Consider the following 144,179-nt stretch of genomic DNA (forward strand, 5'->3'; position numbering starts at 1 on the left):
GAGATCGTTTCTCCCGGCAAAGCCGATGGCATCCTCTCGGTTTCAAACACGGGAAAACTTTGCGTCTGCCTCCGCCGCACAGCGGGGGCCGCTCCACTCCGCTGCCGTCGGGGCCGGGGGCAGCTGCCATGCGGGGACGTTCCCGCACAGTCCCGGCTCCGCTCCGCTCCGTGACAGCGTTCGTCCCCAACGGGACGCGGCGGCTTCGCGCTGGAAAAAAAAAAAAAAAAATCACAAAAAAAACCCCAAACAAAACACAACACCCAAACCCCAAACACACACAAACCGCCCACAAACAGCACGGGGGCACCGGCACCCTCCCGCAGCAGCGGCCCCGCGGCGGGAGGCGGGCGGGCAGCGCGGCTCTGCCATTGGCGCGGCTCGGGCCGGCCCTCCCCGCCGGGAGGAGGAGGAGGAGGAGGAGGAGGAAGGCTGGAGGCGGGGCGGGCTTTGCAGTCGGTGCGCGCCGGGCGGCCGGGTCGCTGCTGCCGCCGCCGCCGAGGGCGAGGAGCCGGGCAGGCAGGGCGGCGGGGCCGGAGCCGCGAAGGCGAGAGCCGCGAGGGGAGTCGGCGGCCGCGCCGTCGGGGCCGCGCAGATCCGCACTCGGAGCTTACATGGGGCGGCGGTGCTGAGCCGCTCCGCTGCCCCCCGTCGTCCCGTTGCCCCCCGCCGCCGCCGCCATGGCCGAGGCTCCGCAGCTGGTGGACATCGACCCCGACTTCGAGCCGCTGCCGCGGCCCCGCTCGTGTACCTGGCCCCTGCCGCGGCCGGAGTTCAACCCGCCCAGCTCGGCCACCTCCAGCCCCGCGCCGTCCTGCGGAGGGCAGCCCGACGGGGCGGCCGCGGCCGGAGCTGCCGTCGCCGTCGCCGCCTCCGGGGCTCTGAGCGCCGACTTCATCAGCAACCTCTGCCTGGTGGAGGAGAGCGAAGACTTCGCGCTGCCCCCCGCCGCCGCCCCCCCGGAGCCGGCCGCCTGCCGCTGCGGGGACTTCCCGGCGCCCGAGGCCGGCTGCCGCCTGCACCCGCCGGGACCGCCGCCGGTGCCGCCGGTACCTCCGGCCGTGGCCGCGCTGTCGCCGGGCCCCGTGGCCGGGCAGCCCCGCAAGAGCAGCTCGTCCCGCCGCAACGCCTGGGGTAACCTGTCCTACGCGGACCTCATCACCAAGGCCATCGAGAGCTCCCCCGAGAAGAGGCTCACCCTCTCCCAGATCTACGAGTGGATGGTGAAGAGCGTGCCCTACTTCAAGGATAAGGGAGACAGCAACAGTTCAGCCGGTTGGAAGGTGAGGGCCGGACGGGTTACTTTTTGCATTTCTAAAACGTGCTGCTTTTTCTTTTTTCTTATTTCTTCTTTTTTTTTTTTTTTTTTTTTTTTCTTTTTTTTTTCCCTCCGTAAAAGCAAAGGGAGGAAAAAAAAAAAAAAGACAAAAAAAAAAAAAAAGAAAAAAGACGCGTTTCTGCCCTCCCACCGCAAGGCTCGGCTCGCTGGGAGGAGGGCCCCCCCCCTGCGCCCTGCCCCGCCGAAAGCAAAAGTTCACGCCGTGTCACGGCGCCGGCCCCGGGCGAGGAGGAGGGAGCGCGGCTCCTCCCGGCCCCCCCCGGCCGCGCGGTGCGGAGGTTCCGCCGCCGCTGCGGGCACTGTGGGACTCAGGGGGACCCGAGGGGTGCCGTCGGGGGACGGGGATGGGACAGAGGCAAACAGCGGTGGGGAAAGAACAGGGGCAGGACAAGGGTTGCAGAAGTGCCGTGTGTTTAATGAGTAAGCGCTGTGTTTGTACCTCTGGCTGCGCTCAGCTCGCTTTGCCGGAGCGTTTGTCCTTTTAAACACTGAGACGGAGCTTCCTGCGATCTCAGTGCGGGCCAGCAGCGGGCTGCCGGCGGGGAACCTGTTGATTTTGGTGCTTTCTGCTCAGCTCCTCCGCTTCCCGACCTCACCCACGAATGCGGTGCGCACCGCGGTGCCGACGCGCGGGATTTGCGGCAGCGCTGCATGTGAGCGGCCGGAGTCCCAAACCTCCCCTTCCTCCTCCTCCTCTTCCTCCTCCTCCTCCTCCTTACAGGGATGGCACAGAGCTGCCCTACTCCTGGCTCCGCACTGGTTCAGGCGAGCCCTGCTCACCCGTTCTCGAGTTTTGCTCCCTTCACCTTCCAGTATCTCTAATATTCGCTTTTTTTTTTTTTCAAAGTTCAAATCCTATATTTATATATTGTAATATATTGATTGCATACCTAGGAATGATTATTCCATCTGATTTTTGTAGATGTTGTTATTTTGTGCAGGTAAGCAGCACCCTACTAAAGAAACGTAGGTGAGGATCTCAAACTCCTTTTTGGTAGAAGGCTCTTAAAGCTCTTAAAAGTAATTTGTTAATTCCTATCAATGTATTTGACTATGAAATGTAAAGAATAATTGTCTTAAGATGTCTTTCATGAGAAAGCCTCCCTAGGAGAGAAATTGATGGGTGACAGCTTTGAGACAAGGGAACTCAGCACTCAAAAACACTGTGTTCTTTTTCACTGGTATTTTGGTCTACTGGAAATAAGGCAAACTGCATTTGCATGATGAGCAAAAGAGACTTAAAACAGACAAAATTAAAGCAAAGAGTTCCCCAGTTCAAGCAAGAGAGTGCGAGCTCTCCTAGCTGCCCGACTTATGAGGTGTTTCTTTTTTATTACTCTGCTTCCTGTGTTGCTTCAGCAACTAATAGGGCTCACACACCTCCTCCTATGCCCACACACCTATGCTGTGCAGTACCGGTACAGAACTGGGGTGCTGGGGGATGTGGTACCCTGTGGCAGGGTGCAGTAGGTACCCTGAAAATAGATGTGTCCTGCGCATGCCTTGCTGTGTATGCCTTCCTTTTGGCAGGCTGCTTGGCATGACGCAGGATTGCACTGGTGCTGTGTTTTGCAGAGCACCTTTATGGGGAGGGTTTAGGGACAGCCTGCAGAGTCAGCCCCTGAGGAGTGCAGCCCCTACGGCACTGGGAGCGTGGCTCAGCCCGGAGCAGGGCTTGGTAGATCAGGAGCTGCAGATGCCAGCAGGGCAGACCATCACCCGCAGCACAGAGCCAGCAGGAGGGGTGTGGGTCTGACCTAAGAAGTGGTGTGCTGCAGTTTGGCAGCCTGAGAAAGAAAGCGTTATCTTCTTTCCTTCTCATAAATAAGGCTTCGTCTTGTTGCAGCCTGCTGATTTGTGAGGGTAAACAAGGCACCTTTGAAATCATACATGAACTCTATGAAATACACAGCAGAACGAGCACCTCGTGCCCAGTGGCACGGTTGTGTTTGTCACCCGGAAGAGGAGAGCTGTACTGCTCGTGAAGATGTGTGGCCCCTGCTTAATGTCTACGATTCAACTGCTTTTATTTTTCTACCATATGAAGAAGTTCAGAGGTGTTGACATAATCTACTGGGAGCTTGAAACAGTGTTGAATTTCTGCCGAGCGAAAACTTCTGAGTGAAAATGTCATTTTTAATAAGGGTAGGAGCCAAACACGGTAACATGAATTTATCACTGTTAGCTCAAAAAGTAGGTAAAATTATTCTCAGCTGTAAGGAGGAAGCACTTCATTTCAGACTGTCTTAGCACAAACTACTCTAAAAACCAAAATCTCCATTGAGCACTGGGGGAACAAAGTGGGGAACTCATGGCTGGAGTGGATGGAGTGTTCACAGCCTGCCCTGCCCAACCTGCTGCAGTACAGGACGTGGGCTCAGGCTGAGTGCATGCAGCCCTGCTCAGAGAAGGCTGAGGCAACAACAAGATCTGCTTCTGAAATAGCTGAGAGATCATTGTGAAAGTTGCGTGGAAGAGTGAAACTTTGATCACAGCAGCCAAGTGAAAGCGTTGTTTTCTTCTACGTGTGCTAGGGGGAGACTGTGTGTGGGGCTTAGGGCAGTTTTTAGGCCTTGAGGAGCTTCATCACAGCCGTGGATTGGTTTCTTTTTACTCAAATCTGATAACTTCCTGGCTAATCACCACGTGCAAAGAGTGAAACTCCTTTGTGATGGGCATATGTCATAATGTTTTTGCTCTATGTCAGGATCATTGTGATCTACCGTAAGGGAGCTATCAGTTAGGCTTTGTTGAATGGTCTTTGTCTTTTAGCCAGCTATTGAAAATAGGTCTAGATCACAATATCACAACCTGTGATGGTATTACATTGGCTTTATTCAGTAATTGTTTGGATAGAGATTATTAGTAAGCAGAAAACGCAGATTTTTGGCACACCCATCTCAAGGTGGCCATGGTGGTTGTTTTTCCCTATGGGAGGTGTTAAGGTGGCACATGTATTTACACCTTCTTGACTTCTAGGCCCAAGGAAACTTGATCACCCAAATTTATTTCTAGCCACTGCTGAAGGAGTGAGGCTAGGTGGTATCCAGCTGCAGAAGAATGAATGGACGTCAGCCTAAAGGCCTGAGGACTGATCTGGTGTGTGGGGAGGTTTTGGGTGGCCTTCTCACAGGCATTCTTGGTGATCATGATTCTTCTGCAGTGAATTGGTCCCCGTACAAAATCATTGCTGGGGTGTGGTATGTTTGAGTTGAAAGCTACACGTGTGTTATCAAGTGCTGGAAAGCTCTAGGAAATCAAGAGCCATCTTCATGGTTGTCAAAAGCTTTTGATTCTAGATCAGGGAATAATTGTACACAGCTCAAGTGTTTAAAGTGGAACAAGGAGATCTTGGTGAGTTTTTTATTGTGCATTTCTGTTTCAGTGTGGAAATGTCACTTTAACTGAAGACTGCCTTGAGAAATTGCTCTGTGTTCCCTCAGTGCTGGTTATGTACCTGCAGGTGTTTAACTCTGTCCCTTTGTGCTACGACTACATAGGTAAAAGCTTTCCTGGGAGACTTGCAGACCCCCTGGCATCACGTACTGTGTTATGCATACGTACAACACACATGTGCATGTGCATCTGCATATGTCTATTTATTTATCTCCTGTGATAAATCTTATCACAGCCGTGCTTTTGTGCACATGATGCTAGCAATAGCCTCGGCATTGGGATGTTGCCCTCTCTGCCTGCCTGAGTCACCAGCTCCAACTCTGCTTACTAAGGGGGAAGCTCCATTTTTTGCAGGTGTAGGGTACCTGTTCCTTTGTAACTAATGGTGAAGCTCCTCTAATGCCTGTTCTTTTCAAGCTTTGTTCTCTTTACTATTTACATTTGTCTTTCAGACTTAGGCCTTAGAAACAAATGATAAGCCCTGTTCAGGGCTTTGGCCCACCTGCTCCTGCCCTGTGTTCCAGGCTGGTACAGCTTGCTGCTCCTGGGCCTTGCTGGGCTCCCAGCCTCAATTCTATGCTGAAAATATTTTAGCTTTATATTTTAGGGTGTTTTTTTTTTTTTTTTAAATAAGACACCAGAAATGACGTGCTTCTGAGATAGATGTTTGTTCAGATTCTCTCCAATTTCTAAAACGTACCGCTACCTAAATATATGCAGCTCTGTTGACACAACTGGTGAATATTTTGCAAAATGACTGCTTTCCTTTTGGAACAAAAATGCTGATACAGTTTGCAGCCACAGATTTGTGAAATATGTAGTGCCGTTGCCACGGCCTACAGAGGTTCAATCTTCAGCTTCTTCTGATTTGGGAGAAAGTTAGTATTTGAAGCAGGGATTTCTCCTGGAAATGATTTTGTAACCTTGGGTGGTGAACAGTGAAATAAGATATACCGAAGATACCTCATAAGGAGCTTCTTTCTTCTTTCAGAATTATGCAAAATGTAGATAAATCTACTTTATGGTTAGGTCCTATGAAGAAGGAACTTAAAATTCACTGATCCTGACAGCAGCTAACTATAGTTAAGCATATGGCAGCGCATACTAATATTGCAGTGAATTTTGTAGCATTCTGTGTGTAAGTTTGGTGTGCCAATGTGAGTTTTAAATGGGGGGAAACACTGCTTTTTGTGATGACAGTCTGCACGTCAGAAATGGATGAAGTTTGCTGGGAAGAGTTGTGTTTAGAACAGCGTCTGCTGCACAGAGAGCTTCGGCATGAACTGCATTCATCTCTGAGGGCAAGTGCTGTTCACATTCAAGCATTACTTCTAAATATATTTGGTGAATGTTATTCACGTGTGTTCATCAAACAAAGCTGCTTCATTCCTGTTCTTCAGTTTGTAATATGCAAACATCTTCAGTTACTGTAGCAGCCGCAGGTCTCCATTCCTAGTGTAGGAGGTGGAGGAGTAACGAGAATGAAGTCAACTGCTTTACTGTATTGATGATTATCTCAAACGAAGCACTTCATTAGACCTTGTGCTAGATTTTTGTAGTGGCTAATGATCTCTGCAAAATAATATCTAAGGAGGCAAATGTATTTACTTCAGAAACATTTCTGTAGTAACTAGTAAAGGTTTAGGAGTGCTTTCCCATATGAAATGTGGGGTGGGAGGTGGCTGGGTTTGAAAACACAGTCACTGCTATTCTGCTGTGATTCTAGCAGCTGCTGCATCAAGCAAAAAGTTTCCGGAGAAACGAAGGGCAGCACTCAGTTTGCTCAACTTGCTTTTGCTCACGGCATCGTGCATCACTGCGTGATATCAATGATTTTACAGTTCTGCTTGCAAGCACTTCTTATTCTAGAGTTAATTCAACCTCAAGCTACAAGTCTTCTCTTGTTCTAGTCTTAGAAACTTAATTTTTGGGAATGCTAGGAATCTGCACAGCTGGAAATGTGCTTGGTCCTGTTGCTGCTCCAAGCCAGTGGGCTGGGGTTGGCTATGGCAGCATTAGAGCAGCCTGCCTGTTCCTGTCACGTTAACTGCATTCTGGTGTGAAGTTGTCAAGGCTGTCTCTGTGGTTCCTACCTGTGCTTTGCAAGATGTAAGAGTTCTTATTAATTAACATCTTTAGTTTTTTTTTCTTAGAATCTGTTGTTCAGAGCTCATTTCATGCTGGGCTTCGTGTATCTCCTACATCAGGGTGTGAAAAGATAAAGGGGACTGCACTTCTTGCGTGCTAGCGTCTTCCTCTAAAAATGTTAGAGGTTCAACCCTAGCCCTTGCCCTATAGTTAATTTAATTAGTGCCAGAAAAAGAATTTTCTTTTTAGTCATACGTGGAAGTCAGGAGATTAAGGACTTTTTGAAATGAAATGAGCGGTCGGACCCTGCTATATTGGGGCACTGCTGGTGTTGCAGAGGAACAGGGCAGTGGATGAGCACAGCTGCTTTTCACCCAGATCTGTTCTAAAATCTCAAAAATCTACCTTTTTTTTTTTGTTAATTTTCCTTGTGGGCAGTTATGGTGAATGGGCAGTGGAAGGGCTTTGCTTTCCCTTTAGGAAGGGGAACTCTGGAGCTTTGGAGCATGGACATTCATTTTATGGGGAAAAAAGTCAAAATGCAGATTGCAGGCTTTTATTTTTTTCATCTCCTTCCCAAATAAGGACTATCTACATAGTTCAGAGTATGGACTTTAATTATCCAAATACTATTTGCTGTCTTGCTTGCAATGAAAAAGTGGTGACTTCTTCAGTTTTCTTGTGCTTAGCTCCAGAAACTGTGACGTGGGTGGAGTTTCAATTACCCATCACTGACTTTCAAACTACACAGTTAGATAAGGCTGAAGCAACTCGCTATAAATGTGGTGACTTGTTAGACCGCATTTATTGTGCAAAGGAGCTTACATCTTGCAAGGTCAGCAGAAATGCTAAATGTTTGCCTGGCTGGAAATTAATTAAATTTGGCGACTGAAATTAAAGGAATGGATTTGTTGCCCGTTGTGTTATATTGAGCTGCCTTTCAGTTCCCAGACTGTGAATTAGCACGGTTGCAAATGGTTTTTGGCACACGTGAATTTTAGGTCCACGTTGGTGCTGTCTTTTGGCATCTGTACTGTTTTTAGATGCAGACAACTCGTTTCACTTTGGCTGCTGTCCTTTAATGTGTATTTGAATGTATTTGAAGCAGCTAATGGGGTTAAGGATATCAACAATCCAAAAATATGCTCTTGTGGTGGTGGGGGGTGCTGATTTGCCTGTAGCTTGCATTTGCTTAAAACTGATTCAACTTAATCTGCTAATTGGAATGTAATTGTTTGAATAAAAAATAAACTACCTGAGCTGTACATATATCCAGATTTAAATTTTGATTGCCAAAAGCCTACTTACAGAGTGAGAGATCTTTAGTGTTTGCCAACTAAATTATATCTTATAGCGGGGCTTTGCAATATGTAGAAACTCTTAATTAGGTATTCAAAAAATGAAGACGTTGTTATTCAGAGATGCTTCATAGCAGGCCTCCGCACTTCTCTGCTGTCAGGATGTGAAAGGATCTGCTGTGTGCTCCCGTTTGTCGTTAATGTGTTGATTTCTCTTTCCAAAAATACTCTGATTAAATGCGAACTTTCAAATTCAACAAAATTGTTTGCAGCCCCCACAACCCTTCCTCCCCAAAAGCCCAGCTCTGCAGGCATCCTGGTGGTGGGCTGAGGGAAGAGGGATAACTCTTGTAAGATGGTGTGAGGAGGTGGTGGTTGGGGGGGGGGGGTTCAGATAGGAGCTCCTGGGGGAGGCCTGGGGTCTGGCTGCAGCCCTGGTGCTGGCTGGGTGCCTGGTTAAAAGGTTAAAACCATTCAAATCAAATTAAATGGGGAGGTTGGTGGCCCTGCATGTGGCAGGAGGGTTGGAGATTCATGATACTTGAGGTCCCTTCCAATCCTGACCATTTTGTGATTCAGTGATTCTGTGAAATCAGGTAAGGTTTTTGTCCCTTGGCCTCTTGGGAGGATGCTTTGCTGCTGCGTCTGTTTTTCAGTGAGATGCTTCAGGATGAGGAGAATAGTAGCTGTGCTGAAGGGAAGAATCCATGCTGCTAGTGTCATAACTGCTTTAAACTACAAAAGAGTAGGTTTAGACCAGACATTAGAAGGAAGAAATTCTTCACTACAAAGGTGGTGATGCCCTGGCACAGACTGCCCAGAGAAGCTGTGGGTGCTCCATCCCTGGAGGCATTCAAGAGCAGGTTGGATGAGGCCCTGAGCAGCCAGGTCTAGGGGGGTTTGTCCCAGAGGGACTGGAACTGAATGATCTTTAAGGACCCTTCCATCTCAAACCATTCTGTGCTATTTTTATTATTTTATTATTATTTATAAATGAGCTTTGTGGTGATGTTAATGAAGGTTAAGATGCTGGAGCCAGATCCAGCTCAGCCATTTGCAGGTAATGTTTGCCTGCTGGACACTGCTGCAGCACTTGTCCTGCTTCTGCCCTGCCTCTTGCAACTGAGCTCTGGTCAACTGAAGGATCTGCATGTCTAGCCAGAAGATGTTTGGCAGTCAGGGTGAGGATACTGCCTTATGTCTTATCCGAACAAAATATGTTATATAATTCAAACATAAATAAAAATGTACTACATAATTTTAGCAAGATAAATTTAAGTCTTCATTAATATCTAGGAGTTTATAGAGCAGGAGGCAACACCAAAACCCACACATAACACACACACCAATATACACACACACACATATATGCATTCAGATGTGAAAACCTGGAGTGTGACGCCATGCTCAAATCAGAGCAACTTCCTTTTTTCCATAGTTCTGTTATGCCCTGCTATCCTTGGGGCAGCACTGAGGTGAAAGGCACTTCTGCATTTAAATGCAGGTGGCATAACACTTGAAAAAAACTTGGAGAGTGCCAGAGAAGGCTGAACTCTCTTTCAGTTCAAGCTGGATGAGTAAGTTTCTTCCCATCTTATTTTCTCTTCTTCCTTTGTGAATATGCTGGCAGTTTAACTAGGTGTTTCCTAAGGTGAAACAAGTGCATATTCTAGCAAGCAGAATAGTAATGCAGGTCTAAGCTCTGGTGTTGCTGATGTGTTGTACCTCGATTCACAAATGCAGTAAATCCAGTACATACGCTCTTGAAATAAAAGTGAGGACAGGAGGTTAAAGCGGTATTTTAAAATGCAGCCTGTTGCAATTGATTTTTCGGGAAATAAGTAGATGCTATCTTAATGCAGACTGTTCCATGCTTGTTAGGAAACTTGAGTCGCTCTTGAATAATCCAGTTCGTTTAGTCTATGAAAACCTGATACTGCACTCTTGCCTACTTCTTCTTTACAGTTCTGTGGCAATTACGTAGCAATAAGTATTAAAAGGAGAAAGCATAATCTCCTCTGCTTGCAGTCTGAGCCGGCACCAGTCATCTCCTGATGCTATGAAGTCATCTTTTGCTTTGAGGTTGTTAACTAAAGCCTTGCTCCAGACATCTGCTCCAGGTGAGCAGTTGTGTTTCACCGTGTCCAGGCTCTCTGCAGAACATCCTCAAGGGGCTGACCCACAGTCTAGGAGAGGAATAATGCAGAGTTCATCTTCTCATTCGATGGTCTTTGTTGCTTCCCTATTCTGGAGCACTGGCACAAAAATGAAGATGTAAATGAATTTGCAATTATTGCACAACCTGGTTATGCAACCAGGCTGACGACGTAGGGTATACGCATGTAGAAAACACCTCTTTGAAGAGGTGGCATTAGGAACAGTTTCACCACTTTATCCCCAAAGATGAGGGCAACTGTGTTATTGATTTCACCCCCTCCTTGATTAACCTGGGCATCAAAGCACACAAAATATTCTGCTTCTGCTGACCGAGGCTTCTTGCTGATGGAGCAAAAAATAAATTAGTTCTTGTGGACTGTTTATTTTGGAAGGAGATTTTTAGCTTGGGGCCCAGATTCTGGGCAATTAATGTTGCAGTTGATCTGGGGACATGTCTTGCACTGCAGTGAATTTTTGTACTGTCAGCATAGTCTAGAGCATCTTTTAAGTGTGTTTAGAATATTTTTTTAAGCGAGGAATGGAGTTTCAATTGAAGTCATTGAGTCCAACAGGTCTGTGGTTGAGCACTTCAGCCTTCCTTGCAGCTGGGATCTAAGTTTGTTATTTCGTATGTTTTAGTATTTTTCTGGAAGAAGTTGCCCTGCACGGCTGTTTCCTGCCCTTTGTGTGAAGGAGGAGGATTGATGACAGGGTGCTGTAACTGCATTTTTTTTCTTTGCCATGTTGGTTGGTAAGGCATCTTTGACACCAAATGTGACGTGTGTGTCCCATCCCTGGTGAAGGCAGCATGGTAACACAAAAGCTTTATTGCATGTCTTCAACTGAGTAGATCCGTGTTCAGCCGCTGGGCTGGCAGGAAATTCTTCTCCCAGCTAAGCTGTACAGTATCTAAAAATGAATGTATCCTGTCCTGCCATACACACTGTTATTAGTGTGATGTGTGGCCTGAGTTTTGTTGGACTGCTTTACTGATCTTATTTACTGTCAGAAAACACTTCCACATCCAGCCCAGTTGCTTCCCTTCTTGCCTCCATCTGTATTAACTCCTGGTAGGCATAACAAATAAATGGCATCTCTGTGCATAATGTGAATTGCTGATTGAAAGAAAAATTCTGCAAAATAAGCAAGTAGACTGACCTGAGAGCTCATCATGACAACTGCCTTGTTGAAGTTAACATGCAGAGTGTTTTTGTCCTAGTTTACTCCTTAGAGGCTAATAGAGGGAATACTGCTAGAGTAATTTTAGGATGAATCATGCCATCTGCCATGCACAGTTTGCTGTTTCAGCAGTAGAGAAGCAGAGGGAATACATGCATACAGTGGTCTGAAACAGTGTATTTGTATTCACTATAACATTAAGTTTCAGAGCTTTTTTTTTTCCTTGCAGGCATTTTATATCCCTTGCTTTATCAGTTCAGTGTGGGGTTCCAGCACTGATACTGCTCTGTTGGATAGTCAGTGCCAAGTTCTGCAGCCTCTTTGTTCTGCTGAGATTTTTAAGGTGCAGGGCATACCTGATCTGGCTTTTTTGAAAATACAGTTTAAATGTTGACCTATAGCACTAAGAAACTGAGCCAGATGTAATTTACATGGCATCAAAAATATTAATAGTGGTAGTAATAAAATTGTAGGCTTATGGTAGCCTGGAAGCGTAGTGTTGAAGATCACTCATGGATTGAGTTATGTACATCTGATGCTAAAGTTTTGTTTTTCCAGGAGCTCTCCTGATCCAGAGGAGGAGCATCCCCATCACGCGGCTGTTTTCCCTGTGGGAAAGAGCAAGCTGGCATTTGAAACTGAAAAGTCGTAACCACAGCGTAGCATCAAACGTGTCGTGTCTCATCTCGTGTTTTGTCCAGGAGCAATTATTTTGGAGACTGGCCAGTCCATTAGTAAGGTTCATGGGTTTGGACTTAGGAATTGAAAGGGGTGGAATCGTAGTCTCACAGGGTTTCAGCTCTATTCCATCTTTGAGGACTGGCTACGATATTAGATAATGCTTTAATTATTACCAGCCTGAGTAAATTCTTCTGTTCCAATATATTAAAAACCCTTCCTTTCTGTCTGTCTTAAAGATCTAATTTTCTCATAAACTGATTTGGCTGGTGAACTGTTGCACTGAGCAATACTAATAGATTTTGTGCTTTGTTCATGTCTTAAGCTTTTTATGAGAACTTTATCTCATGCCCTTGTTTTGAGTGCCTTGACAAGCTGTATTTAAAGAAACCGAGAGTGGAATATTGAAGCGTGTAGCAATTAAACTATTTTTCTCTCTTTCATGCATTTCACCCCTGCCCCTCAAGGGAATTATATATCTGGTAAACTCCAGAATTAATTATGAGGTCAGTTGAAGGCCTGAACAATAGCATGCTCTCTTTTTCAGACAAGACAGACAGTTTTTAAATACCAGGAATTAAGAGCAAAGATTGCTCGCCTATGGAGAGGAGTTGTTGCACCAGATACAGAGCTGACATGCAGGCAGATCTCTGCTACCCTTAGATGAGGATTAATTTATGCCCCGAGGCAAATGGGTTATTAACTCTTGTAATTTTATTTTAGCATGTTTAACAACAGATACTGTTGTTTATAAAATCCATTTAATCCCTTTTTAATCACTGCAAATTATTTTCCAGTAGTTATCCTGCAGCCATGGGTTCCAATAGTTATTTACTGAGCAAAATATAGCATTTTTTTCTGTGTTTTTAAGTTGTTCTGTAATGCCTTGAATTAGAGTTCATTTATGTGTTTGTCATTCTAAATAAGTTGGGCCTCTGATTCTGTTGCCTTTTCCTCTCTCATTACCCACTGAAAATCTGTAACAGCACCTTTCTTTTGTTTTGTGATCTCTCTCTGCAGCATCCTTGTTTCACTTTTCCCTGGCTGTTGCTGCTGGTACTGTGAAACACCAGCAGATAATCCTAATCTTAGGCTTTGCTCTGCACCTTCAGGCATTTATTGATAAATAATGGCCTTGTATTATGGGATGTGTGAATGGGAGCATGTGACTGTGCTCTTGTGTTGAGTATGAGAATGTGTGAAATGGCCACGGTGGAGGTGTTGTCATTGTGTTCTTCAGTGCTTTAGAGAATTCATAGTATTCTGTGCAGGAGATTGCGTGTGTATGAAGTTAAAGCAGTCATCTTCAAAACTACATGTAGCTGAGAAGAAATATTCTCATTTTGGTTGGACTAGATGGTCTTAGAGGTCCTTTCCAATGTCAATGATTCTATGGTTTTCAAATGAAAGTCGACAAGAGAATGGCAGAGAGAAGGGACACGAGGTGAGAAGGAGAGCTGTGCAGTAATTCCAGGGGAGCTGCTGAGACATGGAGGGAAGTAAGAGAACAACCATTGTAGTTACTGGCATAACTGCTTGGTGTTTTTCTCATTTTTCCCATGCAATCCTGTGGTGAGAGCTGGTTTTTGCTCAGGTACGTGGCAGCCCAGCAGATGCTGTAGCCTGTCCTTGGAATCCGGGCTGAGGTACATGCACATCAAATGTCTTGATGGTCAAGGTAGAGCTGGTGCCGTGTGCTCATGCAGTGACTGAAGATAAAGAGCTGCAGTTTGTGGAGTAAGTGATGCGATTCCTGTCTCCCTTCTTCATTGGAGGTCAAGGAAATGGACAGGGAGAATTTTGCTATTCTGTGTTTGGGTCCATGTGCATGGCCACCTACTCTGAAAGAAGGATATCAGACATTACTGGGGAATCTCAAGCCTTCTCGATTTTTTCACAAAGTCCTGGTTACCATGGGATAGTGTAGGACTGTTAGCACGTATAGCAAAAATTTGCCCTTTCTGTGCCGGTCACCAGGATGCAACACAGCAATGCTACCTTGCACCTAAAGTAAGTTTTCTGGTCTCTGTCAAATGTATGAGCTGAAATGCATGCTTTCACCCTCCGAGCTACTTTCCAATGCAGTGTGAAAGATTATGAAAGAGGAGACAGGGATAACATTTATGTCTTTCTGGCTGTGGGAGCTTTGCCTCTTGGCTGCGATTAAGCTTGCGTTTAGTCCATGAATATTTTTTCTGAATGTTAGGAGATCTGCTATTATGAGAGATTTTGCCACTGGGGCCGGCTGGCATAAAGCAAATGCCTGACTGACTTGAAGTGATTTGATTAGTCTGTCTTGTGCTGAGAGAATCCCTTGCTCGGGTCTATCCCAAGGATAAATGAATCATGCCAGAGGAGAAGTTCAAAACTGCCAACGAAGACTTTATGTTCGTTGCTATTAAGTGGCAGCAAAAAGAGCTTTGCTGTGGGAAACGTGCCTTTTTTTCCAGAAGTGTATTTATCTTGGTCTGAGCTATGCTGAAATCTGAAAATTCCTTCCAAATTTAAGGAAAAAAGTCAGGAGACTTTTATTATCAGAAACTTCTAACCAGGTTTATTGCTATTGAAGTACCTCTTACGCTGGATTTTATTACATGAGGAATAGAGACAGAGCAGTAAAATGTGTCCATACTGAGCTGAATATTCCCTCTCCCAATTTTTTCTGCTTGGATATAAACCTTCCTTTAACGTTCACGCATCATTAAGAAAAGTGATTCTCATTTACCACCTAAGATTTAGCTTTTCATCTTCTACTGGCAACCCAAAGAGGACGTGTGTTGCCGCTGATAGAAACAGGCTGTGCAAGAGCTTGATGATGCTCTCAGCAATTCCTTAGCAGCATCGAAGTTTCCTTGTAGAAAATAGAGATTTCTTGTGTGCCCTGACCGGTGCGGAGATCAGAGTCCGATCCCGACCTCTTTGTGAGGTTGCTTGCAGTTAGAAGGTCCTGATAGTTGCCTTTGATTAAGCTCAATGGGTTCTTTCCATGTGTTAACCTAATGCTGTCACAAGGAAAGCCTTTGGGTAGCAGAAAAAAGGGAGAGAAGACAACTGGATATGAAGAGGGTTATGTAGTCTCCTTTTAGCTTGGGAATCTGGTCTGTTTGGGGCTCTTCCATAGTCCATAAAGGACTAGGTTCCTGTTCTGTTAACAAGGAGAAAATTCATCAGGGGCAGTGAATGACACCTCTAGAAAGGAGGCACCCCTCTGAATTTCCCCAGAAATCCTCTCAGGCTCAAACTGATACACCATCACTTTAGGGAAAAGACCAAGGGACAGCTTCAAGTGTTGACAAAACAACTTTGTCACATTCATTCTTGTGATTTTGAATGTGTTGGAAAAAGATGATACCTTGTGCCATGTTTCCAGCTTTGTGCAAAGGCTTCTGTATTGCGGCTCCTTGAGGAACTGGCTCAGTTTGACATGTTATGCAGAGTTTAGAAACCTCTGGATTTCTCTCTGCACTTTGGCAAACCAATTTGGAAACCAATCTTTGTGCATCAGCTTGTCCATACCACAGTGGCCTTGGGCAGGGAATTGAAAGACTGGGAAGAAGGTTCTCTAGGAAGTTTTAAAACAGCAAATGTCTCCTAGTCTGTACAGAAGTCACAATGTCACATGCTAAAGTAACAGCCTGCTTGTCCGAGGAGGTAGAAAAGTGACAGGTTTTATATGGGTTCAACCAGTTCCTGGCTCTAGCCTGCCAGCCTTAGCTCAAGTCTCTTCTGAGACAAAGCTCAGCCACACCATGTACACATATTCTAGGCATGTTTTTGAGATAAACAGCATAACTTCTGTGTCTATACACTCTTCAAGGGTTCTCCCCCATCTCCATCTGCTGAGAATAAATGGAATACTTAGCAGCACGCTGTGCATCCTGATTGCATGTGATGAAGCATGTTCTGTGAGCCAGAGATGGTTGTGACGTCTGTCTGTCAGAGGGTTGCAGGCATCTAGAGCAGACATGAGAAATATCTGAGCTGCATGTTGTTCTGTGCTTTCTAGAAAGCCTGCAGATTGGATGGTTTCAGTATGGGACAAATGCTATAGTGTACCCGTAACCTCAGCGGGTTGCAGGGAAATTTCCTCATGTTTGGAAGCAGTAGGGTTTTGAAAATCAAAGCAAACAAATATGTTTTGGTTGTGGTATTTATAAGAAAAGGCGACAGAGGAAATGAGAAAACTTTGAAAAGTGAGTGAAGTAGTGATTGGCATGAGATGTGTTTTTTCTCATTTTTTGCTTTGTAAATTCCTGCTTTCTCTTGCTGAGGCTTAGCAAGGAAAGTTTTACTTTCTAAAGAGAAGACAACATGTGTCATAAGGAAAAAGAACATCTTAAAGATATGCAGTCTGTTATGTAATGGAAGGTTTTGTTATGGAGAATATTTGCAACAGTAAGACTTTATAGGATTTCCTATTCAGAAAAAAATACCAAATACCTGTAAGCTTGAACTCTTTGGGAGCTTTGTAGATGCTATTTACAATGAGGAGGTTGGTGGCCCTGCATGTGGCAGGGGGGTTGGAGATTCATGATTCCTGAGGTCCCTTCCAACCCTGGCCGTTCTGTGATTCTGTAATGCAGAAAGGAATAAAAGAGAAAGATCTAGAACTAAATGAAGATTGCAAACAAGCTGAAAGGAAAGGGGAATGTAACTTACAATGAAGTATAATTAAGAAAACGTCTATTCCAATGCAGATAAGTTACATAAAGAGTCAAAGAGGAGCTTGTGAATGTGGCAAGATGGGAGTCAGCCTCATCCTATCACTAGTTAAGTGGAAGAAGAGAGAGAATGGCCCTGAGTTGTGCCAGCAGAGGTTCAGGTTTGATGTTAGGAAAAATTTCTTCTTCAAGACAGTGGTCAGATGCTGGAATGAGCTGCCCAGGGAGGAGGTGGAGTCGCTGACCCTGGAAGTGTTCAAGGAACATTTAGATGTTGTCCTGAGGGACATGGTTTGGTGGGGGAATATTGGTGGTAGGTGAACGGTGGGACTGGATGATCTTGGAAGTCTTTTCCAACCTTGGTGGTTCTATGATTCTGTGATTTTATGTATTTCAAAGCTGTTGTGCTTTTTCACCATAGCTAGTTATCCAATACAAGGTACAACAAGGTCTGTCTGCAGATCTTGTCTTTAGACTTATGTATTCTTTTCCATTACGTTTGGGTGAGAAGGAAGAGACTTTTTGCTCTTGTTGGTGTATAGTGAAGAAGAGCAGAACTGTGCCTTCAAAAGTAGTGCTGTGTAATGTCATTGAATAATCTGTTCATATCACTAGACGAAATTGAAAAAAGGTGAATAAATTCTGGAGCTTAAAATGAATCAGTCTTCTGTATTTCTAAGGACTAAAATCCAAAGTGCAGAAGGGATTAGAAAATTATGAGTGGACGTTAATTGTTATGTATCTGTGGACTACTTGTAAATCCTCATTTCCTACCCTTCCAAATGCCAAGTGCTTGTGTATCCTTGTACTATTACTGAAATTGTTTTGATTTGTAGTGCTTTGTGAAATGCAGCTCTGGTGTGAAAGGTGGCCCTCAAATTGTGGAAACTTCACCCAGGTTAGAAATAATCTTTAATGAGTCACACGGCAGTAACAAATTCAGCTTTTGTGCTCATCACTTCAAAATCATTATGATGGTTGTCATAAACCACAGACACACACAAACAAAAAGGTTCAAGAGTGAAGTGGTCTTGCCTGGACTGTCCTTTGGCTGGTGTGAGCTCTGCTGGGGCTTTTTGCCCCCATTGAGAGCTGCTGGGGAGGAGAGCTGAAGGATGCTGGGTGCTTGCAGTGTTTGTGAGCTGCAAAAGGTGAGAGAGAGGAAGTAGGTGTTGTGGTGAAAGAGTGCAGAGCCTGGGCTTGAGGTCACGTACCTGGGAAGCCATGAGAGGCACAGGGGTAAATCTGTAGGAAACCATGGCTTGTGTAGGTCAACCTTCCTCATGCTAATGTTTTCGCTCATTATGATCTGTGTTTTGACTGAGGACAGCTGAGAGGAGCCATTTGCAAGCAAAGGCAACCTTGAACACATGACAAGCCACCAAAGACCTTACAAAAAGCCAGCCTGAAGCCTAGGGAGGCCCAAGAGGAGTGAGTTATTGGTGTTCTCCATGCAGTGATGGAGCAGCTGAGAGGGACAGAGAGGAGGAGAGCTGAGCCCACGCTAGGCCTTGCAGTAGAACGCGGTGCTGGGGCCATGAGTCAAAGCCCCATGACTCAATCGCAAGACCATTAGACCTTTTAAGTAGCTGCCTTAAGGGCTGCCAAGAATTAGGGCTGATGGGTAGCACCAGAACACGACGTGAATTATGAGGTGTTCCTTTCCAGCTGGAAAGCAGCAGGGGGTAGAAAGGACCGCTGCAGTGTGTCTCAAAGGCAGACTGGCACAGTGATCGGTGCGTGGGGAGAACTTGCCTGCTGCAGCTGCAGCTCTGAGCCCTGACAGTGGCTACCCAAAGGATCCTGTGGTTTTAAAGGTCATGATAGATTTGAGTTGCTGAAGCATGAGTAAGAAGCTGCAGAAAAGATGGGCAAGGCGCTGAAATTGTTCACTTGTACGTTTGAACTGGATGTTTAAAAATCTTGCAGCTGGGAGACAACACTTTAAAAGCAACTTTGTACTTTTATCTGCCCTTTTCTAGCCCAGCATTAGATGCTTGGTCTTAGTAGCTACTGATGAGCAGTTTATTAGCAGTACTGCTCTGGGGATTAGCATTTGCTTTTCCTACTGTGCTTTAAAGCATCAGTTTACAGTTACTCTGTATGTAATACAGAACAGTAAGTTCTTTTTTTCTGCTTTAATGAAATATTGGAGAAATTTTATATTCTTAATACGCGTTATTTTCATTAAAATAATTTTGCATTTTTTAATGTCTAATGCCACTTACTATATATTTCAAATATGCAGTCGTAGAGCTTGCAATTCTTTGAAACTATTTCCAGGGGAAATATGCATTAGGGCTGTTTTCATGATATTCAGATTTTTTTTCCTTGAATAGTTTGAACAACTTCTACTTTTTCTTCCCTCCCTTCCTGTTCTCTCTCTTATTCATGCTACTTCAGGCATTTATAAAGACACTTCTGATTTATTTTTCTATATTTTCATTTTTTCTATATTACTCTCTTGTTTTAAAGTTTCTGTGTGTGTGTGTGTGTGTGTGTGTAAAGTACACGTTCTCTGAATTTGAACTTGAAATAGCCATCATAATTTGTGCCTTCGGCCTGTGTATAAAGATGCTTTATTATTTCCTGCTGGTTACAATTCTTTTAGTTTGTGAGTGGTGTGAGGAATGATGGCACCTTGCTTGCAGTACTCCTGCTATTACACGTTAGGTAGGGAATGAGTATTCTGAGGGATGCTGGTGTTTCATGTCTTCGTATTCTTCAGTGGGGTTTGTATGCAGTGTTTGAGCAGACCTGCTAAATGTAAGGCACTGTTTGCTTGCTAGCAATGCACAAAGCAAGAAGTGACATTTTCCCTTAGAGTTTACAATCAGAGGACCTGGCTCTGTGAAAGTGCAGTGGTGTAGCTTTGAGTGTGTTGCATGGGAGTGTGGTGAAAGACAACTTCTTGGGAGCAAAAGTGCAGGCAGGGTTAGAGCCTTGCTCCTCACCTCCACTGTTTTCAGGAGCAAAGTGCTGGAATCACTTTGGCAGAGTGGCTGTTTGTCCCAAATTTCATATTATTTGGCTGTTTGTGCTGTATTTTTTTCTTCTGTATTTTTTCCTAAGGTATTGTTTTTGCAGACCATACTGAAAACATGCTTCTTTTTCTTTCCTAATTTGATTGTAATGAGGGCTTTGTTAATCAAAAATAAGTGCAATAAGGGAGAATGACTTGGTTATTTTTACATTTTCCTGTTTAAAAGAGAGAAAAAAAAAAAAAGCTCAGTAAGTGAGCCACAATGAGCCGTGATGTATTTCCTCCATCAGGATGGAAAATAAGCCATTTATTATTTCAGCTCTGACTCACAGTGAACCTGCTGACACTGAGACATTTTATAATCACAAGGAACAGGTTAGGGCAGTAACTTGGACGCCAGGATGGGGATTACCTACTTATTACAGTGTTTTACAACCTGGATGCTTTAGGTTTTCTGGCAGAAAGTCCTAAACCTCACACTAAACACCACGCTGTTATTGTACAATTACTGCTTGCAGGTCTTGCTGTAGGTGGTGCCAGCTAGACAGATGCTTTCATTATAATTATCCTTTTTACTATATATAAAGATTTCATCCCTTTAATCCATGTAAATTTTACTGCTCTTGAAAGTGACACTAATAGTTATACTTCGAGCCCTTCCTCCTTGTCCTGTGTTCCCAAACTGACTTGGGGATGGGCTTGGTCATTGCAGAAATGGGAGATGTCTAAGGAGAGCTCCTGCAGGAAGCGGTGCTGATGACTCAGTAGACAGCTCTGGTGGCCATTACATGGTCCCTTGACACTGGCTGCAAGAATAGCAGTGCTAACTGCAGCGTCGTGGCCAAACTCCAGCTGAATAATTGCTTTCTGCCTGCCTGAAATTCCTCCACAGCTTCAGCTGGAGACGTTGAGCTTCGTTTCCCTTCTTATAAACAATCTCAGTGCTTGTGCAGAGAAGCTGCTCCTTTGCACCTTGGAGGTAACAGTATTACAATGCTGGCCGAGTGACTTCATTCTTGCGCTTGTGTATAGCTTGGGAAATACTGGCTCCTAACATGCTCCTTTTACTGAGATATGTGTGACAGATCATGTTGTACTCCGCTTTTTTTTTTCTTTTTCCTTCAGGAATAGCCTCTGAATACCATTGCATTTGCTGATAAATGAGGGCAACTGTGAAATTCATGATCACTTGACAGCTAGATGTTGAAAAATGACTGGGAAAGGGATAGAGAGATCCTCATTACTGTGCAGTGAACCAAGAAAACTCTTCCCACATAGCTATTTAAGACCACCTACTGGGTGGTCTCTTGCTCTTTGACTGGACACCTGTAACTGAATGTCTCTGATCTACTGCAACCTACAGCTCCAGATGGGCAGATATATGATGAACCAGAGAAATAGAGAGGTATGTCAGGAAATGATGCTTCCTTTGAGAGCATCTTCACAAATATAGGCACAGCCAGTGCTCTGCTCTGATCACTGATGTTCAGAGAAGCCCATCCCACCACACTAGGAGGAAAGCTGTTATTCATTGGGAAGGGCCAGCCCTGCCTGCAGGTGGGTGTTGTGGCCTTATTGTGCCAATATTTCATTGTTCTTCCTATAACAGCAGTGACCTGAGGCAATCCAGTAGATTGGTTTTTACTGTTTGGTTGTGTAGCCTGGTACCTGTCTAATGTGCTCCCCCAAGCTGCAAGGCTGACAGACCCTTGTGTATCTTGGTTTTGTCAGCAAGTAGCAAATGGAGGGCACCTCAGATGTGCCTTTATACATTTAATATGAGCAAAAGGTATTTGTGAGAAAACAAACTGCAGGTAGAACAGCTGGTTGACTGAAGGCCTTAAGCTCCTGACTTTGTAGTAGAACTCAGACATGAGAGCCTGAATTGTTTTCCTGTGAGGGAGATGGAGCAGCTGACCTCAGAGTTAACCCTTATACTGAGACTTCATGCAGAGCTCATTTGCTGAAGATTGGATGACTCTATTTGTCAGGTATTGAGTATGTTTGAGTACAAGTACTAGGTCAAGACTTTATGGAACTTCCTCTTTATATAAGAGCTACCTTTCTGCCATTTATTCTTCTGAAGAAGTTAGGCTTTGCATGATCCACTCTTTAACTGTCCTTTGCTTCATCCTGTCTCCTCTTGACCAGGAGACTACTCATGACTTCTTGAAGCCTGCTGCTTAATAGCGTTCTGCAGTTAACCACCAAATCCTCTACTCATCATGTAACATAGTATTTTTTGTCTCTGTCCCTCAGAGCTCAGAAAGTACATCAGAGTTGCAGCATTGGTATCTTGCAATATTGGAGATATGCAGTATCAGATGTTTGATCAGAGTCAATATAACTGGTTGCTTCACCAATGAAAGTTACCTACTTAGCTCTTAGGATAATTTGAGCAAGCTATCAAGAAGTCTACTTAGTAGGTTCCCCTAAAAAATTCTGTTTGCTGATTTGGTTTGAAATCCTCTTTTGGGAGTGAGTGGTACTTGATGTTGTCAAAATGAGGACAAAATAAAGCATGCACATTGAAGCTTAGCAGAGGGAATCGGATAGCTTCAAGCTCCTTGGAAATGGCAAAACAGGAGGTACAAGCCTTTCATTAGGGTAGCCTAGGATTTTTCAATTGCTGTGTTTGAGCTCCAGTGTGTGACAGGGTCAGTACCCAGGAAAATGGGTACTTTCTGACCATGACAGCTGATGGCATAGGTTACTTGAGAAAAGAATCTGGTAGTGAACATGCGGTTTTCTTAAGTTAATACTCATACCAGACATTATAATCAATTGCATTGTAGAAGAGGCCCATAAAGTTATTGGTTCCTGTTCTTTTAATTTGGAAGCAGGAAAGGTTAGTGTATGAAATTTGTCTTTTAAAAATGCTTCTTCATAAATGCATGATCTCTCTCCAGAGAGGAAACTGAAGTATGCAGTCAATGTAGCTATCAGATTAACATCTGAGTGCCACTGGTGTTCCCATGGGATGGAAAGGTGGCAGTCTGGGAACCAGGCTGTAGTCAGTAGATGCTTCCTGTGGAGTCACGTGCATGTGTGAGCAGGAGATTTAAAAGGAGATATTTAGAGTAAGAAATTAGGTTTGTATGTGTATCAACAGAGAATATATTAGTAGGTATTCTTTGGGAGTTACAGGGTGAGTAGTATTTTCTTTTTTCCCTGAAACTGAGACTGTTGTGTTTGTTGTCAAAATACTTTGTATTTTCTCTCCTGTTGTTACTTAGTCGGACTGTAGCACCAACTTGCGTATTTGTTACTGCACCTCTTTTTCTTTGCCATGCCCAGCAGGGGAGGAGAGGAAAGGCAGTGACTTAAGTGTTCTCCAAGGACTGTGGGCTGTAGACTGTAATATGTACAGGTCTTTAGCTCTGACACTGTTAGAAATTTCTATTAATGTAGTTAAAAGTCTTTTCTGCTTGATAATTTCCTTTAAACTTCAAAAGAGATGCAAATAATTTTGTACTATGAAATGATAAAGGTGGCATTGCATGTGGTTTTGGTCAAAAAGTATTGAGATTAAAACAGACAACTCTGAGTTGCAAAGACTAAACTCAGGTACTTTAATGCAGTTGAGTAAAAGAAAAGTTAAGGGTAACATCTTCCTTTAGCATCACAGTGCTGGGGAATGAGTAGCTTTTAGCATCATAAAGCAAGAATGTAGTAATGATTAATGCCACTTCATGTGTGCCAAATATCTTTCTAATACAGTTATTTGACATGATTAGCTTCATGCTTACTATGAAAGACTGATTTAAGGCTAAGAATGAATGAAATTCCACAATCTCATCTTCCCATCAGCTTCAAATCTGGATTCGTATTAAGCTCAAGCATGTGGACCTCTCTGAAGACATTTGCTTTACAGTAAGGATTTCTGTTGAGAACCTAGCTGAATATATATACACATCTTGAGCTACATTTCTGGAAAAACTTGAGAGCGTGAAAATTTGATTTTTACTTGTAAGAGCAAATGTTTATAACTTGACCTACTCTGAATTTGCCCTATGCAAAGAGACTGGAAAAAAGCCCTCTCTGAGCTGTATTTTGCCAGATCCTATTTGTGGCAGTAATCCCAAATATTTAATAGGAAGTATATTTCTAGGAAAAATATTATTTCTTGAGAAAGACTACAATGAGAGCACTGAGCTCCCAGTGCAGAGAAAACCCAAACTCTGACTTTGTCTGAAGTCAAGGTGTGATCCTTGTCTCCAGTCACCTCCCTTCTTCGAGCCATTGCTTGCCCATGGTTCATGGTTTGGGCATGAAGTCCCTGCCCCCATGAGGTGATATCCAAGGAAAATCAGAGAGGACAGCACGAAGTACTGAGCAGTTGCAGTGTAGAGAATACTTTGTTTTGGACTTAAGTCTTGTTTCTTTGTAGGAAATGGAAACAATCCTTTTCTGACTGCAGTGCCTGCTCACTGGAATGGAAAACTCCATTGCTTTGTGCAGTGCTGCTCTCCTTTTTTTTTCTTTTAAATGTAACAGTAGCTTCTTCCTTGTTCCTGCATTCCTGATACCTTCCCTCTGTTACAGAAAACATGCCCTGAAAATGTCGCCCTCAAAAAGAGGTTCTGTGTTGAGTTCAGTACCATTTGCTTTATTGCTATGGAGAAATGGGCCTTCTAATGATGGTGTCTAGGAAACTAGGGAAAACACATCCTGGTGTCCCCCTGGTGCCAACCCTTGTCTGTGAGTCACACAAGGGTGTCAGGGCCAGCTGTGGCAGAGGTGAGGCCAGCTGGGTGATGACCTCCAGTGTTGTGTGGACCAGAGGCCTTGCAGAGTGACCTGGTGCCCAGATGGCTTATTTTACTTCTTATTTGCACAGCCTTCAGTTGCACTGGAAGAAGCTCGCATTTCAAGGGGGGGGAGGAAAGCCCACTTCAGCAGCATCAGTCATCACTCCAGCTTCTTCAGACTACAGCAAGAGGCAAAGCATTTTCCCCCATCGCACTGTCTCATTTCTCCAAGGCAAAACACCTCTCAACCCCATGCTTCCATCCCCACTGCTGTGGCCCCAAAAGCTCCTGGCAGTGATTAGGGACTGCATCAGGGCAAGGGGGAGGATAAGCTGCTGAAGGCATGAGGCTCTGGCAGATGTGTTTAGTTGAGTCTGGGTTTGAGAAGATGGAATGGGCACACCATGGTGGGAGTATGATAAAGATGGATGGAATGGAAAGCACCTTTGGGGCTGTCCTCAGCCTCTTGTTTGCCAGCCTGCTGTTGCCACCAGATTCAGTTTTGCCTACACTGTTGAGAAACATTGAGCTGGTCCTAGGCAAGTATCAGTCATCTGTATTTTGTCTGGGTCAGGATCTGGTGCCAGAATTGCTAATCGGATCAGGAAGTCTGGGTATGCTTTTTTCTGTAGAATGTGTGGGCAGAATGCCGTGCCTTCTGTTCCCTCGGGTGATTGAACTTGCCGGGTTTTACAGCTTTGAGACTTTGGCCTCTATCACATGTATCAGCATGAAAGTGGTGCCAGGCTAGAGCTTCTGAAAGAGGCGTTTATGTGGGGAGGCAGAGATCAAAACCACCCTTGCAGTCACTGGCTGGGATTGCACGCTAGAGGGGCTGTAAAGTGCTAGAGAAGCTGTTACTGAAGCATTAGAATATGCCTAGCTAAATTGCAGTGTTTCTGCTGTCTAGTCTGGGCAAACGGGAGTTTTGACTGAAATGAGATGGAGAAACACAGGTTCTGGTTGTATTTTTTTAATTCTAGTGTATATGGACAAACAGATCAGAGACTCTTGGATTGTCAGGATGGACACTCATAGTGAATTTTAAACTCATGTTTATATTGGAATTTCAAAAAACTATAAATAAATGCATGGAGTTAGAAGTGTGGAAAACAGGATAGACACATGACTGAGTGTTTATGACCGTCTCTCCCATCCCAGACCTGCAGTGCAGCATGTGATGTTGTTATTTCTCCTCCAGCAGAAGGTAAAGGGACAACACAGTCACTGGAGCAGTGCTTTGGTCTGGCCTCAAATCCTTTCACGAAGATTGTGTTAACTTAGACCACGCAGCATCACAAATCATCTAAAATAAGTTTATATTTCTCAGATATCCTTTGTTGTCCATCCCTTGTTGCATGCTCTGTTGTGCCCAATGTTTAACAGTGTTGGGGATTGGAGCCACACACAGCTGCATCCTTAGAAGCCACAAGCCTGTGTTTTGGCTTGGCAGATATTTTTCTGCAGAGAACTGACTTGTGGCCACTGCTGGAAGTCTTTGGAGAAACCAGAGAAGTCCTTCCTCTGTGGAAAGCTGAGTTGAAATATTTCCCAGCTAGAGTGGGAGGGATGCTCAAATTCTTTGTGTGGTGCTAAGACACTGAAAAGCAGAGCCTGGGCTGAGCTCTGCAGCAGCACAGAACTGGGCAAAGTTGACTTCACAACCACAAAGTGCAAAATACATTTCCTCCTCCTCTCTCCCCTCTACCCCCCTGAAACCTGTAGCTGTGGAGAGGCCCCGTGTTGGCCAGGGCAGCGTCCTGGTCCTGCTATCGTTTCCTGTATGAACCTCTGCCCTCCTGTCCCCGGGCATAGTAAATCCAGGGCCAGGCTGTCACAAGCCTTCTTCCTGTGATTGTTATCCTGACATCGGCCCTGGCGTTTGTTTAAGAGCACAATGATAGCTAGCAAAGGAGGAAGGAGTGGGGAGGAGCTCTGGCCCCAAGTGGGTGTCCTTCCCCTGCTCCTGCTGTCTGTCCAGGCAGTGCTGTGCCTGGTTACCCCCAGGCTGGAGGAAGGACTGATGGACAGGCGGGAGTGGGTAGTACCCCAGGGCAGTGGGGCTCATGGCATCAGGAAATGCTTAACCACTGTGCTGTGTATCCAGATCAAAACCAGTCCATCTCAGTGTGCTGAGCACTGTCTTGGTTTTGCAGGTTCATAGAATGGCTTGGGTTGGAAAGGATCTCAAAGCCCATCCACCCTGCCAGGGGCAGTGCCACCCAGCAGCTCAGGCTGCACAGGGCCCCATCCAGCCAGGGATGGAGCACCACAACTCTGGGCAGCTATGCCAGGGCCTTACCACTTCAGAATAAAGAACTTCCTCCTAATATCTGACTGAAATTTCCCTTCTTTTAGTTCAAAACCTTTTCCCCCTTGTCCTGTCGCTACCAGATTTGGTTCCTGACTGAAGCCAAATGCTGTGTTAAAGTGCATTTCGGGACAGACATGGGCTTTTACTGAGTTAGGCCTGAAGTCCCTCTACCCCAGCATTTCCTCTGGGATTGTTACGCTTAGAGTTTAGTGTCAAGGCATGTCTCTGTCTAGTGAGCAGCTTTCACATTCAAGCAACAATTCGAATTATTTTGTGGAAAGCACGTAATTATAACTAACTGTAGATGGTTAGCTGGAACGCTTTGCATTTTCAAGTTACCTGTGCATACTCCTAAACAGTGTAGTTGGGTTTTCATTTGTCACATTAGAATATGTGAGCACCAAATGATGTTAATCGTGCCACCTTGGGTTTCTTAATTGTGATATAGTCTTACTATCACTTGCGTGCGTAACACGCTTGTTACATTTTACAAACTGAGAATCTTCATCAAGAGGGTACTGCTGTTGATGAAGCTTTCAGTCATATTTCTTGTTAAGAGGAAGAATCATGACAGTATTAAATATAATTGAAAAAAATTAAATTCTCATGTCTATTTTGAAAAAAAAAAATGCTGCAGGAATCTGTGGTGCTCTAAAATAATTTTCAATAAAACTATTGCAGCTTTCTTTGGGAAGATTTGTGCTATTAGCTCCAGTCCTAGAAGCAAAAAAGCAGTACAAGGAGGACCTGCGTGTGCAGACATGCTGCAAATAGCAGCGAGGACAGAGCGTGCTTGTCAGCTGCAAATGCAACTTGTGAAGGCAAACTAAAATACTACAGGTTAATTAATTTAAAACTTTGGTTAAATATGAAGTCAGAGCAAATGTGGAACACAAAAAGCAATTGAAAACACATGGCAGGCAAAAACGTTCTAGAATTTGTGTTGGTATGAGCTCTAAATGAAAGTCAGTGATCTGAGCTTATCCCTGCTGATCCCTCTTGGGGTCCAAGGGGGAAAAGGAGGTGTTCCCAGCTGTTGTGCACTGCGAGGCTGCAGGCTGCCTCATCTGAATGTCTAAAGAGAGATACAGATTTAAAAATATGCCATATGTATATGTATTTTATGTCTTAAAAAAGAAATAAAATATTTGTGTTCTGTTGTTAATTTCTATATGATGTGTGCATGTGTGTGCATAGTTTTTTAAAAAGCCTAAAATATAAAATGATTGATACTCAAATAATGGTTCTGCTGCAAAGGAAGATCCTTTATTTGTATGCAGTCTGTAAGAGACATCTAGCATCTGCGTGCTAAAATCTTATTATTTCTGCAGCAGTTATTTTCACCTCGTGGATGTAGAAGTGGAGCAAGTGCATTGTGGTGTTATCTAAAGATTAAGGTGAATCAGACTTGAGACATTTTTTCTGGTGGTGAAGTCTTTTGTTTTTGTAGCCTTGCTGCTAAGTTTCCATGCAGACTTTCTTTTTGAATTGAAATTTTGCTTGCTCTCAACTTTTATCTGTATTGTGGGCTATAGTTATTTTCAACTAGCTTGCACATCGTTTAATAAAGTGCATTTTCATAGGAAGTGAGTGAGTAGAAAGCATTGTTTGAAGGATGGTGCTTAAGCAGCCCATGTATAGAGGGTTGTTTTCTGTTCTTACAGGTTTGCCACTAGACTTAATGCACAGCCAAGGAGAGCTATTTTCAGTAATGTCTACATAAATAACTTGGCTTTAGCGGTATGAATGGAATGAAGGTATCCCAGGACCTAATTTCGTGCTTAATCCGTTTCCTCTATTCACTTTTCACTTGGTCATTATGGATAGGAGATATTCTGGAAACAGAAAGTCGTAATCATGGAACTGGTGGGAGGAAGAGGGATTTTCACTGGATCATATGCCATAAATAAGAGTAACCTATAAGTTTTGCTGGCAGAATGAAATGCTGTGCCAGAGCAGTGTTCTAATGTAGCGTTTTAAAGGAATCTTTGCAGGCAACAAAGCTTCACTGCATGGTGCAGTTAATGAAGCTGCAAGCTGATACATCCAGAAGACGAACACACACTTGGATTTTGCTCTTGAAGTATAGTTTTCTGATGCATAAAGAACAAATGTCTTGAAGATAAACAGTTTTTTCAGTCATACGGTCTTGGTCTTGCAGGTTGGTGCAGAAGGGATGCTTTCTATTTCTGTCTATGGATCAATTTTGATTGTGGGTTGATATGGATGTATCTGGAAGGAAGGCTTCTTTCCAGCGTAGTACGTGTCATACATACCATCCTCAGGCTCTTTTTGTAGCCTGACTGTCTTGGGCTGTCAGCTTTTTGGGTGACTGACTCCATAAGCCTCTGTGCCTGGCACAACGAGGCCCCTTTCTGAGTGAGGTCTCTGGGTGCTACTGCAGTACAAATATTTAATGATAAAACATGCTTATCTCCCGCCAAAAATCTGGCAACATCCTTATCGAGATATTATTAAATTGTCAGTTCAACCATATGCCGAGCTTTTTAGGCGAACAAATGTTCATGCTGGCTTTTGCATGATACGTGAAGCTCTAAGGGAGACAGGTGGCTGTGTTTGCACCATCGAGTACTGCCCAGTTCCTTACAAACAAAAAGTTGCATTAAGCGACTCTTGGTTTATAGAAGCTTAAAGATTTATGGACTTGGTATGCTTGAGACGATGGTAATTTGATTACACTTAAAACATTAAGCATGGGTTGGTGGAACCTTCACGGTTTGCACGTTAAAGGTGTCTCGGCATTGCCTGTGGAAAAATAAATGGGAAAAGGAAATTCATCAGACACTCCTCATAACAAAATGTTGGCAAGGAAAGCATGTTTTAAAGTTTATTAGTGTCATAGTAATTAATAGAAATATGCTGTCATCCATAAACTTAATTCCTTCTAGTGTTTGCCATTGATAAATGCTAAGGAAGATGTTGGTGCTTTTTTAGGCCTTGCATTCCACCTTTCCATCTGCTTTCTCTTGATAACATCACTATTTCACACAGGTTCTTGGAATACATGGGCTTGAAGAGACACAAAATAACTGTCAGCTCTTTCGTTTTATCTTCTATTAGTCTCTTTTTTGGAGTGAGAAGTGGAAATGTTGTTCTGCCACTGCACCAGCATTTTTTCCCACACTTTTATTCTTGGAAGGTAGCCTGTCTGGCAAAAAATCAAAATAGTCTGATTTTCTGAACATGCCTGGAATTTTCTTTCAGACATCTGTAGTAATACCGCACAATCTTAGCTGTGGTTAATCAAAATGATATTTTGATTAATTTCAGTGCTGAATAATTTTTTCTCTCCTATGGCCTTGTTTTAGAAATAAATTAATAAATTAGCCCATTGTGAGAATTATGTACTGAGAGCTGTTTGCATTTATTTCATTCAGAAGTGTATTCTGTTCTGGGGGCTCACTACAGACTGTGGGATTTGATTCCTATTCATCTTCCTTTCTTCCTTTACAATCTTTTTTTTTTTTTTTAAGGGTAGACTTTGTCCCTAACTTCACTAATGACAAATTGAAAAAGAGAGATGTATTAATTCTTTTCTTGTCTTCATCTGATGATGGCATTTTAATGCAAGATGAGGTAATGAGCTGAAAAATGAATTGGAATTTATTCAGAACGTTTTCTTCAGGAAAATGAATGTTTTTAGAATGTGTAATTCAAAGGAATTTGAATGAAGTTGCTGGTCTGTCTTTATTGATGGACATCATTTTGTAATAATTCTGCTTTTTCTGCCTGTGTAGTTTGTTCGGGAGAAAAGAGGTCCTATGATAAAAAGGGATTATAATAGTGAACATCAAGAACGTGAATTCTTGGTCTACCCTGGTCTAGTATTTGGCAACTCTGCACGTAGCAGGAGGTTGAAACTAGATGGTCATTGTGGTCCTTTTCAACCCAGGCCATTCTATGGTTCTATGATACTTGCAATCTTCAACACAGTTTTGGGAGAGCCTCCCTTACTCAAAGCACCAGTTACTCCATTATTTTTCTGACCCGTGTATTACTTTCTGTGCAGACCATCTTGCTGGGATGACAGCAAAAGCTGTCATGACTATAAATCTGTCTCACAGCTTGAATGTAACAGGAATAATGTCATGAATAATGTCACCTAGCAAGCAGTGGCCTACTTTCCAGCTGGAAGCAGGATCCTCCCACTGGAGTTATACCATGAATACTCTCAGAAGTGCCTTGCTGCTGCTGTACATCCTTAGGGCACAGAGGGAGCAAGGAGAGGCTCTCTGCTGTTTTGATCATACCTGCTCTAATGCATGCTCATAACTCTCTGGGCTTGTAGGGTGATTGCATCTTTATCCACACAGTACCTGAAACACAGCTTGCAGCATCTGAACCCTGGTTTCCTAAGTGGAGCAATGGTAACACAGCCCATCTGTTCTTCAGTCCATCCTGTGCTCTATGGAGTAGTTGCTCTGTGACTACTATATTGTGCGGAGAAAATCCCTTGTCTCACTGAAGCATGCTCAGAACGGTGTAAACCAAAGCTGTGCTAGGCCAGCTCTGTTTCAAGGGGTAGATAAAATATAGTGGAGCAGTAGTGGCACTGTTTTGGAGAGCTTGGACAGTGCTGAGTTGGTGTCCAAAATGATTTGGGAACATCAGGCGCCTTGTAATTTTCCATTTAAGTATTTGAAAAGCTTTTCTGCTTTTTCATAAAAAGCAGAGCACAATTTCTTGCTGTGGGGCAAAATGTCAAAAGAGCATGGAGGCAGTGTGGATCAAAGTGTTGTATAAGGCATGGTTACATGACTGTGCCTCCTGTAGCAGTGCTAGAGATTCCAGGATGTTAACAAAGAGCATCAGTGGAGATGGACTAAGGGAGAGATCACAGATTGCAGGGTAGTTGGTGCAGGAAGGTGTCTCTGGGAGACTGTCCAGTCCAACCCCTTCTGCCCAGAACCACATCCAGGCAGCTTTGAAGATCTCCAAGGATGGAGACTCCACAGCCTCTTGAGGCAACCCGTGCCAGTGTTTGACCACTCTCACTCTAAAGGTTTGTTTTAAATCAGGGAAAAGGTAATTTCATTGGAAAAAATGAAATTACCAGGGGTCTGGTGAGATGGTGGTGTGAAAGCAAATGGCCACTTTCAGTATTGCTGACAGAGCTGAAGTACATTTCAAACACACTGGAGACCAGTGTTGAGAAGCTAGCATGTGCTTTCATTTGCAGTTCATCTCTAGCCTTGAAAAAATCACCTTGTGTCCATTGGCACTCCTACCCCTTACCGGGCCATGCTACATCCTGTCTAATCACTGCCTTCCCCCTCTTCTGTGTATTGCATCAGATCTGATGTCTCATCTCCACATTCAGGGTCTTGTTTAACCTGCTGTTATTTTCCCTTCCACTTTTACTCACTTTTGTGATGTTTACGCCCACCTCTGGTTCACCTGTGGTATCTGTCTCCTTTGCCTATGTCTGTACAAAACCTCTTTTCATGATCTCTTTCCAATGGCTGATGTTCAGCAAAATTGTTTCAGTATCCTCATTCAGAAAACCATTACACACCTTTGTAATGTTTCAAAGATCTTGATTGCAGGTTGCTGGGGAGCTCCTACTATTCCCTTGCGGTTGTGTCCTCTTGTTGGTTCCTCCTGCTGCTGCTCCCATGTCCCTGAGAGACTGCCAATTTTCTCCTTCTGCAAAAAGTCTATAGGAGTGGGATGCAATACCTATGTTCACAGGATAATCAATACAAGAGGAAATAATGGTAGATCTATGACCTAGAGGCCTCATTTTTTTTGCCTAGGTGAACTTGGATAAATGGCTCCCTTATGTAGAAGGCCTTGTGGTCCAAAGGGTACACTCAGGCTTAAGGATTTAATGAAAACTTGTAAAATGGAACAAAAGAAAAATCCTGATTGATTTTGTATGGCGAGCTCTCTCAGATGAAAAAGCCAGAACTCTTAAAAATGCAGCCGCAACCCTGGATTTGGTTTGGCTTGGATTGGAGGGGGAACAGTTGCAATGTGATTTGATCTCCACAAAGCTGCTGTGAGTCAGTTTGGGCAGAGTTACTGGGGAAGATAAGTCAGATGGAACCCACAGAAAATAAAATAGAACAAGGTTGTTTGCTGGGGATTTTGGCATAACTCCATGTGTTCCCCCCCCCCCATCCATGGCTTTTGGGCAACACTCTGCCCGCATCACCCTTGTGCTTGTGGCAGCATGAAGCTGCTTGTGGTTGGGTTGGAGGCAGAGGAAAGCAATGGTGTTGTTGATTGGTGGATCTGTTGCCCTTGGTGTCATGACCAGCTGGATTTGGGGATTGTTGGTGTAACCCTGTCTTGTCTGTGGTCATGTTAGTAAAGCAAAGTGCTTGCCAGTTGGCTGAGTTAGTTGGCTGTGAGCCCAGTGATGACTTTGCAAAAGGTTCTAGGAAGTGTTTTATCCCCCCCCTTTTAAGAGAAATAATATAGGTAACATCACTATATGTAGAACTTGAGTGGTCTTGTGGCAGCAATATAGAAAATGAATGTTTCTTTTTTCCTTCTTAATGTGTATCATCTCTGTATCTGTGGCCTAAAGCAGAAGTATGTTCTTGCCACAACTGAGATACGACAGAAGTAAACACAACAGAAGTAAATGACACCAAAGTGAGTGAATGAGTCCATTGCAGAGTGAAGTCACCTCTCTGTTTGGAAGCAGAAAGATGTCTCATCACAGCTGTGCTCTGGGGTTTTTCTAGCAGTAAATCAAACTTTGGGATACATTTGCAGTCACACAAGCACATCAACAGTTAAATGTTGGCTTTGCATATTTGAGTTATTTTTAAGAGTTCTCCATTATGAAATGACTTCTGACTGAACTGACTGCAGTGGTTTATCATTATGATTGCTGTTACGCTGATGGCTAAAAAATGCTATTTTTAATATGCTCGGTATTTTTAAAGGCTGAAATTTCCAAGAAATATGTTTGTGATTTTTGATCTTACTGTAATGCGTGGAGCCAAAATTAAAGGTTTCAAAAGGTGATTCTTCTGCTGTTAAGCACAGGGCAGGTCACTTGCTTGCCTTCAGCTGCTCTCTGGGTGGTTTTCAGGATGAGTGTAGAGCTGCCGTGTGTTCTGACAGCTGTCTGCATGCACGTGTGTGCTTCAGGAGCCTGTCTTCTGCTTTTCCTGGAACCAAAGGAAGTCGTCTTCAGTTCAGCAGTTTTTAAGCCCATCCAGTTTTGCTGAACTTTGTCCCCAGGTCAGATAGGAAGGGAGAAGTATGTCATGAGGTCTTACTTCATCACATTCCCATCTCTCCTTTTTATCAGAGAACCTTCTTCTCACTTCCCTTGAAATCCAGAGCTTCTGAAGCAGAATTTGCCTTTCTGTGGGGTCTAGAAGGACTGCAAACGTGGCATTTTATTCTGCTTTGTCACCGAATCACTCTTCCCTTACTTCTTTTTATAAAGGCATGTACTGACTGGATGAGGGGAAATGGTTTTAAACTGGAAGAGGGTAGATTTGGACTAGATATTAGGTAGAAATTCTTTCTGTGAGAATAGTGAGACACTGTAACAGGTTGCCTAGAGAGGCTGTGGATGCCCCATCCCTGGGAGCATTCAAGGCCAGGCTGGATGGGGACCTGGTCTTGAGGGAGGTGTCCCCTTGAGCAACCTGGTCTAGAGGGAGGTGTCCCTGCCTATAGAAGGGGGTTGGAACTAGATGATACTAAAGGTCCCTTCCAACCCAAACCATTCTATGATTCTGTTACAAAAGAAAAACATATCAAGTGGAGTTTGGGCTGCTTGCTTATCAGTGGGCTTTGAGTCCCTGCTGGTTTTGTTGTGCTCTTGTAGTCCTCTTTCTTATTTGAACTCAGGGCTAAGCTGCATATTTTGTAGAACGATTTTTGGATTTCTGTTGCATGGCTGTGTAGCAGTCTGAGATGGAAGTGCTTATATACTTTGGCTGAACTGCTGCTCTGCAGCTGGCTGTATTCCTCTTCCCTTTTTGTGGATTACCAAAGGGGTGAGCATGAAGGGAAATAAAGAAATATTCTTTGTGCTTTGGGAACTCAGACTTGTATTTAGTAGATTATAAGAGTGGCATAAAGTATCTATTTTCAGTTTTCAGTTGTCTTGTACATTTATTCATTGGTTTTTTTTTCATTTAGCCTATTTTTCTCACACACACAAAAAAGGAAAATCTTTAAAGAAAATATATTTTTAATTGTGTCTGAAAGTTATGACTATTTTTGTTTGACAAAACTCTGCAATGGTGTATAATACTTCTTGTCCCGAGTAAGCAAGTTGCTTAACAGAACCACTGAATGCATATTTAGAACACTGCTATAGTGAGTATTTGTGGCAGAGAGGCTTGCCTGTGAATTCAGGCATGTATCTTGGCAGCAGAAGGCAGTACGGATATCTGTGGATTCTGTGCAGTGATCTGACCTACTCACAGTTATATTCGATGGACCTTTTTGTGTGTGCATGTCTTTTTTCAAGAGGAGTTTGCAGAGCAGCTTGAATAAGCCTTAAATGTGTTGGAACAACACATACCCAAGGTGAACAAATGTATTTGGTCAACGTACACAGAATACGGTAGAGAAGCAGTAAAATGGTGGAAAGTTTTTTTTTTTTGGTAGTCATCAGCTTGATGTGCTGTTGTTGACTTTTAGGGATCAGAAGTTTTGGTCCAGTTGTCATTTGAACTAATTGAATGTTGAGAATAGCATACTCCAGGGGACTGCTGTGGTGATACTGATAGTGGTTATTTTTCTTGAGAATGCAAGACTGTAAGTTGAAGGCTTACAATGAGTAAAATAGTGAGTAAACCTCTATGCATTACTTTGTAATTATAACCAGAACTATATTTGTGTACTATTTCTGCTGCAGCTATTAAGTATTGAGTTGGTTTTCTGTTCTTATCACGTCTCTTTGGGCTCCATTGAGTATGACCAAGTTTTTAGTGTAAGACTGGATTTTTATGTCATCTCCTAAGCTTAAAGAAGACATCTTATTAACTTCCTAAATAGAAGAAAATGTGAAAGGGAAGAAGGGAAAGGGCACTGTCTGCTTTTGTGCACCAGGCTGTAATCCCCTCTTTTATCATGAAATCTCATTAGCCCATTCTTGTTTCACTTCTCCTTCACCCGGATCCCTACCACATTTTTAAGCCTTTTATGCAAAATATGACAAGCCAGTTATTTAATCATCTAACGGAAAAGTTTGGTCTTGGTTGAGTGCCAGATTTTAAAAATGTTATGTTAGTGTTTTCTTCTTAGGTTAGAACTCTGCTAATATACAGCTGTCTCCTCGTGAACATCACTAGCTTTTGATAGCCTTTGTGAACAGTATATGATGTTGGCCATGGCTGAGGAAGGTGAGCCAATGGTGAAAAGCCTGATGAAGGCTACAGAGACTGATGATGTGAGTTTTACTGACGATGTCCTTTTAAAACAATCACCCATTTTTTAATATCTGTTTCAAAATATCTTAGAATTCCCTGTCAGGTCAGTAGCTGTTGACAGTGAAACTTAGTTGCCTGGTTGGGTAAGATTTTCAAAACCAATGAGAGGCATGAAAACAATGCATCTCAAAGCCAGGAGTAGTGTAAAGAAGAGTCGGTACCACCCAATGGACTTCGCTTCTTATGCTTTCATTAAAAAAAAAAAAAAAAGAGAGAAAGCATACAAATTTTTGAAATCTCCCCATCTTTGTTTATAATAGCAGTCTCAGACATCTATTTCTGCCACAGTGTAGTCATGCTCTGGTGCCCTCACCCCAGAGCGTAACATCTCTCAGTGCCTCGGTTCACGAGGTGCCTGCCGCAGTGTTTTGGGGAGGGTGAGCATTTGGGGATTGTGGCCCCACCTGCACCCTGACAAGCTGCAGGGCAACCTGGGTCCCCACGTTCCCTGAGGGCAGGCTCAGTGGGCTGCTCTCTCTTCAGCTGCAGCTCAGAGCTGCTGTAGACCTTTCCCAAGCAGTTTTGGAGCTGCCCCAGTGCTCAGGCTCAAAACTGTTGACAGCAAAATAGCTGGCCCACATAGCGTGCCGTTTTCTGGGTTATGCAGCCAGGATGTTGGACTTGGTTGTGTTCCCCCCAGTCCCATGTATTTAGCTATAACTCAGACTTCAGAGGCTTGTGGTTAGCAAGTACCTCCTGTGTGTGTCGAGGGTGGGACCCTGGGGAGGGACTGCAGTGCTCTGCTAAATGAACATCCAGTTTTTGTTTGAATTGAACTCGTATTTTTGGAACCATGGGTGACTTATTCTTGGAACCCCATTTTTCAGAAACCCATCTGCACGCAACGTTGCCAGGATTTCTGGTACAAATATTTTGTCATTTGCTCTTGAGACAATCTGTTGTTTCAGTCCTGGATGAAGTTTTGTAATATGCTGCTTGAGATATCATGGAAAAATATCTAAGTGGTGGTGTAATATTCTAGGTGAAAACACAGTTATATGGTTTTAGTAGAAAATTGATTATTTGCTTTTATCAATAAATAAAATCTGTTAAATTTCAGTACCCACATTCTTTCTGTATCTGATCACAGCAGTGAGGTTAGAGAGATGTGAGCCACCTTTTCTTTTCCAAGTAATGTTTGAAGTTCTCACTTTTGGTGCTCATTTTGTTCCATCTTTTCTCACTAATTTCACTTGTCTGGAAACTCAATTTTTTTCGTTGGATTTTTTTTTCCCTCTATTGACAGAGCTTGCTTCTGTCACTATTAGCTCAATTAATATTTATATAAATGCAATCAGCATACACATACAGTCCTACTTTAGCTCAACAGTGACATAGTAGAAGACTTGATGAGAAATTTTAGAAGGTGGAGATTAAATACAATGCAAAATCTTTACTTTTGAATGGCAATTTTTATTCTTTATCATGCTTGTGTGACTGATTTCTCGATTTCCCTCTTAAATACGTGTTCAGAGATGATAGACTGTGCTATTTTAATGAACTGACACTATACTACAAATAATTGTCATAGGGAACGTGGTCTGAGTACTCTGAGTCAACCAGGTTATCATTGACCCTTCAAATGTTGGCGTTGATGTGATCTCCCCATGAGTGATTGTGTAGGGAACACAGCAGGGTATTGTAGGCTGGTTGCTCATAGTAACCCCATCACTGCTACATTAAGTGGTAACCAGTGAAATTCTGCTTTGGGGGATTATGGGTTTTTTACTTTTCAATCTTCAGGTGTTTGTATTGTCCTTTTTTTTTCTCTTTTTTTTCTTCCAACCCAGAAGAATGAAATGAAAAGGCTCTCTAGTAAGCGGGATGTCAAAAGAACTGTGTTTTTTCATGGAATGGTGAAGAAATGGAAATCAATGCACTTGCCATAGTTGTTTCTGGAGTCCTCATGTTTCTTCTGCTTAACTGCCAGGTGCTCAGAAATTAAATCCCCAGCCTCGCAGGTGGTTTAAGATTTCAAATGAATGGAAAAGACTCTTAGTCATCCAATGTAAGCTTCTGGAGACGAATCTCACTGAACTTGCAGGCAGGCAGCTTCAGCACCACTGGAAGCAGATCCAAGAAGTTAATGGTAAAAACTCTTAATAAGGAGTTTGATCAGCTTCATACATCTGGGGAAGCCGCGGCAGATTGTGTTGTTAACCATAAGGAGAAAATGCTCTCTTTCCACTCCAGAGCTGGAGCGTGAGTAGAATACTTGCTTGCTTGCCAGGTTTACTTTGGCATAAGAAGTACTGGTGGTGGTGACTGCTGCTAAAGGTGTGCTAAGGAAAGCTCCTTTCTGCAGTGGCAGCTTTGACAAAACTTCACATACTCTCAAAGTCTGTGTACAGCACTTGCAAATAACACCCCTTTAGGTGCTCAACCCCTCTTCCCATTCCCATAGCTGGGCCTAGGAGCTTGCAAGCAGTGCGTCTTGTTTGGCCGTCACCAGGCAATTCTTTCTGCTGGTGCTTTGCTTGCTGTTGTTTTGCTCTCTGGAGATACCACGTGCCTGGCAAACTTTCAAGCTTGAGTGAGTCCGTGCCGGAGAGGTAGGCAGGGCTGACAGCACGTAGCTGTGCTTCTGTCCTTAACTTTCACTTGTCTCCTGTGTGGAAAATAAATAAATAAATGATGTGTGAAGGGGAAAAGCGTGGGAGGAAAAATGTCAGGAAATTCAAAGGTGAAGCTATTTCCTCCCTAAGTAATATTTTTTTTTTTCTCTCCGTGTGTTATTTCTTCCCTTCAAACAATGGGGTGAGCTTGAATCCATTCTTAACTATCAGCCTCACCATTGTTTATTCATAAATTCTTTCATGTGTGTGACGGACATTAAGAAAAACCCAGACCTGACTTGGGAGTTTTCTGGGCAGGCTCTGAGTGATAGCAAGCCCATCCCTGTTTGGGATCCCTGGGTGCCGTTGCATTCATGCAACCGTGTCTGTGGTTAAAAGGTGTACACTGTGAAATTGCACAACAGTGTCAAATCTTCTTTCTCTAAAAAAGCAAATAAATAGCCCAGATACTTGGAATGAGGCTTCCTGATGTTCACTGCTTAAATGTAATGGTGTTTGCTAACTTGGTGTGTGTGTGTACTTGCATTTGGGGGAAGGGGTGTTTTGCTGAAACAGGTGAAAGTTAGCTCTGTAGTATAAAACAGGAAGCAGATGGGTACTAATTAAAGCCCTGTTGATGATAAAAGGGTGACTGAGCTTTTGAAGCAGCTGCTTTCCTAATTTTATACATAGTTGGTGCATACTTTATATAAGAGCCGGCCTCCCCACACTTCATTGTTTTCTTGAAGCCGGAGGAAATGCGTGTGCATGTACGTGTGTCGGGCTGTGGCCGAGGGATGGGGCTTACAGAGCTTGTTTGCTTCCTCCTCTGCCTTGGAGAAAATGGTGTTTTCTGAATATCTGACAAAGGGGCCAAGCACCATTTCATCTCCCTCCTCTTCTGCCTTTCCACAGGCAAGTAGGAGTGCCTGCTAGCAATGGTGTTGTGGGTAGGGCAGGGCGCTTCGTATTGCATTGTCTCAACTCACCTAGGAGAGATGTATGTTGAAGTGAAAGTTATTTTTTCTTGCTGTTTGTTATTGCTTGTTCAAAGTTAGTTGGATAGTTTGTATTTGGCTTGTTCAAAGTTAGTTGGAGAGTCAACAGCCAAAATACAAGCGAGAGTTTCAGCCTCCTGCATGCACAACCCACAGTCCTCATTACTGTTTTCAGCCTTCTTAAGGACCTTTTATATCACTTCTGCTGCTTTTTATTGTGGGGTTTCTAGGACGAATAACAAACTTAACTTCCAATAAATAAATAAAGATTCAAGGATGTAGTACCGAAATTTAGATGAAGGAAAAATCACACCAAAGCAGTGCAGATCTTCATAGAGTGAAAGCAGATGTTAATTGCAGTATTTGAATGCCCTTAATAGAAAAATGTGTGTTGGGATGAGAGAAATAAATGAAGTTTGCCTTGAGTAGTTGAAGTTTTGTCCGTAATGGACATGGTAAATCACTGAAAGCTGCTTGCTGGCAGCTCTTGCTACTGGGAATCAGTGTAGGAGAATAGGTTTCTTTGTTGGACAAAACGCCTGTGTTCAGTTGGGTGTTGGAGACGTCATCATTCCAGAGGAAATAAACTTGGGTTGAGACAGGAGGAGGAAGGGGAAGAGGAAAATTTTGATCAGACACAGGTTTGAGTCCGGAATTTGGCAGATTCAGTAGACGGCAGCTGAAGTGTGGAGGAGTGCCTTGTGCACCGGACATCTGTTGTCACACTGGCCATGTTTCTTCATGGACAGTGCTTGGGAATGGAGATTCTGTCCAGGTGGAGCTCTCACTGAGATGCTCTCTGGTTGCCCATTTGAAAGAGCAGTTTTTCTATTTTGAAGCTGCTGAAGCTCTGGCTGCAGGTTCCTGATTTAATTTGAATTAGCAAAAGCTTAACTTGTGAGTAGCAGGCTTTGCTCCTACCAGTCCATAAGCTGGAGTAGTCCTGCCTGGCATGTTACTGACCTGGACGAGCCCAAGTGTTCAGGGAAGTGTTGCCTGGTTCAGCAGCTGACGCTTGTCCCTCAGCATCACCTTATGAATGTCAGGCAGAGGAGGTCTTCTGGTGTCATGAGACAAGCCTTCAGAGCTGCAAAACTTGTTCAAGATCAGAAATGTTGACTCCAGTGCTGCAGTCACGTTTCCAGTATAAGCTTTTGTAACTCAGTTTACCTGGGATTTTCCTCACAGGCTTCTTGGATAATCTTTGCCTCCTGCCGTGGCCTGCTTGGCGCAGCTTTGTGCAATCAAACCCTGCAGTGATGTCATGCTGAATGCTGCAAAGTGCTGCTGTCTGCTGTGGCTCATAGAGCAGCTGTGATGAAACTGTTGTACAACATGAGTCACGTTCTTTAAATCTTTCTCTGCTAGTGCTGCTAGTGTGGTTTATTCCTCCAATGTCTTTTCACTCCTGTTTAATTACTTCCTTGCTGCCGTCTCGTTTTAAATTGAGGAGGGCAAGAGCAGTTATGTTCCCTGCCTTCCTGTTCTTCTCCTTCCTGCTGCCAATCTCCTCTGCCATGGGGGTATTCAAGACAATGGGTTTGGTGTTCAGGCCAACATATGGACATAAGACGTACCAACTCCAATCGCACCCCAGGCAACTATTGACATAACTGCCATTAGTGCAAATGCCAGAGTGCATTTGTAGTAGTGGAGTATGGAAAGTCTCTTTAAGATGTGTTGGTGGTGGTATATTTGTGAAATGATGGTGAATGCATCGCTGGTGCATGAGGAATGGTAGGCCAAGGTAGCAAAAGGTGATGTTTGTCAGTAACTGTCATATGCAATGTTTATATAAACACCAGAGCATGTGGACTGGGGAGGATGACCACAAGCCAGCAGAGCTTTCTAACCAGTCACTTGCTCTTGTTGGTCCCTTGCATCTGGGGACCTGGGAATCCCTCCATAGCAGCAATTCCAAAAGCTTCTTACTCTCTGTGTCAGAAATGAAAGGAGGCAGCTGATGTGTCTGCCTCTCCTTGTTCCTGTTCCTTGAAGAAGAACGGAAGAATGATAATGCTGCCTTCATCCTTGGACAACGTGGCTCTCTTCTCAGAGGGTTACCTTACTGTGATGTTAGCTGGGTTGGCTGCTCAGTGAGGTGAGCTTACCCGGTGCCAGAATGTGATCTGGGAGGGCTTTCCTTCAAGCACATGCTGCACAAATAAGAGTTGTTCTCTGCAGAGCTGGTTTCTTACATGTTTTGGTTTTTATTGCCCTTCACTGTTTGTCAAGAAGCTGTTGCTGTTTGAGTGTTCTTTGACATTTTACTTGTGTTAATCTGCTTTGGACTTATCCTCTAAATCAGCCTTTTGACGAAGTCTGGGGGCTGGGTTTAATTTGGAGTGGTTCTTGCTCTGCTTCTAGGATCAGCAGCTTAAAATTGTCTTATTTTCTTCTTGTGATATTGGATTACAGGAAAGCCAGTGTATTCATAGAGAGGACATATAACAAAGCCTACCTTCTGAAGGCTTTTAAAAGCATTTTAGGGGTATCAAGAGTCTACTGGGCTCCAAGCTGAAAACAATTTACAGTAAAAAAGATGTGTTTGACAAAAAAAAAGAAAAAAGAAAAAAGAATCATGCAAGGTTAAGGCTGTTTGAGATGTAAAAAAGGTGGGCAGCCTGTGTGACAATGAAGAAAAGTCACAGAAGTCTACGCAGGCTGCTAACATTGAAGGCTGCAGTGTACCCCTAACTGTGCCTGGAAGCAAACACATTGTCACTGCTGCTTTCTTTCTTAAGGTAAAAGCTCCTTAAGCACACTTTAAACATGCTTTTGTGGTTTCTATTAGCCAGCTGTACAATGTAAAAATTGCTGCCACTGGGGAATTTGTATGCCTTGGAGACTGCAGTTCTCCTTAGGTGTGAACGTACCTCTTAATTCTTTGGTTGGTCATTCTCATTCTTAATTTTTTTTCACATTTCAGTATTTAACAGAAAAAAAAAAAATGACTGGAATAGGTGAGATTTGCTAAAGGTTTCATTCACTCTGTTTAAAATAGCACTTCATTATTGTTTTAAAGATACAGAGCAAGGAGATTTATATTTTTGTTGCCAAAATTATTCAGCTGCTCCTCTCTTTGGAAAATCAGTCAAATGTGTTGAATGTATGTGCAGGAAGGGAGGTGAGGGCTGGCTGTTGTTTTTTAAGCAGGCTTTGGGCAAGATAGCTCTAAGCTTCCTTATCAGATGTCCCAGAGATGCCTCTCTTTGAAGGAAGTAGGCAGCAAAGGAGGAGTGGAGCAGGAGTCCTTGTGTAATTGGTGGAGAAGGAAAAAGGAGGATTGAGCCCACATCCCTTTTGCCAGTTTCCATTATTTGAGCCTGACACTTACTATGAGTTTTTAGGAAATAGCTCCTGAAATATGCTGATCCCTTGACAATTTCATTAAAAGATGTATAAGAGGGTACTAATCTCTCTTAACATAGTAATTAGTGCATAGATATCTTCAAGGTACTAGGTGGAGATCCTTCACTCACTGCTCTAAAGCTGAGTTTTGGAAGTACCTTTATTACAGAGCCCGTCTTAGAAGCAATGTTCTTTCCTTCAGCTCTCTCCCTTTACTGGATAAATGGTTGAGTTAAATCAAGACAGTTGTTTTAACTGTAGTCATTTTAAGGGATACAAACTTGAGCTTGCAGCAAACAATGACTAGCTTGTAAATGCTGAGGTCAGGACTCTTCTTCTGTTGTTATCTTCACTGATTTTGTTTTTATTTCAATGGGGACTAGTGAATGGGGGAAGAGAAAAGGAAGGAGAAGGAGTAGGGTAGATAAGCATTCCTACTGTTATTTAAGGCCTAGCACTTATACGTTCAATACTGCTCAAGTGTAAAAGAAGATAAACTGCAACTACTTATGCTTACTCTCAACTTCTACCACTGCCATTTTAATGCTTCAGACACCAACTTTGTTAGGCAGAGACTCCCTTGCAGTATTGCTTTATTGGTGTGGCTCCTTTGATGTAACTTTGGCCCTATTAAGCTTAATTTAACACAAAAGATGTTGATGGCTGATGTCAAGCCTGGTAGCCTGATGTATGCACAGCTGATGGCAGGGGATGAGAAAAATCAGTGGGTTGATGCACATGGTGCTATGATTAAGAAAACCACATTTGTCTTAATTATTTTTGTCCAGTTGGTAATGGTTTGGCTCAGCCCAATCTCCAGCTGCTGTGCTTCAAGGGTTGACATAGCAACTTTTTTGGCTTACAGCTAGAAAACTTCTGCAGACTCTTTGGATTTAGAGACATGTAGGTGTACTCTTTCTTGCAATTGTGTTTGTGCTTTTATTTACTTGAACACACAAAATTTAGGGATGGGGGAAGGATTCTGTTGTTGCTGGTTTGCCGGAAATATTCCTGCTTCAAAAAAGAATGGTTTGTTTTTTTTTTTGAAGGCTTTAGTGCTCTGAGGTTTGCTTGAGTAGGTTGCAGATGTCTGTGGGACTGGGGAGTTATCTTGCCAATTTACCTTAATTTGTAAGTGTTGGTAATCTAGAAAATGGGATTTTTCAAAGTTCATGTTAAAGTAATCCAAATAAGGTGTTTTTAAAAGGAGTTATTCTGTCGGCCCACTGAGAACAGAAAACACCAGTTATCTGAGCCTGCATTTTTGGAGGACTTCAAAAATTAAAACATTATGTCAAGACAAACCATTCCATTTTGAAGATATATTTTTCCAAGATGGCTAAAGGGAATACATAGTGAAATAGTCATGTTTCTTTCTAGGTGGATGGAGACAGAAATCCTGCTCCATGGGAACTCAAAGCTTGAAAAACACCATCCAACTTAACCCTATTAAAAATCCCTAAGAAATTCCTGAAAAGCAGTTCTGAAAATTCTTCTTTGCAGCTGACATAGTTTTCTATGGATTGGTGTGACTTCTAGAACATTTCTCGTTTTGGGAATCCCGAGGACATGCACCTAGGAGTTGCAATGGGATAGCAGCAAGGATGAGCAGTGGGGATGGTATGGAGTTCGAAGTCTCTTTTCAAACTTTCTGCCTCAGTGTTACAATGAACATGGGCAAACAGTGCTGTGCCTGGTTTCTGCCTCTTACAGCTGCCTGTGCTACTGGCACTGCCTGTGTTTAGGAGCTGCCTCTAGAATGTTTTGCTCATTTTTCTTTTTAATTTCATAAATGAACCTCCAGCAAATACAGTTACTTTAGATTCTTCTCCATTTACACATCCTGTTCCTTACTCATTTTTTTTTTTGTGTGTCGTCTTCTGGCCAATCATAGCTCTGTTTACACGTTGAAAAGCTGCATAAAATTATGGATTATCTCCATGCTGTTGTAGGTTAGCAGTAGACAGGAAGAAAGCTGGAAATACTGAACAGGCAGTGTATTGCTGCATAGGCATTTAATGTTGATTGAGTGTGATATAAGTAAGGATACTGCTTGTTTCCTCTTTGCTGTTCAAAACAACCTGAAGCATGTTATGACCAACGTCTAAACAATAACTGCAAAAGTAAAAACACACTTTTTAATAGAGAAGTGCATGGCCTGCCAAATACTATGCTTAATTTATGCCTATATGAATAATCAACAAACAAAATACTTGAAAACACCTGATCCTCCACGAGGATTAAAGTTAATTTCTTTTTAAAACAAAATGAAAATGTGGAAGCATTCCCTGTAAAATCTTCAAAACTGAAAGTAATCCAAAAATAAAAGAGCAGTAAGGGCTGCAATGCCTGCTGGAATTTGTCAGCAGTTTGATGAATCTGGACATAAATCCATAGATGTATCAATGACAAATTATTATAAAACTTCATGAACAAACTTGGCTAGATACATAATATTGGAAAACATGCTTCAGATGCATGCTTTTTTTTTTTGCTTTTTTGTTGCTTTTTTTTTTTTTTGTGTAGGAATTGCAAATGACAGCTCCTTCTGCTGACATTCTTGCTATTTTTAATCTGATTTAAGCTTTTGTCCTGTGAGGTTCTTTCTCTCTTTTTTTAGAGATGAGTGCCCCATTCTGACCTATCAAGCAAATGCTCTCAGAAAAGTGCTTGTGCATCTCCAGAGTCTATGTTGCCTCTATCTTGGAGCATCTCCAAGTGGGAAAACCAAACCTAAAGAACTAGTGACACTTCTTGTCACTTGTCTCCACTGCACTCTCACCACAGTGCTGGGGGAAATCTAGAGGAGAGCTCCTCCACTTTGTCTTGAGGCAAGGGCATGGAAGGGATGGGTGGCCCAAGGCAGCCTTTGTGATTGAGAAGCTGGATGTTGCAGTCCTTTAATTCGAATAAGGAGCCAGGCAGGCTCTATCTGCCCAGTTACCCATGGGCTTCACACTGAGGAAGGGTGGGAGCAGTGGTGGTGAAATTAGCTCCCGACCAAGACTGTGACCTCTAGGAGGAGGAAGCCTAATCAGAAAGCTGATAGAGCTTTTAGAAATTGGGAGAATTAGTGAAGGGGGTTGGGAGTGTGTTTTTTTTCTGAACTGAGTGTGGTTGTGGATGTCCCACCTTCTGATCTCAAGCCTCCAATTGATTTCCTAGCATCTCCTAGGGACAAGAAAGATTGAACAGTCTTCTTTTTTCTTTTTCTTTCTTTCTTTTTTTTTTAATGAAATGAGTGAGGGCTGTGTTCTGCAGAAAGCACCAACAGGCTTTTGCAGAAACTCTCGTACACTCAGTCTTTGTTTTGCCTCCCATCCTGAAGAATCAGTGGTTTCTCCCTGATTTGGCCTGGCATGAACGCGATGCAATGTCCTTCCCTGGACTCATTGTTTTGCCCCTGGGTGTCCCCCAGTGTGCCCAGAGCCTCCTTGTGCTAGGTTCTGTTCTGTTGAGAGCAATGGAAGAATGAGTGAAACATTCTCTGAGCAGTCTCAGTGAGGCAGGTCTCCTTGCATACATCAAATGCAACAGGAGGGGAGATTGGCTAAACCTTGTTAGCAGGGAAAAAAAGTAGAAACAACAGCACCCAAAATGCTTAAGAAAGCTCATTTCTGCATAGCAGTATCCCACTCTGCAGTCTGAGTTTATGCTCAGTATGATTCTGCATCTCACTCATACGTGTATAGTTGAAAGACGGCCTTAAGTTTTCTTGTGTTTTATCTTCCTTTTTATGGCCCTCATTGTAATATTTTCCTTTAAAAAAAAAAGTGTATGTGGGTAGTATGATGAATGCTAATGTACTCTTGGACTTACTCTATTAGTTCCGTTCTTGTCTTTAAAGACTTCACTTGTCCTTTTTACTCTTCTGAGAGTTGGGGAGAGAGGGAAGCAAGTAAATACGGAGCTGATGATTTAAGTCAGTGCTGCCAGATGACATTCTATGGGAATGTGGACTTGCCAGTATGTAGATTGTAAATAGTCCTTTGATTTAATAAGGGTCTGTTAAGTACAGAGCACAGCCTACAGTAGTGAGGGAATAGGAATGCTTCCAAAACTGGTGTGAGGGAAGAAATTCTCCTTTAGATTTCCTTCCCCTGCTCTGAGAAACAGAGCTCTGCTTCCCACAGCCTGCTGAAATGTGGGTTGTGAGTATGTCCACGGGTAACTTTGTTCATTGTTGGTGCAGCTCATTTTGCAAAATTGGGTGATCATGGCTTCTCTGTCTCCTTAAGGAGAGGTCTGTGATGAGGCAGCAGAGGTGTTGCAGGTGAAGTGAGTCTTCAACCCTTTCCATTACCCGTAAATCCATCAATTAATGACAATCATTCGAGCACTCTAGGTTACAGGTGATTTCGTGAAAGCAAAAAGTCTTAATCCACAAAGATAGAGAAGAGGATGTGTGGTTCTATGGTAAAGCATCCAATTGAAACAAAAATTTTGGGTTAGATCTACTCGTACCTTTACATAGGCAAGTGACAACTGACCCCATTTGGTCATTATCCAGGACTTTCAGCATTTAAAGTTGATGTTAGCCTTCAGACAGAAGCTTGGATATTTCCAACTTTTTAACTTCGCCTCTTTACAGCTTTTGAAGCAATCATATCCCTTTTTGTTGTTGTTTCCTGGAACTTCTCTGAATATCTACAAAGGGCAGTACAAAATTTGAGCCCTATTTTCGGACTGTGTTGTTTCTTACCTCAGTGGTTTCACCAAGACTTTCACCTATTTCTCTCCTTAGTGCTAATTCTTTGTGATAACGTTTTTGTAATGCTCCTTTTAAGATTATCTGCTGGCCTAATATACCGATACATTATATTTAGCACGTGTACACATCACATGTTAAATATAACCTCATCATTTGAGCTAGCAAATGTCAATAAAAGGCAACTTAGATTTAAAAAGAAGAAAGGGGCAAGCTTTCTATAAACAGTGCAGTAGTCTTTGTGATGAATTGGGTGTAACCGTGGAGAGTGGCAGAGGTGAAGCAGGCTGTCTGTTAAACAGGAAATGAGTGATTAACATTTTTTGTCCTACTGATCATAATTATTCCCACTGGCTGAAAAAAAATAAACACCTCTCACTGTCTCTTTACTGCAGTTGCAGAATAAAATTTTAAGCTGTTAGTCATTCTGGCATTGTACAGATGAACTACTACTTCATTACTCCAAATGGTTTTATTTATTTTAATAAACTTTGCTTATAATTGGGATTCTTGTTTACCTTGTAATAATCTCCTTGTGCTCTCTGCACTCAGCAACAGCTTTGCCTCAGACTGTTATCCCTACTGTAGTGCTTGCATCCTGTGGTTGCTGCATTAGAGCCTGCAGTGACTAACGGGGATACCGTCTGCCAGGGATCACAATGGCTTTCCTCATGGCTCATTGCACTGAAGATAATTCTAATCACTGTAATCCCTTTGGGTATGCATTAGAGGTGCTGAGTAGCGTTAATCTTGGCTGTGATGTCACTCAACAGGTTATCTGCAGGTCTTCTTTGTCTTACCTTTCTTGATCAAATTAGTGAACTCTTAAAAATGTACTTTGTTGTTTTTTTTTTTTTTTGAAGGAATTGACCATATCCCTGACATCAGCATGTTGATTGATTGAATCCTTTATCAGTTTTTCTCTTTTATCACCCAGACTTGATGTCAAGGCAAGCAGGTTGTGCATACAGTCCTGCTTTGCTACTTTGCATTACAGATGTGGTTGCAGCAGAGGCTGGTTCTAAGGGGAGAGGTATGAGAAAGCTTTAAGTGAGAGGCAAGGAGCCCATCTACCAGGGCACACTGACTTCAAAATGTTCCTCTTCAGTGAGACTTCAGTCCCAGCCTCCCACATCACTAATGAAACATCACTAATGAAGTAAGGAATCATAGAGTGATAGAATGACTTAGGTTGGAAGGGATCTTAAAGCCATCCAGTCCCAACCCCCTGCCATGGGCAGAGTTGCCACCCGCTTGATCGGGCTGCCCAGGGCCCCATCCAACCTGGCTTTGAAATGCTGCTTCTTCATCAGAAGCATATATGCATATTCATATATTTACATTCCATATTTGTGGAATACTTGTATTATCTATCTACAAACAGGAATCTTTTTATTTGTCAAGCAATTGTCTTTTTCTGCCTGTTGTAACAGCAGTCTTTGTTTGGATTGTTCTTGGGTTTTATGCTCACCTTTTCTAAATGCCCCTATACAGAAAGTAGTTAACGTTTTATTAGAAATATCCAAATTGCAAGCATGGAAAAGTACTTTAAAGGAGGCTGCCTAGAATTAAGATTAATTATATATCTTTTTTATAGCGGTTGGGAGTTCTTCTAATACATGTCAGCAGAGCTGTGTCCTGACATGTGAGTATGCCAAGTCCTTAAACACCAAAATCTAGAGCTGTGTGTGTATTTTCTGTTACTGCACGTTATGTTTCAAAGGAGAGAGCTCCAGTGGTTGTGAAATCCCCACCAGTCCAGAGTGCACTGTGGGGCAAAGGGATGCAACCTGGAGGATGGCCAACCCTTCAACAGCTGTGGAGAGGAAGTGCAGTAGGGCATAAATCCATGGACTTAACTGCAGAAGGAGCAGGACTTAGATTATTGCCAGTGAACTATGGGCACAATAGACTTCTTGTGTCCAGGAGAGGCATGTGTAGTGGTAGTATAGTGATAACATACAGTCTGCCACATTCTTGTACGTTCACTCAGGGAACAAAGGATTGCTGAAATCTCATCAAATGGAACAATCTGAGAAAGCATCTCCATGTTTGGAGATGATGTTTCGTGGGTGGTGTTCTGGGAAAGACTCTCACTATGCTACCATCTGTAATGAAAAACACAGAGATGCAGTACAAGGTCCTGCGCTTTTCCAGCTGAAACTTCTTAGCCATGTAACAGTGTAGGACAAAAACGGAGTCAAACAAAAGCACCCCCCTAAGAACAAAGGACCCAAAAAAGCATGACCTATTTGGGAGGAAATCCTGCTTTTCCACCTTCATGCAGCTGCTGCAGGTGGCAAATTGCCAGTCTCTTCTAAATATGACTCTCAGACCTGAGGCTAAGTGATATGCTTTCTGTCCATATTATTATTATTATTTTAGAGTGGCTGAGGCTCCAAGAGGAGGGTGATTTGAACATCTGGAACTGCAGTAAAATTCCAGTATGCAAACCTAGAGAGACAGGTCTGATGTCCTCTGTAACAGCCTCTGTAAATGCTGGGTCTTCCCTTCTCTCCTGCCAATTTTTTGCTTTGGTATCCTCTCCACAAAAGTCACCAATTAACATCATCTTATAGTGATGATGTTAATTGGTAAGTCTATGACCTTCACTCCTACCAGGTGAAAGAAAGCCTGACTTTCTTACAAAGCATCTTCCTATTGAAATATTGTTCAACTCTTTGTTAAAATAAAAAAGCAATCTCAAGTCTCATCTCGTTTCCTTTTATTTTTTCTGAATCATTATTATCTTAGAGGATCATGACAAAAGCAGTATTGAAGTGTCACGTTTACAGACAGCTTTATCTTACCATTCCAAATTTACTTTAGATTTTGTTTGGAGAGATCTGAGAATTACAGTCAGATACTGTTCCCCTGTCTGTATTTGCAGCCATTTCCGCTGATGGTAGTGTCAACTGACTAACAATTCCTGTAGACCATTCGCTTGAATAAAGTGGCATAATAAGTAATGGACTGCTGAGATGACTTCTGAATGAAAAATTGATGGGCAATCATAAGACTGTTAATTTTTATAGATACACTTAGCCTGTCTTGCTCTTGCATTACTGCCTCCCACTTAGTTATGGCTGCATCTGTCTCCAAAGGCTGAGTCCTTCACCTTTATTGCCATACTGGTGAATCTCTTGTCCAAGATCATGTGGTGTGCTTTATTGAAGTACCGTTGGCATGTGTACCTTGGTAGCAGATTTGTTATAGGAGATTGCTTTTTTTTTATATTGTTTGTTTGTTTCTCAGTGCCAACTGTTGCAAGTAATCCTTTTTCTCTCTTTTAGGTGGCCATCACAGCACTGTAGTTGAACAGGGAGGGAAGGAGTCCCAGTAGGGGACCCACGCAGGCTTTTACAACACTTGAGTCTCACAGCTCTCAGAATACTCTCAGTTCCACAGTCTGATCCTGGAGAAGGCTGCAGTGAGCCTGGACTGTTGGAGAGGTCTGCAGTAAGGTTATACAGGAGCTCTACTTTCCTCTCCCATACCTGCTCCAAGGAATGGGGTGGAAGAAAGATAGCCAACGTACCTCTCTTCAAGTAGAGGCTTACACTGTTGTTAAGTTCAATAAAGGAACTATGTTTTCAGGTATTTCTCTTTAGTAAAACACCAAAACAACTCACCAGAAAAAAAAAATAAACAACTCCAATTGTAAGACTTTTTTTTCAGCAGTTACTTAGTTTAACCTTCAGTTGCCTGTTTAAAGAGTATCTATTGGGCTTGAATACAGTAGGCATCCAAGAATTGAACGTCTCAGACTTACTGTTAGTAAATGTAAATCAGCTTGAATTTATTTTTTGTTTAGAAGAAGAGCAAGCTGGGTGTTCTTCTTGCGATATGGTTCAGTTTCAAGAAATGTCAGAAAAGTAGATGAATAATGTGTGTAGCTTCAAATGAATCATTTTCTTGGCTTCATTAGTTTTATTAGCTGTTAGTCGCTCATTACATAGAAGGCAAATATTGGTATTGCATATTTTGACTCTTCATCAGCAAGGGCCACCAATATGTGTATCCATAGCACCTGATCTTCTTACTCAACTATGGCTGAAATGTGAAGTACATGCTGGTTTGAAGGCCAAATGGGAGCAGGCTTTCTGAGCTTCATCTCAAACGTGCAGACTGAGTCCTAGGAAACACCCCACAGGTGGCAGCAGTCTGGCTGGAGTCGTAATGCAAGTTTGATAAAATTCCAACGCAGATGCTTTCAGTCTGACCTGGAACTCATTGCTGTGCTTGGGAGCTCAGCTGGAGATGTAGCTGGTTGCTCTGTGTATCCTTCAGGTGGGCTTTACTAGGCTTTGCTTCAAAGTCTTGCCAAAAGCCGCCGTTCGAAGCATCTTACAGCACGCTGAGGCAGCGGGGCTGCGGCTCGCGGTGCCGCTTCTATGGCTGCCAAGTTCCACTGCTGAAACTATACTTTTTTATCAGGTCCTGTTTGCGTCTGGCAAAGATCTGTAGACACAACATCATTAACAGCAGTGCATATTTTCACAAGATTTACCTCTTCAACACTTTTTCCAAGTTAGTAAATCATAGCTTCTTTAATGTCCTGCTGGCTGCGTGAAAAACAGGAATTTATGTAACAAGCTCTGGGCCGCAAACCTTTTCCTGTTAGGAAAATTTTTTTTTTTCATTGTTGGCAGTGTTAGGAGACAGCTCTGTTACTCAAAGAGTGACCTCAGATGTCCTCAGTGCAATAATACCAGATTATAATATTTTTGATGACTAAGGAATAGCAGTAATTTCTTAAATATTTAACGCTTCTCTTGCAGAGAAAAGAGAGTTGAGCACAAGCAGAAGATTTTCACTGCCTGATGTTTTGCATGCCTTATATGCTTATTTTCATAGTAAACACTCAGCCTAAGCCAACTGGGTATGTTTACAAAATACAATAAAAAAACTGAACTGGCGCAGGAGGTTTTTCAATCAACAGACGTGCAGAACAACTTTCTTGCGACATTGCTAACTCTGGAATTGTGTCAGCCTTTAATTCCGCTTTGGCCCTACAGTGAAAACAAAGGACTGGCGGGGCCAGCTCCCTGCACTCCTCAGCCCTTCCAACCACAGCCACGGGCAAGTCCAGAGAAAGATCTTTGGGCTTGCCCTCCTGAATTGATGCTGACACTACATTACTATGATGTCCGGTCAGGCACGGGGTGAGCAGATGCTTGCCTGGACCCCCACGAAGCACTGAGCACCACAGGCCTAAAGCTATGCAGAGGGGAATTCCAGGTGATGATATTTTTATGGAGCTGCATGTAGTGAAAATAACATTTCAAGGTTTTGTCACTGGATAGGAGATGAGATTTTGATTGCAAAGTTACTGCAGCGAAGAGATACAGTCCTATTGCAATTAGAAAGATTGGCTTCCATTCAAAATTGAATAAGGAAATGCTGAATTGTTGCTGCTGGTGTTGATTTAACTGGGAAAATTTGTTAAATATGGTTCTGTGGAGGGGAAGAAGAGGTTGGAAAGGCTTCTGAAGTTAGTCAGACATTTTGACTAGCTGTTGGGCTGGCTGAACCATGAGCTACCTTGATGATGTATTCTGCCATCTTCTGCTCTCCAGGGGCACTTAGTGACCCATTTGGTGTGAGGTTGTGTTCCTGTGGGGACATCCTCAGGGTGTTGCAGTCTATAAGATGTTAACAGTCTCTGGTCCAGGACTGCTTGCTGCCTTAATCTGCTGAAGATTAGCCCTAAAGTAACAAATTCCTGTTGGGCTCTGCAGGTGGCCAGGCCTGCTATCGTCGACTGGCTTTCCACAATCCACAGTATGCCGTGGCTGTGGCAGAAAATTTGAGCCTCTGATCTCTGATTTGAGGTAGGGCCCACAAGGTGACTTTTTGCACCTGACATGGCTCCTTATGGCTGTTGATGCTTTTCTTCTATCAGCTGTATATATTGGGAGTGAGGCAAGATGTGCATATTGGCAGTAGCTTTGAGAAACTGGATGTGCGCGGGAGGGCATTTAGGATCTAAGAGGTGAAGGAAGACCAACTTGGTATTACAAGACACTTGTTAACAGGTCAAATTGTAGGATTAGATTCTTAATTTCTTTTCTGGTGAAGCATAGCTGGTGACTTAGGAGATCATGAAAAGCTTCAGTATCCCCTGGTCAGTCTTGGCACAAAATATCTTGTGCCCTCAGGTATTGCATGAGTCAATGTTGCATATTAAAATGTTGATTTTGAAAGAACAAGATGGTTTTAAGACTGAAGTTTTAAATGCAAGTTTGTCTGTGCTATTTGCATTCCTTTGTCCCTTGTGATTTCTTAGGCATTTAGTTATCTTTATATACAAAAACTTAAACCTCGATTTTCTTTGTGTTTTTGCATTTGACAGAAGTCATTTAAACTTCACTAACGTTTGTGACAATATACACATGCTGGCATGTTTGTAGGGTTTAGAGAAATGCGTGATGAGATCCCATTACAAGGACCATAAAACAAGATCTAATGTTTCTCAACGTTGCATAAAAGAAATCCCTAAAAGCTTTCAGGTTCAACTCATTAGAGTGAAGCTGATAATGGGATCTTCAGTGGGCTTTTTCGTCTTCCGATATATTTTGCTTCCTAAATCTTGAACCTTGATGCTGAGCATCTTCTTTTATATAGCTGAATGTTATGCTGGGAAACACAGGTATGAATATAGCATTTGAAAACTAAGCTGTATGTAAGAGGTCTCTCTTTAAATGCCGCCAGAAATGCAACCTATATTCTTACACCTTATTTTGTTTTTCAGAATTCAATCCGTCACAACTTGTCCCTGCACAGCAAATTCATCAGAGTGCAGAATGAGGGAACAGGGAAGAGTTCCTGGTGGATGCTCAATCCTGAAGGAGGAAAGAGTGGCAAGTCTCCTAGGAGGCGAGCAGCATCCATGGATAACAACAGCAAGTTTGCAAAAAGCAGAGGCAGAGCAGCCAAGAAAAAAGCATCTCTTCAATCTGGTCAGGAGGGAAACGGTGACAGCCCTGGATCTCAGTTCTCGAAGTGGCCTGCAAGCCCCAGCTCTCACAGTAATGATGACTTTGATAACTGGAGTACATTTCGACCTAGAACTAGCTCTAATGCTAGTACAATTAGTGGAAGACTTTCTCCTATTTTGCCAGAGCAAGATGATCTTGGAGATGGGGATGTGCACTCCATGGTATACCCATCATCAGCCACCAAAATGACTTCTACTCTACCCAGCCTTTCAGAGATGAGTAGTTCAGAGAACATGGAAAATCTTTTGGATAACCTTAATCTTTTGTCACCTAATACGTCAATGACTGTATCAACCCAGTCGTCATCTGCTACCCTGATGCAACAAACACCAGGTTATTCATTTGCATCTTCGACCACAAGTATATGTTCACCAAATCCAGACTACAGGAAATTTACGTATGCTCAAGCTAGCATGAACTCTTTGCCCCAAATTCCTATGCAGACTCTTCAAGACAGTAAATCAAGCTATGGATCGATGAGCCAATTTAACTGTCCTGCAGGACTTTTGAAGGAGTTACTGACTTCTGATTCTCCTCCGCACAATGATATCTTGGCATCAGTAGACACTGGTGTTTCCCAGGCTGGTGGCAGGGCACTGGGCCAAGGTGTACTGATGGTCACTAATTCGGTGATGCCAGCTTATGGCAATCAGCCACCTCACAACAAAATGATGAACCCTAACGCCCGCCCTCACCAAGGACATAACCAGCCAACACCTGCAGTTAATGGCCGTGCCTTGTCACACACAGTGAATCCCATGTCACATACTTCAGGTCTAAATCGCTTGTCGACAGTGAAGACTTCGTTACAAGTGCCTATGAGTCACCAGATGCAGATGAATGCTATGAACCCGTATGCCCCTGTTAACAGTTGCAACGGCTACGGAAGGGTGGGAATTGTTTCCCTCCACCAGGAGAAGCTTCCCAGTGACTTAGATGACATGTTAATTGAACGGTTGGACTGTGACATGGAGTCGATTATTCGTAATGACCTAATGGATGGAGAAACGTTAGATTTTAACTTTGACAGTGTATTGCCTAACCAAAGTTTTCAGCACAGCGTAAAGACAACCACACACAGTTGGGTGTCAGGATAGGATGTAGTGGGAGGTAAGCTGTGCTTTTTATAATAAATCTGAAAAACAGCTTAAAGGGAAGAGAGATGTCAAATGCTTAAAACCTGGGCGATCGCCTTTGTTGGCATGAGAAGTGCCTCTGTTCCAGTCAGTGATTTTTTCAGTCCTTTATTAGTTTGTAAATCAGGTTTGCACTGGTGCACTGAGATCGCTGTGTACCTCTTTCTCCTACTTCATTTGGACTGCTAATATTTTGCCATTAATATTTTGAACCAAAAAGTTTCTGGTAACTAGTAATTAATGAAAATGTTTTCCCCCACTTAATCTATTTTAAAGCTAGTTTGAACGTATTTTAATAGACTTCATCTTTTGGTGTGAATGTTAATTTGTTGTTATTGTTGTTGTTTTTTTTTTTTTCCTAGGCTACGGTTAAATTCTCCAGACTTGTCTGACAGCAGGAACTGAGAAAAGCAGTACAAAGATGTCCTTCACCTTCCTTTTTAATTTTCTTGACAAAGCTGTGCGCATACACTAGCTTTTTTTGGGGTCTTTTTTTTTCTTTTTTTCTTCCTTTCGTCAGAGTTGGCAGCAGACTGATTATTTTCCTGTACAGGATGTTTGCCCAAGGTTTGCAGGTTATGTGCTGCTGTAGATAAGAACTGTGCCATTGGAAATTTCATTACTCTGAAGTGCCAAATTCACTACACCATATAATCACAGCAAAGACTCTTACTTACATCATGTCGTGCTTTCGGTTTTGTACAGTATGATCTGTAGAAGAATTGTTTTTTAAGACTATCTGTTTTGGTCCAAGAAAAGTTTATAAACTTTTGTAATAATACTGTGATGATCTCATGCCCTACGTAAGTTTAACCTTCATTGATGTTACCTGTGTTCTGATGATTTGAGATAACTGTGGACTTGCCTTGCAGCAGTACGAACTGCTTCATTCTACTTAAAATTGTCACACATTTCATATGGGAACAGAGTAGCCGGTTTATATGATCCTACTAAACTCTCTCACTATTCAAAGCAAACAGTAGGTTAAATGCCATTTGATAAGTTACCTGTATTCATGTAAATTTATGCAAGAATATATCTGGATTTAATTGTCAGACTAATGACTTTGTTGTTGGACTTAAGATAATTTTTGGAATACTTTCCAAGCTATTTTTCTTATAATTAAAATCTACTTTTGTTACATAGGCAACTTGAAAAATAATTCTGAGATCTGGCAGCATTCATAACCTCTTCATTTTGTACAGTATTTTAACTGGATTAAGTACTTGTTTTTATAAATTTCCCTAGCACTTGGGAGTGCTAATAAAGGAAAAGCTTAATAAGTATATTGAATACAAAACATTTCTGTCCCTTTTTTGTTGTGTGATGTATAAAAATAGACAACTTTATGTTTAAGAAATATTTAATCAGTTTTATATATGCATTTTTAGAAACGTCATCTGCTTCTGCTATCATTTTAACTCTGACTACCACAAAGTGTTAAGTACTCACTGTTAGATGCTTGTACAATGCTTCTTCACACTTATATTTATTTCATGGAGGTCTCATAATGTTTGTACACCTGAGAGCAGGACCATTTGGAGAAAATTCATGATTTTGATAAAATTAAGGACAAAATTGATCTTTTTCTTATTGGCACTGGTTTTAGAGTCTGTCCGTGTTTCTGTCAGCATATAGTATAACTGAGGTGTCGAAAGTGCTACATTTTAATGGCAGGCTAAACCTTGCATGACACCCCACTACAGGAAAAAAAAAAATTACTTTTTTTAAGTAAGAAAGAAAAAGTAAGTGGGAAAGTTATACAAACACAAGAACCTTGGGATAGGGGTGAGTATTAATGATAGAGGCATTGTTCCTGTGGAAACTCTTGGTCTTGTTTGAGAGGCATATTGACAGCTTCCTGAGGATTTTTAGGGTTGGGTCATTGATAAGAGATTTCTCTTTTTTTTTTTTTTTTTTGCAATTAACAAGGCAGTTTTCATGGTTGTGTGGAGCATGGGCCTCACCTGTCTTTCCATTGGTCTACACACCATTTGTGTTATAGAAGTCTTTGGAGCTGACGGGACAAACAGTTTATGTGCTGGTAGAAGAAAGAGAGAATAACGTATTTTCACTGATTATGGTTTTGTCTATGATGCTCACAACTGGAAAATTTTCTAATTGAAACTCTGCTTCCCTGTAGTGATGCTGTATGATGGAGAAAAAAATGGGATGTGCCAAGAAAATGAAGTTCAGTAACAAGCCATATATTTAATGATCCTGTTAGGACTTTCCTAAGACTCTGCAATGCATCCACTGATGTGCTAGCATTTAGCACCCTGTTGGGCTTAAATCACTACTAACTACAGCTACCTTTTTAGATATCTAATTACAGTTGTCAGCAGTTCCAGAGGTTGACATTAAGCTGTCCTGTGTTACAGGATCTCCCCCAGTGTGATAGTGATCTTTGAACTGTTGAGCATTAATTGTTTGTGGTGCTGAAGCCTCAGCGAAGCAGCATGCTTTTATGGCCAAAAACTTCAACTAGCATCATCACCATCAACTTCACATTCTCTAAGACGTGATGGTAAATCCTGGCGATGGGCTCACACACGAGTTTCTGAGGTTCTTTCTTTCTGCTGCATGCGCAAAAATGTTTGTTCCCAAATGGGGATTGATAGCACAGTTCAAGGTAGGCACAAAATCCACCTTTGTGCGCAAAGAAAGCAGTGCTTAACTGTAAACTCCGTGGGGTTGCAGCTAAATGTGCTACATTTAACAATATACCTCCTGTTTATTATTTACTGCTACTGTACAAATTCCTAGATGCAGGTATTTTCTTCCTTTCCTATTATAACTATGAATATCATAAATGTAGCTGTCCCCGAGTTACAACAGTCTGTAGGAAGCCCCTTTTAATTACTGAGAGAAAACAGTTGTAGATAATCAGAGGTTTTGGTTCGTGTGGTCAAACTTAATTTCTTTTGCATGGTGCCATTCTAATATTTTGCAGTTGTAATTCTGGAATACTGTGAAGTCTGATGAAGGTGTTGTCTGCCTTGAAAGCAAACATTATGTGACCTCTGGTAATAAATCCTTTTCCAGTAAAAAGTATCGAGTTTCTGGAGTAACTTAGTTTGTCAGAATTGTTGTAAATGATTGGTTTGTGAATTGTGCGGATGATCTTACCTATGCAGCCTTGTTTTTGACTTTTCTGGTTTGTACTGTTATTAAAAGTTTATTGTATTATAGAGCTGTTCAGATATTTTAAATATAAAGATGTATTGTTTCCATAATATAGCTATATGATATATGTTTAGGTAGTAGATGCATTAATTGGAAAGCTCTGCTTTGATAAACCGACGATTTGCCTACACTTATAAGCAAAAGTCACATTGCTTATTATTGGCTTAAGTCAACAGAGCGTCCCTAAGAAGAGAAGGTAAAATTGGACCAATTATAAAACAGTATAAAATTTGCACTTGTTAAACCACTGGATGTATGTTAGTACTTTTTTATTTTTTTACTGATTTGAAATTCCTATTTTCATGATGAAATTGCTAGGATCCTTAATTTATGACTGATTTTAAATAAGGTATTCTCATTATTATTATTATTATTATTTTGGTAATCATAATGTAAGATGCAGCATGGTTTATGCAAACAGAAAGCAAATTACTTGGCATTAAACCTGGCCTCCTTTTCGAGGGTGTTCCACAAACCAGCAATATCTGGAGAGATTGGCATGTACATACCGCTAGCTCTACTTGCGAGTGGCGTGACAGCTCTTCAACGCTTCACTGCTCTGACTTAGTCACACTGCAGAATTAAAATTCAGACGTGGATATTTTCAGAAAAGTGCCTGATGTACTTCTACAGACACACGAGAACAATCCCTGACAGTTTGTTGTATAAAGCCATAAATGTATATAAATTATGTGCAAAAGGTTTTGTGTCCTTTCTTGTATACGGAGAATGAGATTTGTACCAGGATTCTACTTGTGATTAGTAATCCTTCTGCTCAGACGTTGTCGTAATCACTTTCCGTACCGCGTAATCTTTTTAATGATGATGATCCCATTTGGACAATCTTGATGGCATTAGCAATTTTATATGGAAAAATACCTCATGGTACCCAGTCTTGTCAGACAAGATGATACCATATTAACAAGCAAACACTAACTGCAGAGTAGTTAGACAAAATTTCCATTACTTGGTATAAAGGAATTTGTCTCAGAATTGCTTCTGGAATTGGAAGTGTGGCAGGTACAGGAACCTACTAGGGCTGTGTTACAAGTGTTTTATCACAGTGTGCTAAACAAAACTTGTTTACAAGTCTTTGAGACTAAACGCAAGAAGAATCCATGCCTGACTCTTAGTGCTCATGAGAGATTTTGTGTAGAGGCACTTTGTTACTGGAAGCTGCATTGTGCAGCACAGACCTGGTTGCCAGTGCTTCAGCAAGCCTAGTTCAGAGAAAATGGCAAAAAAGTCCTGAAATCCTTTTGGAATGGGTATTTGTAAGTATAAGCTCTTAATAAAATTGCTATGACATGAGATGGTAATTAGTGTATCAGAATGTTATGTAACGCATTGTTGAAGAAGAAGAAACCTGGGGATACTAGCATCCATCAAACTGCAGGAAAAAAATTAGTCTTTCAGTCCAAATTACATTAGATCCTAATGCTATTAAAGCGGGAGGGAGCCGGCTCTGGAGAGCCATTTTTCTCTTTTCTCTGCCCCTTCCATTAAAATGAGACACTTCCCAAAGGCCTCTTGGCCCTTCTCCCCCGTTTTTTGTCTCTCACTTCCCCTTCCTTCCCAAAGTTCGTGCTTTCCCTACAAGTAAGAGTTTCTTTGCCGAAAGTTTGTGCCATGTAGGCCAACCTGCACGCTGCTTAACGCTGTGGGAGCGCTGACGTGAGTGGAGAGAGCAGGAACATCCAATTTTTAGTTTTTTTTTTTTAATTTAGATTGTGTTTCAAAACAGAGCTGGAAGAAAGGAGGAGAGGCTGCCAAAACAGGCAGCCAACAACACCCACGCCACCATAGTCTTGTGAGGCCCAGATCCTGGCTTGCCTGCAGGTGGGGAGGGAGAGGGCTGGTGGAGAGCTGCTTCCAATGAATTGCTGGCAAAAAAATGCCAGTTTGATCTTAAAGTGAGCATAGGTAGACCTAAGGAGAGTGAAAGAACGCCAGAGTACTGCTGCACATAAAAGCAGACGACCTGAAGATATTTTAAAAACGATTTTCCCTTGTACTTTACAACGTTGCTTTAGCTTTGCCTCTTTTATTTTTGCACGCTAGGGGAAAAGCATGGAGTGGAAGGTGTCTTCACTGGTGTTCCCAAAAGCCTCACTTCTGGAATGAGAAGACAGTTAAGATCCAGAGATACACTGTCTGAGTGTTTGCAAAGCCGTTGTTGGAAAGGATGTGCATCTAATTGGTACATGAGTAGTTACTGCTGTCGGGAGAGATAGTCAAAGCTTGTCTCTTGGGAAGGGACTGGCTAGCAATTTGTGCCAAGCTGGCAACAAGGGATTTGAATCTGCTGATCAAGCATACAAACCTCAAAGCATCCTTGTGCTCTGAGTCAGTTCTGCATCAATGTAATAAACACGTTTTTGTGCAGAAACATCAGCCTTTCTGTCATGTCAATTGATAATCCAATTAAAAGTACAAATAGCCTTAGATGTTGCAGCTGGCTGTCATGCAGCTGGTGTGCAAAGATGGGTTTTATGAACACCCTGAGAAGGAGAAACTTACACGGAGCAGTGCCTATGGTCATGACCACTGTTGGAATTGCATGCAAATCCCTGTTCATTACCTGCTTATGTTTTTGCCTGGGGTAACGTTCTGGCATATGCCAAAATGATAGCTAAAATGAAGAGGCAGGGACAGCGCCCCATCTTATTTTATTTTATGTTTTTCTACTTGCTGTTGGGCCCTGAGGCATTCAGAAATTTTGCATGTGTTTTTTTTCTTGCGAGTAAATTTCTTGCGGGGGTGTTTATCACTGCAATGGTGGGAAAACGGATGAGGGCTTTGAGTACATCAAGAGGAGCGCAGCAGGAAACTTCTGATGGGTACAGGGCTATGGAGTGAAGAAAGAGGCAAAGAGACGGTTTGTAAATTGGAGCCTCAACATTTTACCTCCTTGCTGTGTGCAATCTAAAACTGCTTTTGCCATCCGCCAACAAAGGTCTTTCCAAACAGTTGTATTTCCTTCTCTGTGCCCTAGAGTGACGTTACCTGAGCAGGCAACTGCACAGAGCATGCACAAGTGCTTTGCTGCATTTCCAGGGAACTGTGGAGTTTGGCAGGGATGTGTAAACTGCTTATGAAATATTCAATCCCTTCAGTTTTGCTGAAGTCAGAGGATTTATCTAAGCATGACCATTACAGAAGTGCATGTATGTGAACTGCAGAGGAGGAGGGGGGATAAGAATTTTGGCAGGTATTCTAAGCACTTTCCTGGCTGATGGAGTAGGGTAAGGGAGTGTTTCAGAGGGCAGAGGATTGCTCTAGGGTGAAGGGCTCAGCTTAGCAGGAAAAGAGCTTCCTTTTGATTGGAGTTTGAAGTTGTGTTCAGTAGCAGCCACAGATTGCACAGTCTCCTGGGCTGATTTGTTGCTTGGGTCTTTCTCACCAGCTGAAAACAAAAGATGTTCTGTGAAACCAAGAGCTGGAGTCTCATTTCAGGAGTCCAAATAAGTTACCACTTCCTGCTCCTCCCTTTCTTCCCCCTTTACTCCATCAAGTTAGAGCAGTTGAGAGGAGTGTTTCTTCTTTTTTTTTTTTTTCTTTTTTTTCTTTTTCCTTCCTGCCCCTTCTCAAAGCAGATGGGCTTCATAAGACCTTGTGTCCCTTCAGCCCCAACTGTGATGGCCTTTCTGCAATAAGGATATTATCTGCCTCCTCCTTCAGCCCCCTCAACAGATCTAACAGATTAATAGCCAAATGAGCCCCCAAGCCAAAGTCAGTTCACCCCATTGCTGACTCCAGGAGCCCTTTGAGGTGGGACATCTCCTCTGTCTCTGCTTCTTTTGCTAAAGGGTTCCTAAATTGGAAACAGGTAGTGAGGGAAATGCTGGGGAAGGATCTGGTCTTGGGGTTGGGTAGCCACTTCACTATGGTCCTCTCCTACACTACCTCAGTGTTCAAACCTTGCCTTGGTGAGCACACAGCACTCCCACTGGATTACTTTCTGAGTAGGGTTTCTGCAGGCACAATGTTTTGTTCAGCCACAGGCAGTCTGCTCGTGTAGATCCACGTGTCTGGAAACAGTGTAAAACAAGTGTGACTCTCCTGGCTGTGAACTTCTTGAGCGGTTGTTTGTCTTCATCTCACTAGTCTTGGTGTGGTAGGTACAGCAAGCCAAGTGCCTGCTGGTGACCAAGCACTATGACATGTGAATGGGGCTTATGTGCACTCCAAAAATAATATTGACCCATAATATTGAATATAATAATATCAAATATGTTGGACTCTAGTATAACCGCAGTGAGAGTTGTTGCTTAGACAGGAATGACAGCCAGATAAACAGAATCAGAGGATGGCTTAGGTTGAATGGGACTTTAAAGATCATCCAGTTCCAAAACCCCTGCAAGGGGCAGGGCTGCCAACCACTAGATAAAGCTGCCCAGGACATAAAGTAAAAAAAAAATGAGGATTCCTATCCTTGCAAGGGGCCCTGATCAGAGGAGCTGGGTTTGACTTCCACTCAGAGTTACTTCATGGAGCACGTGACAGTTGGCATCATTTTGAAGTGATGGGGCAAACAGCAGCCATGTCTCATCCGGAGTGAGCTGTGCTTCACAAATGTGGCTGTCGGCAAGCATGAAGACAAGTGTGGTCTGTGTAACCTGTATAGTTTTCCTGTGGCTTTGGGAATTTTCCTCAGGCAAGTTCCTGTGAGAAATGGGATGTAATGGAGATCCTCTCAGTGCCTACAACTGCTTTACAGAGTTGGCCATCTGAACACAAATAATACTTGGCTTTTCCATACTGCGGAAACCACAACTGCCTTCTATCAAAGACCTGACGGTGCTGTGCTGATCAATGAGTTAGAAAAGTGATCAGCTGGCATGTATGATGACCTAAATTACTGAGTTACACTGTTACTAAATTATTAAATTACACCGTTATACAGGACAGTAAAATGTGAGGCTGTGCCAAGAATTGTAGGAGGATATTCTATGACTAGGTGAGAACAGCCAGTCAGATATCACTGACTGTCAGTAATTGTAAATTAATGCTCAAGGGAGAAGGAAAAAGGGAGCCTAATACATTAAGATGCTTAATGAACTCTGAATGAGCTGCTACTACTATGAGAAAAACCCTGGTGTCATTGGAAGGATTTCTCGAAAGTCTTGGCTCACTGTTAAGCTGTGGTCAAAAGATACGGCAGAAATGAATGGGGGACAAGGATTGAAAACCTCTGTTGCGCTACTCCACATGTAAATTGCACCTGCATCATAAATACTGCATGCTGTTTGACTTTCAAAGAGCATATTGTGGGGCTACAGAGTCTCAGAAGCAGAGACTAAATAGAAAAAAAGATGAGTGAAGGCGGGTATAGGTGTATGAGATGGTAGAGATATGTAAAATCATGGATGCTATGGACATTAAAATAATTCGTCAGTATTTCTCAGGACACAAACAGGGGTATCAATTGAAAAGATCAGGCAACAGTTTGGAATAAAGGGAAGTACTTTTTCACCCAGTACATAATTATGTTTCGTAACTCATTGCCACGGGATGTTGCAGAGGCCAAAAGTTTAAATGGATTCAGAAAAGGATTATATGAATTAATAGAAGCTAGGTCCATCAGTGGCTATTAAACACAATGCTCCGGATGCGGCCTCTAGCTCAGGAAGTCTCTAAATGACCAGTTGCTGGAAGCATGTACCAGGGAAGGGATTACTCAGTCCATGGCTGGCTGCTTATGCTCCTTTCGCCTACACATCCACCGTTGGCCACTATCAGGGACAGGATATTGGTGTAAGCGGACCTCTGATCTGACCTGGCAAGGCTGTTTTCACCTTCTTAATGGTGGAGGGAATAGGTACAGCCAGAAACAGCTACCCAACACCCTTCTGTAAGGAGGTTTCAAACATCCATGTAGACTTTCTCAGGTCTCTGGCAGTGGTCATAGACTGCTTCTCTCTGTGTTGGAAGACTTATCTGATACCTTTCAGGGCAAGGCATACTCTCAACTGAGAGTATGTTCTCACTTTAACAAGCTGCAATGTAACAAATGCAAATTACCTGACGAGATTTATAAGACTGTAGGGGAGGAAAAAAGCACAAGGAAGAGAGAGGATCAGGCAAAAAACAAAATTTACATTCTTTGCAAGCAGCTCTACAGAGGTTACTCTCAGAGCAAGGATAGAATCATTAAGAACGGAAAAGACCGCTGAGATCAGCTAGTCCAGTTATCAACTCATCACCACCATGCCCACTAATCAATAAAATAAAATGAATAAAATGGTGTGTTGCACATCTCAGCCTCTCCCCCACACTGATGACTAAAGCACTACTTTTTTTGCTTCCATAGGTAGGCAAGGGGTTAAAGTCACTCATTCATACACCTGAAAACCTTTCAGAGATAGTCAATGGTAGTACTGGACAGTAAGCCCAGAAGAACAGGTCTAGAAGTAATGGTGTGTCAGTGGTAGCAACTTCTCCAGTGTTGAGGTCAACCAGAAGAGAAATGATGGAGAATGGAGTTCTCTCAGGTTAAAAAATGACATTTTCTTGCTGGATTCGTTGTCTGAGCTCTTTCCTTTGCATGCTAACAGAATGACACCAGGGTTGTTAACTCACTGCAACTGATTCAGAAATGCTGACCTAAAGATGCAAGGAGAGAATAAGGCTTGTTATCTTGCTTGTAACTCAGACAGCCCATTATAGGACTTCATGTGAAGAGATCCTGAGTAGACGTTGCGAGTCTTGAATGCCAGCAGCTATAAATACTGGTGAGGATGAATTTATGCTTTAGCTCATCAGCCAATATGCGGGAAATCACAGACTTCACTCAAGTGTTGAAAATATAATGCTAATGGACTGCCATATGCATTGCAAACTTCGCTTTCTTTCCTTAGATCTGTGTCCAAAGCTCCTTCCTCTGTGAAGCTTTGAAATGTGAAGTCTGATCTCAAAACATTCAAAAAGAATTTTTAAGAAACCTGTCACCTCTGCATGTTCCCCTTCAAAAGCAAGTGGTTATTTTCTCTAAATTTCCACCATTAAAAGAAAATGTTGATATTTTAAACTCCATAATTACAACCTGTAGGTTGCTTAAATTGGCTTAATGTTTGGCACCTCAACTGACTGGAACTTGGACTTTTTTATTTATTTCAAGTGGAATTACAGAGAACCATGCAATTTATAAAGCCCTAGTTAGGCTTTGTTATCAGGCAGATCCCCTCCCTCTTCCATCTTTTTTTCAATCACCTTCTTAGTGCAGGGTTTAGTAATGTGTTTGTGACTCCCATAACATGTGCAATGTCACAGACTGCATCCAGAGCTACTTCCCATTTATACTGCCATCTACTATCAATTATAACTCAATTTTATTAACAGTTTCCAAACATAATAAAAATTTTCCTGTTTTCACAAAACTTGCATCTGGCAGTTTCTCGTAAGTAATGGGATTTATATGGCTGTTTTTGAAGGTTACAGTTTTTCTCCTCATTTTTTTCCTGATTGTCCTGAACCCTGTTTTAGCAACGTTAGCTGCTAGAAACTAGATGTGTTGAGGTCATTGTGAGAGCTTCAGGAAGCTCTTTGCCACCCACTCAAGAAGCTATGAAGATACTCTGAGGCTACTACAGACGCAAAGTGAAAGGTTTAAACCTACTCCATCCAAATAAACTTAATTTGGAGGTGGTTTATATCAATTCATAGAGTGATAGAATCATTAAGGTTAGAAAGACCACTAATTTCATCTGGTCCAACCATCTGACCATTCCCACCATGCCCACCATCCATGTCTCTCAGTGCCATATCTACATATTTCTTGAAAAGCTCCAGGAATGGTGACTGTACCACCTCCTTGTGCTGCCTGTTCCAGTGTATCACCATCTTTCTGAGAAGAAATTTTTCATAACACCCAACCCAACAACAACTTAAGGCCATCACCTAATGCTGTTACCTAGGAGAAGAAACCAATCCCCACCTTGCCACAACCTCCTTTGAGGGAGCTATAGAGAAGAATCTCCTGCAATCTGAACAATCCCAGTTCCCTCAGCAGCTGTCCACAAGACTTGTGCTCCAGACCACTCACCAGTTTTGTTGCCCTTCTTTGGACACTCTCTGTGGCCTCAATGTCTTTCTTGTAGTGAAGGGCCCAAAACTGAGCTCAGTACTTGAGGTGCAGCCTCACCAGGGCTACGTACAGAGGGACACTGACTTCCCTCATATATATCTTCATCTCATAGACAATGGTGTAGTGGTATTCCGATAGACAGTTACAGTAGCTCTAACGTGCAATGTAACTTCTATCAGGAAGAATTATGACTCCTTGAAAGTGCATCTGGCCTTGTAAAGGGAACCGGTAATGTTAGGTGGGCATGACCACCAAGTTCCTTTGTTCACATCGTTTCTGTGCATCCTCACAATCTGAGTGAGGAAGGCCTTATAATTCTCCAATTTAAGAGACATTCATATATAGACCTTACAGTTGCTTTTTGTGCATTTATTAACTGAGTGACAGTGCAAAGCTGTTTCTGGCTGCCAAGGAGATGGAATCCAGCTGGCAGACCTGCTGCTGCAGGGTCTCAGTTGGGCAGCTCCGATGCTGCCGTGCTACTTGCTGGAATGTGACTCCTACCCATGGGGTGAGGAGAGAGAACTCTCTGGAAAATGAAGTCTCATGCAGCCCACTGCCAAAGTCTTGGCCACACTGAGCTCCAAGGGCCATTCCACTGCAGTAAGCTGCTTCTCAGCTGAAAGCACTCAGGAGCTGCCCTGTGAGAGTCCTAATCCCTCCTGCTGCACAAAAGGTGTACTCCGTGCAGGGCATGATGGCTTTCAATTTCTTTCTTTCTTTTTAGCTTATCCAGTTGGAAAGCACTCATTGAGGGCTCCATTTCCAATTCCGTGCATTCGGTTTCTGGTGGTGCAGATTGAATAAATCATGCTGTGAAAGCAGCCTGTAACTTCAGCTTCCAGTGCCACTGAAGTCACAGGCTGCTCTGGTGGGAATATAGCAGCTGTATTTACCTGGGGTGCTGCCTGTCTGTTGGAAAAACGATTCACTTCTCCAGGGGTGTCTTAAGGACTTAAGTGTCCTTAAGTTCAAGATGCATTTATCATATGTTAGAATTATCTGCGATTGCTTGGATGATTATGGATTCTGCTATACTGATAGGAGCAAGACATACTCCTATCAATGCTCCTACGGGAAGGTAGGTGATTTTTTACTTACTTTCTCTCAAGATGAGATCGAAGTATGTATCTCTGATCAGTGAATTTGAACAAAAAATTTCTATATTTCCTCATGCTGTTTTAGGCTACAGGCAATTCAGAAATACAGTTTAGCTATGTATTTCAACAAGGTACATCTTAGTTATTAGATATACGGAGAAAAATGGTGGCCCTGCATGTGGCAGGGGGGTTGGAGATTCATGATACTTGAGGTCCCTTCCAACCCTGGCCATTCTGTGATTCTGTGATTCTGTGAAAAATAGTGGACTTGTTTTTAGTATGATGCAGTCAGAAAGAAATCCATCAATAATACAGACTGCAGATACAAACTCAATCCTTGACAGATGATGGAAGTCACTGGGTACTATGCTTCTGGACACCTGGTTTTATCCAGGTTCTAATAGTCCTCCCCTTTTTGGATAGTTTTCTGCCACTAGTTTTAAAATTGTAGATGGCAGAATGGGGCCCCACCGGGGTGGGTGTTGGAAAAAGCCACTCCAGGAAATCATCACTGATTTGCAGCCTTTATGGTCTTTGTTGTAAAAAGGGAAACAGGGTGGGAAAAGGGAAAACAAATAAATGCACTGAGTAGCATGCTGGCAAAGCAGTGTTATGGCCAACATCTTTTTAATTGTATTTCTTATGTGTAGGAACACAGAAGCCAAGGGGGAAGAAGACTGAAAGGACATACACCCAAAGCAATGCACTTAATAGAGGTACTCATACTTGTACCTGTGACCATGTAATATGAACAATCTTGTATAAAATGAAGAGTCTAGACTAAGTATGGAGAGTTTCCCAGACTGCTGGGAAACAAAGGATCTCAGCTCCTGGAAGAGTCCTTAGAGTATTTATGTGGTTAATCAGACGTGAACCTTTCCGATGGGGCGTGCACCAGGCAGCTGAATGTATTTTCAGCCACTGGGAGAGTCTGACACCAGGTAGAGGCATTCTCAGTGTGGGAGAGGTACCAGTGGAATCAAAGCAAGACAGGGGGCAGTGGAGGTGGATATTATTTGGTGCTAGAAAAAACAAAATGTTTGCAGAATCTCTACAAGCTAGGATTTATCTTGAGTTTTGAGATCTGACCTCAGGATTTGCTAAATGCATTTTTGCTTGCTGTATCCACTTCTGGGCCAGGGACAAGCAGATGAATTTGTGGTGGCTAAGGAGGCAGTCTCAAGAAAATGCACACCTCAGTGCATTGCAGGCATACCTCAGTCACCTTCTGTCCAGGCTGTGTGAGGCTGGTATTCTGCTGATCTTCAGAGGAACTGGAACTGGGATTCGTATAGCCAATTTTTGAGTTTGGGAATGGGACTATCTCTGCAAACTGGCACTCACCTGCAGAAGGCAAACATCTGAGACACATCTTCCATCTCCAGCCAAACCCAGTGCCATCAGGAGCTTTAGCTGACATAAGTGACATAAGCAACTCAGTGACCTGTCTTGGTCCTCGTGTTGACTGTGCAGGGCAGCTGCTTGGGAACCAACACAGGGAACTGATTCAGACAAAAAAGAATGCATGAGAGAATAAGTCTTGGGCATAACAACATTAGAGTATCTGTATCTCTGAGATGGAACTGTGCTAAGTCAACACTTCCTCCAAAACAAGGCACAGGGAAACCCAGGAATTATTATCTGGCCCAAAAGGCTGGTGCTGAAACATACACCAGTGACTGTGCTTTTGAACATAAGTGATGAAGAGCATTGACTAAACAAGGAAACTTTCACTCTTCTGGGAGTCCCTAAGTACCATGGTTTAAATATTACTTTACCCATGCCACCCGCCTTTTCCCCTCTGCAAAGTCACATCCATCTGTTTAAAAGTACTCCAACCAGTGCTTCTAGTGTAAAACCTCTGGGATCATTTATCCTCTTTTTTCCTTTTAACTTCCCATTTTAGCAGAGAGTGAACTGGTTAGAAGCTTAACAAGTATTGATTCTGAGCCCTTAAAACTGGAACACATTTGTGGATTTAGTAGCTTAAATTTTCCAAGAAATTTCTTTCTGACTTGGGGTGAAAACTTACTCTTGGCATGGGAACTCCCCAGTGCTTGTTGTGCTGGTTTGAAAAGTTCAGCCCCATTTATGGTGCTGGCCACTACATTCCCTTTTGTTTGAGAGAATTCATGGCAACTGACATGCCCTCACCACCCACACACCCATCCTATGAGGGCTTTGGTCCATAGTTTAACCCCCCAGAGAAATTAATAGAAACAAAGACATGCATACTTGGAGTGTAGATGAATTTCTAGGAGGCACTTTCCTTTCAGACATGGATGGATCTGTGCAAAATAAAACTGTTTGTATGTGGTCTGATGCTCAGATCTACCCCTAGCTCCTTGTGATTCTTTTAGAGAGCTTGTTTGGAAGAGAAGACCAAAGCTTTTTCCTCCTATTTCTTCTCCAGCCCATCTTTAGACTGTGCAGTGTTGTTACTTTTTGGAGCCTGTGGTCAGTGTGCTGTGGCTTTTAGAGAGTCCAGCTTCTCAGTGTTCCACAACCAGGTGTAGCAAGCTGCTGTTTCCAGTCTAATGACCTGTTCAAACATGACTTTGTGATAAGGCATGAAGCATGCCCATAACACATGATACTTGGAATAGGTCACCGTTGGGATATTTTGCTGTGCTTTTATTAAAGTGGCTGATGGCCTCAGTTTGAACTGTCTGGTTCTAGCAATAAAACTCAGCAGCTGTGAAGTCTATCAGGTGCTGAGGGACCTTTGGGCATAGGTTAAGCCCAATGTCTTTAGGTCTGAGATGTTCAGCTTTGGAGACTTTAGGCTATAAAACTGCATTTGTTGGAAAATTTAAGCTGCTAAATCCACAAATGTGTTCCAGTTGTAGGGGCTCAGATTCAGCATTTATTCAGCTTTTATCCGGCTCACGCTCAACTAAAACGGGATGTTAAAAGGAAAAAAGAATAAATGATTCCAGAGGTTCCATATTATGTCCCCAGAACTATTCCTACCTATTTCACAGCAGGTTTTAGGAGCTCAGTTAATAAGAGTCTACTTTTTATTTCCTCAGGTGAAAGAACACACCTAAGTGTATGTGTTGCTCCTATGAAGTCTGCTTCCTTGGATTAGAGCTTCCCACTCTTCTCTGTGCACAGCAGAGAGGAGGTTGGTGTCATATAAGAGCCTTGCACAGGAAAACTGAAGACTTTCGGCCAGTTTCTGCTATTTCACAGAATCATAGAATCATTAAGGTTGGAGGAGACCTCCAAGATCATTTGAGTACAACTGTCAATCCATCCCCACCATGCCCACCATTCCTCAGTACCACATCCACACGGTTCTTGAAATGCTTGCTGTCCATAAGCAGGCTGAGTTGTAGATTTCTGATGAATCCCAAAACAGGTGATTTTTGAACAGTTGGACATTCTATATCAATGTGTGATAATGAGTGATAATTAGTGCTGAGAATAAAACATCTACTACAAAACTAATTATTTGTCCCTAGAGAGGGAAAGAGCCAGCAAAGAGAGATTCTGGATCACTTATTTCTTTAACAGAAATTCTCCCATAATGATAAGAAAGAATAAGAATAAAAGAAAATTTTTTTTCTCTCCCACTCAGATGAAGGAACCGAGCCAATAAATGCAGCAGGTGTTTGAGCTAATTGGTAACAATTTTGATCAAACATGGGAAAAAAGGGCCTGAAAACTCCTCCAGTTGCAATAAAATACTTTTTGTCACCTGGCAATATAGACCAGACGTCCCCTGTTCTGAGCAACTTTTCTTAGTAATACTATCCCCTCCCTGAGGTGGCTCAGCCATTTGTTAGTGGATTTCAGTCTTGGTCAGCAGCTGTTCTTCTTTGGTGTAACAATGACCCAATGAGTCTGAGTGACGTGCTGCAGTGAAGAACAGATTTCACTTGGTAGTTTGAAAACAGTCGCATCACTTACTGTTTTTTTCGGTTTTGTTTTTTGTTTGCTCCTTTTCTTTTGCTTTCTTCCTGTTGAGACAGTGAGAAGCCCAGACTCAAGCTCACTCGGACAGGTTGCACTGACTGCTTGCCAATTAGGTCACATACGGAGCTGTAACAGCTCTTGGCTGGGTTTCAGGAAGCAAAGGTGTGCAATTCTGTGGCAGCTCCACCCCAGCCAAAGATGAAGGAATTATTCTCCCTAATTTACAGCAGTGAGAGCCAGCGTCCCCTCCCACAAAGCTGCAACACAAGAACTGAACTGGCCCAACTGACTCTTGCTTTCCATTGGCCTCTGCCTCATGCCAAGGTGGAAACTGGAGAGCAGAAACACAAGCAAGCAGTGTGAATGTTATTGTTGCAGATGCTGGGCTGGTCTTTGTAGGTATCTTCCTCAAAGACCTCAGTTCTTAGTGGGAAAGTGCTAAGAAGAACTGATGGAAAGACGTTATGTCTAGTTGCTGAGCCTAAGCTAACAGTGCTTGCAAAATGACTGGGATAGCTTTTTCTTTTGGATGTGTTTCTGTGTTACTCCTGCCTCTCTGGGTTGAGGGAAATGATTGCTGTTTCACAGGGGGCCAATAAACACTGTTAACAAACTTCACCTTTTTTCTTTTACTGTATATTAGAACATAGGTGACTTTTCAACACCATAAGTGGTGGAAAAATGGGTGTAGATGAACAGTGTCCTGTAAGACTCTGCTTTTGTCCATTGACTGTAAAGAATTCTGAAGTGACCAACCCTGATGGAGATGCTAGACAAGTTTCCTAACCTCTGCCTTCAGCCTTTGATTCTTGTCCTAAAATGTTCTGATAGAGTGGATAAATTCTCTGGCAAAATACCGTGGTTTTCTCACCTAATCTTCTATGAGAAACAATTTGGAGTGATTGGCAGGGTTCTTAATCAGGCACTTTTAAAAAACTCTTCAGTCATTCTTTGAGTTCCTCTCTGATTTCCAGTGTGCTCTCTGACATCAGAGCTGAGTACACTGGATCAGCAGTAGTCACATAGTTCCCAGCATGGATGTCGTACAGGTCTATTCATACATCCAAATAGTGCATTTATTTTTTGGCCAAAATGTAGTGCTGCAATTGTCTGTCACCTGTGGATGCCTGAAGGGTTTCCTTGCCTCTGGGAGCATTGTTTAAGACATTGCCTTGATGGTTACTGCCTTTGCCATTTGCTTTACCAGTTTTAATTAAACTTGTCAAGCATTTTATTGATTTATTTATCTTCTGCCACTATGGTCTGAACGTTAGTGCCCAGCAAAATATTTCATATATATTTAAGCAGATCTCCAACACATATAGCTTCTGTGAAAAATTGTGTCCTGTTAGAACATCAGTTTAATTTGATGGGATTTATTTTCCATAAATCCATGCTAATTCTCTTTAAATGTATATAATTCTACATCATTCTAAATATTTTTATCAAATGCTTGGCTATTTTGCTAGTGTAAGAGAATCATAGAATCACCAGGGTTGGAAAAGACCTCTAAGATCACCCAGTCCAACTGAATCAGACTGATAGAATGGTGCTGAATTTTTTACTTACCTTTTAGACTAGAGAATGAGCTCTGAAGAGCGCCTTAGCTCTTTGCAGCCCATGGACTTCTGCAAAACAGGCCTAATTATTGCAAAACAGTCACTGAAAGGCATTGCTGATTGTTGTAAAAAAGGGTGTGGACAAAGATAAATTGTTAGATTTTTTGGAGGCCTAATTAGGAGGCCATCTGCAATGTAAACAGTACCAACAAGCTAGGCAGAGCCACTGCCAGATGCTAAACAGTGAAAGTCAGCTTAGTTTATATTAGCCCACTGACTACATTAGCTTACTGTCTTGAAATTAAATCCTTTGCGAAGGTTTTAATGATGCTGTGGATTTTTAGTTGTGCCTTTGTGTTGTTGGGATGTATCAAGCTAAACAGACTTTAGGAACAAAGGACGAAACCTGTAGACCTGTCTGACCAGTTGATCTTGAGGCAGCACAGCTATAAAATGAAAAATATCCTTCTAAGAATACTTTATGATGGAAATGGAGTTGTTTAGTAGGAGGAAACAGGTATTATCCCATGGCAGTTACTGCCAACGTCCTTCCATTATTCACAGATTCAACATATTCCTAGCTCTACGGAGAGGTACTCCACCAAGGGAGTTATAATCCAGGAGTTATTTAGGAATAATAGGAAATTCAAGAAACTGAAGAGGGAATAGGTACTTGCCCTCCAGAATAGTTGTTTGTGAACAACTCAGGTGCTCTCCATGGGAGGCTCCAGGTGCGCGTCTGCTAGCAGGATGCCAGGCTCATGTCACACAGCATGCCTACGCAGTGGGGTGCTCTTGCTGGCTTTACACCCCAAATCTAGAGGAAACTTCTCGTATTGAACCCGTGTGATGAGCATGGATCCCACAGTCTGGCAGAAGAAATTCTGCTAACTGTTGCTCCTAGCTCTTGATGTGCAGTGCCAGTTGCCGCACTGGAATCCCACAGGAACAGATTTTACCTCTGATGGAAAGATGATGGCAAAAAGCAAACCAGACAATGCAAATGGGCATTCCAGGGCTCCAACAACATATCCACATCTGTCAATGAGTGCTTTGGAAACTTTCCTTCACTTGACAAGGATTTAAGGCTACCTTGGTGCTGTTTTTCAGACCAGGTAGTAGTAATGGTGCATATCAGGAAAGAGAAAATGGAAAAAAAAAACCTCTTAAAGGACACAAACCCAACAGAAACTGAAGGCTTGGTGGTGCAATTGCTGGTGTCTCTGCTGTGAATTTGTTGTCTGCCTGCAGATCAGAACAGGAAGCAAGGCTTTGAGAGTTTTGTCAGAAAACCTCAAAGCTTTTGATGGTATTATAAAAGTCAAGTATATTTTAAAAAGGAGGAAAGTACCGGACTGTGTTCTGTACAAGACAATTGGGACTTTATAATATTACAGGAAGCTGCATGTGAGAATTGCAGAGAAGTTAAAGTCTGTGGTATCAATGCACAGTAATAACTGAGCTCTCAATACGTTCAGTTTATCCCTCTTTTGGTATATTTCCGGGCACACACAGTATCACACTGGTTGAACTGTGGAGAATAGACTCATCATTTAAAAGGCACCCACAGCGAGTCTTCCCACAGCTTATCGTCCTCGTCAGTGAAAAGGTAAAAATAAAACAATCAAAACCCATGCTTTTATGCTTGATTGTATATCAGATAAGTTGGCCAGTAAAGAGTGTTGTCTTTCCATGTTGATCGTGAAAAAATGTGGGAAATGGTGGTGTTGGGAAGGTAGATTATTTGAGGTAGATTATTACCCCAACAAGGGGAGCAAGCTGGTGATTGTTGATGTCTCAAAGACACTAGAAGTAAGCACAGAAGTAAAAATTTCTGTCTCAGACAGGCCTGGATATGTGCTGAACATAAAAAGCTAAGATTACAATATGTTTGTATGTAGGAAACTCAGAAAAAGAAGTGACCCTGAAAATACTTCAGCAATCTTCCACCCCTTTGTGGCTGGCCTTGTACTAAGCATCTACAAACCTGTCTTGGCTAAACTGAAGCAGAACCTATTATAATCCACTCAAGACTAAATTTTAGATAATTGGACACTGGAGAAACTGAATTATGAAGTACAAATGTATCTGTGGGAGAATAAAAAAACACATTAAGGAGTCCTGAATAAGCGTCCTATCTACCGTATTTGGAGCCCTGTTAAGAGAGAATTTTTGTTCTTCGATTCTTATTACAGGCTGCTGTGGTAAAGATTTCCAAGCTGCTAAGTCACCCAGTCTGAAAGCACTGTGTTAAATTTTTAGAGATTTTATTTTCTTTTTTTTTTAATAGTAGAAGGTCAATACTGACTCTATATAAAAAAATAGATATATGTAATTTAAAATAATAATAATCAGTTGTCTTCCTCAGATATGAGAGAGAGAGAATAACAAGTGGCATGGACTATCAGAGCCTGGTGGGGCTCTTTCTGGGCTTTGTTTTATTGCTGTGAAATATTTATCCTGTCTAAGGAGTAGAAAGAAGCCAAGGTAACCCGTGAGCCTAAGGAACCTCTTTGCCATTCAGAAATGTGTGGGCTCAAGAAGAAAACTCTGTTACCTTCCCAAAGTGTTTTCCTTTCCCACTGGCCTTGTTTGAACATGCCAAATCTCCCAGACGATTAAATATCATAGAAGAGGTGAAGATAAAATTTCCTGAATGACACGAGAACACCAGGCTGGGCTGTTGCTTATAGCTGCCATGTGTTTTCTTCACAGGAATAAATGTCAGTCTTCATGGCAGGCTGCAGCATGGTTTTGACCATTGACTTTCTTTCTGGCTACATCTGTCTCAGTTACCACCTCCGTGCTGTTCTATGGGCACTTGTCTGTCCCTGTGGCTTATCACAGAATTGTTTGAATTGGAAGGGACCCCTAAAGGCCATGTCTAGTCCATCTCCCCTGCAATGAACAGGGACACCTACAGCTCCATCAGGTTCTCAGAGCCCCAGCCAGCCTGACACAGGTTTCTCCAGGGGTGGGGCATCCATCACCTCTCTGTGCAACCTGTGCCACTGCCTCACCACCCTTATGTAAAAAAATTTCTTTCTTATATCCAGTCTAAATATGTCTTGTTCTAGTTTGAAACTATTTACCGTTGTCCTGTCACAGCAGATCTTCCTAAAAAGTCTGTCCCCTTCCTTCTTACAGCCCCCTTTAGATACTGAAAGGCCGCTCTCAGGTCACCTCCCAGCCTTCTCTTCTCCGTGCTGAACAGCCCCAGCTCTCTTATCCTGTTCTCACAGGAGAGGTGTTCCATCCTTGGGATCATTTTTGTGGACCTTCTCTGGATGTGCTCCAACAGGTTCATGTCTCTCCTGTGCTGAGGACTCCGCAACTGGAGCAGTGGGGCAGGATCACCTCCCTTGCCCTGCTGACCACCATTCTTTTGATGCAGACTGGGATACAATCGGCTTTCTGGGCAGCGAGGGCACATTGCTGGCTCATGTCCAGCTTGCCATCCCTTAGTGATTGCCTGGAAGGAGCACTTACTGACAGCTCTCAGAACTTTGCTTGTCTCTGTCTGCATTTGTGCTAATCTGCAGCAGTAATCTTCCCAGCTCTCACCTGAAGCCTGTTGCAGTCGGTGGCAAACCTTGCAAGCAGGTAGGTCTGATCCTGCAGCTAAACTGAACCACGTACTAGAAGTCAGTGCTTAGATGGGGACATATCAGAGGAGGTGCTCACAGACTGCTATAGAAGCAGCTGAAGGGGTAGTTTGGGTTGATGCAAATTCACACTCATTTCCCAGCTGATAGCAGTGGGATTCTACTGCACGCTCCTGTGCAAATGTACATATAAGTGCTTCTTAACTATGTCTTCTGCTGCTAAAGGAGGAAGAGGAGAGAGTAGTAAAAAAAAACAACATCGACAACAAAGAATTTTCAGGAACTATTTTGAAGCTTTGTAAAATTAGTCTCCTTGTAAGTCCAGGAAGTTCAACTTCACAGAGATATTCTGATAATTTATGTTTGCGTATCGAGATTTATCATGTCAGAGACTTGCATTGCTCTGTGAAGCATTACTTTCATAATTGTGCTGAATCTCACTATCTTTATGTTTTATTTGTGAGATCAAATTCCTGGAGCCTGGAGTAGGGTTTGTGTAGGCAAAGAATGAGGAGGATTGAAGTCTTAGTAATCATTATTATTTCAGCTTGGCTTTCATGCCTTCAAGAGGTCATAGAAATCATCCCTTGCTGCAGATATTATTTTTCACACACTAAAAGGAAAGATTAGATTAGGTTTTCTTTTTTTTCTTTTCTTTTTTTTTTTCTGTCCTGCCTGAGTGAAAGACTTTCAGGAAGTGTATTTCTTGAAACAAAAACACGGGGCGATTAAAATGCATCAAATCATTTTCATGCCGTTCATTTCCCACTGCAGCTCAAGCAGATCACACTTTGGTGCTCTCTAGATCATAGAGGTTTTGATAACGTTAAAGATATGCTCAAGATCCAGTCATTCTTGAGTTAAAAGGATGCAAACCGTCTCTCGCAAACATGGCATTTCCATAGGAGATTTGAATTGGTTTGCTTTTGTAGTGCTGTTGCAAAACAGGCACACAGAACCACCTCACAAGCAAAACAGAGGCATCAAAAAGACAATATACCTTCCTTCCTGAGGCAGATATTTCAGGAGTTGGGGAAACACAGTTTCCTGTGTTCTCACACGGATTTAGATAATGAAACTTTTGGCTGATTCAGAAAGAATGAAGCACTACACGGTTGCTTGAAAATAGTGCTACGTTGTTGTACGATGCACTATGGCACTGAACTGCCAGCTGCAGTGAAATCTGTGTGTGTGTCCTAGAAACAATCCTAACCCCTGGGCTGTGACTGGTGCTTCTACAGGGTGCTCAGGCTGGGATGGGAGGTGCTGGAGGAGAGTGGCAGACAGGAAATAAAACCCAAATTCATGTACCGGTAGCGAGCAATAAAGAGGTTAGAAATGGCTGCTTCATTTCTATTCTTTTAAATATGTGATTATAGGTGGGGCTGGTAGCTTTAATTATCATTAAAGCCATGTGATACCTGGCAGTTCAAGGCTGTTTTTAATTATTACTCACGTTCTCAAAGCTCAACAGTGTGGGCTGAAATTTTCAGTGCAGTATGCCTGCTGCCATAAGGTAAATATAATAAGAAAATGAGACTATGATGGCTCTTTTTCTTTTTTACTTCTCCAAAGACAATTCAAGATAAATTCAAGGTTTTTTAAAAACTTTATTAACATATTTGTGATCTTTGAATGCTCTCTTTTCCACACTTCCCTGTGCTTTGTGATAGGATTTCATAGGCTTTCCCTGTGAAAAATCTCTTCAGACCTGATCAAGTGATGCACTACTTGGAATCTGCATTTTGCACAAATTTGATGACGAAACTTGCAGGTCCTCTTAGAGCTCAGATCTCCTGAGAAAGGGAGAAACTGAGAAAGCCTGAGAAAGGCTTGGAACTGCATGATCTCTGAGGTCCCTTCTAGCTCAAGCCATTCTATGATTCTATGATATACTCTTCACTGGCTCTGTCCACGTTCCAGCCCTGACAACACCCTCACATACATGCTCCATCCTTGCAGAGCATCTGAGTATGCAGTGGGTTGGAAAGCACCTCCCACAGCTCCCACAGCTACAGGAACTGCTGTGGGCTGCGCTGGGAGCAGCTGTTGGAAGTGAGAATGGAAAGGAGAACTACTCTGCTCTCTGTGGTCTTTTCCTAGCACCCCAGTAGTATAGAGGAGAAAATTGTCTTATGCAAATGTAGAGGGATAAAATAAGAATGTCACCAGGTAAAAATGACAAAAAGAGAGAGAAAGAAGCAGTGCTGGGAGGCTGCATTTGGTATAAATGGATGAGGAATTTAGCAAAGAGGTAGGTGGACAGGAAGGCAGCAGGGATTAGATATGTGGCTGAAGAAAAGGAGACATGAGTACTGGCTGAACAAGGAGAAGGAAGGCAGATGTTCTGGATCACTGGAGTACGGAGGTATGAACTGGGTAGAGAAGCATGATGCAGCTTGAGACAAGGGTACAGAAGACAATCTGGGACAGAGGGATTTTGGAGGAGTTTGGAGGAAATCAGCCAACGTATTCCCACTCCCATTAAAATCCAGAGTTTCTGAATTATGTCAACACTTTTGCTATCAGCAGGTCATTTCTGTAATGCGTTATTTCCCTTCTTTCACTGTTCTTTTAAACTGGGCTTATGTTGTTCAGAAGGAAGAACAGTTCTGCAGGATTTCAGACTTTCTAAATCTTGAGTTGTAAGCAATATGGATGATACCTGAAAGGTCAGATAAGTGGGTCCTTTTCCAAATCTTTCTGTCGAGAAGCAAGATGAAGTGAGAGGCTAATACCACAAGAAGGGTCAAGTACACGGCAGCAGTGGCCACACATGTGGTGATGACAGAGGCTGCGTGCACTAGGTATGCAATTGCAGAAGGAGCAAAGAGAACTCACAGGATGGTCCTGAGTTTTGATGTTTGAGATCTGTTTGGCCACAGTGTGATGGAAATGTTTATTGTCCAATTTTGGATACTTTCTTCTCAACATGAATGAGGAGAATGACAAGGGCATTTCATCTTGATAGAATCATGGAATCATGGAAGTTGCAAAGATCACTAAGATCATCTAGTCCAAGCACCAACTCATCCCCACCATGCCCATCAACCATGCCCCTCAGTGCCACATCCACACGGTTCTTGAACACCTCTAGGGTCAGTGATTCCACCACCTCTCTGGGCAGCCTGTTCAGATCAAGCCTGACCTGGAAATGTTAGTTCCTCATGAAAGAGTCACTATATAAATAATCACCCCTTTTCTCTAACGTGTGAGAAGATGGAGAACCATAATGACTTATGCTAATGTGGACTTGGCAGTAAGACCTCAAACACCTGAGAGCTTCTCAGTGGAAGAAGGCAATAGCAGTACTTTGGGAGAACGGCCGAAAAAGTAAGCTCTGACTGGAAACGAGCTCCTAGGCCTCTTGAAATATTTCCACTGCTGCTGAAACATCTCTGTAAAAGAGATGGGTATTTTTATCCTCCACTTGATTCATGTCAGAGCCTTGCTGGAAAGCAGAACAGAGCACAGCTGTTATGAAGAGGCTTGAGTTCATATTGATTTGAAACATTTGGCGTTCATGGAGGTGAGCAGTGCTGAGCAAGCATGGCCTCAATGGTACCGTCTGCCGGGGCTGCCCTCCACCTCTCAGCAGCAGACCCAAGGCAGCTTTTGGGTAAACAACGTGTCCTATCTTTGAGAGCATTACCATGTCGTGTTTCTACCTGAATAGAAACAAGATCTTGCTGAAAAACATTTACTGAACTTGTGTCAATGGCAGAACCATGGAACTTTAAGACAGTTAAAATCAAAAGATTGCCTCTGAACAAGCCAGGTGAAGTGGAGCCAGGTAAAGTAAGACTGCACCAGTGATTTGGTAGGGGAAGCATATGCCTATAGAGACTTGGGTACTCTGATTTTACTGGGGGCTTCTATTATCTAACTCCACTGTAGAATGATGGTCCCTGTTTCAATTTTGTTCTCCCATTTCCTTTTTCTCAGTTCAACAGAATTAGAACTGATGTGTAAAGTGCTTATATTACTAGGAACAACAGTAGGAAACCCTTTGTTAACCTTAATTTCCCATCTAATATTTCTCTGCAGCGTCAGCTGGTCTCCAAGGAGATAGGGTTGTTGACAATAACTCCAGATTGCTATGTAACTGTCAGATAGTGCAGCTTCTAAAGAGCAATTTGTTAATTTTACCTTTGCTCATAAGTTGTTTTTTTTTTTTCCTTTTTCCTAGAAATCATATGATATCCAGAACTTCTCACATCTCCTGAATGTTAAATAAATGAGACACCTGCTTCCTTCTGAAGAAAAAGAATATTTCTATTTCTATCAAAGATTAAATCCAGCAAGTTGCTGAGATCCTACTGTTAAGCACCGTGAGCCCTGCACTAGGAAGTCAAGAAGAGGTGAGAGCACCTAGTACTGTAGGAGTTACACAGCCTTGTGCACAAATTTGTCTTTTAAGATAGGTGTTAGCACTTCAGATGAAATCCTGAGATTTACTGAAACCTTGCTTGCCAGCCTGAAAACCTGAAGGCATGCAGGGTCTGGGGACGGAAGGTCCCATTAGGTTTAGGTTGGATATTAAGAAAAACTTCTCAGAAACAGCAGTGAGTCAGTGGCACAGGCTGCCCAGGGAGGTGATGAAGTCACGTCCCTGGAGGTGCTCAAGAGCCGTGGAGATGTGGCACTGAGGGACGTGGTGAGAGGGCACAGTGAGGATGGGTTGGTGACTGGACTAAATGATCTTATTGGTTTTTTCCAGCCTTAACAGTTCTATGATTCTATGATTTTCAGACTGCATGGAGATGGATTTGTGAGTCCACGTTGCTCTATGGAATGTACCCAGAAGAAACATAGGTGTGCTCTGTTTGTGAGACTCTCTTGCTAGTTACAACAACCCAAAGTGTTTACTCTGTTTTGGAATTTTACACAGACTCATTGATCAGGGAATCTTGGCATTTCCTGAAGGATCACTTTCATATTCTCAGGATGTGTTCAACTCAATAAAGCTGAGTTTCCTAAATGTATTGGATTTGACAACAACTCAAATCTTTTAAAAAAGCCTGTGTGGTTTCCCCTCACTGCCCTTCTTTCTTACCTGTGGTGCCTGCTCTCCAGGGCTATTGGTGTGACTCTCATTCTCCTGGAAGGAGGGAATGTTAAGACTTTAAATTCCCATGTGAGTTTTTTTTGGGGGGCGATAACAAGGTGGTGTGCACAGGTCACTTCACCTATTGCTGAGGCATGAAAGTAAAGCACAGTCCCAAAGTAGGTATGTTTCTTATCTCTTGGCAGAGTGAAGAACTCTTCCAACCACCAGAAATGTGGTAGGTGGAACAGAAGAAAAAGCATGTCTATACTGTCATTCAGGCTCCATCCAGCTCCTTGAGAACACAGTCAGATTTAGCATTTTGATATTTTAGCTACTTTTAGCCATTAGGTAGATTTATGAAGGTTGGAACACTCAAACATAGGTTTAGAACAACAGCATACTCATGGAAAGGAGAAATAAAATACATAAGAATGTGAAAAGAGAAAGATGCAAAGTAAAGAACAAGCCAAGGCTGATTTTTTCTTCCTCTTTGCTTCACTCTTGAAGAAAAACAAACACACAAAAAAAGTGAGGCAATTCATAGAAGCAGTGACTCAGAGCAGTAATGATTAGTGAAAGAAATAATTAGTTTATGATTAGCCTTTTTTCCTGTGTGTTCTCGTGTTTGGGTAAAGCATATTGTTCTTACAAATGTTGAGCGGACATTTATCACATCCTCTGTCATAATTATTAGCGACAAGTCAAGTCTGAATGAAAACAAATGGCAGAAGTAAATGTTTATCTCACTGTGAATTCTTTCTGATAAAGTCTTGTGAAATTCTTTCCATCTTGCACTTTCGGGAACTGAAAGAGCATTTTGGCCCTCAGACGTACTGGGTGTATTACCATCTTTAATGGAAAAGGGCATCCCCTTCAGCTCTTCCAACTGGAAAAGAAAAAGGCCAGTCTTATCCCTGGGAACTCTGTTCCTCTATTGTTTTCACACTTTTTTTCATTAAATTGTACTTAGTTGAATAGTTCCAGGTATCCATTCAGTGTCTGTGCTGCTCAAAAAAGTGTTTCCAAGTTTTGCACTGTGAGAGTTAAAGCTGGCTGAATTTCCTCCCTGTGTGAACTGCTTTTCCAAAAGAGTAAAACTAAGAAAGGATTTAGGATTCCCTCTGATGGCGTGGAATCAGCATTTTGAGGAGTACTCCAGCGTCCCGAAGGGAGAGGACAGATGAAGCCTCTGTCACTACTGCTCATTCATAACCTTTTTTAAGAGTGGTTCATTGGTGCTGGGAGTTGCGCAGTGTATCAGCAGAGGAAGGAAGCAAACCAGTTCAATAGAGAACTGGATTAATGCTATTTCCATGTGTTTGCTCCAGAGACTAGACAGAGATAGGACAAAGAGGGTTTAAAGGTTGGGGGACCTTCAGAAGTGCCCTGGAATGGTTGCTCCTTTTGACCCCTGTAGTATAAAGCCTGTGGATTTCAGAGGCAGCTTTGTCATAAAGATAATTCTAATTCTTCAGGAAACCAATCCTGAGAAATATTAAACAGTCTGAAGTCAGCTGGCCCTGGGGCAAACAGGATTTCAAAGGAAAGGGCTCTGAAAGAAAACTGATGTTTTACTTAATATTTTTATAATGTGCTTGAGGATTTTAATGTGTCTTTCTCTCCCCTCCCCTCCCCTCCCCTCCCCTCCCCTCCCCTCCCCTCCCCTCCCCTCCCCTCCCCTCCCCTCCCCTCCCCTCCCCTTCCCCTTCCCCTTCCCCTTCCCCTTCCCCTTCCCCTTCCCCTCTCTTTTTCTCTCTCTCTCAGTGTTTCTTTCTTTTTTCCTCTTTTTGGATTCTCTAAGGCATTTTACTTGAGGTATAGGCTGAACCAACACTTTCTAAGGGTTTAAGGAATGCAGTACTTGAGCATTAGATAGTGTGTCTGATAAAGAGGAATGAATTTGGTTGCTTTTCATGCATGAGACCTGCTGGAGACCATTGTTAGGTGCCAGGGACACTGAATATTTGAGTGCAGGATGATTAGGTGAGTTCAAACTCTGTAGTTTTATATGTCTCAGAAGCTTGGTTTGTGCTCCTAGAAGTCAAGTGTAGTACCAGTAAATGCTTTTTAAAGCAGTGCTTCTGTTTTTGGCGTGTTAAGGAACGTTGTCAGTGTGCTTTTAGGCACAGTGCTGACTTCTAGATGGATTAGAGTGGCTGGAACATAGGGATGGGAGAGAATGGGGCCTGAGAGTAAAGCCTGAAACTTCAGGGAAACAGAGCCTATGCTGCATGCCTGTGAATTAGATGCCAGTTTGGGCAGGTTAGGCAGAGAACGCACACCCAGCATACGAACATGAAATCCAAGTCCTGCTCAGCGCAGCAGGCTGTTGCATAGCAGTGGAATCAGATGGGTAAAGTCTCTATGGATAATCTTGGTTGGGTCCCATAACATGAAGTCTGAGAAACTCAGCTGTTTGTCTTGCTGCGTTGGAATCTCAGTATTATCCTGTCCCTCACAACGGCCTCTGGTTTGGAGAGTTAATTGATTTGCAGAGATTTGATGCCAGTAGTATGCAGAGGCAGTGGAAACTTCATTGGAGTTGCCTCCAAAATCTTTTCTTGTATGTATGTATGTTTCCTGACACTTCTTTTTGTGATCTTGTTGAAAATCAGCTCTGAGATTCCTCCCCACCCTGTGTCATTTGCTCCCACACTCAGTGCCTTGCAGGTGTATTAAGCTGACAGGAATTGGTCATCCTGCTCTCCTACATCAAGACCAGGACCTAACTTTGACCCATATAGAAGTATAGAGTGGAGCACAGGATGGATGCACCTGAGAGCTGGTGCTGGAAGGGTGCATGCTCAGGGCAGATTGGTGGAACTGGGAAAAGAAAGTGGTTTTAGGTCACAGCCACTCTGGAAAAAAAAAACGGAGAGAGAACTATTTCATGGTGAACTGTTTGAGGCGGGAATCAAAAGTGTTTCAGAAGCAATAAATTTGACTGTAACAGTGGGTTATTCTTAATGAGTCTGTGGCATTGCACCATTTGAAATAGATCTCTATTTCTGATAAAGTATTACATAAGAGTCTTTAATCAGACAACTTTCCTGGGGTGAATGAACTGGGATTCCTTTTAGATCACAGTGCTTTTTTTTTTTTAATTTTTCAGTCCTCGCCAGGCTGAAAATACAGTAAAAATATTTTTTTCATGCAACATTTCACTATTTCCCTCCTTGTCTGAAGAGAGGAAGCGGAGAAGAATGGGAAAATAAATAAAATCAAGTAAGTTTTTCTGGAAGATCAAAGAGTTTTATTTGAATTTTTGGGCAGGAGTTTGAATTGCTTTTTATTTTCTGTGAGTTTATTTTCCTTCCACTCTGGCTCTGTACACTGTGTACTTTCAAGATAACATTGTTAAAAATCTTATGAAATTTACACATAAACTGTCTTGAATGAAAGGGAATATTTAAGTTTGGAGATAGTTGTAAAGTGTCATGATCTAATTACAATAGCATTTTTGAAGGATAACAAGTGTCAAAAGAAAGAAACTGGATGTTATGGAAAATATAATGGGGGCCAAGAATCTAAGGCTAGCCAGAGAAATTAAACATTGAGGCTTTTCCTTTGGAAGGTTTTAAATCAATTTAGTGTTGGTGAGACTGAGAGCAGAGGAAAATGATGCCTTGTATTTACTTACAGGCACGATTGGCATGAGCCAGTGGCAGCATCTCTTCTTTAGGCTAGCAGTGTGCTTTGACACTCAGCTGAGCTGACCACCAGGAAAAGCAGCTGAAAAGTCTGAAAAGTCCTTCTGTCTCCCTTCTCTTCTGTCCCCTGAACTTGCCAGCAGCCTGACTGCGCGTTGCTTATGAAAGCAGTTTCGGTCATGTGGATCCATCCATCAAAAACTGCGCCGAGACAAATGACTCCTCACGCTCCAGTCCAGGAACAGCTGTCGGATGGTCAAAAAAAATCACAGTTTTTTTTTATTTGCATGCAAATTTGAATACCTGTGGATCAAGTGATGGGCTGGGGTCAGAATTGATCTTTTTAGCATGCATATTTCACAGTGTGTTTCCATCATACACTGGGAACAGTGGGCAAGAAGACCCTCCACAGCATGGCAACATGGAGGGCTAGCTAGGAAAAGAAAGTGGTGTTTTTCAGACTGCTTCTAAAGAGTACAGATTTTGATGGCAATAAAGGTGTCTTTTCTTAGTTCTTCAGAGCAGCTTTCTTACAGGGCTGAGCTTTCAAAATCTGCGAATGCGGGAGTGTCTGCAGACTTTGTACAGTCCCCGTGGGACTGCTTGTGGGAGTCTTCAGGTGGCAACTTAAGTTGGAACATGAGGAACTGTTCCATAAAATCTATTTTTTTTTTTTTTCATGAGGTTTTACCTCCTACTGAATGTAGACTTGGGGCTGAACGAAGGAATTCATTTTTGTTGGATGTTTAGCGAGTAGCTGAAAAAAGAGGCCTTTCATAGGGCCCTGCTTTCAGCAGTGGGGGCTGGATCACAGCGGGAAGGCGGCCCACGTGCATGGCTGCCTCCTCGATAGGATGAGAGGGGAAGGACTCAAGTTGCACCAGGGGAGTTTCAGGTTGGATTTTAGTAAAAATGTCTTTTCTGAAGGAGTGGTTGGGCACTGGCACAGGCTGCCCAGGGAGATGGGTGAGTCATCGTCCCTGGAGGTGTTCAAGAACAGTGTGGATTTGGCACTGAAAGACATGGTTAGTGGGCATGTTAGGGATGGGCTGATGGTTGGACTTGGTGATCTTAGTGGTCTTTTCCCACCTTAATGATTCTATCCAATCTCTATAATTCTAGGATTGAAGCCCACCTCCTCTCCAAAATGCATGATTAAAAGCGACCTATGGCTCATGCAGAGGGTGTGAAGGTATCAATTGCGTCTCATTTTCGGGTACATTAATCTGCTCTGTGGGCTCAGACTCCATTTTGCTGGCTTAACATCTTCATACTGCTTGTAGAGTTGCATGCGACCAAGGGCAAGCAAGGCAATGCCTGTCTGCAGCTGCAGATGACACACCTTTGAGTCATCAAGTCTAATGGGATCCACTGACTGAGTGTTTACAGTAGGCAGGAACTTGCTAAGGAGGTGAGGGAAGGGAAGGTCTATCAGGAACTTGTCTCCCTCTGGCATGCCCAGGTGGCCAAGAAGACTAATGGCATCCTGGTTTGTATCAGGAACGGTGTGATCAGCAGGATTAGGGAAGTCACCCTGCGCCTGTACTTGGCATTGGTGAGGCCTCACCTTGAGTAGCGTTCAGTTTTGGGCACCTCAATGCAGAAAGGAAATTGAGGTGCTGGAGCAAGTCCAAAGAAGGGCAACGAGGTCTGCGAAGGGCTTGGAGAATATGCCCTGTGAGGAGAGACTGAAGGAACTGGGACTGTTCAGTCTGGGGAAAAGGAGGCAGAGGGGAGACCTTATTGCTCTCTTCCAATATCTGAAAGGTGCTTACAGTGAGAGCAGGGCTGGTCTCTTTTCACTGGTGACAGGTAACAGGACGAGGGGAAAATGGCCTCAAATTGCACCAGGGTAAGTTTAGGTTGGATATCAGAAAACACTTCTTTACAGAAAGGGTTGTTAAGCACTGGAATAGGCTCCCCAGGGAGGTGGTTGAGTCACCATCTCTGGATGTGTTTAAAAACCATTTGGATGTGGTGCTCAGGGACATGATTTAGCAGAGGGTTGTTAGGGTGAGGGTAGTATGGTTAGGTTGTGGTTGGACTTGATGATCTTTAAGGTCTTTTCCAACCTGAGTGAGAGTGATTCTGTGATTCTATGAATCTATGATTCTATGTGGTATCACAGATGCTGTGAGATTTGGCTTGGGATAAGTCAGGGCTATTGCACAGGGCCTGCCTTGCATCTGGGATTCCAGAGCTTGGGTATTACAACAAAGACTGAAGAGGAAATGGTTATCTGGATTGAAAATAAAACACAATAAAGCATTGCAAGGAAAGACTGGAGGGGAAACTAGAGCTCAGAGGGATGTTCCCAGCTGAAGTAAAATTCCTAGGAAAAGGGCAAGAATAAAGAGAAGGACTAGGGAGCCCTGGGACTTGTCATGGTCCCAGCACAAACGAAGGAAAGGCCAGCCTCAGGGTTTGTGCTCCTGACTGCAGCTGATGGTAGGGTGATGCTGACTCCCCAACCAAGCAGCTCCTCTGGACCACCAACCCTTAGAGTTTCTGTGCTGCTGCAACTGTGGCAAACTACCTGTAACTTGCAGCTTAGAGAACTGCTTTGCTGTATAGTTGAGAGAGAAACATCTGGCCCCCAGCTCCCCCCAGGGGGTTGGTTAGGGATGATGCCAGGAGCTGGCTGCCTCTTAGGGAGGGCAGGTTTTCACACCAAAGTGTCACTGCTGCGTCTTTCAGGAGAGACAGATGTCTCCCTGCAGAATTCAAGAGGAAAGCACAGAACTATTCCCCCCTGCCTCTGATAATAAACTTGACATAGCCGAAGGAAGAAGTACTTAGTGGTCACAAAAATGCTTGGCTCATGGAAAAGCCCTGGAGACTGCAGTTCTCCACTGGTTTGTATAAAGGCTCTGCTGTTGAACAAGGGCTTGCCAGCTTTTATGCACTGCCCCACCAATCTAAATTAATTTGAGATCTTTGGGACTGACTCCAAAGGTGATAAAGTCGGTCAGCTTTCATTTCCTTTCATTCTTTGATCTCTCTCCTGAGGCTGCCTTCAGTGGAACATAATGAATTGATTTTATTGTTATTCCTGACGATGAGATGACATGGCCCCAGTGGGAATAGAACAGAAATCATGATGTGCTTTTTTTTTTCTTTTTCCCCAGATACAAGATTTCAAGAATTTTCATTTATTAGGACCATATTTTAGGGAGTGCACATTACTCTCTGCTGGATCTCTTTTCCTTTACATGGAAGTTGGGGTTTCTTTGTGAGGTGTCTACAGTTAGGTGCTGTAAAGACCTCCGAGATTCCTTTTTCATTCACTCCTCTGTTCTTGAACAAAAAGCACAGAGACTGCTTATCAGACCAGCATCTGGGTGTTTCTCTGACTGCCAAATTTTTTTTTTTTTTTTTTGAGAAAACAAGTATTTTCTTCACTGCACATAAACATCAAGAATTCAAAGAAAGAATTTTATTCAGCCCTTAAATGCATTTTCTTGGCTTGCATCTAATAGAAAACTTGCATTAGCTATAATTCCATATTTTCAAATTTAAAGATTATTGAGCAAAATCTATCTAAATTTAGTCAGTCCTAACTCTTTGCTCCTCTGGAAACCAGAGTCTGGCTGGATGACTTTGGCACTAAAACAACATTATCACCAGCATTACAAGACTGAATGTTCAGCGATTGCCAATGATGTTAACAAAACTGGCAGCTTTTGGCAGTGAGGTAAAGAGAATTTTAAAGGAGTGGTCTTAGTCTTTTGAATCAGGATTGCCATCTCTACTGGCACTTTAAAAAAGAAGACTTCTACTGTTCCTGTTGGTGTACAGGATCTCTCTGAGTACACAGAAATATGTCTTTCCACTTTTCTGACCTCCCAAGAAGAAAGAAATGCCTTAGATTTGCCTTATACCTCTCTGTAAGCTTTTGTTATGCTGGTATATACAACAGTACTTTTTACTATTCAATCCTCCAACATGTATCCTCTTCTGTTTTGGTCATATTTCAAATGAAAAGTGAGTCTGAAGATTTGTGGGTGCTTTTTTAATTTTTAATTTTTCTTTAGTGTGGTAGTAGTCTGAAGTTTTATAGATGCTGAAGCTGGGGAATAAACCCCACCAAAAAAACTCTATCCCAACTCAAAAAGCTTTGCTCATCCACAGAGTGCTTCGTTCTACTCTCCTGTTGCCTGACCTGCTCTAAGCTTTGGTGTTTGTGGTAATGGTTACTCCAGGTCTGTCTACACAAGGGGCATGAGGGGATTAGCCAGTCCATGAATAATTGCTTAAATGATTTAAGTATTTTAAAAGTATTGAAGAATTAAAACTGTTAGGGATTATGTGACCCGTTCCTCCCACTGCTTCTTCTCTCTGAGGCAGAAGGATTAACACAGACTTACTACTGCTATGTACCTGCCCAACATTATTCTTCATCTAGTAAGGGCTGGTTCAGACAAGGAAACCTCCCTGCATAACCAGCAGCAAGCTTGCTAGCCTGTTTTGATTCCTCTGCCTTCATGTCTTTGTGTATATTTTTTAGTAGTTTTCTGCAAAGAAATGTGCTCCACCCTAAGTGAAAGAAAACACTGTCCTTGGGATGTCTAAATGGAGGCACAGAGGAGCTGGTGTGATGCACCTCACACGTTATTTATTAAAACGCATACTTAGATGAAGCCTTCCTGTGTTCACAAACTGGCTGTGCCCCATTTTGAAACTAATTTAATTTTTTACTCCCTTCTATTGAAAGGCTGCTCCGGAGTTTCCCAATTCCCAGCATTCTTTTAATCACTGAATTTATCCAAGTCTAATTTAACCCAGGCTCAACTTACATCTTTGTCCTAATGCTGTCTTCCATGCTCAGTAACCACTCTTTGCCTGGTGCTTTCAGTGATGTGCACAGACAGGAATGATGCCTTTTCTTTAACTTCAACTCCTATGATGGACACTCAGTTTCTCTCTTTATTTTAGCCTGATTCCTTCAGTATCCCTTCAAGGTGAAATGAATGTTTCTTGGGCATAGATGACTGAATTAAACATGAAAATATCAGCTTCATATTCATCAGCAGCCAAGAAATCCCCATTATTAAAAAAGAACCACAACACTAATCCAAATCAAACATAGGAGCTATTAGGAATGGAATAAAGGACAAAACAACCTTATGCCACTGTTTAAACCCATAGGTTGACCGTACCTTGAATGCTTTGTGTGGTCCTGCTCTTCTTAACTTTGAAGGGTGTATTGAAGATGGTTAAGGTTCAGGGAATGGCAGTAGAGATGTTGATGGATATAGAGTGACTGAATGCATGGGGCCTCTTCAGCTTGAAGAGAGGCTACTTGGGAAGATATGCTAGAGGTCTATGAAATGTGGGTATTAACTCTATCCTGTTTTACCCAGTGCAAAATTTAAAGGCCACCCACTGAAATGAACAGGAACTAAATTTAAAACAAAACAAAAAAAAAAAAAAGGAGGTGATTTTTTTTTGTGATAAGCAGTAAATGTTAGGAAGTCTTCAACAAACGATACAGTGGATGCAAGGAATTTACAGTGGCTCAAGGATAGATTGAGAATCATGTGGAAGAAAAATCCATTGTGGATTGCTTAATAGACAAACCACAACTAGCTAAGAAGGAAATCCCCTGAGCTGAAAATGTTTTGAGGCTGTGAGAGTATCAGAGGGAAGTCTTACATATTTTTGTCCTTTACTTATTCTTCCTGTTCTTACTCTGGCCACTGTTGAAAAAAGGCGAATGGGCTAGGCAGACCTCTGGTCTGAACTAGTTGGACTGTCTGTATATGGTTGCTATTCCATGTTGGTGTGCTGCTTTATGCCCTGACAAGTATCACCTCTCTCCCCTGGAAATGCCTTGACTGACATATCCTGGGATCACATTTGCTTTTTCTCACAGTTGCATCACTCGGTAGTTTCAGTCATCCTATAATTAACTAATACTCCTGCTTCTTCTCCTTCTCAGTCATCTCCAGTTAATGAGCTCTCAGCTTATGGTAGCAGTTCTCACTATTACTCCATGAATATATGATCTTGTGTTGAGTAGCTCTGAATTTCACTCCAATCACTTTACTCCTCCAGTTCAAGGAGGAGCCTTTGCAAACCTTCCCTAGGAAAATAAGGCCTTTCTCCTTGATGCTACAAGCAAATATCAGCAGTACGCTCACTTTGTATATCAAGCTCATTTGTAAAAATCTTAAACAAGACAGGGCCCTGAATTATTCTATTAGTAGCTTCTCTACAGATTGATACTTCCCCTTTCATCAAAACTCACTGCTGTCTTTACTTCACCTACTTCCTTCCCACTTTGAAGTTCTGCTATTTGGGCCCTGATTTTTTACAACCTGTGCATGTGGAGCTCAAGGGCAGGGCCTTTGGGCTGGGTCTACAACAGCAGGTAGCACTGCCCTAACTCTGTTCTATAAAGATCAACACCAGTGCTGGTGGTGGTTGCCAGCATGAATATCACATAAAAAATGCCACTTGGGTCTTATTTCAAAGAGCAAATCTGCTCTCATAGCCAAATATTTGGTTTCTTTCATGCAAAAGCACGGGGAATTACATTAGATTCAAATTAGCGTGATTGCTTCTCTCCCATACAAAAAAAATTCATAGTGGCACTGATAACCCTTGGTTAAAACTTACTTCATTCACTTCTGAACTATGTTTACCCATGCAACATTAATTGGTGGGCTGTGGTTAAATCCAGAAGGCTCTGCTGTACAATTGCTATGATTACATGGAACGTGAGGCAAATTATAGGGATGCTGCTATATTCCTGCAAGTTAAGAAACATTTTTGAAGAGAACATACACCCCTTAAAAAGGGGTCAATATCTAGCTAAACTGCAACTCATCTTTAAGACTGCTAATCTACAGAATGTGACCGAGAAGCATTTTCAGTGTAAAGAATATAGTGCCTCTCTTCATCTTGCCAGGGGATTTCAACAGAAGAGAATTTGGTAGATCTGGGGCCTACACCAGGTGCCCGCTCCCCAAACCCTTATTTGCAGAACCAGACCAAAAAAAAAAAAAAAAGGACTTTTGATGCAGTTGCTGAGAGAAGTGGCACAAGTCAGGACCAGTGATGCAGTCAGATGGCAAATAGAATCCCTTAAAATTTCATCATGTGTCAGCTGTTTTTTTGGCAGGAGTGTGTGTTACTTAATTGTAACCTTAAAGAGTGAGCTCAGCGGAAGTGTGGTTAAGGAGGTGGATGTTCCCAAAATGCTGTTTGCATGCGTGAGCATGGCTACAGAGGGACTCACTGTCTTGCTGGTGCTGATCACTCTGTGGACTCAACAGCATAGCTCCAGGGGAAATTAAATTACTTGGAACTTATCAAAAGGTTGCTCGGCTACTTAATTGTTGTAATGGCTCACTTGCAATTTCCTCCAACCTGTAGTATGTGTGTTTGCATATTACAAAGGCTTGAACAATGATATTCACACTGATTATAATTGGATGTTCCATTGACATACAAGACAGGACACTGCATGTTTTAGGACACGTGCCTTCGAGGAGCAGTGCAGAGTCTGTAGTTTAAACCATCTTCCTGTGGAGGAAGGGAATTTTTCTACCGTGTATGCTCAGTAATTAATTGCCCTGTAGCCTTTCATTGATTGAATACAAACTCATCCATTTGAGAGTGCTTGCATTCATTTGCAGGACTCCTATTTGTAATAGGAGCTGTTTCGTTGTATCGCCTGCGATTGCTGATGTGCACAACCAGGACTGTAATTTTACCAACCCCAGTTTCAAAATAATTGTTTGGAGCATTTAGTGCTTGTGGCACTGATTTCTAAACAGATTTAGGAACAGCATTTCTTCCTCTCACGGCATCTGGTCAGGGGTGATTTACAATTATACTTTCAGCAAGTTAATGAGAAAGAAATGATGTTTTCCTTTTCTGCTCATAGTAATGTCTTTTCCTCTGTGTTGATGGAATTTCTAGCATGGTGCTCATGTCTCTTCAAAGTATTATGATCCCTCAGCTGATAGCACTTACTGCATGCTTTTGTGTTTGTAAATCTCTAAAGAGAGTAAATATTTTCACCTCTGTAACTGAGGCTGACAGAGACTTAGTCAAGTAAAGTGGTTTGTGCTGGAAAGAAATCAAGAAATCCTGCTCATCTTGATGTTTATACGCTTACCATCACTTCTAGATAATTGGGAATCCCAGCTCAACTTCTGTGAAGTGAACTGAAGTAGTTGGACCTCAGCATGTTACCTTCTGTGGTCCTTTATTGTTAGCTATCCTGAAGCAATAGTGAATGGAAACAAGCTTTTGTGATTCTAGCAGGCAAAGCTAAATCTTACCTGTAAGTCTGTGTTTAAGGTTTATACATCAGGGCAACTGTGAAATAAATGAAGAACTTCAGGAACAGATGTAATACGTCAGCATACTTGAACTGTAGTCAGAAGCAATGGTCATACCCATACCACTCTTGCAGCGTGTTCCCAAGGGCTGTCCTGTGCCCCCTCCTCTTCCCCCCCCCATTCCTCTCCGTCATGGTGTGTGTGGCTCTAAAGAAGACTGAATGAGTCCCCATGGCAGCCACTCAGGTGATGTCTGCTGAGCTGCAGGAGGGCCTGGGTGGATTTGAGATTCCCTCTGTACCCTGGACAGTGGCATTGCTTGGTGAATGTGATGAGCCTTTGAAAACTCTGATGTTATGTATAACTATTCCAGATGAAGAAGAGTGAAAGGGATGTTTTGCAGAGCTGTGTGACTCCCACAGGCAATAGGCTGCCTTAGCACTGTCTGTACAGCTTGCCATGGATCTGACACTGCATAAAGAGTTGTGCATCATGAAAAACATGTTATGAGCATCTGTAGGGTAAGACCAATGATAGGCAGGCAATTCTCCTCAATTGGTTCACAGTGGGAACCTAAGTATGAATTGCAAGTATACAATAGCACTTTCATGGAAAAAAAATCCCACCTTCCTACAGTTATCTCTCTAGACATTTCCTCACCTGGGAGAGAGGGGAATAGCCTTGCATTTAATAGGTGTTAGTAGGTTATACATTTGTTCCCAAACTTTCTAAGTTTTCACAGGTTTTGTGAGCATGTTTGGCTGCTTTTTAAGTTCATGTAAATATTTAGCATCTACCATGACCAATTGCGAGGGGCTCAGCTCTCCATGCGTGCATGTGTGTGAAGTATTTCCTTTTGTTTGTTTTGAAACTGCCATATGCTAGTTTCATAGAATGCCCCCTAGTCTTTTGCATATGAGGGGAAAATGAAGAAAAGTTCCCTGTTTTGTCCATACCATTAAGGATGCAATATGCATGTCATGATATTTGATGTCACATTCCCCCTCACACCCTGTTTTTCTGGGCTGATGTACTCCTGTCTCCTTGGTCATAACTTATACAGAAGCTTCTTTCTTATTTCCCTTTAAAGCAATCCTATATGCCACCCTTTCCAGTTCGACTATATACCTTTAGAGATGGAAGGGTTGAAATATCCCACAGAATTCAAGATGTAGCTACATCATGTCTTATCTGACTAAAGAAGTTTTTCAGATGCATGGAAGCATGGGAATGCTGGGCTACAAGGTATGTGCACCACTGTGTACCTCATTCTGTACAGCTCTGCAGGGAGTCTCTGTTGATTCTACCTCTGTGCTGGAGATACTGTTGTGAGAGTAGATATGACCACAGAACACCAAATAAGAAATTAGTATTTGCAAGCTTTCCAACTTAGTCTAGCAAGGATTGTGGTCACTCAGGAGGCTGAAGGGGCTCTGTAGCCTGGGTGGCTGGATGATGGTTGGGGAGCAAGCGCAAGTGTGCTGCTGTGGGTATCATAACAGAAGAGTGCAGCACAGCCAGAAACACCTCACTCTGGGCAATTGCATTTGGTATCATCAGCAGTCTGCGAATCACTGTGGGTGCTGCTCCTTTCCTTCCAATTTAATCTGTTGGCTAGGATAACTGAAAACTATTCTTAGAAGTAGATAAATTAAATTAAAACAATTTAATCCTCTCTGCTGATCATGATGTAATGAAGCCAAGTTTCTTGCTGTCCTTGGGTGAAACATAATGCCATTTGATGTTTTCCTTTCTTACTCTTTCAACTAACTAGGAGAGCATACTGGGTTTGCTTTTCTTTTGAAAAAGACAGGATAAGAGGAGAAAAACCTCTCATGCTCACGTACAATACTATCAACTCATTTTGAAAGTCTATTTTGCTGAGTAAAGCAGATATTATTATGCTCTGAAGCCCTGGTCTTGGAGATGGGTATCTGACCCACTGTGCCTAAATGTGTTTCAAACTCATTTAAGCATCAGTTTTACAAATATTCATAACAAATTAGGCACACCACCTTTTCTGCAAAGCATAGTATTAAATGGTGTAAGACTGAACTCTGTGGTGAATCAGATGAAACTATTCAAGGCTGTTGTAAATCTTCTTCCAGATTTGGTCTACAGTAGATAAAATCATTAATGCCAGTAAGACTTACACAAAAAGAGGCATATGTGCACAAAAGAGAACATGGCCTTCTCGTTTTTTTTTTTTGTTACACAAAGGACATATTTTATGAAAAGCTGAATTTAAACAAGTCTTCATCTGATCAAGTATTTCAGATTGTTTAGCAGGGCCCATTCACAAAAATTCTGGATAATTTCAGGTACTGAGAAATGTATGTCTATGTATCAGGAGAGAATAGCTCCTATCTTCCAGCTGACATTATTAAAACTGATTATGCAGGTATTTTCCCTTGAAGAGAAAGTATTGGGCTGTGGGAGCGGACAGTGCAAGCTCTTGGCTGATTCAGATGAATGCCAGGCCTGATCCAAGTCAGGTGAATCACAGCCCTTTTCTATCTATATCTTTGCTTCTTAATCTGTGAAATGGGACAGAAAAAAAATTCTGTGCAGGAAGGAGTTGGTGCTGTTTCTTATATCAGCAGGAAATGACTTTTTTCTTGACAGTTAAATCCACCCAGCTGAGCCCATTCTGGGGTGATTCTCACAGAGCTATGACAAGCAGCTGGCTAATGTGGGACATCTCACTGAAACACAAGGGCCCCTCTTTCTGCTTATCTCGGGCATGTAGAGAGTATCTGGGTGGCAGGGCACTGCGGTGTGGCACCTAGGAGATGCTTCATGACAGAAGAGTGAATAGAAGGAAAGGGCTGTGCATGCTTTGAAAGCGAGGGCTTTTTACAGGGACCTCCACACAGGGAATAAGAGTTATGGGGGAAACACCTTGGGTTAGCTGCAGGCAGAGGCTGTTCTAAAGCTACTGAGCCTGGCCCTGCAGATGAGTCTTTAGGGGCTGTTTCTAGCTGTGCTGGGTCCATTCCTCTTCTATTGCAAGGAGTGGGGTTGAGTATGTGTAGCTTCAATTACCTTCTGCCTGCCCAAAATAATAACAAGCTTCTTCTTCCTACAATTACATGTGTTCTCTAAATGTATTGCCATATAAACACAGTGTGGCTGAAGGGCTTCTCTCATTAACACAAACCTTGAAAGTCAAAGCGGTAACCAGGAACGAGTCACTGGGAGTTGCTCTTTATTTTTCACCCCGTACGACACCTGCAGACCATGCCCTTCCTGGGTAGAAGGCAGGAAATCTTCATAATCAAGCACACCAGCTACTTGCTCATCCGTTCTGCACGCAATTAGTGTGCCTTTCCTAAAAACACGTTGTGCAGTTGTTTTGTGCAGCCGAGGTGGTGGGGAGGGGATGAGCGTGTGAGACCGGCTGTGGCCTGCACACAGCAGCACAGAGATGGGTTTGGCTGCAGCTCTGAGGTTTGCACCGGTGAGCTTAGCAGTCTTGCAACCTCACCTCCACGTTACGAAAGGTTTTGTACAGTAACTTGTCATATGAGTTTGCATCTAGGCTGATATTCACACAGATAGTGCACCGCACGTAGAAGCAGGTCCTTCACTAGACACACTTCTTTTGTAACAGCCTCATCTCTGCATTTTCCCAAGCACGGGATTGGCCTCTCAAAGCACTTTTGTTTCAGCATCCCGCTCCTCTTTGAGCAGACCTTTTAATTTGGCAGGATCAAACAGCTGCGACCGTAATGGGGCCGTTTCTGAAGTTTCTCTTATTGCTGAATCTCTGCTCCTGACAGCAGCAAAGGTGCTCGTGTATTTCAGTTGATAGAAGTGGCTTATTTGTATGCTCAAGAGATACAGACCCTCAACAACTCATGCAAATTTGTCTTTTAAAGTGGTTCACGTGACAGTTCTCACAACTCTGTATGCAGAATTTTCTGTTTCTAGCAGGCGATGAGGGTAGAAAAAATTGCAACCTCGGGCTGCTGTCGTGTCCCCATTGCCCAAAGCCCAGGGGCGGCTGCTACAATCTGATGGGCAACTGGGATCCACGCTGGGCTTCCTTTCATTATTTCACAGTGGCAGCAGGAATTATTTCTCAAGAGGGCGAGCCCTGTGCTGCCAGAGCTGCAAGAGCACAAACCGCTCTGGCACAACCCTTGTGGCTAGCAACACCTTTCTCAGGATGCTCTCATGTCAGGTGCAGATGCTCAGGACCACTGTTGTGAAGAGGTTTCTCCCACGGCCCCTCCCAGCCGTGTGGTTTGTGGTTTGTCAGGTCTGCTGGCAGCAGATCTGCTCGTCCTCAGATATGAAGAAGCATGTGTGCTCCAGACGGCACGTTACGGGCTGAGTCCCTCAGACCTTGCAAGGGAAACCCCCAGCTCCTCATGGCTTCTCCTGTTCATGCAAGGGCTGCACTTCTGCTCCCTTTGGCTCTCTATTAGCATCTAGCTATCTCCTGGAGACATGAGAGTTCACCATATGAAGAGGGCTGGAAACTGTGGCATAGCCTGACTGGGCAACTGGTGGCTTTTGCACATGAACTCTTTGAATGCAATGTTAGGAGGGGCAAAGGCATGAACCTAGCATGAGGATAATTTCCTTGTCCAGTGCCCAGGTACTGGAGAATCTGTATGTAGGGTGCATTTATCCTCTGCCTTGCCCACTCTCTGAAATTACCAGGACAGGTTACTGCAGCTGGAGAGCCTCTTGCTTTTCCTGCGGAGCTGCTGCAGGCTGGGAAGCAGCAGTAGCTGAGGGACCCCAACCATCACAAAAAAGGAGGGCTGTGCTTTGAATACTGCCAGAGCACACAGATGCTCCAAGGCTGGGCTTTACTTCATGTAGCCGTGGCCTTCCTCCCTAGCATTATGAGCCCTTCTGTGTATATTTCAGTAGATGGGGTATGGTACTGGTATGGTTTCACCTTTTGGATACCAAAAGGATGTGTTCATCTATGTTTTAATTTCTATGTGACATATATGTTCAGCATTAGACTATTTAGATCAGTGGACTGCCTGTCCCGTTATGCTGAGGAAATCTGTGCCTTTTGTAACAACTGGTGCCTTTAATCTGCCATGGCAGAAGAATCTGGTCATTAACTTTATCTCCTTCATATGGAAGCAGTGTGAGCATTTGGAGTCTGGGACAAAACAGATCTCCAGACTAGCCAGCTGCAACATCCCAGCTCTGTTCTGACCGAGCTGCACTGACAGCAGTGACAGTTCCACCTGCAAGAAATCACAAAGCAAAGCAAACACTGAAGCAGGGGGAGCGCTGGCACTCAGGACACACTGTGGCTGTGGTGGTGAAGAGGGAAAGTGTCACAAATGAGAGGCAACGAAGGATGCTTTCCTTGAAAACTGCTGATGTGAGGGGATGGTCTAAGATCTCCGTGAGCTGGGAAAGCACACCTGCAGCTGATGGGATGGAAAAAAGGAGGAAGTAGAACATTTGACTAACATAATACTTTGCACTGAGTAGATTGTGGGGATACTGTTTGCCGTGATCACTAACCTATACCATTCTCTTGCTGTAGGAATGAATGGGTATGTTTATGCTAAGATGCTTAGCATATTCTAGCAGCTCTTTATAAAGATCATTATCTATAATTAGGTAAGTGTGCATAACTGTTATTGCTCTTGTGCTAAAAATTGCTGCAAGTGGATCTGAGGAGGGAGAGGATTTTAATTTAGACATCAGATAATTGGACTTAATTTGCTTAAGACAAGTACTGGTTGTGGCCACTTGAAACAGTAGGTCTTAAGCACAGGAATAAAATGCTTTTCTAAAAGTATTTAGCGTTGCTGTTCGTATCTGTGTCAATATTTCCATTAGAGATAAGTGGTTTTGTGACTGAAACTCAGCACATGAAAACGTCAGTCAGCGCTGCTGAACAGAAAAGTCCTGATTTAGCCTTTTCTCACAGAAGTCTGAAATTAGAAACAGGCTGCTGTTCCCTAAACCGAGCTGCTTCTGTTGATCTATTGTGAAGTTCACTGGCCCCTTTTATCCTGATCAGATTTCCAGGAAGGTCTTAGAGGTGCATTTGCTGCTCCTGTGGTCACAAGTGTGGTAACAGTGGATTCAGAAGTGGCTAATAAAGGTGCTATGAACACAATGCATGTTCCCTAAAGGCTGAACTTCACCTTTCTGCACAAACCTCACCCTAGGTCTAGATTTCACCACCTGTTTTGTGAAAGGTTGTGCTATCTTTTCTTGCTTTCAGAAAGGAATCACTAAGTGAATGTAACTGCCCACAGTGTCAGCTGCTGTGTTGCATTGATACCCAGCTGACCTTATGCTTTCAGAGTCTGATGTAGGGCTGGCACTGCTCGTGCACTGAGTGGCTACAATAAGTGCAGTGTTAGGGTTACAGAATCACAGAATCACAGAATGGCCCTGGTCGGAAGGGACCTCGAGGATCATCCAACCCCCCTGCCACAGGCAGGGCCACCAACCTCCCCATATTGAATGGGGAGACCAAGTTGCCCAGGGCCCCATACAACCTGGCCTTGAACACCTCTAGGGACGGGGCATCCACAACCGCTCCGGGCAGCCTGTTCCAACAACACCTCACCATTCTCATAGTAAAGAACTTCCCCTTGACATCCAACCTAAATCTTCACCCCCTTAACTTAAAACTATTTCCCTTGTCCTGCTGTTATCTACCCTTTCAAAGAGTTGATGCCCCTCCTGTTTGTAGGCTCCCTTTAGGTACTGAAAGGCTGCAATGAGGTCACCCCACAGCCTCTCTTCTCCAAGCTGAACAAGCCCAGCTCCCTCAGCCTGTCTCTGTAGGGGAGAATCACGCATAAGGCCTTGAATCTAAAGGTACTTCAACAAAGTTCTGTTGGTATCTTCAAAATCAAGGCTACAGACCCCAGAAAATCAAACCCTAAACATGCACATAGGAGCGGGGAGGGAGGGGGGCGGGTTACAGGTCTCTGTTGATGGAGTGAAGCTGTCTCCCAACATGCTGCTGATGGACTTTGGTCAAACCTTAAGTAGGTGCTCAGAGTCTTGGTGAAGGCTACACATCCATCAGGCAGGAGGAAACAAAGCCTGCTAACCAGAAACATCAGGTTCAAATCCTTCTCTTTGCTGAACTTTTTTTTATGGAGAATTATGGCATGAGTCTTTCTTAATCTTACCTGTTGGACACTGTGCAAATAGCTTATGAGGAGGATCTGAACCTTGATCTCTTGTATCTCAGATGAAAGTTATATTGCACGGGTTAGGGAGCAATCACTAACAGACATGAAATAAAGGAAAAACAACTGAAACAACTCCAGCTCAAAGCCTCAAAGACCATCTGAGTGTCTGAAAGCTTAAGTGGAGATGCGTTTAGTTTTTTTAAGCTCAGGTAGAAGTATATCCTACAGAACACCAGGTAAGTAACCAAGGAGATTTCTGTGCAAAGAATTTTTATTAAATAACATCTTCTGTTAAAATTATATAAAAGCCTTCTGAGGAAGTGCAATTGTATTTCTGGATGTATGTGCTTGGTATCTCTCCTCCTCCACTCCCCATTAAGTTTTAAATTCATCATCTAATTTAAATCAAATTCAGTAAGTAGAAAGGAGTCTCAAAGATATGATATTTCTCCAAATTTCCTCCACAGAGTCTTTGCATTGTACAGCCAGGAGGCCACTTGTGGCTCCAGAGCCATTTGTTTTCTCCACAAGAGCAGGTGGATGGGCTTAGCTGGGGCTTGAGAGAGCAGCTGGAAAGCTAGTGTGCATATGAATGCTGACTGGCCACACTGCTGATCCACTCAGCCTCTTGGGAGATGTCTTGTACTTTGTTTTGGTGGATTCAAAAATAAAGGTTCTGGATGTGAAGTAATATATATGCAGCATGAGTGGCAAGGGGGACCAAGATGCAAGAGTAAGAATGGAGGCTAAGCTATTAGGTGATGAAGACAACTGTTACATACTTTAAGCGTGACCTCTTTCCTCTGTGTCTTCACTAGCTTAAGTGAATCCCAACCTGGCTGGTTTCCAGGAGCTCTTTCTTTAGACAATCCATTCTCCCTGGTCATTACATATACTTGGAACAAGGATTCCACCAGAGAGTGGGGTTCTCTAGGGTCAGCCATTACAAATCTAAGCAGTCAGTACCATTGAAGGCAAAGTCTGAAGAGAACGATGAGATGAAGGATGTGAACACAACATTTAATCTAGAAAAGAAGCTGCATAATCTGTTCTTTGCAGCAGTGATTTCATAATGAGTCTAACGCCCTGATTAGGTGTGGCTGTGGCAGAGAATGCTTCATCAGCCAGCCTGAGATATTGCAGCTCAGCAGAGAAATAACTGAAGACGTAAGATAACTGTCTACTTCAGAACCAGTGTGTGGTACCATCACCAATGGAGAAGGGAGAGACAACCCGATATCCATCCACAGCACTTACTGTTGGCCTATTGGCGTGATTATTCTCCTTGGATATGTATTCACTCAACAGATCACAGCAACCCCAAAGAGGTTAATTACGTGTATTTTTAAATTCCCTAAGTGCATATTTGCATAACTAGCATTTTTAAATATTCATAAATACATATTTGCTTGATAGATTGTAGCGGCATCATTTGCAGCTTCAAAAGAGACCTTCACTTAATCAAACCAGAAATGGTAATCATTTCTTGAGGCTCAGACATACAATCAGCATATTGTGGCACAAGAAATATATTGAGCATCAGCTGGGGCAAAGTAACTGAGTGCATGTTCCTAGCCTATGGCACATGGGAGGAAATCTGACCCAGCTTAACCTCCTACCACTGTGGTTTAGCTGGGCCCTCTTTGCATTTACTGCAGACAGAAAGCAGACTCATAAATTACTGCCATGGATTAGCTCATTTGGGTTAAGTGGATTGTACATCCTTGCTTGTACTTGCTAGTTCTGCTTTCCCAGTGAAAAAGCTTGGCAAGGGCCACCACTGTGGACATTCCCGGAGGGGGTGTGTGCCTGTGCTGCACTCTGAGCCTCATAGGGTATGTCCATAATATTAAAAAGGCAGGAAACAAGCCTGAGCACTCAAGCCGTAATTGACTTTACTGTTTAACTCTCTCTCTCCTTTGAAACACTTTGTCTGAATCCAAGACACAGCCCCAGTGGAGCCATGGGAACAGCTCACAGTGCCACTAGGAGTGCAGCTGGTGTGGATGCCCTCACCCTATGAAGTCATCCTCTGCTACTTCAGAGGACTTTGTATCCTCACATGTGCCCATGCACCTTCATGCCATGCCGGGGTTAAGCAACATGGACTTTCAGTACTGTAACAACTTTGCCTCTGGGGTAGAGCAAAGTCCTCATTATTTCAGACATCTTGGGTTAAGAATAGCACAAGGAATGACAATATTGCTAAGAGGACCACAGAGACAGACATCTAAGGTCTTGTGCTGTATAGCATAGATACTGTTGGCTGTAGAGCTCCTGGTCCCTGAACACAATGGGTGAAGGCTGTCTTGCACCATTCAGGCTCTATCCACGGCAGCAGAACAGCCAGAGCTGCTGAAGCCATAGCAGCTGTGGGTGCTTGTATCTCACACTGACACATCTGCACTTCCCTGGTCCCCATACAGCCTGGCTGTGTGCTTATTTATTTCTGATTGCGGGGAAGTAGTCCTGATTGTTTTCAATTCAAGAGAAAATTTTTGTTCACGCAAGCAGATTGCAGCCATGTGCTAGGACCAGAAGGGCTTCCCCCCCATTATCCTTTGCACTACAGTATGAAGAGTCTCTGCAGCGTCGAAGCAGGAAACCTCAAAGCAGGGTGACAAGGAAGTTAACTCCTTCTGAGCCTGCCTGTGAGATGGTGAGTCAGAGGTGAAGGGTGGTCCCTTGGCAAGCTACTGAAAAGAAAAAAGAAAGACGACAGCTGTCTCCACCAGCTGAGTTTTGAGCTCAAGTTCAGGAAAAGAAGAGCGTGAATTCATAACACAAGAAATGCCAAAGCTCAAGCTCACACGTAACAGCCAGCACCCGCAACTGGGAGGTGCAGGAAGTGGGGCCTCTAGAAAGGATTAAGGAGTGCTGCTCACTACGTGGGTCTGGTGGCAGTGGGGGCAGGGAGAAGGCAAGACAGTGTTGTTGGAGGAGTGAAAGTGTAACCCAGAAAGAGGGAAGGAACACGATTCACGTGCATCAGCATCCCTGAGCTCACAGAGAAGGGGTCCTGTATCTGGGCTCTTGGTCCTGTATTCAGGGGTGCATTTTGGGACAGTAATGGTTGGGTTCCCATGCATCTACTGTCCTGCCCTGGGGTGTAGGCAGTGCAGCATCCTGAGGAGCTGCCCACCTGCAGGGTGTTGGCCTGGGAAGAGGAAGGCCACAAAGGGGGAACCACTGTCCTGAGCTGGAGCGTGATCCCTCCTCACCAGACCACATCCTTGTAACCTTGTTCTGCTGAGTCAGTGAGGGACTTGTGCGTTTGAGTTTTTCCTCTGTGTGATATTGCATAAACTGTACACCAAATAAGATTCTCCCTGCGTTGCTGAGTGGGGAGCGAAGCTTTGAAAACCGAGCCTACTTGGCAGGTTGCCTCCAAGTCAGCCTTATGTCCAAGCTCTTGCATTTGGGAACACTTTGTAGTGCACATCTTAGCAGAACTGACTTTCATCATTCAGGACAAATTCATTTTGGGGTCCAAGTTTCTTTGAGCTCAATAGTTAACAGTTGAATTTCTTTTTGAGAAATTATTGTGGTTTGGTTCATTACAAACAAAAGCCAAAATGCAATTACAAGTACATAATTCCATGGCTTTTTGGCTGGAAACCAGCCTCCGCCCATCAGAGCATCCCCTGTAGCCAGTCATTTAGTTTGGAAGCGCACAAACTCCAGCTAATCTGAACAACGGTTTAATCACTAAGAAATAAACAAACTTTGTATAGTAGCTGAAGGCTAATCTGAGCAGGTATCTGCATTTGAATACATTTTAGTTGGGAACCTGCTGGCTTTGTAAACCTCATAGCAGAGAATGATGGAAGATCCTGAGGCATCAAAGTTTCTGTCATTTGTATTTCACTGCCGACAGTTCCTTTTTACAAGGATAAAGCCACCTCTATTTTTAATTGAAGCTGTAACGAAAACCTACCCCTGCAGTTTTGGATGAGTCAAGATTGTGGTGGCAGCGAATGATTAATATTAATTTCTGCTTCAGTGGGACTGAAATAAGCACCCTACATCAAAGACGGAAAGCAGTGCGCATGGAACAAGCCTATCCACCCAGCCCTCAGCAAAGAGCAGTGAGAGAGGGGAATCACAAAGTGCATTTTCTCTCTGCACAGAGGAGGTACCTCTGGATATGTGAGCAGGAGAGGAATCTGATGGTGGATACAAGGAGACTGCATGTTACCAAACCCATTACCTAACCTTGGATTTCCCACCTGACAGGCTTCCCTTGGAGGGAGCTGACCCACCGTGCAGCTGGTTTTCACCAAGGATGTAGGAAAGGATGTAGGAAAACAATTCAATTGTTCAGCATAAACTTTAGGGAAATGGTGAATATTTTGTCCACTCTAAATCCTCCTAATTTTCTGCCTGAATAGATTTATTTTTATCAAAAGCAAGTAACAGGGTGCAAGATGAAAGTGTGAACAATTATTCTTCCTAAAATAAGTTATTAACTATCCTTTATTAGGCTAATGAACTGGCTCTGGATTATTTTGTGGTGTAAAATGAAAAATAGATGACTTCAGTTATTTCTTTTTCTTCTTTTCCCATCTATTATTGCCAGGGCAATTTTTACTGTTCAACTCATGGAAGGAAGACCAAACAGTTCTAAGTGTATAATCTTTAGTTATACTTTCAATCAAGAAAATGTAATATTCCCCTCTGACCCTAATTTCTAGACATGTTTATCAATGAGAAATAGGATCTCATGTCAGCATACAGGTTGGTGACACAAAGTTTCTTTTAATCACTGCTCATGCTCGACTAGAGATTAAATAATTCTGTTTTTTTCTTTCTTGAGGTCTCAGTGGTTTGGGCAAAGAGAGCAGCTCTTCCAGCACCTGGGGCTGAGCTTGCCTGAGCTGCAAAGCCTGGGGATGTGCACTCAGCCACCCTCTGCTGTTGCTGCTGCAGCCTGAAATATCAGCCTCGGGCTGGGGCCGGGGAAAAAGAGGTAGTGTGACATGCAACTGAAAAACCACAGGCTGAACCGTACTGATCCTGTGATTGCTTGTCCCCGGTAGCCCAGAAAGGTTGAGTTTAAAAGATTAGGGGATGTTGCCACAGCCTCAGAGGCCACAGTGTCGGTGCTGCAAAAATGAAGTGAGTCTTGGTTGCAGCCAAGTGTAAGACTTCTTTAATGACCATGTCTGCAATGAGTGAACGCTGCTAAAATGATGACTGGGTTCCTATTGCCAGAAAATGAGAAGTTCAGTCAAAGACATGGAACAGTCTTGAGTTCATTTTGTTAGGTCCATGGTGAGGAATCCAGAGGGAAATTCACATGCATAAAGCAGATGGTATTAGTTCAGTCTTGCTCTAGAACATAAGTTATAGACATATGCTGATCAGAGCAACATTAAATGATTGCTTTGCCTGCCAAAATGGCCAAAACCTGACAGATAACCTCTGCAGACCCCATACCTTTGTGGTGACATCTATCTTGTAGGATAAATGGTCTGAAACACCCTCAAACATGACTTTCTCAATGGTTCTGTAGTCCACTGGAGTGCTTTGGTCAGGGGGCTCTTGCATTGCCCTTCTCCGTCTGAGTCTTAAGGACTGCCTTGTTCACCAAGTCCTGAAGAATCACAGTGGGGTAAAAACTTTTTTCTGCACTCTGCATTCAAACTTTCTTTCAAGTTATTTCTTAAAATAGTTTATGAGTCTCCTCACTGTTTCATAGATTTCTGTGTCTCCCAGTTACCAATACACTTTGCACGGGGTGTTAAGGTGTCTAGTGAAGGAGCCCTATTTGCATCCCACTGTGAAGTAAGCCTTGATTGCATCCTATCTAATTTTGGACACTCAAAGGAAGTATCTAATTTAGGAGCCTAAGCACTCCAAACTTCCCCCATCAAGAGTGCTTCTTCCAGGGAGATTTGCAGCACTTCAGTTATGTGCCTGAGTTAGAGGGTGTGAATCCAGGCACAGGCCCCCTGTAAGTTTGTTGTGGGACCACCAAAAACCACTGCACTATCTAACTACTTTCACATGTAGTTTGCTTCCTGTGCCACCTGTTCTTTCTTGTAAGGTTTTCCTGTATATTGTAGCCCCTGTACATGTTTGAGCCTTCACACTAGCACAGGGCTTGCTGATTTTCCTGCTAGATAATGGGATAAAAACTGGGTGGCTCAGTGTGCTGTCTGAGCCATCGTTTATATGAGGACCAAGTGAGTGCTAGGATCTGAACAGAATAAAATTTTAATGGAGGATTTGTAACTGTGGAGTTTCAGTGTTTTTTCTTTCTTTCTTTCTTTTTTTTAGTGCTCATTATCTGGTTTCCATGGAAAGCTTTTTCAATAGAGTAGGAGAACTGCTTCAATATTTTTCTCACAAAAGTTAATGAACAAATAAGAAGCATCTCTCTCTGTTTTTAATGACAGGAATCTCAGGAATAGAAAAATGCATTAGCTACAATGAATTGAGTGATCAGTTTCTTCTGGCCTCCATTTCCCTCATGAAATGCTTGCACTGATAAGAGCTCCTGTCACAACACCACTGGAAATGGCTTTCCTCTTGCACCGCTAAACGACCATTCCATTTTTCTTGCATTTGAACAACCATGCACAAAAGATGTGTGCATTCTCTAGGCTGCTTGTCACTGAAGTGATGTGATTATGTTGCAGGGAGTGCCAGTTTAAATTACAAACTCAGTAGGCCTTCTTGGAAACTTCTTGCTCACTGGCAGTAAGAACTTGGAATATATATTTGGCCTAATCCAGTCTAATCTGATTTGTTTCACAATGCCATCTGGATCTCATCAGGGCTGGTATTTGATCCAGACACTTTTTTTTTTTTTTTGAAATGGCTATTCTTTAAGAATTAAGTACTGTGGAGATGTGCTGGAACCAGTTCATTCCTATTCATTTGCGTGGAAGATATCCAGGAGCAGCCACTGAGATATTTATTGCCTCTCAGGAGCCAATTGCTAATTGAATCTGAATCAGTTGCTATCAGTTGCTGCTGTGGGAGTGGCTCAAAAACATTTCTGTATCTTTCAAGGATGGCGTATTCCTGACCAAATGTTAAGCATAAGTAAGCACCTGATGGATTTGGATGACAGTGAAGCATTATCTCAAGGCATTTCTCAGCTGATCTATCTTCCAGTTGATTCTACGTACTGGGAAGAAAAACTTTCTAATGATAAGGACAGTTCTGCCTTGGCACTGGTTGCCTAGGGAAGTGATGAAATCTCTATCACTGGAGACTTTTAAGAACAGGTTAGACAAGCAGCTGCCAAGAATCCATGATGTATAGTTGGTTCTGCCTTTGGGCAGCAGGAGATGACCTCCTGAAAGTCCTTTGATTTTTCTGATCTCTGAGCTTAGAGCTGAGCAGCAGAATCGCAACCAGGGAACTGGAACAAGATTTTTTTTGGTGTAAGAGTTAAAAATGCAAATAGAATAAAAAGCACACTTAGTATATGACATCTTACTTCACTTACTGAACTGCCAGAGAAGGAGGCAGCTACAAAGGTAAACCTAGGAACTTAGGTGTGGAAGTGGGGAACCTTCCTTCTCCAAACACAAATTTGAGAACATGTAATTCTTATCTAGAAATTCATTTTTAGGGCATAAGAGAGAGATATGCAGTCAGAGAATGTGTTTTGAGACAGCTTATTATGCTCTCTACTCTGCTCTTCCCTTTCTACTCTGCTCTCCCTCTCTACTCTGCTCTTGTGAGGCCCCATCTGGAGTTCTGTGTCCAGGTCTGGAGTGCCCAGTGCAAGAAAGACAGAGAGCTGTTGGAGAGGGTCCAGAGGAGAGCCACAGAGATGATCAGGGGACTGGAGCACCTCCCCTACAGAGACAGGCTGAGGGAGCTGGGCTTGTTCAGCCTGGAGAAAAGAAGGCTGCGGGGTGACCTCATTGCAGCCTTTCAGTACCTAAAGGGAGCCTACAAACAGGAGGGGAATCAACTCTTTGAAAGGGTAGATAACAGCAGGACAAGGGAAATGGTTTTAAGTTGAGGGAGGGAAGATTTAGGTTGGATGTCAAGGGGAAGTTCTTTACTATGAGAATGGTGAGGTGTTGTTGGAACAGGCTGCCCGGAGAGGTTGTGGATGCCCCGTCCCTAGAGGTGTTCAAGGCCAGGTTGTATGGGGCCCTGGGCAGCCTGGTCTAGTATTAAATGGGGAGGTTGGTGGCCCTGCCTGTGGCAGGGGGGTTGGAGATTCATGATCCTTGAAGTCCCTTCCAACCCGGGCCATTCTGTGATTCCGTGATTCTGTGATTCTGTGATTCTGTTTCTAGGTTGCACGGGGATACCTGCACTTCATTTCATATCCAGACTTTTCAGATATTGAGAGGTAAACATTCCAACTTTTAGAACCATTGTTTAAGACAGAGAATGATGGAGACAAAAAATGTTTTCACATTTTTCAATGCAAGACCCTCTTGTTTAAAATATATGAATGAAATATTTCATTATACTGCATCCTAAGAGACTCTACTAAATTAAAGTCAATAATGTGTGATATTAAAGTATAGAACTGAGACTGATTATATGGAGGTAAAATTCACTTTGTGCAGATAACCAGTGGGTTTCTACATGTACAATATATTCTTCTCCAGGTCCCAGTGCATTGGATGACTCTGACCTCCATTCAGAGGCAGCAGAGCTTGAGTGCAGGATAACCATGTGTGTGTGTTCCATGAGCGTGTTAATATTTGTCAGTGGGCTTGAAGTCTCAGTCAGGAACGACAAGCATATTTCCAGGAAGCCATTCATGAATTGTTCTTAATAATGAATGTTGACCATTGGATTAATCCTACAGGCAGAATTGGTGCTAGTTGCTTAAAGTGAAGATCTTAATTGATAACTGCATTTATACTATAAACAAGGAATGTGCCTTGGTTTTTCACTTGCATTTTTCTTTTAAATGAAGAAAGTGCATTTTAAACCATAGAATCATGGAATCATTAAGGTTGGAAATACTCTAGGATCATCTAGTCCATCCATAAACCCATCCCCACCATACCCACTAACCATGTCCCTCAGTGCCACATCTACACAGTTCTCGGAAACTTCCAGGAATGGTGACTCTCCCACTTCTCTGGGCAATCTATTCCATGTATTATGACAAACCATAACAACGACAATTTTAAGAGTGAATTAAATGTCTCCTTGTATCTGAGAAGTAGACCTCCACGTGAGCACTGTGCCTCAGCCTCCCCAGCTGCTTCCAGGCACTCCCTGTGCTACTGAGGCATATTCAGGAACAACAACTAGAGACAGCAGTTTTGCCAGTTTTTCCTTTTCTTTTTCTTGTCCCTCTACTTTTTCTTCCCCTTTTAATATTTTTTTATTCTCTTTGATTCTCTTTACCTATTATTTTTTTTTCTGTTTTCTGGTATGTCTGGGCCCAGCAGCCAATATGGTGGTGCTTCTGGGAAAACTTGCTTAAGAAAGGGCAAAAACTGCTAGATAAGCAGTGGGAAGAAGCAGAAAGAAACAACAGCACAGCAACCAGGGTCAGGGAGGGAGGAGGTGCTCCAGGCACTGGAGCAGAGATATCCCTGCAGCCTGTGGAGGACCCTTGCTGGAGCAGGTTTATCCTGAAGGACTGCAGCCTGGGGAGGACCCTCGTTGGATCAGGGAAACGTGTGTAGAGGAAAGACTGGCAGAGAGTTTATTTTAGGTAACTTTGCGTGAAGGCCACATCAATAAGATGGGTTTGTGTGACAGTGTGGCTGCACAGCAGCAAACCAGAATAGGGATGAAATTCACTGTTTATGGCTGAAGATATAACATGGCAAAACTTCATGAGGAGAGAAAGGCAAAATCTTACTGCTTTCAGGCTTCGTGTGTTCATCCATGGGTTTTGAATGTTTTTTTCTCTTGCACAGGTTTCAGTTCATTAACAATTCAATTTAATAAGATTTTCCATTTCAATACTTTGCTATTATTCCTTTAATACTCTCTCCAGTTCCCATTTTCCCAGATACCTAACATATGCCTTGCTAACCTCTGCTCCAAACTTTTTATTTACAAAGCATAGCAGCAAATAGTATCTCCTCACAGCACTTTCTCTCTGTGCAGCAATCCTTGAATTTCTGTTCTGGCAAAGCCCTACTTGAACCTGACCCCAGATCCCTTAGGAAGGTGGGAGATACAGCTGATCTATGGGTTGGCTGCAGCATCCATGCCAAGAGGTGGTCTTTGGGACCGATTACCTCTCTATGGCTCAGTTAATCTTTATGATCTTCAGAGGTCTGTCAGGGAGAGGAAAAAAGGAGTTAAAGTCTGGATAACCTGCTCCAGGAGCTTCTTTCTTCCCCTTCTACTCCATTATGAGTACCACCAAGCTAGACAATCCTTCATTGTACTGATTATTTTGCTTTGACATCTAAGATCTTTGGCTTTCTGTATAAAAAGTATTTAGTTTGGCAGAATGAATAATATTTTTTTGTTATATATTACTTCTGTTTAAGATGGAGGCACTTAAACTATTTCTTCCAGCATGTCAGTGACCCTCCTTTTATTGGAAAAGGGTTTCTACAGACTGACAACATGACCTATGTATTACACGGATTTATAAGGTTCTTTCCTCGCTCTTACTCAGTCTTTATCCATACCTACCATTGCCTCACTGAAATCAATGTGATCCAATGCTCTGCTTTGTTTATCTTTTCCTTTTATATACTTTTATATACCTTTGAGGACTGATTGTTTAATGAAAACTCTCTGACTAGGTCTGACTACACAAATCTCAGAACAACGTGGCAGCAGGTCCAATGGAAATTGAGCTAATTAGTGGCTAAAAAGATGCCAGAGTTTAGCATGAAGTGGATAATCATCTTAATAAATTGAAATGAAGTGTAACGCAGAAGTATTGTTGCAACTGAAAAAATATTTTAGGTGCATAAGCCTTGAGCAGTATCAAGATACAAGGGATAATGCCACGTGAACCCAGTGGCTTGTGAGATAGGTGTCCTGATCCCAGCGTCACATTTAGACCACTGGCCCCTAATCATAGACTGCATTTTGTTTCATGAATATTTATAATCTGTTTATTTGTGTATTGTGTTTTCTAAGTGATTCATCTGGTACACATATAGTTCTTAATATTACAAGCTTTAGACCAGAAGCATTTTGGAGAATAAAGAAGAAACACATCTTCTTTTCACATGATTGAAATTTAAACTTCAGCTTTATTAAGGAGCTGGATATGTTTTGACTCAGTTTTATATCTTGCACAACTTGTTAAGATAATGGGGGTAAGAGGTGATAGATTTGTTTTACAATCTCTTGCTGTTGCAAGTCCCCATCAGGGACTTCAACTTGCGAAGGCCATTGAAATGAAACCATATACTCTTATAGATTGTGCATAATTATTGCTTTTAATTAGCAAGCAGAACTGGGCCATGTTTAAGGTTTAGATCAACCAGATTACTTACTCCAGCTCCTCTTCCATACTAAGTCCCATGCCTTAAGAATAAATTGTGGCTTAAATCCACTTTGTAGTTTGAAATAAATATACCAGTGTCTATTAGGTTTCTTGCTGCCTTTTCTACATTTTGAATGTGTGGCTTTTCTGCAATATGTGAGGCGTTGATACAAAGGAAATCTACCGAATCTTTTTAAGGAGATGTTTTAGGGTCACAAATAAAGATACATGGGAATGTGTAAAGTAGCAACAGGTCAACAGTGAAATAAGAACATAAGAAGCAGAGAATTATGAAATGGAAGATTTGGACAAGAGGTAATGAAAGAATGTTGACTGCAAGGAAAGAATAGTAAAGAAGAAACTCATTGTGCAAAGATTATGTGTAAATGAATGAATCGAGACAAGAAAGATGGCTTTGTAGGTTGGGTCTGTGCCCTGCCACTCAGTTCTTACAGCTGGTTAGGTACCCAGTCTTCTGTCCTGTTTTCTATCTGTAAAAAAAGGATGCTAAAAAACTTGCTAATTCACCAGGATATTTTGCAGCTTGTTTGCACTATTTAAGAAACAAGGTGAGGAAGAAAGGTCACCAGTGTGACAGGGAGAAAGGAAGAAATAAAAAAGACTAAAAAGAGAGAAAAAGGAGAGGATGAAACTTCTGAATAAGACAGATGGAGATCAGCACCCTTATGGATTTTTCTCCCCAAGTTATTCCACGTGCTCCTTGTGGCTGCCTTGCAACAACAGCTGCTCTGGGGGGGAGAGGGAGGAAGGGTGGGAAAGTCAGGCCACTCAGCAATTCAGCTTTAGCTTTACAATGCACCACTCTTGTTGAAAGTAGGGAAACTTGAGAGAGTCTCAAGGCTGTGGCTCTCCCTCAAGGATCTTATGGATTTAACTATTTGGAGCACTAAATCCTTGTTTCTTTTCAGTGAGAGCAACCAATGCAAGTTACAGTTGTAGTTCCCCTCTTTCAGCCCTCCTGGCTTCCCTTTCAACTGACGTGAAAGATTAGCTTCAAGCTCAAAGCTTGTAAAGTCTTTGAGGAGAAGCCTTAATGAAGATCTGATCCTTTTAAACTCTGATCTAATTATTGTTAATGTTTCTATTTTGGATGTTGCAAACAGATCAAGTTTGCATGTTTGAAGGTGGGACCATTCGGTGGACGAGAAGTAAACCCCACCCTGTAGGTTAAATAAATTTTCATACATAAATAAAAACATGAGTAGCACCTATGTAAAGTAGCTGGCAATATTTCAGAGAATGTTAGAGAGCTGAGCCTGGGGGACTACTCGAAGACAGAAAGATTCTTTTCCCCCTGCTGTATGTTTACTACTCAAACAGTGGCAGAGGATATTTGAGGCCACAGTGATGTAATCTATTAAGTATATCAGTAGGGAAGAAGGGCAAAGAAGAATCTACTTACCGAGGCATAAGGAATAGTCTGGAGCTGCACAGAAGCATTTCCTTGGACATGACTGAAACCTTATAGGCTCCAGCTCAGCAGCAGTAAAGAAAAACAAGACTGAGTCCTACAAGCCAGCAATTTCACTTGATCTGTTGTTGTAGTCTGAGTGTTTTGTGTGCTTTTGTAATGAATTTTTATCACCTCTGAGACAGCTACTGTTGTGATTTGAACCCATGTGCTGAGTTCCAGCCACTGTTTGAGCACATGCGGGCATATACCTGTACCTGTTTATCCAGGGCTAGCAGAGAAGATCTGTCTGAGAGCTTGCTGATCTGGACACAGTTTGTTTACAATCTTTGCTTGAATCTCCATGCTTTAGAAGACGGAAGAATGTTGCCTGCTTTCCTGGCTGTAAAAGTGTCAGTCATTGCGTGGATCCCTGTGCTGGTGTTTTGCTTGGCGGGCATCCTTGTGAGTGTGAGTGGCTGGCAAGTCAGGTGTGAAGTGAATTTGCCATGTTCTGTTTAATGGGGTGTTACTGTAACTTCAAACCCTTGTAGTGACCACTTCTAGGTTAACACCCTTCGGTAACTAACCAAAACACAAACATTAAGCTGGAGGAATGTTAAAATGTGATTATGAGCCATGGTTTTGTCCAATTAGCCAACTGCGCTTCAGGCTTGACTGAAGTGACTTGTCTATATTAAGATGCATTAGTCATTTTCCTTTTTTTTCTTTTTTTTTTTTTTTTCCCATCATAAAAACAACAGATGTGATGCTCTGTGGTCAGCATAGATGAGAATGATTCACAGCTAGGCTTGTTTAAACCCCCACTAGAAAAATACCCATCTGAGACCCTCTTCATGTCTTCCCCCTCATTCCAGACAATCAGAGCCAGAAGCACCTGTCACATGATGCATCTCAAAATTCATCAGTGTTTCTCTCCGTATGTCTCACTTTTGAGGTGGCCAGGAGACATCAGCTGCTCCTGCCTACTCTCTTGGGACTGCATGGACTTCAGCAACACAAAGATAGCAACAGAAGAGAAACTCCCTTTATCAACACTTAGGCAGCAATAAGGAAGAAATTCCTATGTAGTGATGTGGGTGGCCATAGGAAATGTTATGGCAGAGCAAGGATCAACTCATACGTGGTAACTTGGTCTCATGTAAGGTGGCAGGTTTGGCTCCCGTATCTGCTGTCCCTGGAACACTCTGGGGAGGAATCCAGCTAATGCTGGAGTAAATGCTTTCAACTGGAGATACAGGAATGGGATTGGCTTGGAAAGTAAGGAAAAGGTGCTATGGATGTGGAGTATGGAAGAGTATGCTGACAGCCAGTGCTACTTCTGGAAAGTAATTGCAAGAGCAACTGGGAAGCAGGACTCAAAGGACTGGAGCTATGTGTGTAGCAGTAAGGGTTGGGGAATGGGAGAGTTGGAAATCCTGTTATGTATGATCTTGGCTTGTGGAGCTGGGTTTTGAGATGAAATAAGAAGGCAGAAGAGAGGGAAAGGCTGCTAACCCTTGGCCACTTTGAGCAATGTTGGGGCTACTTGGATACCCTAATCCATGGCCAGATCTGTGTGGAGTGTTCTCCACACAGTGTGTCTGCACAAGATCATATGCTGTTCAAGGAGCTTGGTCTTGCTTCTGAAATAGGATTGGAAAGCTGGAGCTGTAGGCACTGTTGCCCTTAGTACTGCCGTCAGATCTATACTCCTTCTGTTGCTTTGGTAGTCCCTAGCTGTCTGGTTGCCTCTGAGACATGCAGACCCAAGGAGATGCCTGCTAAGGGCTCTGCTGAATGATGGCTCATCTTCCAGATGACACCATCTGGAGTGAGTCTGAGCACCAGAGGACAAAGAACCAATAAGCAAGAGACACATCAGTGTTTAAAATGCTTGGAAAACACAGTACAATGAAGATCAACATAGGTAAAAATAAACCAGCCCTCTAAAGGTGATGCAAGGTCTCCTCCCACAGAAAGGAGAAACTAGAGGAGCAGTAGGCTTGAAAGACTAGGACGGGGGACAGGTAATGGAGATGAGAAAGTCTTGACTAGCCTTGTCTGACAACTGATCAGATGTGAGATTAGGTACTGTAATATGGATCACAAGCAAGACAGGCCAACAGACTTTTTCAGCTGAAGATTCAGCAACAATAAATCACACAGGACAGTCATGGTTTCATACTCTTGGCTTCTGGCACAAAGCACCTTACAAGAAATCCAGGCTAGAAAATTCAGCTCTTCCAAATCAATCCAGGAATAAAGACTCCTTCTGGATTTTTAACTAAATTATAATTTACTGTTCTCTCCTATGTCTACCTCAGGGCACAGTCATATTTTGGACTCAGAAGCACTGCTTGCTTGAGTATATGGGATTAGCACATTCTTTTGCTTTGTTCTGTGCAAAATCTAGCTGCTCGTTCCAATCCGTTTCTCCATGTCCAGCCAGGTCATTCTCTCATCTTTATCTCTCCTATCCCAAATTCCAGTTTCCTCATTCAGCAGGTCCTCTAATGACACAAATTCTCCACATGGTTTTGGCTGGAACTATTCACCGTCACCTGCCACTGCAGTGCTTTCTTTTTGATGCCAGATTTTCTTTAAGTTTATGGACTAATGAACTGTAGAATGGCTTGGGTTAGAAGGGACCTCAAGGATCACCAAGTTCCAACCCCCCCCTTGCTGCAGGCAGGGTTGCCAATTGCTAGATCAAGTAGTAGATCAGGTGGCCCAGGGCCTCATCCAACCTGGCCTTAAGCACCTCCATCCACAACCTCTCTGGGTAACCTGTTCCAGCACCTCACCACCCACTCAGTGAAAAACTTCCCCCGACATCTAAATCTTCCCTCCTTCAGTTTAAAACCATTTCACCTTTTTCTATTGCTATCTACCCACATACAAAATTGATTTCCCTCCTGTCTCTAATCTCCCTTTAAATATTAGAAGGCCATAATGAGATCTCCCCACAACATTCTCTTCTCCAGACTGAATAAGCCCAGTTCCTTCAGCCTGTCTTAGCAGAAGAGGTGCTCCAGTCCTCTGATCACCTTCACAGCTCTCCTGTGGACCCTCACCAAAAGCTCCGTCTTTCCTGTGTTGGGGGCCTCAGATCTGGATGCAGTACTCCAGAGGGGGCCTCACGAGGGCAGGGTAGAGGGACAGTCCCCTCCCTCTTCCAGCTGGCTGCCCCTCTTCTGATGCAGCCTAGGATACTGATGGGAATTGGGACTGCAAGCACACACAATTGGCTCATGTTAAGTTTTTTATCTACCAGAACCTTTAAGTCCTTCTCCGCAGGGCTCAAGGAGTTCTCCTCCCAGTCTGTATACATATCTGGGATTACCCTGACTCAAACGCTAAACCTTGCGCTTTGCTTTGTTGAACCTCATTAAGTTCACATGGACTCAGTTTTGGAGTTTGTCATGGTGTCTCTGGGTGGCATCCCAACCTTCTTCTATATTAACCGCACTGCTCAACTTGTTACCAGCGGCAAACTTGCTAAGGGTGGACTTGATCCCATCAATAAAGATGTTAAAGAGTACTGGTCCCAAGACAGGCACCTGGAGGACACTGCTCATTACTAGCCTCCTCCTGGACATAGAGCCATTGACCACAGCCCTCTGGCTGTGACCTTCTAACCAATTTTTTATCCACCAAATAGTTCACCCTTCAAATCCATGCCCCTCCAATTTAGAGATAAGGATGTGATAGGGGACAGTGTCAAAGAGCTTGCAGAAGTCCAGGTAGATTTCATCAGTTATCTTCCCTTCGTCCACTGATGCTGTCACTCTCTTATAGAAGACCACCTTGGTGAAGCCATGGTGGCTGTTTCGGATCACCTGCTTGTCCCTCATGCCTTAACATGTCTTCCAGGAGGATCTGTCATTTTCTTTCACCTTTCTCCTTCTTCATTTATACTCCTGGTCATTTCTCATTGTTAGATCAATGGATTGGTCTCTCTCTGGGGCTGCTTGTCTAATGTCATTGTCCTGCTCCGGTATGAATCTGCCTCAGTTAGCCTCAGTTCTTGTGTTCAACATAGCTTTTTGTCATGGCATTATTTGCCTCTCCCTCCACCATAGATTATACCTTCAGTCATGGGAAGAAAGAGGCTCTCCAGGGCTCCTTCTCCAGTCTCAGGCTTTTCTGTCATTGCTTGACTTCCAGTTCCTCCTATATGCACACTTTCAGTTTATGTTGCTCATTCTCTTGGTCATTCCACCCGTCAAGAAATGGGAACATTTGATAAAGCCTTGCAAAGGAAAGGGCGAGACTTTTCAAAGTGTCAAAACGAGTAGGTAAAATTTAAGATCCAACTGGGTTTCTCACCACATGTGGGTTCTAATTCTGATCAGGTTTCCTGGATTTCTTGTGTTCTGAACCCATTGGGGTGAGCTTTAAATAAGGACCCATGAACCTGGTATTGTGTGGTGTTTGTGAAGTCTGCAGAACAACTGTTGACATGAAATCAGCCAACAGGATGAACATCTGGCAATTTCTCTGCTTGCACAAACCAGCCTCCACTGTGTCTGTGGCTGTATGATCAGTAAAGCATCATGTAGGGTTAGATTTGCTACTTTTGAAATGAAAAAGCCCAACCAATAATAGCAGTATTCCTCACACCACACACCCTGGAGCCTCTCCACTGTGAGGAACAGGTGGAGGCCATGTCTCCACTGGGTCACTGTCTCCTGTCTGCTCTATTTCTGCCTACCTTGCAGAACCACTGCTTTTTGACTGGCAAAACTGATGGTCTTCCAGTCTGAAAGTATTGGCTTTTCTTCTTTCCTTCCATCTTTAGGTTAGGATCACATTGTATCTTGTGAGACAATTTTGAGAGAATTGTAGAATTATGGAGTATCCCTAGTTGGAAGGGTTTTATAAGGATCATCCAGTCCAACTCAGATAACTGATGATCCCAAGATAATGACACTTAGTAGGGTCTCTATAACAGCTGGAAATGCCTGGTACTTGACATAGGCTGAGGGCATGTCCTATCTCCCCATTCTGTCAGTAGCCACACTAATATCTCTAATGCACTGAGCTGTGGGGTTTTGCTTGTTTGGACAGGAAGTTTATGGGGATTTCTGAGCTGTGCAATGAAGACAGGTGCTTCTGAAGTTATCAGGCTTCTGTTAACTAAACTGCAGAGGAACCCACATAGATGATACTAGCAGTAGATCCTAAACTGGACACTGTTCAAACACATGAGCTCATATAAGATGGAAAAACGTGTCATCCATTCCCCTGTAAGTGCTTGTAGAAGGAAAGCCAGAAAGAAAAAAAATATTCCCAACCCAAGAAAAAGCAGTCTGGTAAATTTCATATATGTCTCATGACTGTTTATGGGTTGAGGGGAAACTTAAAATGATGCTTTATTGAAAGAAATTTCTCTTGTTCTTTTGCAGATGCACAAAAGAACAGCAACTCTGCTACAGCAGATCTTTTCATGTGATTTGACTAGTTGTAAATAAAACTATTTTGGACTCTGATACCAGGAAAGGCAAGTTAGTTAAAACACCGAAGGGCACTTTACTGACATTATATGAAATGCAGTTTTGTCTTTAGTGACCACTGCTGTACGGGAATTTCCTTCACACACACACTGACACTGCATTTTTTCTGGGATGCTGTCATATCCCCAGCACTGGAAGTTTTGGCATGTGTTCTTTTTCCAGTGGTCACTAAAGTAGTTTGGAGTATAAAACAATCTCTTCTTTAAGATTTATATTGCAATTGCTGTTTTTAACACTTCCAAAACAAATTTCGTTAAATCTTGGTGAGAGGGTGAAGAATCATGTTTTTGTCTTTGTTGATTGCAAAAGCTGAAAACTGGACTTGGAGGCACATTTATTTTTAGTCTTACAGGACATAGTTTAATTGATCAGAAATGACCACAATCACGTGAAAGCTGTTTTACCTTCTGACTCTGTGCCAGTAACAGCAAGATGGCACTCAGCACCCTTAATAATCTCTCTGAACTGCTCTGAAAAGACTTTGTAAGTGCCTGTTAATCTTTATTGATTCTAGATGCAAAATTAGCTGAAATTCCACTTTATCTGAATGTGGCCCTTCAGGCAGTATCCTGTCTGCCTCTTAGAGAGTTTCACAAAGCTTAGCTGACGTGCTAGTTACAAAACGGTGTGCTCAGGAGAGCTCAAACAAGCTGCTTGCTATCCAGGGCTGCAGAGTTGGCTTTTTATCCAGCAAAAAGAGACATAGGGTCTGTGTTTTCCACCCAGTACTTATAAATTGCCTAACGTGGACACTGTGGCTATTTATCTCTTAAGGCTCTGGGAGCAGCCAACTCAAATGGAATGGCTCCTGCTCCTTGGAGCTTTGATTCCAAAGCTGGAGTGCGAGGTGCTATTTTAGGTAGTCTGAATATAGTCCTAAGCAAGTGTTTGTTATAATAGCAGGCAGCAAATGTTTGGAATTAATAATGGTACTAGGTATGAGCTGCAGTTTTTGTAAGCTTTCAGAAGTCCATAATTAACCTAGTACTGTCAGAGTGTAAAAACAAATATATAGATATATCATTATGACCATATCTTTCAATCAGACCTCTGGAGAGAGTAGGCAAAGAACAGAGGTGAGCACTGGGTGCTTGAGATAGCGTAGCCCAAGAGATAAACAGCAGGACAGATGTATCGAATATTGCCTGCTTGACAACCAGAATGTTTTCAGGTATCAAGAGTGATGAATATACAGCAACCAGTTAGGTTAATCATTTTTATTTATCAGCAAAAAAAGGCTTACTGTGCTGTTCCATGACAATAGGCTACTGGTGTAACATCAAGTGAGGATTGTTTTCATACGCTGGTGATGACATCTCCTATGCTCCTCCAAAGAAACAACAACAACAACAAAAGGAGGCACTGCAGAGGCTGAAGTGAGCATGGGTACTGCAAGCAGCAGGAAACTCTGAGCAGACCTTCACATCACAGAGCTTGTTTCTGCAGTGGCAGCTACTTATCCTCATGAGTGTCAACTTAAAAAGCAGCCTGCCCTACCAGCCTGAAAGAGGCAACATTAACTCTCTGAGGACACTGTTTTGTTTAATGCCCTTTTGATGAGGCCCAGAGAGGTGCTGGCCCCGTAATATCCAGTAGTATCCAGCAGAAGACATGTCTATGGACAGGTAGGTCAGCAGCTGGATGGCCCCTTCCCGTGCTGTCAGATGGGCTGTGCTGAGATATGCACAGCAGGTAGGGGTACCCCCAGGGCAGCACTTTTCTCTCCTACTTGGGGATCTCCACAACATCCTGGGGGCTGGTGGCCATGAACAAAGAGTGTGCAGGAACTGTCCTTGGGGTAATAGCCATTGAGTTCCCATTCCTGGGAAAGTTCCCTGTTTCTTCATTGTAACCTGGGTGTCACTGCTTGCCAGGCTGCAGAAGTACTCAGAACAGGGGAAGCTCTTCTGTGAAACATCTATATGAACCAGACTTTGAACTTCCCTAATACTGGAGTTATTCCTGTCTGAGGATTTACTCTGGGCCCCTCTCAATGTTGACTTTTTCTTGCTTTTGGACTATCCAGAGCAATATAGATTTTTTCAACCCTTAAAAGCACTTATTTTTAGATACCAAAGAAGACCATTCTGATTCACTTTTAGGAACACAGGTAGTTTGAGGAGAAGTTTAAAGCTGTCTATCCAGATACTGTCCTTTGGCACTATTACAAATAAATTAATTCTCAGTGTGCTGATGTTTGTCAACCTTTCTGTTGACCTGCTAGCAAGTGAACAGTTCCTTTACAGACGACCATTGATTTGTTCTGCAAATAGAGATGAAAGCTTTAGAGATGGACTGTTGCCTGTATTTCTGCTCAACATGCAGGAGGTTCCAGGGATCTCCATTTTGAAAAGGTAGTTAAAGTTACGCTGCACCCATTACTACTTTACTCTTATTGCCGTGAATAATCAGTAGAAGTGTTATTAGCAATGTAATTAGTAACATTATTAGCTTTATTGAAATAAACAAACATTTTAAGTATTATAATTTATTTTCTGAGCATCTGGAGGCCCTACTTACATTGGGATCCCACTGCATCTGGTATTATTTAAACAAAATGTAAATTCTGATCTTTTTTTGCTACAAAAATCATGTGATCTTTGCTTAAGCTTTCTTTTGCAAAGCCTATAAGCTTATCCCTAGTTCTGATTGTTATGCTTTTTCAACCTGGGCAACATATTTGTCTTAAAAACACATCCTACTGCATCATATGCAGGATAAGTGCCAAGTGGAGAACAGAACTGCCAGCTATTCCTTTACAAAATGCTCCTGGCAAGGATGGGTGAGTGTTTCGGACAGCCTTTAGGAGAGGTAGTATCAGTGGAGTCCTGGCACTCCAATATTCTGTAAATTTGACTCAAATTAGTGGGACAGATGTGATGGAAAAGCTTCCTTTGGGAGATATGTGAAATCGTGGGGGAAACAATGTGCCTTCATCCACTAGCTGTGGTTGTTGCTTCCTCTGCTTTCTTATGGGTCTTGAGTGCTCCTCCATTCACCAGGTTATTGAGTATTTTGGGATTGTTTCTTTCCAGTATCTCATCTTCCACTTTGCATGGAGTGATTAACTTGGTTAATATAATTAACTTGCCATCACTCTGCCAGTGAATTCTGGCAGTTTAAAAACAATCCATAAGTCTCAAATTATTTACTAACGATTGGCAAATGCTCAGCCTTGCTTGCTGCTTGGCGCATCCTCTGTTTTTGCCATGCACCAAGTAGTAGCTATACTTATGAGACAATTGATCTAATAAAAGCATTGTCTGTCTCCGCCTAAGTAGAGAATAAATAGAGATGTTTCTATCTCTTCCTTAAGTAGAGGTTATCCCGTACTTACAGTCTATAGTAGTAATGCTGGATTTCCAATTTAAGAAAGGAAATTTGAGATAATGTTGGAGTGTTTTATTGACAATCTGACAGTGACTATATGTTCCCTCCTGCAGGCTGGTTGTTGCACCAGCCTTGACTGTGTCCTGGCCACCCAAGTCACCCTCACTAGTACCCTCTCTGAACTGCCTGCACTGCTGCCTGGCAAACTGAGCAATAAAATGACTTGATTTCTTGAATTTGAATTTTATGGAGTAGACTCAGCTGCTATTCCTAAAAGTAGCTTTTTCTCAGATAAATTGTGGAAAATGATAGCATCACAATGTCAGATTTAGAAGACAGTGGGTGGAAATCTGAATTTTGTCACTTCAACTTACTGCTTCAGCTAGCAGTAAATTGGAGACTTCAGCTCCCCACTCCCTCCCTCATCTCCTTCATGGCAGGAGAGTGTGGCTGTGCCTAAATCTGATGCTGCAAAAGGGTCACGGTGAACTCCTCTTCCCACGGCCCAGGTGGAACACGGTGTACAAAAGCGTTATTGCACAAACATGAGCTCTTCACACTTGCAAATGTTACACTCAGCTACTGTTACAGGGGAAGGGTTTCCATGATGCATTCCTGGTCTTCTGACATAGCTGCAATGATTTATATGTATGCTGAGGTGAGACAGGGGAGTTTGGCTGAGCAGCAGGTGTTTTGGGAAAAGCAGCTTCCGCTGGTGTGTCTCGCTAACCTCGGAATGCAGGACACAATCTCTTGCTGTGCAGATTGGCAGAGGTGGGCTGACCTGCAGCCTTCAGACCCTGCTCTAGTTCCCCACTCCTTGAGACTGCTTTGCTCTAAGGCAAAGGTTTTGTGTGCGATTCAGGAAGAATGTGAAAGGCAATTTGGGAGTGCAGTATAAGCAGCAGTAGAGATATGCCGGACCTTGTGGTTTGAGAGGGTGATGTAGGAGAGGCTTGAAGCTTATTGCAACCTGGTAAACGTAGCCACACCAAGAATGTGAATGCCCTAGCAGAACCACCTGGCAAATTTCACTCTCTGTGACTTACGATCCTGATACAGGAGTGTGACTGGTTTCATTGGGTGGGGATTATCAGCGCCCAGGAGAAATCTGATGAGCATCCCCTGTGCAGTGCACTCATTCTTAATACCATTCTCTGGTTGCCCAGAGTTGTGATGGATGCCCCATCCTTGGAGACGTTCAAGGTCATGCTGGACCAGGCTCTGAGCAATCTGGTCCAGCTGTAGGTGCTCCTGTTCACTGCAGGGGAGTTGGACTAAGATGATCATTAAAGGTTCCTTCAACTCAAATGATTTTATGATTCTATATTATGAAGCAAAAATGGATGTCTTCCAACCATTTAATGACAAATCCCACCTTGGGGCCACTTAGCCCTACGATGCTAGTGGTTCAGAGTGTACTCTCCCTGCCCTTCTTCATTCCCTCCTGAATGGTATGTCTTGTTTCTCTTGTCAGCTAGGGTGGCTATAATATCCTCGGTTATAGTTGATTTCTACCACTCAGCCTTGAAAGATACATAAGAGTCAACCAGACCATGTTGAGATATCTGCAGTTATGAGCCTGACATGGTGACATGCTGTGACAGACACGGAGAAGCCTGACACGTTCCATCTGTCATCTACCCTGCACAGCCAAGAGCTGTCCTCAACTATAAGATATGTCTGATTTTGGAGACTGGGCTTTGCAACAGATGGAGACCATTCAGAGGGAATTCAGGAGACAGCCAGGTTAGTGGTCAGTGGTTTATAAAACCTACCTTTGGAAAAATAAAGCTGAATATTAGCATGATTTAATAACAAGAAAAGAGTACTGGGAAGTGGAGGGGATGATAACAGCCTTTAGTTAACTGTAAGTTTGATGCATAATGGCAGGAAGCTGTCTGTTTTCCATGTCCATGGTGGGAGAGTTAGGATGGATTTAAACAGCAACAAGGTATGTTGAGATTAGATAAACAATGGGGATGGTGAAATACTGAAGGAGATTGTGAGGGAAAGCTGTGATTCCTCATCTTTTGGTGTCTTTAGGTGTAGACTGGACAAGCAGGTATAGAGATGCATCATGACCAGCCCTACAATGCTGTTTGAGAAAAATAGCCAATGTCACACAGAGTGTAAATTGAACAGAAATTGAACAAGGATGGTGCACCAGAATACAGGAAGCAGCTTTACAGGCTCACGTACAACAGATGTTCCTTAAAAGTATATGAAGATATCCCCATGGCTTTTATATCTTTCCTTCATGCCATCCTTATGCTCTTTTAACAATTTTCAGGAGCGTAACGATGACTTCTGTGGATAAGATATGTTGCATGCACCTGAGTTCATGTACTTATGCCATATACAAAATATGGGTTGTGTGGACTCAGCATTTCAGCTCGCTTATACCTACTCACATCACGTATCTACTGAATCAGACCCAATAATGAATCAGGTAAAGACCCAATATGGGCAACTTTTTGACCTTGTTTATTTAAGGTTTGGTGTTGTTGACTGTAAAATCCATCTCTCCATGGGAGCAAAACTTTTCCATTGGGAAGGAGGGGTAGCAAGTCATCTGAGCTTTGGAGCTGAATGAAATTTGTGGGTAAATTATGCTATGCACTGTGTTATTGGCTGTGAATAGCAGTGTGAATAGCCTGACTATTACAGAAATTAGTGGAGATAGTCCTGTTAAGCATGTCAGAATTTCCTCAGCTGCCTCTAGAGTTTTACCTTGATCTGGAGGGACATTGAAAAGGAAAAAATAACACAGATGGATTCATCCATTTCCAAGAACACCATAAAAATGAGTATTTTCATCTACATTAAAAAGCTCTGGTGGTCTTTCCTCTGAGAAAATTTACCTCCCAGTCAGTGTGACACAGATTCAAAATTTGTCAGGTTGGTGGTCTTGCAATGGGGAGGTACCTTTGTATCTGTGGGAAATCTGCCTGTGATTGCAAAACTCTTATCCCTTTATAAGGCTCAGCAATGCTTCGTGACTTAAACCTAGAAGGGCTTTACTCTTTTCCATGTGGTTGTGCTGAGGAAAGCAACTGAGTCAACAGGGATTCCCATACAGCCAGCGTCCTTCCCCTGCCATGTTCACATCCAAACACAGCCATTTGAAGTAGCAATTATATTTCTTTTGTTTTCTTAGTGCTATGCCAACAAGGGAACAGGAGCAAGCTTTGAGAGGGCTGGCAGGGGGGAATTTGGACTAGCTAAGTTGGACAGCCAGTGGGAAGGGATTAAAGATCTAGGATGAATGAGTGGAAAGAAGCACAGGAGCAGGAAGGGAAGGCCAATAGGAGTTGTGAGTCTCATTGGTTGAGCAGAATTCTTGATCTCTTCTTTAGACCCATAGATAGATAGATAAATAAATAAATAAATAAGTTTCCTGAAAATGTGCACAGGATATTAAAGAGCTAAAATAAATGTAGCTAAAACAAAACAAACAATAAAGCCCATGAAGTGAGAGTCCTTTACTATTTTTAAAGGACAATAATATTAATAATCAAAATTCAGTTTTTACCTAGCATTGTTCTTGGAGAAGAGGTATCAAAATAAGGCAGATATCATTATAGCTGACCTGCAGATGAAACTAAAGTAGCAAGAGACTTGCCAAAGGTCAACAGGGATGGTATTAATCTCATATAACCACACATGTGCATTTGAACTAGATACCTACAATCCCTTAGTCGGCAATGGAGAGCAATTGGTACTTCTCAGACTGACTCAGTTGACCTATTTCAGACACCTACTTTAACAAGAGATGAATGCCACCTTAGAAAGGATTGCTTCTCTGCAGTGCTTACCATAGTTGCCAGCCCTTGGGCAACTATGTTAGCTGGAAATGTCTCCTTTGTAGAGGTGGGGCAAATCCCATTCCTATGTCAGGATCAGTGCCAAAGCCATGACAAAGTTGTGCCCAATCTCAGGTGCTATGAGTGCCCTGGGCGAGATGAAACACAGTGGCCCTGACAGACCAGCTTGGCAGCAGGTGTAGGAAAGCCTGGTGTTAGCAAAGCAGGAGGGAATGACTCTCTCTAGCAGGACCTGAGTCTTTTATCTTTCTCTAAGATCCCTTTCTTGCCAAGGAATCACCTTTGCTATTGGACTGCCTACACAGCTAAGTTCAATTCAGTACAAAGGTTCAGAACAAGGTCCAAATACAGTCACACTGGCCTTATGCCCAGCTCAGTAGAATGACTCCATTAAGTAAGACCCCTCATAAGAGTAAAATGTAGCTGCCTTCTTCGCTCAAATGGCTTACAAGTAATATTCTAATCTACCAGTTCCAGAAACACAGCTGTCTGGGAATGGTGCTTGCTTTCCCTCTCTTTCTCTGTATACATAAGGGGGAAAAGGGAAGTGGAGACCTGTGTGTAGTCTTGCACTCCTTGTTTTTCTTACATTTGTTTGATATTTTCCATGAATTCCTGTGTTTTGTGTTTCAGAGCCTTTGTTTTCCTTTTCCTCTCTTTTGGGGAGGCTGATGGTGAGGGCTGTTATTATTAGGTTTGGCATTACTTGATTAATTTTTTTCTTCTCTGCATTTCTGTGATTGGGATTTAGTTTTTTCCTGCTCCAGCATTGTAATGTTGTATTTGTTTTTACAGTCAGCACCTTGCTGTGCAGTTGCTTGAAGGAGAAGGAGAAGGCACGTTCCTCGGCTCTTGTTTTGCAGGACATTTTTAGTTCTCCTCCTTGTGTTTGTAACTTGGCCTTCTCCTGCCTCCTGGCCTCTTCCTCCTCCTCCTCTACCCCCATTTTGACAGAAGTGAAAAAATCTCTTCCCTGGGACCGTGATATTGTTAGAGTTTTCAAGTTCCACTGAATCGAGACAAAGTAATGGTTGCTGAGAGATTTGTTCATCTGTGGAGTGCCACCACCAGCACCCCACAGCAGCTTGTCAGTACTGGAAATAGTTTTGATGCTTGGGAAGCAAAAACCTATGACATTTTGCCATTATTCACTCTAGTGACGAGCAACCACAGCCAGGCAGATGCTGCATTTTAGGGGTTAAACAAATTAATTTATCCATCAACTATTCCCCCAGTTGCAGCTTTGGTCTTGCAGGGCTGGAGAGAAGAGCCACAGCCCGTGTCTCCCACATGTGCCGAGAAGCATGACTACCCAGCTCCTCCTGACACCAGCTTTTTTGGCTCCACATCCACTTCACACTGAAGAACAACATGTTCCCTCTGCCAAGCCCAGCCCTTGGGTCTTTGTACAACCAGCCTTCCACTGACAGCAGTACAAGTCTCTTTGCATAGGGAATGGGTGATGGAGCCTCCCACTCTCAAACCTCTCCATGGACGGCTGCCAGCCTCCTCCATAAATCTTGGCTCTTCTCCTCCCCGCCCCTGGAAAGCAGCCTCCCTACAGACCGCCTGAGTGCTGCCGGGGGGCGAACCTGTCTTGAACATCCCAACAAGTTGCATCAGCAGTGGTGCAACCCCACTTGCCATTAGCAGCAGAGGGGCTGCCAAGGTCGGCTGCCTCTCAATGCTCGGAGCAATGCACTGTCTAGACCAGCTCTTAATGGAGACAGGACAGAGAGAGAAGAAGTTATTGCCACTGGAGCAAAACTTCCTCCGTGTGCAAATTCGTCTACCTACTCGGGTGACCCTAATCACCATAACATCTGTATAATTAAATCCTCTTTCTAACTTATCTTTTTCTCAACCCACCTGAAACTCCTTGCCCTGCTTGATTTCTCTTCTTTGCCTATCAGCCATCGCTTGGCTGAATAAAGAGTCAGGGAATTCAGTTTTCAGAAGGTGAGGTGTATGTTGTCCCCTGAGGGAGGGAGCTCTGGGAGGCAGGATGGCAGCCAGCTCTTTCCTGGCAGTCATGGGAATGCTGTCTCAGAGCTGCCAGTCGGTGGGTGGGCGTAACACAGCTGCCTCCTAAGGCTGGGTCCAACCCATTTGCAAATGTGGGTGAGGGGAGGAGGCTGAGGGCGACCAATTCCACCTTCACACCACACTTGATCCTCATGTCCCCCTCTGGCTCTGTTCTGATGACAAGCCAGTGTCTGCATTTTGGTTCATCAAGAGACATATAAAGTCAAAACAACTTGAGATTTTCAGAAAAAAACACTCTTTGCATGGTAAGCGTGAGTGGCACAGATTTCTTTCCCATTTGTCCCAAGCCGTACATGTCAGATGTAGTTTCCATATGGCATCTATATCTCTCAGTACACCCACACTGGATGTATGCTTTGGTATACCAGTGGCTGTGCTGAGCCGCAGATAAATGTTTAACATTCCTTAGTCAACTGGAAGCTGTGTGTGTGTGTGTGCGCACGGGGTGTGCGTGGGGGTAAAGCCCAAGGAACATAAAAACAGGCATATGGCATTTTTTAACTCATCACACAGACAAAAAGGAGAAATAAATATAAGGCAACCTACTAAAATAGCATCAGTGTCTTTGAAGTTACCCACTAGTGAGAGAAACCAAAGCGGAGGTTGCTACATCAGCCTACAGCTCCAAGCCCAGCAACCTGTCCCTGTATTTTTCTGTGCTCCATATATGCTTAGATTTCAGGCTTGCCCTTAAATTGGGACCCTTGAGCCTACAGCACTTTCTGCTGCCTTAGTGTGACTGTGGCTTGGACACCCCAAAAGAAACTTTATCATTCTTCCAAAGCACGTGAACACCTCTGATTTATTTTACTGAACTGAGGTTGTAGTTAGTTGAGCATGAGGCTGGCACTCTGCATCATGCCATAGGCAAGGTGTCCGTTGCATGCACGCCACAGACCCGATTCAGTTGTTTAAACCTGAGCAAGCAGAGCACTCCAAGACACCTCCAAGTGTCTGGCATGGCCTCCAGATGCATCTCCAGAAGGGTAAGCCATATCCCTGTGCTGATGCTTCAGACACTGTAGGGAGCTGGAAATAATACTGCTCTAGGCAAATCAAATGAGCTGTCAGCTTTGAAATAGAGTCTTGTGGCTAGTAGAGAGGCTGAAATCCTGGCTGAAGTTTATCAGAAAAAATTCTCCATTGAAGTGATGGTCCATGAGGATTTTTTTGAAGAAGGTCTTTTTCCACAAGGTCCATAAGTGCAATCAATAAGGTACTGAAGAAACAGAGTCAGTCCCTTCCATGATAACTTGTCTGAATTTTTCTAGACCATGCTTGAAACTCTGGACGGTGATATCCATGGTATTGCTGGCTCATCTGTCTCAAGATACCCCTCTTCCCCCAGGCTTGAATATAGCTTCAGCACACGTCCTCATTAGATAGAAAAATCACCACATGGTGTGGTCTTGGATCGAATGAATTGAAATGTGGGGAAATTCCTTCATCCTCCAGCATGGGAGGAACTGAGAGAGGCTGCTTATAGATAAAAAGATGGAAGTAGCCTGAGCAAGGGTGGGGGAATTCCAAGGCAAGAGCAACCTCATGGGATTCATGGGATTCTGGGTGTGTCAATGATGGTGGCTCTCTCTGTAGGTGCTCTGTGCTTTGCTTCCCCTGACCACCCTTCTCTTGGGCCTCATACAGAACACACAGAGGAACTTGAAAACCAGCCATGCATTTTTTGGGAGTGAACCTTGGTTTGTGGGATACTCCTGCCATTCTGGAAGAAGGACCTTCAGACTGAGTCTTCCCTTGAAGGGGAAACAATGGCCTCATCTGAAATCTTTCTGCTCCTGGTTACCCAAAGATCTCCATAGAATAAGAGAATGATAGAATCATAGAAATGTTTCAGTTGCAAGGGACCCTTAAAAGCCATCAGCTCCAACTGCCCTGCCATGAACAGGGACACCTACAGCTCCATCAGGTGCTCAGAGCCCTGTTTAGCCTGACCTTGAATGTCTCCAGGGATGAGGCATCCACCAGCTCTCTGGGCAACCTGTGCCAGTGCCTCATCAATGTTACTATAAAAAATGTCTTCCTTATATCCAGTATAAATCTCCCCTCTTTTAGTTTGAAATCATATCCCCTTATTCTATCACAACAGACCCTGCTAAAGAGTCTGTCCCCTTCTTACAGTCCCTCTTTAGATACAGAAAGGCCACTCTCAGCTCTCTCTGGAGCCTTCTCTTCTCCATGCTGAACAGCCCCAGCTCTCTCAGCCTGTCCTCCATCCCTTGAGTCATTTCTTGCTGGACTTTGTCTTAACACTCTCCATCAGGTCCATGTCTCTCCTTTACTGAAGATTCCACATCTTACACTACTTTACTTGAGTCATTTTGGTTTTACTGGCTTAGGGCTAGCAGGGGAATGAACCCTTTGAAATGGCCTTTTATTTTAGGAAATATTCAATTCATTTTATTTCTTTGGGAAAAGCAAAGCTCTTGGTGTCTATTCAGTGGATTTGCAATAGCAAAGAGAAATGTTTTCCGCTTTTGCCCTGGAATTATATTCTAGGCAGAGACTTGGAGTTTCAGATACGGGATGCCTGTGTGAGCAACCAGGCAACCCATTTAATAAAGCACTGGCCTGTGTTATGGTAAGTACATAATGATTAAGAAGTGAGCGGAAATAAACTGCAAACAAAAAAAAAGAGACAGTAAGAGTCAAGTGGCTTGTCTGTCTTGGGGGCCAGTGGGGCTTTGCTACTTGCTGAGAGACTGTTGCAGAGCAAGGTGTCAAAACCTCAACACTTTCCACTATCTGAGTAAGGCAGCATGTTGTCAGAGGCTTTCTGCCCATAGCACATTCATTCCCCATGTGTGTTGGATACTGGATGGGAAAAGAAAGAGTATGAGAGAGAGGAAGGATGCACCAGGGAACTCAGACCTTGATGTCAGTGACACACCTGGGAACATGGCATTGTCCCTGGTTGGCCATGGGGGAGCTGATAGCAATGTCTGTATGTGCTTCCCTCCTGCATGGGCTGTTCTGTATTGGTAAAACAGGAAAACCCACTGTGAATACATATCCAGAATCTGAAATTATTAACGCAAGGTGTTTATGTGGTTAATGCAATCCGCAGTAATGCATCAAAGCTTCAAATGCAAAGAACTAAAACTTTAAATAATTGTTGTTACTCAGTACAACATCTCAACTGCAGAAACATCGATGAGTTGGGAAGAGATGGGACCATGTGGATCCCTTTATTCATGAAATGTCTGAATGCTTCTTCTCTATGAGATGTGATTTTGTCATTTCAAGCAGCTGACAGATTTGCAAAATCTCAAACTACAATATTACTAAACAGAGACAGAAGAAGATATTGAAGGTAACTGTTCATGTGTGCACTTTCAGCCTTAGACAAGTATAAGGTATTCTGAAAACTCACCTTAACTCCCAAGTTCACTGATTTCATACTAGCCATGACTTGATCTTGGGCCTGAACCTACAGATGTAACTCTCTAATTTTTTGTAAAAAATTATATGTTTCCTTTATTTTTGTGCAAACAGGTCCATCAACCAGGTTCATTCAATAAATTTGAAGCTATTGGTGAAACCCTGGGGAAACTTGCTTTTGAATTTTGAATTAGCAAAGCCTAAACTTCAATGTATCTTGAAATGTTTTCTTGAAGGGTTTGATCTGTGCAAAAATGTGCTGATGGCAGTTTGGTATTGAGCTCACACCCATTCATTATAAAAATCTAATAGACCAATACTTGCTATAGTCATTTTTTTTTCAAAGCAGCAGTATTCCTGATGGGAAGATTTTTTCTCACACACTGGCAATTCTACATTTTGCTGGATCAGCTCCAGGAGAGACGAGTTAATGCCCCGTGTAGTTTGTTTTCATATTGAGCAAACCCTGCTGAGAAACTGGAAAATAGCGATTTAAACTGATAAGCTTGCAAAAGACAGCTGACTCATCAAGAGTCATGAAACAAGGATTCCCACACTGTGATACACCTGAAAGTGTTGAACCTGTACGAGCCTAGTCCCCCACCCTTCTCCTTGAGGTGTTGGGGAATCACAAGATGCTTCTGCTTGGGTAGGGGAGACTGCTACCTCCCCATCACAATACGAGTCCTTCCTTCTAGCAACTGTGCCCGACCACATGAAGATGACCCAAACCACAGCGCTGGTATTATGTTTGCAAATGGAGATGAGATTAGACAGACCAGCAAGCTCCATACCTACTTTGGATGAGAACAGGATCGTTGTATGTGACATTATTTAATTTAGATCTGATCAAAGTTCAGAGTGGGATTTTTGGAGTCAAACATGTGAAAGAACTTAAATCAGAATGTAGACTACAGGGATTACTAGATTGCTGCTTTGAAACAGGCCCAGTAAATACTAATCTCACTTTGCACCAGGAAAAGGCTAAAATTATAAAAGTGGGTTTGGATCTTGTCTGAAACGTAGTCTGAATCTCAGCAAAAGGGTGTACTACCAAAATCCCTTTTTCTTGACCTTCCTGGAGCAAACTCTCAACTCTCATGACAGGGGATGATGTTTGGGTCACAGTCAACACTAGGCTTTGCTTTGCAGATGAGCAAAATGTCCACTGGGGCATCTTGCTTCAGCATGAGGAGCTTGGTGCAGATGACCAGGCCCAAGAACACTGATGTTCTTGTGTTTGTAGTTCCTCCCAAGAAGAACTCATACTTTCCAGCAGATACAGTCAAGCTGTTGTCTCCAAATTATAGGAGATAGCTCGCTGTAACTTCGTCTTGCTGTTTTCTATGGAAATTGTTGTTGCTACATTGGTGTGCCTGTGAAATCTTTGTTTCCTCTAGGAATCTGAGAACCTTTTGTATGCTGATGGGTTGTCTGGATTGCTAGCACATGGAGGGGAAGAGAAGCACACTGCACGTTGAGGCATATCAAACAGAGGCTTTCCAAAGAGGCCAGTATTTTTGCAGAAAATATGTAAATGTTTGGGCATTTCTTTTTAGGCTGAAGAGGAGCTTCTTCTGACATGTCCTTGGGAAGTTTTCCCTGTGGCATTATGGGTACAGGTAACGTATGATCCTGGACAAGTGGAGATTTTCTGCTAGAGATGTTGCTGGCTCTTTTCTTGAATACATGCATATATAAGTACCTTTCCTCACAGTTTGTTGATCCAGAGCGAAGCTATCAGCACTTAGTGCTGGAAGAGTCCAAGAGCTAAATGCCTACGAGAGAAAAGGCTACAAAATTCACAAAAGGAATTTTTACTTGGAAAATATTTTGTGACTGAAAATTTTTGCTTGCAGTTTTTATAAAATATCATTTTCCTCTGCTTGACAAGAGCAGCACCTGCCTAACAAAGACCTAATGGATGATTGCCAGACTCCCGCATCTTCCCTGACAGCACCTGGTTATGCCCATTTAGTTTCCCTTGTGCATCTGCTGGGCAGCTGTCAGACTGCTGCAGCACAATCCCTGCAGACAAGGTTGCTCTGCCTACTCCCCACGTCTCATTTGTAAATGAGGTAAATGAGAAAAGGAGAAATTGACTCCAAAAAGCAAAGCCTGAATTTAGACCAAATGGATATAGGTCAAGTTGTTTAAAGGTATAGAAAATATTTAAAGGAAATAGAGACCAGGAACATAACTACATAACTGCCCATGGACACATGCACAAGGCAGCAAAGGAAGCTGCTCTGGTTCCAGACCAGTGCTGGTCCTGAAAAGCACCCCCAGACTCACTAGTCCCCAGCATAGATAAACAACCTATGAAGAATCAAGGGTGATCTGTCTTTATATTGACATGGTGAAAGAAAGAAAAAGGACTATTTGATAAGGGATATATCTTCCACAGCGTGACCTAAGAACACTGAGGGTATTTGAACCCAAATTCTCATGGCTGTGACAAGATGCAGAGCACTTTTACTTCACTTTGTGCTATTCTAATAATTTCTCTAATACATAAGAGGGTAAGGATCTTTTTTTCTAAGTGCCATGTTAGGAATCATAGAATCCTAGAGTCCTTAGAGTTGGAAGGGACCTCTGAAGGCATCTAGTCCAACTTCCCTGAAGTGAACAGGGACACCACAGATATATCAGGTTGCCCAGGGCCTGATCCAGCCTCACCTTGAAAGTCTCCTGGGATGGAGAATCAACCACATCTCCGGGCAACCTGTTCCAGTGCCTCACTACCCTCACTGTAGAAGATTTTTTCTTTATATCTAACATAAATCTACCCTTCTGAGCCTGAAGCCATTTCCCCTTGTTCTGTCACCACAGACCCTGCTAAAGAGTCTGTCCTCTTCTTTTCCATAGCTCCCCCTTAGATACTGAAAGGCCGCTATCTGGTCACATTGGAACCTTTTCCAGGCTGAACATCCCCAGCTCTCTCATGAGAGAGGTGTTCTATTCCGTGGATCATTTTTGTGGCCCTCCTCTGGACGTGATCCAACAGGTCTATGTCTCTCGTGTACTGAGAACTCCACATCTGGATGCAATACTCTAGGTGAGGCCTCACTAGCACAGAGCAGAAGGGCAGATCTCTCTTGCTCTGCTGGACACGCTTCTTTTCATGCAGCTCAGGATACAGTTGGCTTTCTGGGCTGTGAGAGCACATTGCTGGCTCATGTCCAGCTTCTCATCCACCAGTACCCCAGGTCTTTTTCAGCAGGGTTTTACTCAGTTCTTTCATCCCCCAGTTGTATTGATAATGGGGGTTGCCTTGATCCAGGTGCAAGACAGCCTGTCATGCTGTCCAAGGGAAAACTCGAAGTCACGTATCTCTGGTATTGTTTTACTCATTAATTTCAAAATGGCAGGATCTTCTGACAACTTCTTCCTTGGATTACATTTATGCAAGGAAAGAGAATGAAATTGCTTGTTCTGAGGGCTTCAGAGAGCTCTCACAGTTTTCTTCTCTGAGGAGGGCAGGAGTAATGCAGTCACCAAGTTCTACTCAGGTTTGGCGCAAGGTTAAACCTGGTGCAGGGTTATATGCATCTCCTTGATGACAAGCATTAACTAAAAGCCACACCCAATTGAAAGCCATTTGGAACAGTGACTAAATTCTGCAAAATAGTCTGTTGATACCTGAAAGTGGGTGAGCATAGCCACTCACCCACGTGCTGAGCTTTGATGCTATCATGACATGCCTGGCACAGCACATGGTACAGTGAGGAAGTCCCTGGCAGGCCTTGGCATTGGCTGTGGCGCTCCAGTAGGGACTTTTTGGCTGCATACTCTGATGGGACACATCAGGTCGAGGGAAGTGATCCTGCCCTTCTTTCTGCACTGGTGAGACATTACCTGGAGAACTGCGTCCAGATATGGATTCCTCAGTGTGGGAGAGATGCAAATCTGTTGGAGTGCAACAAAAGTTATCTGAGGGATGGAACACCTCCCCTATAGAACAGGCTGAGAGAGCTGGGGCTGTTCAGCATGGAAAAGGCTCTGAGGTGACCTGAGAAAGGCCTATCAGTATTTAAAGAGGAGCTACAGGAAAGACGAAGACAGACTCTTTAGCAGGGCCTGCTGCAATAGGACAAAGGGAAATGGTTTCAAACTAAAGGAGAGAAGATTTGGATTGGATATGAAGAAGTTGTTTTTTTTACAGTAAGATGTGCACAGAACAGTAATGTTCAGCTAAAGCTTCAAAATCTTGTTGAGGAAACCTAGGCACCATAGAGTATCAAAGAATGTCTTGACAGGTCCCTTAAACACCACTGGCTTCCAATTGTGTTCACCAATCAACATAATTTTAGTCACTGATCCACAGAAAATTACAGTGTCTCAAGTGGAGGAGCTTTTTCTCTCCGGATTTTGTCGCTGTATTTCCGTAAAGAGGAAATCCTCCTGCAATTATCAACAGTTGATCTAAGTGATAAGATGATTCTGAGATCTCTGGACTCTAATCCAACCCTAGCTGCTGTTTCTTGAGGATTTGTTCATATTTTCTTTATCACTAGTTCCTCAGTGATGGCTAACCATTAACCTCTTCCTTCATCTCCCCACATTATGGCTTGTGCATTTTAGTCCACTGTGATTAGGCAATGTTTTGGAAAAGGAAGATGAAATTGGAAGCATCCAATGATGACAGCATTCTGGAGTTGTTTTCTTAATTGCAATTAGGACTCTGGTGCATTTGCTTTGAAGGTGGGTGGTTTCTCTGTCTGTTTCTTTCCTGAGTCACTTGTATGTCACGACGATCTCATTCCCAGGGTATGTCTTCACCAGAAGAATCAGTGACAGTACTGAAAATAGCACAGTGCTGTTCGTGATGAGGGCTTTCACAGACAGGCTGCCCCTTGTCTCTGCAGTTGGCATGGAAGAATGACAAACCCAGCAACTAAAGGCTGGAAGATGTGTGATATAGCAACTAAAGGAACTGGGGCTGTTTAGTCTGGGGAAAAGGAGGCTGAGGGGAGACCTTATTGCTCTCTTCCAATATCTGAATGGTGCTTACAGCGAGAGCAGGGTTGGTCTCTTCTCACTGGTGACAGGACCAGGGGAAATGGCCTCAAGCTGCACCACGGTAAGTTTGGATATCAGGAAAAACTTTTTTACAGAAAGGGTTGTTAAGCACTGGAATAGGCTCCCCAGGGAGATGGTTAAGTCACCATCCCTGGATGTGTTTAAAAACTGTTGGGCATGATTTAGTGGAGGGTTGTTAGAGTTAGGGTAGTATGATTAGGTTGTGGTTGGGCTTGATCATTCCATCATGACCAACCTGAGCAATTCTGTGATTCTGTATATATCTGTGTCTACCTGTTTACTCTTCCTGTTTACAATGATGATTTGTTCTCATAAAAATGTTTTAAATGTTTTAAGAGGATACAACATAGTAAGAGAAGACAAAACCCTGGAGCTCAAAATGTAGATCTTGGTGCTTCTGCTCAGGCAATACATCAGTCTGTCTTCAAAGAGCACAAGAGGCTTCCATAGACCAAAGTCTGCCAGAGTGACAGTGAGTGCCATGAGTGGCCTAAGACTGTTCCTGCCTACACCAGAGCTGCTATTTCATCTTCTCCCTATTGCCCTTTAGGAAAGGACATTACTATAAGCTGAACAAAGAGCACCATGCAACTGCCCAGCAATACCTACTTTGTACATTAAGGCAGCTGAGGGCAGGGTAGAAAGAGAGAGTACCAATCAGTGTCCCAACCAGATGTCTGATATTTATACATCATGTCATGCCTCCTCTCAGCCTGGTAGATCTGGGCAGACTGGTTCCTGAAAGCAGGCTGGTCCTCAAGAGCCAGCAGGTAAAGTTGCAAGGAAGACCTACAGCTTAAAAAACAGAAAAGGTGGTAGCAACAGCTTTTGTGCTCCATTACAATCCTGAACTGCATTCATGAAACCTCTTTGTGAGTGCTCTGGGTTTTCTGCAGATTTAAATTCAATTGAATTGACCATCCAGTGTAACCATTTACACCATTATTATTTGCTTTAGCAATAAAGGAAAACTTAACAATAGACTCTACTCCCTTCCTTTTTTTAACAGAGGTAATTTGCTTTTCCGGGAAATCTCAGTGATCTGTATTGGAAAAAAAATCCAAGAGCAAATTGTGCGAGACATCCCAAAGAAGCACCAGTCCAAGCTTCTGACGCACCATGTGCTCAGCAGCTGCAACATATTTTACACAAAACCTATTAGAAAAATGCTTAGAGTCTTTTTTAAAATAGCGTTTTCCCTCTATTTTTTTTCATGTGCTTTACTTTCTAAAGAGCCAAACATTTTCCTCCCTCAGGCTAACTATGTCAGGCTGGCAGGGAATAATAGTTTATGGTCAGTAAAATGTTAGCTCAAAATATCCATCAAAGCTTTGTAAGTATGTAATAAAATTTTGGTTTTAAGGTTTTAAGACTTGTCACCTGAAGAAGTGTTTTCCATTAGGAAAGGCACTACTGGTTTGCGACAGATTCCTTTTGATTAAAATAGACTCACAAGTCATTTAAAGATCTTCCGTTGTATTTTGGGAAGTCCTAGGGAGCAAAGAATTTCCTTCTTCTCTTCACTTCTGATCTCAGCTCTGGTTAAGATCTTAAGATCCCTTCCAGTTCTGATTAGCAGCTTGTGCATAGCAGATTATTGGGTATTTGAGTACTGCTTGGTTTCTGCGACACTGTGAGATACAGAAATGGAGCAAAGCAAATCTTGCCAGGTGTTTTTTTTTTTTTTTTTATATTATTATTAAATATCAGTAATTTAAAGCTACCCAGACCGACCACCATGTAAGTGGACAAGAGTACAAGGAACAGGTTAGGCAGTCAAAAATCAAGTGACTTGCTGCATTACTACACAGTTTATGCCTTTTACCTCCATAACAACAAAGGGTACAGCAAAAAATAATTTCATCTCCACAGATGTTTCTTCTGTTTTTATGTAAATGCATATTAAGTATATAAACATATTTATCTTTAATTATAAATGTATATATATGTGTTTACCCATAAATATTTGGCATCTCTATAATATGAATTTAACATATGAACTATGCAATTTCTAATATATTTACTTATGCCATCACCATTGCTTCAGCCTGGTATACTAGCTTTTTCATGAAGAAAAGCATACTTTTTAATAAGCTTAACCTTTCTATACCATTTCTACTTAAAAAAAGAAACCCTCAAGACATATTTGGGAAATTCTGTTGATGCATAGTCCATTGCAAGAGGGACAGCTCTTTGCAAAACTACACAGCTCTTGTCTGAAAGTAACTTTTGGTGCATGTTGTTGAAATGGGAATTTTATCCCCATGAGTGGTGACCAAAAATTTACATTCCAGACATAGCAAATCTTCCCATTTGTGGCAAAGAGGCAAGGAAAAAAACAAGAGGGAATCAGAGGAAATAACTTCCATCTAGAACAAATTGCTGGAGAACTCTGCTGTCAAAAGGTCACATTCTTTCTTTAGGCAAACCTGCACAGCTCTGCTGAGGTCAGAAGAAGGAGTATGAGGAAAAGGAAAGCATACCAAGGAAGTAATCCTTCCTGTATGACCTCTGGGTTCTGCTGCTTGACCTGAGTCTAGCTTCGATGAAAGGAAGAGCTGGAAGGGATAGCATAGCACTCTCACGCGGTGAACAGTCGGAGAAACATTCAGCTGCCTATAGAAATGTTGTTTGGGAGGTACCTCTCATGCTCATCCTGTTCAGCTGCCCACTTAAAGCAGGACTGTCACTGGTCCTAGGCTAGATTGGCTGTGGCTTTTTCTACCCAAGCCTTAAAGACTACCTGAGATGGAGACCTCAACATTGTCTTGGTAGCTTGTTCCAGTGCTACATGGCTTTCCCAGTTGAGAAGATTTCCTAATGTCCTTGAACCTCCCAGGCTGTGATTTTTGTCTGTTGCTCCTTTGATATATCTTCTGCCAGTACTAAAACATTTGGCTTCATCATCCTAGTAGCTATTCTTCTGGTAGGCTGCTATTAGATGGTCTGCTTTTGAAAATGCTATTGAAGGTGGCAGCAGAAGGCAGTCATGGGACATGGTCACCTATGGGGGCGATCTTTTCTCTTAGCAGCAGTTGCTGCAACTGAGCTTTTCTGAGGTGGTGTAAATCAATCAAAAATATGTGGCTGAGAGGTTAAAAACATAAAGAAAGATCATAAAATGGAAGAAGACGAAAAATGAATCTTTTGTGTGAGTACTGAGAAAACCTTTGCTACTCTATTTCAAAATACATGTGCTACGAGTATGGAGATATGAACTTCAGAAAGCAGTATTATGTCTACTGTCTAGCAGACTGTGTCTCAGTAGTATACTGTGGTCTACATCTATAACTAATCTTTTCAGAACCATTCTCTTGCATTTGTGCAAATGGGCACTCAGCAACCTATATCCATGCTGCTAACGCTTTCTTATTCTCCAGATGGAGACTGCATTCAAATTCCCTGTTGGGAATGGATTCTGGTTTATTCTAACTCCCAAATCAGGCAATAAAAAAATTATTTGCCAGAGCCCCAAGCTAGGACAGTGACTATTTTAACAGCAAAGATGAATAAGTCCTGATGCTTGGAGCACTCCCTCACACTGCTTAATGTCTAGACATAGCCTCAGTGTCTTGTGTATTTGACAGAAACATTCTTTGTCTCTTGTGCTGTGGTTCTTTCAACAGAGAGGTTTTTTTTTTCTTTCTTCATAAAAGCTTAATGTCTCCTTCTTGCCTATATTAAAAACCAAGGTTGGGGAGAGTGGCTGGTGACTTAAATGTGGCCTCTTGTTAGTGGAGATCTCCTCGGCGTTGTGAAGAACTTTGGTAAGTCCTGACCAAAGCAGAGCTGCATTTAAACTGGTCCCATCTGCCCCCTGGGTGTATGTACAAATGGAAGTGAATAATGGCTGACCTCAAGAAATTGGACTGCAGTGGGCAACTTATTCCATGAAGTCCTGGTGAAGATCTGTTGTTTGGCAAAAAGGTAAGTCGTTACCAGGAGTCATCTGACTCAGTCGTGCTTTCTCCAAACAAATTGCCTGAACTCTGTCTGCAACCAAGGGATATCTGTATCCCCATGGAGTGGTTCATCATCATCTAAGGGCTAGAACAATAGTGACAGAATGGACTGCTCTCTGAAAATGCCTATTTTTCTCCATCATTTATACAGAAAGCTTTTAAATTGCATGCTTAACCTAGCTACTTAGCTTCAGAAGTGCTAGCATTAGATGAGGCAGATCTCTCCCAGTGGAGCTGGATAAATACCAAAGAAAATATTTTCAAACAAAGATTTGCAAACTTGCCTTGGCTTTCGGAGCCTCTTTTATCTGCTTTCCATAAACAATGTTTCAAGTAATATTTTATATTGGGGTATATTACAAATGCATGCATTATTGTGGTGCAAATACTTGCTTGATACCTGCCAAACTGCAGGTGAAAGCTTGGCACTTGGTGAGGCTGCAAGCCCTGCTGTGGGCTTTAAAATTTGGCTTTAGTCCTACCCCCTAAAGAACTGTGGAATTTTTACCATCCATGTCAGAGAGGAAGAAAACCATTGTATCTCCCTGAAGGCCAGTCACTTTCTGCCACTTGCATATAGTGAATTCTTAAGTCACTACCCACAGTGAATAAACTGATGTTTGTGGGAAATATTTGCTGGGTCATTATGGATAACATGTCATTTTCTAAAAATGTATGGCCTCTTTCTGGTTGCTTTTTAAACAGAAGGGACTAGCTTAGTTAGATAGCATACGAATGGCTCACCTCACTCTTGCTAACCTTGATGTTGCCTGAATTAGTTACTGGGAAATGTTGACCACTTCATTGTCTTCTAAGCCATATGTTCTTACTCCTTCAGATAGTATTTTTATTAATGCTTTTTATTTTATTGCTTTTTATTTTATTGATTTTATTGAATTTTTAATCTCTCAGAGAGTTGTTCTTTGTAAAATGTTTTCATAGTTTTGTATCTCCACCATCCACACACAGAGCATTTTTTGGCATCTAAAGTAGCTCTCCATACAATGTGTTTGTAGATACAATCTTCATGATTTCTGATTTTTAAGAAGGCTTTGGAACAGGTTTCCCAGAGAAGCTGTGAATGCCCTCTCACTGGAAGCATTCAAGGCCAGGCTGGTTGGGGCTGTGAGCAACCTGGTCTAGTGGAAGGTGTCCCTGCCTATAGCAGGGAGTTGGAACTAGGTGATCTTAAATATCCCTTCCAACCCAAACCATGCTATGAGCCTATGAATGGATTTTGATGTTGAGATAAACTGTGAAATTCTACTACCATTGTTTATGTACTTTGCTGGAACTAGTTTGTGTTAGTATCTATCTGTTTTCATTATGTCCTGATTGCATTGATGGAAATAGCTCACATGCAGAAGGCTCCATTCATAAATGTCATTACAATTGTCAGTATTAAAATCAGTTTAGAAAAGGTATTTCATTTCCCTGATTATAAAACAAAAACAAAACTGAGTAAGCTGTAGTCTCAGAAAAAGTACCAAATACATGCAAATTCCTGCTCTGAATTGTCCAGGCTTCTATTCTTTCTCCTTCCTTTCTATGAACAAACTTGCTTTCTTTTTGGGAATTATATACTTTTTTTCAATTAAGATCCTGTAGGCTCTGAGGAAGACTTTCTCATGTTTGTTTTCTTGGACTGGTGAATTTTATCCCAGTGAAGTGAAACATAAAAAAAACCTTAGCGCCAGTACTTGGAAATAAGTGTTACTATTTTATAAAGTTGAATGAGGTGCTTGCTTTGCTTCCCCTTTGTTCTTAAGCTTTCCATGTGAGAACTGTACTGGTTAATTTGGATGTTAGGTCTGTTACTTCTTTCAGGATTTTTATCTTACAATTTCATCAAAATATAATAGAATGTAATGTAATACAATATAATATACAAATTACATAAAATATATAATATACAATAATTTAATCAAGAAAACTTCTAGTGTTTTCTAGCAGATCAAATTTGTGTTAACTTCTTCAATCACATAATTCTCCTACGTCTATCATATTCCCTTTCCTTTTTCTCCAGCCGCAAGGAGGTCCTTGTCCTACTACATCCCCATAGCCCAGTGCTTATCTTGTATCCTGAGCTGAGGCCTATCTAGTGTCATAGAATCATAGAATCGTGGGATGTTTTGGTTGGAATGGACTCTTAAAGGCCATCTGATCCAAATCCCCTGCAATGAGCAGGGACACCTATAGCTTCACCAGGTGCTCAGAGCCTGACCTTGAATGTCTCCAAGGACAGGACATCCACCAGCTCTCTGGACAACCTGTGCCAGTGCCTCACCACCCATATTGTAAAAAAATTTCTTCCTCATAGCCAATCTAAATCTCCTTTCTTTTATTTTGAAACCATTTTCCTTTGTCCTATCCTAACAGACCCCATTAAAGTGTCTGTCCCCTTCCTTCTTACAGCCCCCCTGTAGATGCTGAAAGGCCTCTCTCAGGTCTCCGTGGAACCTTCTCTTCTCCAGGCTGCACAGCTCCAGCTTTTTTAGCCTATTGAAAGGGTCCTTTCTCCCTTCTCTATCCTTTCCAAATCCATCTCCTGTTGGCCCATCTTCCTTTCTCCCCCAAGGCATCATCAACCAAGTGTACACCAAAGGCTCATT

At 42.7% G+C, this 144,179-nt stretch overlaps 1 protein-coding gene across 1 annotated transcript; it reads left to right on the forward strand.

Moving 5' to 3' along the window:
- Positions 1-466: 466 nt before the first annotated feature.
- On the forward strand, positions 467-60,524 carry FOXO1 (forkhead box O1). Its single transcript, XM_031615784.2, has 3 exons — positions 467-1,283; positions 54,645-56,001; positions 56,390-60,524. The coding sequence occupies exons 1-2, from the start codon at positions 681-683 to the stop codon at positions 55,986-55,988; spliced, it is 1,947 nt and encodes a 648-aa protein (XP_031471644.2). The 5' UTR covers positions 467-680; the 3' UTR covers positions 55,989-56,001; positions 56,390-60,524.
- The last annotated feature ends 83,655 nt before the right edge of the window (positions 60,525-144,179 follow it).

The sequence above is a fragment of the Phasianus colchicus genome, chromosome 1 (genome assembly GCF_987193195.1).
Source record: "Phasianus colchicus chromosome 1, bPhaCol1.hap1.1, whole genome shotgun sequence".
Classification (NCBI taxonomy): Eukaryota; Metazoa; Chordata; class Aves; order Galliformes; family Phasianidae; genus Phasianus; species Phasianus colchicus.

Coding starts and splice junctions, on each gene's coding strand:
- FOXO1 (XM_031615784.2), top strand. CDS start 681: ATGGCCGAGGCTCCGCAGCTGGTGGACATCGACCCCGACTTCGAGCCG. Junction 1,284..54,644: donor ACAGTTCAGCCGGTTGGAAG/GTGAGGGCCGGA, acceptor TTTGTTTTTCAG/AATTCAATCCGTCACAACTT.